Source organism: Amaranthus tricolor, chromosome 3 (assembly GCF_026212465.1).
Source record: "Amaranthus tricolor cultivar Red isolate AtriRed21 chromosome 3, ASM2621246v1, whole genome shotgun sequence".
NCBI lineage: Eukaryota > Viridiplantae > Streptophyta > Magnoliopsida > Caryophyllales > Amaranthaceae > Amaranthus > Amaranthus tricolor.
This window is the reverse complement of record NC_080049.1, coordinates 24,622,703-24,766,881: the sequence shown is the minus strand read 5'-3', so window position 1 is coordinate 24,766,881 and position 144,179 is coordinate 24,622,703. Positions and strand designations below refer to the sequence as shown.

General features: G+C 32.2%; 12 protein-coding genes and 1 long non-coding RNA gene across 17 annotated transcripts in view; 9 read left to right on the top strand and 4 right to left on the bottom strand.

Annotated features, from left to right (window-relative positions):
* The first annotated feature begins 16,353 nt into the window (after positions 1–16,353).
* LOC130808183 (alkane hydroxylase MAH1-like) lies at positions 16,354–18,122 on the top strand. Its single transcript, XM_057673652.1, has one exon. It carries the CDS (start codon positions 16,458–16,460, stop codon positions 18,015–18,017), a length of 1,560 nt encoding a protein of 519 aa, XP_057529635.1. The 5' UTR covers positions 16,354–16,457; the 3' UTR covers positions 18,018–18,122.
* Positions 18,123–27,482: 9,360 nt separating this feature from the next.
* Positions 27,483–31,376, top strand: LOC130809007 (uncharacterized). Of its 2 annotated transcripts, none has more exons than XM_057674605.1 (2): positions 27,483–28,479; positions 28,890–31,376. In XM_057674605.1, the coding sequence occupies exon 2, from the start codon at positions 29,651–29,653 to the stop codon at positions 30,683–30,685; it is 1,035 nt and encodes a 344-aa protein (XP_057530588.1). In that variant the 5' UTR covers positions 27,483–28,479; positions 28,890–29,650; the 3' UTR covers positions 30,686–31,376. The 2 variants fall into 2 exon arrangements, with proteins under 2 accessions (XP_057530588.1, XP_057530587.1); XM_057674604.1 differs by having other exon boundaries at positions 28,826–31,376.
* A 1,570-nt stretch (positions 31,377–32,946) lies between these two features.
* Positions 32,947–43,595, bottom strand: LOC130809260 (probable 20S rRNA accumulation protein 4). 3 transcript variants are annotated; one of them, XM_057674962.1, is made up of 10 exons: positions 43,451–43,554; positions 43,241–43,333; positions 41,266–41,364; positions 41,084–41,167; positions 40,934–41,019; positions 40,538–40,836; positions 38,299–38,539; positions 34,202–34,406; positions 33,106–33,217; positions 32,947–33,013 (listed from the first exon to the last, which is right to left on the bottom strand). In XM_057674962.1, exons 3-10 carry the CDS (start codon positions 41,356–41,358, stop codon positions 32,985–32,987), a joined length of 1,149 nt encoding a protein of 382 aa, XP_057530945.1. In that variant the 5' UTR covers positions 41,359–41,364; positions 43,241–43,333; positions 43,451–43,554; the 3' UTR covers positions 32,947–32,984. The 3 variants fall into 3 exon arrangements, with proteins under 3 accessions (XP_057530945.1, XP_057530946.1, XP_057530944.1); XM_057674963.1 differs by having other exon boundaries at positions 32,947–33,217; positions 43,451–43,595; XM_057674961.1 differs by lacking the exon at positions 43,241–43,333 and having other exon boundaries at positions 43,451–43,595.
* A 7,702-nt stretch (positions 43,596–51,297) lies between these two features.
* LOC130809262 (uncharacterized) lies at positions 51,298–55,022 on the top strand. Its single transcript, XM_057674964.1, has 3 exons — positions 51,298–51,580; positions 53,083–53,313; positions 54,637–55,022. The coding sequence occupies exons 1-3, from the start codon at positions 51,557–51,559 to the stop codon at positions 54,682–54,684; spliced, it is 303 nt and encodes a 100-aa protein (XP_057530947.1). The 5' UTR covers positions 51,298–51,556; the 3' UTR covers positions 54,685–55,022.
* Positions 55,023–59,960: 4,938 nt separating this feature from the next.
* Positions 59,961–62,817, bottom strand: LOC130808848 (mitochondrial import inner membrane translocase subunit PAM16 like 2-like). Its single transcript, XM_057674365.1, has 4 exons — positions 62,525–62,817; positions 62,313–62,400; positions 60,491–60,624; positions 59,961–60,407 (listed from the first exon to the last, which is right to left on the bottom strand). Exons 1-4 carry the CDS (start codon positions 62,525–62,527, stop codon positions 60,279–60,281), a joined length of 354 nt encoding a protein of 117 aa, XP_057530348.1. The 5' UTR covers positions 62,528–62,817; the 3' UTR covers positions 59,961–60,278.
* Positions 62,818–65,855: 3,038 nt separating this feature from the next.
* LOC130807933 (shikimate kinase, chloroplastic) lies at positions 65,856–74,599 on the top strand. Its single transcript, XM_057673339.1, has 10 exons — positions 65,856–66,387; positions 71,666–71,724; positions 71,897–71,951; positions 72,028–72,100; positions 72,591–72,678; positions 73,238–73,320; positions 73,430–73,559; positions 73,640–73,718; positions 73,936–74,000; positions 74,187–74,599. The coding sequence occupies exons 1-10, from the start codon at positions 66,177–66,179 to the stop codon at positions 74,235–74,237; spliced, it is 894 nt and encodes a 297-aa protein (XP_057529322.1). The 5' UTR covers positions 65,856–66,176; the 3' UTR covers positions 74,238–74,599.
* A 1,579-nt stretch (positions 74,600–76,178) lies between these two features.
* Positions 76,179–86,206, top strand: LOC130807907 (uncharacterized). Of its 2 annotated transcripts, none has more exons than XM_057673305.1 (15): positions 76,179–76,577; positions 76,681–76,762; positions 78,853–79,350; positions 79,871–80,039; positions 80,133–80,285; positions 80,470–80,567; positions 80,692–80,783; positions 81,882–81,952; positions 82,047–82,182; positions 83,947–84,006; positions 84,113–84,195; positions 84,355–84,431; positions 84,579–84,649; positions 85,450–85,507; positions 85,614–86,206. In XM_057673305.1, the coding sequence occupies exons 1-15, from the start codon at positions 76,351–76,353 to the stop codon at positions 85,728–85,730; spliced, it is 1,992 nt and encodes a 663-aa protein (XP_057529288.1). In that variant the 5' UTR covers positions 76,179–76,350; the 3' UTR covers positions 85,731–86,206. The 2 variants fall into 2 exon arrangements, with proteins under 2 accessions (XP_057529288.1, XP_057529289.1); XM_057673306.1 differs by having other exon boundaries at positions 76,418–76,555.
* A 2,438-nt stretch (positions 86,207–88,644) lies between these two features.
* LOC130807864 (uncharacterized) lies at positions 88,645–95,739 on the top strand. Its single transcript, XR_009040671.1, has 2 exons — positions 88,645–89,041; positions 94,376–95,739. It is a non-coding gene; the product is annotated as an uncharacterized LOC130807864 (long non-coding RNA).
* Positions 95,740–105,754: 10,015 nt separating this feature from the next.
* On the top strand, positions 105,755–115,673 carry LOC130808188 (protein FMP32, mitochondrial-like). The gene is made up of 7 exons (XM_057673658.1): positions 105,755–106,503; positions 106,602–106,733; positions 107,883–107,942; positions 113,518–113,594; positions 114,882–114,938; positions 115,029–115,095; positions 115,183–115,673. Exons 1-7 carry the CDS (start codon positions 106,264–106,266, stop codon positions 115,300–115,302), a joined length of 753 nt encoding a protein of 250 aa, XP_057529641.1. The 5' UTR covers positions 105,755–106,263; the 3' UTR covers positions 115,303–115,673.
* Positions 115,674–116,515: 842 nt separating this feature from the next.
* Positions 116,516–117,007, bottom strand: LOC130808478 (uncharacterized). The gene has a single exon (XM_057673950.1). The coding sequence runs from the start codon at positions 117,005–117,007 to the stop codon at positions 116,516–116,518; it is 492 nt and encodes a 163-aa protein (XP_057529933.1).
* Positions 117,008–123,626: 6,619 nt separating this feature from the next.
* LOC130808139 (cytochrome P450 84A1-like) lies at positions 123,627–129,836 on the bottom strand. The gene is made up of 2 exons (XM_057673598.1): positions 128,738–129,836; positions 123,627–124,737 (listed from the first exon to the last, which is right to left on the bottom strand). The coding sequence occupies exons 1-2, from the start codon at positions 129,683–129,685 to the stop codon at positions 124,114–124,116; spliced, it is 1,572 nt and encodes a 523-aa protein (XP_057529581.1). The 5' UTR covers positions 129,686–129,836; the 3' UTR covers positions 123,627–124,113.
* Positions 129,837–133,354: 3,518 nt separating this feature from the next.
* Positions 133,355–136,699, top strand: LOC130808140 (probable ubiquitin-conjugating enzyme E2 16). The gene is made up of 6 exons (XM_057673599.1): positions 133,355–133,563; positions 133,677–133,780; positions 134,072–134,174; positions 134,447–134,510; positions 135,717–135,805; positions 135,912–136,699. The coding sequence occupies exons 1-6, from the start codon at positions 133,534–133,536 to the stop codon at positions 136,005–136,007; spliced, it is 486 nt and encodes a 161-aa protein (XP_057529582.1). The 5' UTR covers positions 133,355–133,533; the 3' UTR covers positions 136,008–136,699.
* A 3,722-nt stretch (positions 136,700–140,421) lies between these two features.
* Positions 140,422–144,179, top strand: part of LOC130808711 (uncharacterized) — a 6,445-nt gene continuing 2,687 nt past the window's right edge. Inside the window, 2 exon segments of the mRNA XM_057674177.1 lie at positions 140,422–140,720; positions 141,597–141,738. Coding sequence (XP_057530160.1) covers positions 140,643–140,720; positions 141,597–141,738 — 220 coding nt within the window. The 5' untranslated portion in view covers positions 140,422–140,642.

Below are 144,179 nucleotides of genomic sequence, written 5' to 3'. Positions count from 1 at the left end.
TAGGCTTGGTGTGTGTAGTGGCTTGTCCAGTATCTCTTAATAGGCGGATTATATTTTTTGTTTTCTTAATGGTTTTTTTTTTATAGGGTTTTTTTATACCGAAGAGGTGTATTAGATGTCTCTTTAATATTTTTGGTCTCTTCTTCGGAACTTAGTTTTATTAATAAATTTTTCCAATTTCCAATAAAAAAAATGATTGATTTAATTACTAATTAAGCAAGGGTGAATATACTCACTTCTAATCCTGAAATAGTTTATGAAGAAACAAAGAAAAAACAACATTTGCAAATCTTTATTGAAAATCACAACTTAATGTTAATTTTCTTTTATTGAAATTAAGTTGTGATTTTCATAATAGCACTGGGTTGGACGAGTAGAAGAAGACCCAAAATTAGTAGTTAGTAGACTGCTATTCAAGAAAATGTGAAATTTTTAAGTTAAAAAATCAAAAAAATAAATCAAATAATCTAACTTTTAAACTTATTTTAAAAGTAGTGAAATTTTCAAACCTGAGGTTTGGGGCTGTTCGCAGTAAAGATTATACATTTGTTCGCAGTTACTAAATGCGAACAACTATTTGACATGTTTTGACCTGTTCGCAGTTAGTAACTGCGAACAGCTATTTGACCTGTTCGCAGATTGCAGTGCATGCTCCACTAAAACAGGTCAAAATAGCTGTTCGCAGTTATTAACTGCGACTTTTTTGATCTGTTCGCAGTTAGTAACTGCGAACAGTCCCAAACTTCAGATTAAAAATTTTATGCTTACTTTTGAAATAAGTTTAAATGTTAGATTATATAATTTATTTTTTTGATTTTTTAACTTAAAGATTTTAAATTTTCGCTATTCAAGTCATAATGGGCCCCAAATAATTACTTTCCTATCCCGCAATACACAATATATACCAATTTTCTTTCTTCTAATTTTTCCAAACCCTTAATTACCATCACCATATTTAACTATTCACACTCTTTCCTTTCCTTCTCACCTTTAAACTCTCCCTTAATCATATAACTGATAATTTGTTTCTTTCTCCTCCATTTAAATATCAATTTAAAAAATTTTCACCAGTGTGTTTCATTTTTAAAAAGACATTTTACTTATTATTTAAAGTTTTATACAAATTATTTGAGTTGAGAAAAAAGGTAAATAAAATCAGAATTTGAAAAGGATGTGTTGTGAATTTTAAATCCAATTTCAAACGTTTTTATTTTCATAGATAATTTGTTTAAATCATTATTGGCAACTGAAATAATTATTTATAATAGACCATAAGTTATTATGATGTTTTTCTTTAACTTTTCAGATTTTCTTTTTAAATTGGTTAATACTTGATTCATAAATTGAAATCTATAATATTTGAAATAATTATTTTGAATTAAAATAATTGCATAAGATATGCAATTGAGCTTTAAGGGCCCATTTTTTTATTTTTAATCGGTGCCCATTTTTTTATTTTTAATCAGGGCCCTTAAAATATGAAAAACGACCAATTGGTTAAGATTAATATAGAAAGAAAATTAGTTTATGTATGATCTTAAACGAAAAAGAAAAAGAGCAAAATTAGTAGAATAAATTACTATAATGAAAAGCAGTGGACATGTCTTATTTGCTTTTTGCACGTTTATTAATGCATTATTTAAATATTTAATAGCGATAATTATGTATAACTAAAAATTATAAAAACTAAATATTAAACAAATTATATAAGATCTCATTTGACTACGTTTTAATGTGTGGATTAAGAATAAAATACAAATTAAAAGTAATTAATAAATAATAACCCAAAAGCAAATGGGACATTTGAAAAAAAACAATAGATTTTTTTTTCTCTTTGTCTATAGAGATTCTCTAGCCAGTCTTATAAATTTTTTAAAAAACAAAACATTATTGATAATTATGTGAAATGCATTTCCTAAATTGCATGTAATAGCAAAAATTATACAATCAATTGGATTTGATACAAAATAGCCAAAACCCCTATATTAATTTTTCTTTTTATTAAGCAAGGTGGACTTATTAACTTAGATCGTGTTAATGCCTGTGCCCACAACATCACTAAGAAAGCTTCAAGGGATAAGAAAGAAGTGTAACTTTTACCCTTTTTAATTGAAATTGGAGAAAGAAACCATTTTTGCTAAATTAATTAAGATAATATGAGAATGAAAGCTGTTTTCTGTATTTCAAGAGGAGAGAAAACCATCTCTATAAATACAACTTAAAAAAAAGTTAGTTAAGTTTTAAAACATGTTGACAAAATAATTACATAACATAAACAACTCCTAAATATATTTGAACCACAATATCTGATAATATTCTGATAATTTGCTTTTTATTCACCATAAGTGTCTTATTTTCTTATTGGATCAAGTCAATTTAAATCTCTTATTATTATTTTGAATATGTTAACTTTACTAATGTAATTTTACTAAATTTAAAATTTTCACACCTTTACGCTTATTAACTCCACTTTACCCCATCAAATTTAAAATATACAACACTCTTTCTCCTTTTCATGTAGTCTCAATTTAGGAAATTTTATCAATTATTGAATATCTTGGTATGAAATTTTTGAAGTGGAACACGATGGTTGCCTAACAAGTGTTTGATAAAATGTCATCGTATTTTTAGATACCTCTTTAGATTGTAGAATTCATGACATTTGATGCAGTTATTGTATTTCTAAAGATTTTTTATCGTTGATGATGTTATTAAATGTCTTGTTTATTTCTTAATATGAACTGCGTACTATTGAACAGAGAATGAAAGTTGTAGTTGAAGAAGATCAAAATAGGATGGAGATAGTGAAAAATAGAATAACTAGCGTTCAACAATCAAAATAAGGTCAAAAAGGTGATATGACATAACTCATGGTCACCCTATGTGGAATAAAAAAGTTATCTACTGCTAAAAAAAGTCAAAAATTCAGATTAATTCACCAAACGGAATTTCTCTTAATGAAAATAATTATGAAATGTTTTACGTGCAACATGTTTTAAATGGGAATTAAAGATTAGAGATTAACTTTAACATGAAGTATACTTATTCCTTATACTTCTAAAAGTCTAGCAATGAAATTACTTTATTTATTTTCATAATATTAAAAAGACTTTTTATAAAAGAAAATATTTTAAACGTAAGCAACATAAAAATACTAAAATCAGATTATATAACCAAAGATCTAACATTGTAAAACAAGGAGAGTCTAACAGTAAAAAAAATTGTCTTTATGTATTACTGCATTGAGAGATAGGTATAAAATATAAATAAGAGTAGATTTATAGCATCAAAAATTGTTGTGAAATACAAAATATAAATAAATGCATTAATTGGTTTGAGAAATACAGCAACAGATAAACGTGTTGAGTTGCAGGTAGCATATATAGTGTTAAATTAAGCATGATTTATTGTAAATATCAGCATATTAACAGGGAAATACGAGGTGCATACATTTTATAAGTCATAAAGATATATACCATCCCAAAACTATATGGCAATGAGAAGAAAGACTCCAATAACTTATAAAATGTGCATACCATCTTTAATTTATCATAAATCTATCTCAACACGCAGTCATAGCAAGTTGTTGATCCAAGAACTGATTTTGCTTACAAAACCCACATATCGGCGATGGATCCGGAACATGCCTCCTCATTTATTTTAAATAAATGAATTTCTGACTCCATACATAATGATAACATTTTCCCTTTTACAATTTCTATTACATTTATACGCTCTTCGGAATCAGCGCTATTTACTGCATTCCTCAACTACCCATTGTGTACGTTAGTTATTACTTATTACTTATTAGGTGGACGGTTCTGCTCCTGTCGCTTACCTACGGTGAATTCTGAGAATTTTCGACATGTTCGATTATAAGAAATTTGAGGGTCGGGCCTTAATATGAAATTACGTAGTATATGTTAAGAGTTTAAAAATATAAAGTTTCTAGAGAAATATGATAATATTTAAAATTATATAGGACCTTTAAAGAATTTGTCATTTTTTACTCCTCAACTATCCATTGTGTTATTAGGTGGAAGGTTCTCCTTTGGTAGGTTACTAACGATAGGTTCCGAGCATGTTCAATATATTTGACTGTATAGGGCTTTGAAATATTCGAGGACTCAATATTAAATTACGTAGATATGTTAAGTGTTTTAAAATATAAAGTCGTTAGAAAAATATCAAAATTTTTAAAATTATACAGAAAACATTTAAAGAATTTGCCAATTTTTTGTTCCATCCTGCTTACGCATAAAAAAATTAGTTTTACATTTCTTAATCTATCAATAAGCTCGGGTACAAAAGTATGTAAATTTGACAATGGGGAAAAGAAAATGTTACAGACATTATTTGAAAAAACTCATTTCATTGTGAAAATATGTTCAAAAACCAAACTAAGCCCTCTTGAAGATATTTCTTCCTCTTGTCGCATTTAAAATAAAAGCATGAAATATCTAGTTTAGAGGATCTTTGATCACCCCAATAAGTGGCCTCAGGTCAACAAAACCACTATTATATTGCTTATTTATCACTGTAGGTTTTTAAAACTAGGAGTGAGTCCCTTTTTCATTATATACTTTCTTCGTTTCAAATTCACCTGCAATATTTATTTTTTTACGAAATTTAATACATTAATTTAATAAAAAATTAAAATTAATAATCTTTATATTAAGACGAATTAAATAAAATTTTACTTGACTATGTTTTAACTTATACTCCCTTCAATTCATTTGAGTTGTCCCATTTAGGTTTGACATACTATCCAATGTACTAATTTAATTCTAAATATCTCTAATTGTGCATAATTGAAAATTATAAAAATTTGATATTAATAAAATTTACATTAAGACGAATCAAACAAGATTCCACATGATTATATTTTAACGTCTAGATTAAGAATACAAATTAAGAGTAATCGATGAATATAGTCAAAAAACTAAATGAGAAAACTCAAATTAATCAGAGGAAGTATATTATAAACTAATCACATATTAAAAGTGATAAATAAATAATATAAAATCTCTAATATTACATTTAAATTGGAACGAATGTAGTACTAACTTAGGCATCAGAGGTGTAATTTCAAAGACCCTTCATGCTAGGTTTGTTTGTTGTGCAGATACCACACCGTTGACTGAGGAAAAAGTCAACTAATTTAAAACTAGAGGTCATGTTAATTTCCTATTGATAATTTGAAACATGATAGACTTGCAATATTGCATTGGTTATTATAAGGCAATTCCTGGACTTCTCTCATCTAATCTTCCATCCACCTCACTTGCCAGTTGCCACTATAAATATTATCATGTCGAGCAATTACACAAATGGGTTTTATACATAGTACACATTATTATACACATAATGATGAAGATAGGGAATACTTGCTATTTGTACATAGTACACATACATATAATAATGATTGAATGAACATAGACAACCATTTTTGTACCAACAGATCAATAATAAATTTTTTATTTAATATATATATATAGAGAGAGAGAAAGAGAGAGTGTGAGTGAGTGTGTGAAAGGTTGTCATAGAATGATCTTATGATATAAATAATAATAAAATCATATTAAGTTATCTCTATATAAGAATTTTAGATTGGCCGGTTTAGTGGTTGAGAGCTTTTTTCCTTTTATAATAGGACTTTGATTCTCGACATTTACGGAAAAGATTTGTTATTTCTTCCTTTGCTTGTCAAGACTCTTTAACATTACCACGAATAAAAAAACAAAGAGTTACAAAGAATTAGTCTTGTTAGAAATCGTCTCTCAGTGAGAGAGACGACTTCAAAAAAAAAAATATATGTTAATAATTTGTATTATTAAACTATTTAACCTATGTATAAGACGCATCTCACAAATGAGACCGTCTCATGCAAACATTTGCTTAAAACAAAATCAACTCTATATAATAGTTGGAATTGGAACATTAAAAAGCTAGCGTATGGAGAAAGAAAAGTGGGCTACTATTTCACGTTAGTTTTAAACTGATTGTCTTATATTGAAAATTGAAAATATAAGCAAAAAAGGCTCCAAAATATCAGTATGTAATATGATACTCCATCTACTTCACAATGCTTCCATTTTGGGTTTGGATCAACGCTTCTTCATTTAATCTAGAATATATATACATCAGAAAACAAGGGCGAATTTACTGATTTTACAGAGATTAATTAGATTATTATGAGGAATATTATCAGGATTTGGTCTTAATCTTAAGGTAAAGATGGCATAAATGAGTTATTATGGCCTTAGAATATGGGTAAGTGTTTGTGATAAACAAAAATCTAAATAATACCGTTTCATTTTTATTTTTCCACATATTCCTACTATTTGTATCATTTTTGATTGCACGCTTGTTATTGCACCAAAATTTTTTATAGGAGTATCTCAAATGGTACATAATAATGTTAACATTAAGAAAACTTACATTAATAAGTAAATTAAAATAATATTTTACTTAAATATTTTTTAATTAATAGTTTAGGGATGACAAGCGAGTAAAACTACGCCCTAGTTGTAGAGACTATGGATATGAATTTGATAGTCCAACCCGTCAAGGTTAGTGGATAAGTGGTGGGTATGAAGTCTTACTCACCAGTTCCCCTGCTTCACAGCCCCCACCCCATACCCACTTGATACCCCCTATATCCGCCAGTCTCATTTCTACAATGTATTTGAGTACTTTATATCAATTTTGCATATTTTTATTAAAAACTTGACAAAAAATAAGGATATTAATTTTATTATATCACATTGTATGGTTTAAATAGATTAAGATATACAATTAAATATATAAAAGATTGCATATATTACAGATTTTAAGTGAATGTAAGGCGGATACAAAGTGAGTATACCCGGTTCGCCATACTGGGTGCATGGGTGAGTATGAAAACTTTATCCGCCGATCGCTATAGATAATGGATAGATGGTAAATATGAAAAGTTTAGGATATAAAAAGTTTAGGACCACAACCTTCCACTCATTTTAATAAATAGATAGCAAATATAAAAAGTTTAAGACCACAACCTTCCACTCAATCTATCGCTCTTTATAGCTTAATATAAAACACAAAATAAAATTAATCAGTAAATAATGATGTCAAATTTCACAACAAGAATATGGTAGCAAGGAGACGTATTATTTAATGTTTGCCTGACGAACACTAGCTAGTGTTTTAAAAGTACAATAATAGAGACTCATCGATAGTCAAAAAAGTTTTTTTAAAAAGCTGTGACGAGACTAAAAAATGAATAATAGCATGGGATGAAATTGGCCAATTGGGACAAAATGTCAAACAAAAAGCTAATGAAAATGAAGAACTGATACATTAGATTAAATCCTGGTATTAACAAACTAAAAGATAAGAAAATTTTAGCCTTTTTCTTATTGTGAACCTATATTTTATCTATATACTCCCTCCTATTCTTTTTACTTGTCCTATTTTTTTATTGGGTAAGGTCACCTTACTTGTTCCATTTCCTTTTTTGTTACTGATTCTTTTACTTAAATACTTTTAGTTCACACACGTAATGACCAAAATACCCCCGCTTGCACTACTTACCAAAACTGATTATCTTCATAATCAGTCATTAACATCCCTAATGATTCCCTCCCTTTTAAAATCACTCCCCCCATCCTCATCCTGATTGAAACCCTAATGCTTTCTCTCTCTCTTCATCGTCTCTGTGTATCTTATCTTCATCTTCCTCCTTCATCTTCATTGTTACTGTGTGTCTCGATTCTCCTTCATCTTCCTCCTTCTTCACTTTGTGTGTCGATTTTCCTTCATCATCTCCCTTTCCATCTCTCTCTTCTCTCTTTTCTGGTGTTCGATTGAAACCTAATACGTTTGGGGTTTTTCAGATTCGAGTTTTTTTGTGTATGCTTCTGGGTTTTCGAATATGGAGTCACCAAGTTCTTGTCTTTTGTGGTTGTCTTCATCCCAAGACAGTAATCTAGTTGGTCCTCCTAATCCTTGGTTTGACTTCTACAATCGAGCTTCTCCATCTCCTAAGAGCTCTGTTGAAACAGATCCTAACTGGGGAAGAACTTTAACTTCTGAGGATAAAAAAATTTAGGGTTTGTTTAATTTACAACTAGATTTGCAAGATCTTTATATTAAGAACTTGTTCCCTTCCTCAGATGAAGAATCACTGGATGATGATGATTTGGTGTCTAATTTTGATGTTGGAGGACCATTCTCTCGTATGGATACATCTTTCCTTTTTGACTTATGATGATTTTGTGTATGTATTTTTTATGGAATGCATGTTTGTGTTGATGTTCTGATTTTTTGACCTATATGATTTTTTTTAGGGCAAACATTTGATTATGGCTACAAAAACCCTAAATCAACTTATTTTGCCACCAATCTAGGGTTTTCAGTTCATAAGCCACCAAACATCATGTTTAGAAGGCTATGTTCTTACCAGATTAAGGAGACAATTAATATGGTTTATGGTGTATCTGTGATGAGAACATTTTGTTCTCTGAGATGAATTTTTTCAATTTTGTTTTTGAAGCTATCAATAATCTGTTGAAGTTGTCATTTTCATTTAAATGTTTATGGTTAAACAACATGATGATTTTTTTTGCTACATCATGTTTACACCTAAACATTTACCTAACATAGTTCACCCAAAAGTGAGTATAAACATGTAATCCAAAAGTATACTTATATCTGTCATATATACATGATACTTGTGCATACTACTGGTGCTGGTTATTTTGATGTTGATGTGTATGCCACTGTTGCTGGTTCTGTTGTTGTTGGTGTTGATTCTGTTGTTGCTAGTGTTTCTGTTGGTGTTGTTGTTTCTGTTAGTGTTGGTATTTCTGTTGTTGCTGGTGTTTCTGTTGGTGCTGTTGTTTCTGTTGATGTTGATGTTTCTGTTGTTGCTGGTGTTATTGTTAACTATTGCTGATGAAAAAATTGTTCATCTTTCATTCCCAAGTAAAATAAGATGACCTCAAATGTACTTTGATCCACCTTTGTGTCCAAATAATGAAGTGCCTCGTAAATAATTTCCCTTCATACCCCCAAACAATGTGAAAGTCTCCCTTCCCTTGCAAGCTTTGTTTTGTTTAGGTGTCGAATGTGATAATCTATACCACCTAAGTTCTTAATAACCTCAACTTTACATGCTAGTAAAGTGATCCATACAAACTTCAATGCATTTGGTTGTAGACTTTCAAATGCAGTATTCACTGCCTAACCCAACTGTGCATAATTTGTATGCTGATTTTTTATGCTGCAATGCTTGTATAGACCTAAAAAATCCTAAGTCTAACACATTCATATCTGGTAAGTTAGGAGGTTGTTGCACTAAATGGAAACTAAATCCATCAAGTGTTGCTGCCTCTCTAAAAACTATGTCATCATCGAAAATATGTGGCTTAACATTGTCCTGTTGAATGTATATCGTTTTGCTTAAATGTGCTAGTCATTTACATCTAATTGAGGATAGTATCTTATGCACAATCATATCTCTCGTGTGATTTTTAGTGATTGATTGTATGGGTTTGGTCTCTAGCTCTCGTCTCTTCCTGTTTTTTGAACTTCTTTGTGCTGGCACTTCTTGTATAAAAGGAAATATGTCTATCTTTCCATCAAAAATCAGCTCACCTTCATTAGAAAAGATTGGTCTAGCAACAACACACATAAACATGATCTTAAGCAAATATCGTTTTGATTGGATTTCTCTATGTAGCTCTACCTCTCCAGGTGTGAGATAATATGTATGTTGTGTCCTAGTGAGGTAAAACAACTTTTCATTGATGTGCACTACATTTGACATGTCATTAAACTTGAAATTGCTGTTGTGTCCCTTGAACTTTGTGTCATCAAAGGGAATCTCAGTCCTTGATTTCTTCCCTATCCTCTTAATGTTGACATTGATTGGAAATTGATTCTGTTGCTGTTGGTGCTTTATCTGTTCCCATAATCTTGATATTGTCTTCCTACTCACATTGTACTTTTTCGACATGTCACCGATGACCCCGTGTGTTGGCTTCCCTTTACTAGTTGACTGACAATAAAAGTTCATGCATTATTTGCTTCCTACTATAATTATCTAGCTCTCTTGATTTTTCCATAGTTGTACTTGAATTTTGGTTGGTGGAAATTAATTAGTGATGATCTATTCTTTATTTAATGATCTCCTTATATAATTATTGTTTTGTTCCTTTCCTGGCTTTGGAATTTGGCGTCTCTGATTTTTACTTGTCTGTTTTGGTATTCTCTTATTGGCGCCATTTTGAAATTTTTGGGTTTTTGTTTGCTCTTGCTTCCTGTTTGGAATTGGCGCCTCTTCATTGCCTTATGATGTCACTGATCTGTTGTGTTCTTTATATCATTGGCTGATTCCAGTGTTTGATGGCTTTGTTTCAAAATCAAAATGTTCATTTTTTCCGTAGCTATTTAATCAATTTTGAACACTAAATGCACACCGTATTTGTTTTTATTTAAATATGAAGTAAATGAAAGATTTAATATTTGCATGCACATGTGGCAAGAGGGTTGTTCGTTTTCGGTTGCCGTTCAAAAAACGTTGAAGAAATCAAGGAAGAATTAAAGACTTAGTTTATTTTTTCAATTTATTATGTGTAATTTAGTTTATGTAATTTTTTGCAATTTAAGTTAAGTACTTTTATGCTTTGTTAATTTAAAAAACCCGAAAATGTATTATTGTCAATTAATTTTATTGGAAATGTGAAGCCCAATTTTCCATCCAAAATTCAATTCTATCTATTTTATTTAACAAAAAGAAGGGAATCATTAACAATTAATCCAATCACTTAAAATACCTCAACTACCACATTTTTGGTGAACCCCTTCCTACTCTTAATATCCGTGTCAACCAAAATGTCCCAAATAAAAAAAAATAGGAGGGAATATAATTTAACCGATTGATATTAAAATTATTGAAGTACGAAACAAGATTGAGTAATCTAACATTGCACCTTCAATTTTAGAATCCTAGTCGTATTAATTTTTAAACTAGCAGATCATCATCATCATTATATATTATATTTTTTCAAATGTTACTTTAATTTATAAAATAAACAATAAAATAAAGTTACAAGTTTGTAGAAGAAAAACAAATTAAATATGACAATCAAGAACTATGCTTATGTACACCACCGAGAACTCCAAGATACCAATCTTCAAACCCGAACAAAGAAACAAGAAGATTTTGTATTGAACTTGATATTAATTAATCCAGGCGAGATGCTCTTTCCTAAAGCTTTATTTTCTCCCTACTACTGTGCTTGGGAATAAACCGGAAATATGTTCTGAGATACAAAGAATTACACTAAATTTCTAGCACAACGAACTTAGAATGATGTAAGAAAAACTTAAATGGAAGACGATACGGAAAAATTACAATGGAGGATTGCAAGTTCTCTATGTAAGTGTTAGAGAGGAAAAAAAATTCAGAAATTGCATGTAGTGTCTAACCACACAAGCCTTCTATATCTATAGAATAGCTTACACCATTTCACGAAACAACATGTTACTCCATGAAACAAGAGATCGATTCACGAACCAATGTCGTCTATCAATCAATCCATCCCAATATATTAGGTTAATATAACCATATTAACTGTAGGTAGTTATATTATAACTAACAAAACCAAATAAAACGAGATTCGCAAAAACCAGCGCGAAAGTCGCGGGCCGCGACCTGAGCAATTTTCAAAACAGAAACTTTGTCTTGAAATCTCGCGATCCTCAAAAATACTTTTGCACAAAACAACAAATTTGCAATATTGGGATATTTAACTTAATTAATAAATTAATTAATTAATTTGACTTAATTACTTATTAATTTCCGAAACCTTTATACGCTTTAAATGACAACACTATAACCTGATGATAGATAGAAACTAACAAATATTATATAGAGTAGTTTATTAATAAATGATTTTTTGAGTAATTTAATATTTTTCTCAATTTATGCATATTGATTTCAAGTAGATTGTTTGAGCAATGATGTATGGAGGAATACAAGCTATATATGTTTGTTAATTTAAAATACTCGTCATTTCTAATTAAAAGTTATGGTTTTTCCCTAATTTTAGGCTAGAATTGTTAGTAAATTAATGCTTCATATCTGGGTGCTAGTTGGCAAAATGAGGGGAGGAATTCTATCTTATCGTTATTATAAATCCATATGACTTATGTTGGGTGTGGAAATGAGCAACATGACTTATTTTACTTTTAGTCAAAGGATTAATTTCAAATTTGTCAAACTTTTTTTATTTTTTATTTTATCCAACTAAATTTGCCGAATCATCACTCGTCACTTTTTTTTTTATTTTTCATCCACATATTTTGTTGTTTCTTATAAAATATCAATTTACCTACTATTCTTAATTTCTCCATCGAACAAATAAATGTTAAAATGGCAACGGCAAAAAGGTGACGGTCACCTGTTCATCCCCAATGGCGGCGGACAGGCGATGAAAAGGTCATCGCCAAATCCCGTAGCCAGCTCGTCGCCACTCTTTTACAACATCTCTTTTTAGAAAATAGTGTGGGACGACGACCATTTCCCGTAGCCAGCTCGTCACCCAAGTTGAACATTATTTTTGAAACGTTTTTTTTTTTGAGTAGGCTACGGCACAAGGTCGTAGCCAGCTCGTAGCCAGCTCGTAGCTCCTATTAAACATTTTTTTGAATTTTTTATAAGTGGGTGACAGCTCGTTACCGTAGCCAGGCCGCAACCACTCTCCACTTTATTTTTGGAATTTTATTGCTTTTTTTTAATAAAAATACTTACGTAAGTGTCTACAACTAATGATAATATACTTATATGATTAATGGTACACTAATACGTCTAACAATACAGTAATACGACTAATTATATACTAATACAATTAATAATGTACTAATACTACACTTGTACGAGTAATAATATACTAATACGATTAATATACTAATACAAGTAATAATATATTAATACTACACTGATATGACTACAAAACTAATAATGTACTAATAATACACTAATTTGATTAACAATACACTAATACGACTAATAATACACTAATACGATTAATAATAAATTAATATTACACTAATACGACTACAAAACTAATAATATGCTAGTAACACACTAATACGCTAATACGATTAATATACTAATAATACACTAATACACTAATACCATTAATAATATATTAGTTTTACTGTAATACAACTACACCACGAATAATATATTAGTAATATATTAATTCAACCAACAATACGCTAATACGATTAATAATATATTAATATTACACTGATACGACTACATAACTGATAATATATTAATGATACACTAATTCGACTAACAATACACTAATACGAGTATTTATACACTAATATGATTAATAATATATTGACACTACACTAGTACGACTACAAAACTAATAATATACTAATAATACACTTATTCGACTAACAATAAACTAATAATATACTAATAATACACTAATACGACTAATTATATACTAATTAAACTAATAATATATTAGTATTACTCTAATACGACTACACAACTAATAATATACTAATAATATACTAATTCGACTAACAATACACTAAAAAGTTAATAATATATTAATACTACACTAATACGACTACAAAACTAATACTAATATACTACGATTAATAATATATAAATATTACACTACGGGAGTGAGTAATATCAAATCAAATACGTTAACTAACGTAGTATATTTATCATTTTATGAGTAAAGATGAGTATTTTATATTGAATGAAATAATTTAAATTTTTAAGTAATAAAAAAATATGTAATTTAATTATTTTCTTATGACAAATTTTGAAAGGACTAAAGATTACTCTTATTTACCAATTAACAATTAATTAATTAATTAATTAAGTAAAAACAAGAAATAATTCATGATAAATTGTTGAAATGTAAATTAATAAAATTGAAGATTTTAATAAAATTACATTTAAAAATAATTAAAATAAGATAATTAAAATAAAATAAGAATTGTGTTCATAAGCGGTAGGTGCAGACCCAGTATAAAAACCAAAATCAGGTGCACCCGCTAAAAGTTGATGCTCACCAGCTGAAACTTTAGATCAACAATAAATTCCACTTTGAAACCTAATGTTTGAACTTTTTTACTAAAATGGGATACTAATTTCATATTTCTTAATTTGATATTGCTTCTCATACTAATTATATTCTAATATTCCATTTGCCAATACCTATGTACCTTTTTATTGTTCACATTTTCTATAACAGTTATTTCCAAAAAATATTTTCAAATCCATGCAAATATTTAATACTCCTTATTCACTATAATTTTCCTATTTGATTTTTGTATTTTGTCAATGCATATATATTCCATTGTAAATATCTCAAATTGTGTTTAATTAAAAATTACAAAATGTTAGTTTTTAATAAAATTTACATCAAAATGAAATTTAACCAGGTCTCAATTGACTATGTTTTAACTTATAGATTACGGATAAAATGCAACTTAAAAGTGATCAATAAATAATATCCAAAAATCAATAGGACAATAATAGTGAATAGAAGAACATGGATGTAAAAATCATCCAGATAGAGGAATAAAATTTTTATTGCTTTCTCTTGGTTTAATTATTTCTTTTGTATTAAATGTGAAGGACATGAATGTAAAAATCATCCAAAAGGGGGAATACAATTTTGATTTACAGTGTATGCTAAGGAAAAACAGATGATTTAGAAATTGAGCGTAAAACTTTGTTTAAAAATAATATTTGCTCTAATTGAGAAAAGATTTGATAATTATCAGATTAAACAGTAATAAAATTGAGTTGAATCATATATTAGATATGTTGCTGTCCTTTGCTATTAACTTTTTTTTAAAGTCATGGGTCATTTAGACCTTTAGAAGAAAAGATCAAGCAAAAATCGGATTTCTAAAGAATAAACACTTCTCAAGTTTGCTTTCTTTTGTAAAATATTCTATTTACCACTTCTCAAGTTTGCTTTCTACCATTTAAAGAGAAGAAGACCTAGTGTATATATCTCACCTACAAAATTTATTACCATCATATTCTAAAACAAGAGTGTAAACCCATTAAAATTAGGGTAAGTACACTTTTAGGTATGAACACTTTTGTGTAAGATAGGTCATCTAATTAATCTAATCACACCATTAGCCCATCACATCAATATAAACTAAACAAGTAAAATCATACATATCAATGAAATATACTAATAAAAAAAGATTTGAAACACGTGTCTCATTAACATTAAAATTTTTCCCGTCATTTTTCTATTTTTGACAAGGAAACTTTTGATATTTAACTTAATATTTAGAGAAACAATTAACTCATCAAAATATGTAGTATTTGTTGATTGACTATAACTATATGTGATGATCTATTAAAATACTATATTTCTTTATATGAACCAAAAAAATAAATATACATGTAAATCTTTAGTTTAACTTAGATAATAAATCATCATTTATAATGAATAAGCTAACTAATTTGTCTATTTTTTTCAACTAAATCCTCCCTCTTATTTATCATAGTTGAAGACTTTTTAGGTTTTATTTGTCTCAATTATCAATAATTATTATGAGTATATGTTTTAATATTATTGTATAGTAAATTATTTATTCACTTTGATAATGACAATATCATAACAAATATAAAAATTCAATAATTAATTTTATATCGTAAATAAATTAATCTCTACAAAATAATATCATTATTCATATCAATAAATATTTATAACATCCATGTTTTTCACGAAAATCTATCAAGTTATGTTATAATAAAAGTACTCCATATGAAATGATATTTTAAACATTCAATAATATTCATCCACCTAAAATAATTCTAGAATCTCTAATTAGTATCATACTTACACGTTCAAGTAAAAGTCACCTCTATCATAATCAAATTTTGTGTCAGTTGCAATGTATATTGTTTTTTAAGAGAAACCTAAATTCGTTCGAACAATCCTGTTTTTTAATTTTTACCCTTCGGCCTATTATCATCAACATACTCAATGTATCACGCACATAGGAACTATAATCAGGGTATGGGGAGAGAAAAAAAACGACAACTCATACCCATAAAAGAGAATACGGCCAAAAAACTCTAAACTCGAAAAAAATCTTCAAAATACAAGATTCCTACAATGAAAAAAAATAAAGTTAAACCCACAAATCCACGTCTTACAATACAAGCTTTACCTATGATATACCAAAAACAAGTCACCTTCATCATGTATTAATATATTATATTCATCCACTAGCTCCGTAAAATTATTATATAAAGTCTAGACTCTAGAATAAGCTCGCTAGGCCTCACACACTATAAATAGAGTATGTATCAAATTTACTCATCAACTATCTCCTGCCCATAATTCTATTTATAACAAAGCTATCATTTCTTTTTACAAAATAAAACATTTCAAATTATGATTTCTTTAATAATACAATATCCTGAAATCTTGATTGCTCTTTTTTGCTTCTTTTTTACATGTTTCTTAACAAGAAATGGTCTTCCAGGGAATTGGCCTATCCTTGGAATGTTACCAAGTCTTCTAATTCACGTCCATAGACTTCACCATCGTTGTGTTGATCTAATGAAACAATCAAATTGCACCTTTCTATTCAAAGGTCCATGGTTTGCTAACATGGATTACTTAATTACCGTTGATCCGGCTAATATTCAATATGTTATGAGCACGAACTTCACAAATTATCCTAAAGGCGAAGAATTTCTTAATATTTTTGAGTTTTTAGGAGATGGAATCTTTAATTCTGATGGAGATTTATGGAAGTTCCAAAGAAAAATTACGCAATCATTGATTAATCATCGAAAATTCTTTCGATTTTTAGTTAAGGTTACGTATGATAAGGTGCAAAAAGGGTTAGTACCTATACTTCAAGATGCATATAAAGATGGGCTTGTTATAGACTTGCAAGATGTTTTTCAAAGGCTTACCTTTGATACTACTTGCTTGTTGGTTAGTGGACATAACCCCGGTTGTTTGTCTCTTGATTTCCCGGATGTACCTTTTTCTAAGGCTCTTGATGATGCCGAGGAGGCCGTAGCATACCGACATGTCTTGCCGGAAAATTTTTGGGAGTTTCAAAAGTGGTTAGGTTTAGGACAAGCCGCGAAGCTAAGCCAAGCCTGGAAAGTCCTCGATCACTTCATTGATAAAATTATATCAAAGAAGCGGGATGAATTATCGTTGAATGTTGAAAAAGAAGAAGAAGAAGAAGGGATCGATCTCTTAACATCATTTCTAAACCAAAGTGTTGAGACAACTGCATTCAATACTAAAAACGGCAAGTTTTTAAGAGATACAATTTTAAATCTTATGTTAGCAGGACGAGATACAACCAGTTCAGCTCTTACTTGGTTCATTTGGCTAATAACACAAAATCCCCAAGTGGAAGAAAAGGTAAGAAATGAACTAAAACAAACATTAAACAAAAACAATAATAATAACAATAATAAATGGCATGTTTTCCAAATAGAAGAAATCAACAAGCTAACATATCTACATGCAACATTATGCGAGTGTCTAAGGTTATATCCACCAGTACCATTCCAACATAAATCTCCAATAAATTCGGACACATTACCAAGTGGGCATAACGTGACCCCAAAAAACAAAATAATATTTACGTTATATGCAATGGGAAGAATGAAAGGGATATGGGGTCAAGATTGCTTAGAGTTTAAACCCGAAAGATGGATTACGGAACAAGGAAAAATAAAATATGAGGCACCCTATAAATTTTTAAGTTTCAATGCGGGTCCCAGGAGTTGTCTAGGGAAGGATGTGGCGTTAACTCAACTGAAGATGGTTGGTGCAACATTGATACATAATTATAAGTTCAAAGTGGTTGATGGTGGAGAAAATGCAGAACCAGATTTATCAGTCATACTTCATATGAAGCATGGTTTAAAGGTTAATGTTATTAACAGATGGAGCAGTAATAATAATAATAATAGTACTTGATAGTTACTTGACATAATATATATATGGTTTTATGATGAATTTGTAGTACATAGCTAGATTTTTTTTTTTAATAAAAATTGTGTGGATTATGATGAAATATAATTATTTCTGTAATTTTATATTTTATTTAGTAAGTATTATACTTTTAGAATTTCTGTAAAATTATTTTTTATGTAAAGTATACCATGTAAAATTGTGCTGCTATCAGAACTTTTATCAAAATATTTACAGGGTTGTTTGGTATATAAGTAATATAAATTTTGAATAGCGAATTAGCTATTACTAAATCAAAATAAAAATACAAATTCTCGTGTGAGATGGTCTTATTATAAGAAACTATTTATATATGGGTTGAATATTTTAACTAATTTGCAGGGGCAGAGCAAAATTTAAGGCTCGATTTATTTTTTATAAACTGAAAAGAGAGATTTTTTAAAATGCAATATAAAAACGAACTCATTTAGAGACAAACTGTCGCCAAGTTTGGCGCCAGGATGGTCATCCTGTCTCCACCCTGTGCCCAAGTTTGGCGACTAAAGACACCTGTCTTCATGCTGTCGCCTTTTTATTTTTTATGAGAATTCAATTGTTTGAAAGAAGGGAACTTACGTTTAAAAATTATAGAGCATGAATATCCAGGTATGCCAATCAAAAGAGAGACTATGTTCAATGCCAATGGTATGGTCCAACACGTTCAGGATGTGGAGCTAGCACACGTGTTCATGAACGCTACCAAACAGTTGACGTCTACATTGGTTGCTATTGGGAAAAGTATGACCCATTTTTCTTCGCTAGTCAAGTTTCTCAAGTCTATTACATCTCATATCCTAGTTTGAGACATGACTTACGAGATTCGCGGACTGTCTACAAAGTCAGACAAAAAAAATGATAAGTTAGTATTGTGTTGGAAAATGACATTGAGGAGAGTATTGTGTTTCAAGATGAGGAACACAGTTCCATTTGTCCGTTGATGATGTCAACTTGACACCCGAGTCACTTTGTGATCCTTCAGGACAATTTATTGAGTGTTATAATGAGATAGAATTACCTCCAACAACTGACCAGTAAGAAAAACTTGTTAATATAGATCTTGTATTGTCAGGCAATGAGGAAACTGACGATATTGACTATTATAGAGATTCAGATGAAGAAAATTATGTTTGTAGTATCTTTTGTAAATTTATTATTTGAATTGAAATATTGTATTTACATTTGAATTTAATATAAGTACTAAATTAATTTCCACAATTCGTATTTTTTATTGAATAAACAAAAATATTATAAGTATTATAATATTTTATAACCAAATTTTTATTATAAAAAATAAAAATAGAAACCAGCAATTGAAAAACCCGAAAATTATAATTTTTTAAAACTAAGTAAGTTTTTCAAAATTTTGAAATACATGGCAAAAGAAGGTAAACAATTATCGCGACAAGATGGAGATAGGTTGGCGACAGGATGGAGATAGGATGTAGACAACTCATCTTGTCGCCCTTATGTCTCCATCAATATATGGCTATAAGACGGGTTGTCTCCATTCTGTCGCCATTATGTTGCCATGTACTTTTTAATGCCTCATTTTTTCCATTTCATCATTTTATCATTTTACATTTCACCACACAACTGACACTTACTTCTTCATCTTTTACCTTCAACCTTCACTGCACACCGGTGACTTCACTCCGACAAAAACTCATTTTCTTCAACCGGTATTATTTATCAATTTTAACAAATAAATTGTTGATTATGTTTAGTGATATTAATGTTTAATGAATGGGTGAAAATTAATAATGTAAAGATGTTTGTGGTTAAAAAGATTGCTTTGGAAATTAATAAAAGAAAGGAGAGAAAAAATGTACTTATTAATAAGGTTTGATCCTATCACCATGAATATGTTAAATAAAACTCCCTCCAATTACTCTATTTCATCAATATATTATTTTAATATGATTTTTTTATATGAGACGACCTTTTAGATTTGAGGGTCCTGTTCGATTGTGCACCCTGCACCCCTTGAAAATTACCCCTGCTAATACAATTATTAACGTATGCATTTTATTTTGATGTCATTTCATCAAAAAACGATTTTTCACAAGAGTAATCTAAATGAAAAATGTAATTTTGCTAGTCTTATATAATGACATTTGGCTTATTCGCCTAATTTTTCTTCAATTAATACCTACTTTTATCACACATCTCCCTAAAATCTAAAACTTCTCTTCTTAAACTAGCTTAATAGCATACAAAAGTATCAAACACTTTCAATTGGACATACTTGCTAATTAAAAAAGTCAACAGTCAACTTTTGCCAAAGTGCCCTATGTGGATTTTGCGAATTTTAATTATGTATTTTAGAGTTGCATAAGGTGACACTTCAAGACCCAATCATACTTCATGTAGTCTAATGTAAAAAAGTTTATACTCCCTCAATTCTTTTAAGTTATCCCATTTATTTTTTATTATTATTCATTAAATTCTTTTAATTTACATTTTTTAATCTATCAGTTAAAATATAATTAATTAAAGTCTTTTTTATGTGTCTCAATGTAAGAATTATTTATATCAACATTTTAAAAATTTTAATTAAACATAATTAAAGATATTAAAAGTTAAAATGTTATCTCGACATGTAAAAAAACAAATGAAACATGTGATACTCCAGATTTAGCTTTAAAAGGATTGATAAACTACTCATATCAACTCAATGCATCTTTTTTTTGGAGTCTATTTGTTAAGAACTCCACAGTCAAGCATGCTTAGTGGGGAGCAATCTTAGGATAGGTGACCTCTTGGAAAGTTTTTCTGGGTGCACACGAGTGAGTCCAAAATGCGCTAGAAAGATTTGTATTGGTTTGTGGGGTCAGTTTACAGTTCTCCGTAGGTAGACACCGGCGGTCCGAGAGGCTGGGGTGTTACAAAACAACTCAAATGATTGGAGGGAGTATTTATTTTGATACGGTTTAAATATTATTAATGAGGTATTTATTTTCAAGTTCTCGCTACATCAACTAACCAAGCAATTACGACCATATTAATTTTTATCTCAAAATCTCGATATCTTGATTAAATTAATAAGAACTCAACATAAGCTAGTCTTGAATTAATTTACCTTTAATCTCAAATTCTCGTTATATCAGTTAGATTTACTATTTAATTCAAGACTAGCTGACCTAATTTTAATTATTAGTTAATCCACAATTTATAAATACTTTATAGCATTTTAATCCATAATCGAATCAGTATATATCCATATACCTTAGAAGCTAATGTACTCATTAATCATGGGCAATAGAGATAAAAATTTCAAATAAAACGCTATATTATATATAATACAAGGAATGAAATAAATAGCAAATAATGATAATAATCAAATAATGATAAAAATTTCGATGAGCCAAAAGTAACGATTTGTGGCTTTCTTTTGACTCGCTTGTCTTCTCCAGTCCTTCAGCAGCGGCTCGTGGCTATTTGTAGGTGACTTGTCGCTTTACATCTTGACTCTTTCCTCGGCTTTGTAACATATAAAAGGGGTTTTAGGTCATTCTACAAACCTTCACCTCTTATAGCCTCATAGTCCTATTAAGTGCCAAAAATATCTCACCTCAAAATACTAAAAATCAGATAATTAGGTGAATTTACAGAAATACATCACCGAATTATTTATAGATTTTACATTCAGTATCCACTTAAAATTTTTATACTAATTATCTACCGTTTTCGTGTTTCGAGGTGTTCATTCAGATCTTCGAATTATATGTTTTGAGTCGATTTAAAATCGAATCTTGAGTTCATATTAGTTTTTACATTATTTTAAGTTCATTCTAAAGTCGAGTCAAGTCAAATTCGATTACAAAGTCGAATAATTATTAAATCATCGGGTTTATTTTAAATACCTCAATTATGTGATTATGAGAAAAGTCAAGTCAAACATACTTTAACATTGCATGCATTGGACATCATGTTTGACTTTCTTTCTGTAATTTTATACAGTAGATGTGATGATCAACATATTTAGTTTGCATGTTTGGCAGTTGGGTTATTGATGGTCCAACGACGATCACAATTAATAAATTGGTTTTGATTGACTAGCAGACATCTGTAATTTGAAAACAAGTTCAAGGTTACCATTTCTAGGTGTAGTTATGGGTTCCATTTTAGTTTTAGGTTACTCCTAATAGGTTAAAATTAAAATTAAAATATTTAATAATACGTTAAAATTTTTTTTTTCATTTCTTTTTAATCTACTTCTCCTTCTTATAATTAAAAAAGAAAAAAAAATTTATATTCTCATCAATTCATTCTTGTTCCAATTTCAACAACATGAATTTCAAAGAGTTGTATTCAGTGGCGGTACCTGATTTTTATTTCTATATGTTTGAATTTTAATAAATCAATTATTATAATAATCGTTTGAAAATTTAAAATCTTTGGAATTATAGACCAGACTAAGATTAGGAATAGGTAGACAAGATTTAATTTAGGGATCATATATGGAAAAGACGATATTTACTCTAACCGAGACAATATCGATTTTATAAGTTTTAAATTTAAAAATAACAAATTGGGGTCCAAAAGAATAATTACAATAATGAGAATAACTATCGAGCAATGAAAGATGAAATGTTTTGATTTTTTTTTGTTTGAATTGAAAGAGCCAGAGAGTTAAAAAGGTAAGAGCTAGACCTGTTTAAAAGTGATCCAACCCGAAAACCCGAATCGAATCGAAAGTAAACCGACCCGAAAATATGTTTCTTTTTTAGGTTTTTTCAAACCGACATTATCCGACCCGAAGTTACACCCGAATCGATTGACAACCAAAAATGGGAAAACTGAACCCGAGCTGTAACCGATTTTTGTAACCGACACATAACCGATAACCAAGATTACCCGAACGTAATAATGATCAACCCAAGTCATATTCGACTCGAAACCGAACTCAATCCAGCTAAAACCGACTCAACCAGAACGAAGTTTAGATCGAACTGCAATAAACCTGAACCAATTTTTAACATAGAAGTATGATCGACTCATATTCAATCATCTTATTAGTTATTCTAATAAAGTGATAAATATTTTAATAAAATAAATTTTATAAATACATGGTCTCATATATTTAGAGTTAATAATCAATGGTCAATGTTTATTTAACTACTTTTAATCGAATTAGATGAAAATTGATAGTATTTTACAATTTTAATTTCCGGTCAAACAAGTAAAAGTAACAATGTAATAATGATCACTAATTGATTTGCATTTTAACTATTTTGCTTTAAGTAAAGAGAACCTTATCATCAATAAAAAATGACTAATAACTTAATCTGATACTGACTCGATCGATAGTAATTAGTAATTCGTAATTCGTACCCGATCTGTACCCGATAAAACCGAACCAATTATTAACCGATGATAACTCGAGACCGATTGAAACTCGACACGAACTTCAATCGACACCAAACTGATGCTAACCCAATAGGTCGAATAACCGATCTTCAACCAAAACATGACTAACTGACTCGACCCGAGTGTGACCCGTCGTAACACGCATTCGAAATATAACCGATCCGAAATACAACCGAACCGAATGACACCCGTCCGAAACCAACCCGATCACCCGAATGAACATCTCTAGTAAGAGCGGAAAACAAAGCAGTTTTTTTAAATAGTTCTTACTTGACCTAATTAAAGTCATCTTAAGATGAGACGATTTCAATAAAGAATTTAAAGTAAAAATGTTTTGAAAAACTTGCAAATAATTTTATTAGATTTAATCTCCAATACACACTAGTTAAATACCAATGTAATGCACGAGTATTATAATTTGATTAATTAGTAAAAAAGATCATGTTATTCATCCATTGAATATTTTTCAGACAATTACTATATTTTATAATTCCTTACAAATACTAATGCAATTTATGCACTCCTCACTTATAACAATCATAAATATAATGACTCCTATATTGTATCAATCACTCCAATATTGTAAAATATTAATTAATAATACACAAATTACCGCGATACGTCCTCACTTGGGTCAACCTAAACTATTTTATAAAACACAAATTCTTGTGAGAGACGGTCTCTTTGAGAGACCATCTCTAATTTCGCCGGCCCATCATATATTTTTTAAAATATTGTAAGTATGCATTAAGAATGATGTAAGTTGACATTTAAGATATTGAAAGTAGGCATTAAGGATAAGGTAAGTAAGCATTAAGGATAATGTAAGTAGGCATTAAGAATACGGTAAATAGGCATTAATCTCTATTGGATTGAGCATGAGATATTTCTCTCAAAGAGACAATCTCTCAAGACATTAGGTGTTTAAAAAAATGCTTCATGTAATATTGTAGAAGTATTTAAACAAAGTAATTATTGCTAATAATAAAAGATGATTAAAAGAAAAAATGTCATTACTTACAATGTTATATAATGATGATGTTGAGAAACCTTCTAAATAATAACACTCATTATGTGGAATGTTAAGTAGGATAAATTTTAATGAGTAAGCCAGTTAAATTCCTCCATTTTGTCCAGACTTTTGAAAATGGGACATTTATAATTTTTGAAACATCTATTATATTGTATTTTATGATTTTAGTGCATTTTGAGATAAAAAATAGTCTGTAAATCATAACTCTAATTTAGAATTAATACTTCCAGCTATAAAGTCTGATCAATCCATTTTGAATGATTTGACTAATTAGTGTCAGGAAACAAAATGTATCAACTTTGGGGTTCAACAAAACTTATTTTTCAAATTGTTTTTCATATAGAAAAACAATTAAATAAAGCTATTTAATTGTGATTTGAAAGTTTCGAACCTCTTAATCTAGCCGAAGTAAAATAATTCTTCTACAAATATAAGTAAAATCTCAAAAAGATAATATTCTAACTAAAAGGAGAACTTAAAGTTAGAGGTGTTCTAAAATATCCGATCCGATTTTTAAAAACCGGATAATTTATTGAATTTTGAAAACCGGATAATTCGGACTGGATATCCGGTTTGTAAACTAGATACCAAATTTGGATCAGGGTATTTGCAAAATTGGATATCGAGATATCCAATTTTTTTTATTATTTATTTAATATATATATATATATATATATATATATATATATATATATATATATATATATATATATATATATATATATATATATATATATATATATATATATATATATATATTCTATAAAAAACTTTGTTTATATTGTTGAATATACTAATATTTACAATTTTCAGCTATTACTAAGTTGCGTACCTAATTTATTTTTAATTAAGTTAGACTTTTGATATCCAACCATAGTCACAAAATGATTTTTTTTCTAACTTAAAAAATAATTAAGTTTGAATAAAGAAAAAAACCGAAATTAGTTTAAATTTTTATATGTAAAAAATAGCAAAATATTTTTTACAAAGCCAGAAGAAAAAATAAAAATAAAATCGCGTATTCGATATCCGATTTAATACAGATCAAACCTGAATCATGATTTTCACTATTCGAAAAACTGGGTACCCGATTTTGAACATCCCTACTTGCAGTAACCTCTCAACCATTCAAAATAAACAATACCTCTAGTAAAGAAGGCAATAATTTCAAAAGTCAAACAATCATATATATGCTTCCTAACATTGCTCATTCATTTAAGTAGCACCCTAAAATTTATATGACCTCATGTTCTAAATCCAACGAAACCGGTCAAAAGAAAAAAAAACAAAAAAAAAGTAAGATTTACATATTGTATTTCATCAAAAACTACTCTAACATAACAATAAGAATAAAAACTATTTTGGAATTCTATTTTGCTAGGTAAGAGTTTCAATTCTAATTTAATTTTGGCTTATTTTAGCTTTGGATAGAATTAAGAGGTATGGAACTTCCGAACCACAATCAAATAGCTTTGTTTCCATATAAACAATAGTTTGGGAAATATATTTTGGTAAACCCCAAAGTGGATATTTTTTTTCTTTTCCGATACTAGTTAGGAAAATCATTCATTTATTTTTAAGCAATAAAAATTAGAATTTTAATTAGTAAAGACAGCAACATTTAAACAATGCACCCTAATTGATAGTAATTACTAGGGGTAATCAAAACCGGGTACCAGGTCGACCCAAATTCGGAAATCCGGGAACCCGCTTTTTCGGATCCTAAAATTGTGACCTGGTTCGACCCGGTTTTGTTTATTTCCTAAAACATGTGTTTTTTTTCCTTATTTCTTTTAACATTTTTTTTATATAAAATTCAAATACTAAATCTCTAGAAATATTTAACTTAATTAGTCATAAAATGCAACTCATGGGGTAAAGGATAGGGAGAGTTTAGAGTTTAGAAATTAAAATACAACCATCAACCATAAGTTAATTGAAATACAACAATAAAGTTACACATCAAACTAATAAAAAAGCTAAAATCAAGCGATTAAAATTTATAAGTTGAAACTTCAAGCTCCAATAATAATCTTTAACGATGTCAAGGGTTTCGTCGATTATGACCTCTGGATCCTCCAATTTTGACCTATTACTCCTCGAACCAGTAGTTGCACGACGTTGATTTTTCTGTTTTTTAGTTGGTGGTCTTGTATCTTCATCTTCATCGAACAAGCGATCAACACTCTCTTCAAATTGAGTTCCTTCATTGGGTTGTGAATTTCCATTATCATCAAAATAAGACCCCTTCTTCTACACAAAACATATATTGGTGGTCAAAAAATTTCGTATTTACTCAAATATATTTTAGCCTAAATTACGACATCTTTGTTTCAATTATTAGATATACTTAAAAAAATAAGTGAATTGATCAAAGAATTTTGTATTTACTCAAATAATAATAGGTCAAAATGGTACTACATGATTGATAAACTTAAAAAATCACCAAATGATTATTGATTGCCTAAGTAGTATGGTTCTACATAATTGATATTTGATAATACATTACATTTACTAATTAGGTACCTTAATTGGTACTACATTACATTAGAAGAATATACTACTAATCAATAGTCAATAGTCATTACCTGCTAATAATTGACGAACCCTAATTACCATATAAATTATCACAATTTCAGTAAAAATCCAAATAGTACTACATATCGAAGATAAATGGCAAAATAAAAATAAAAAAGAGCTACCAAAAATTCAGGTGGTGGTGAATAAGAATCCATATAAATCTTCAACTTAAAATTATAAAGATAGTGTGCAAATGAATTGCAAATCAAATATCAGAATTTAAATTCAAAATATTAAAGATAAAGTTAAAAACAACTTTTAAATAAAAAAAAGAACAAATATCTCTGACTTTCTTTTACTTATACTCACTGGATGAATTCTAGAGAATTTCTTTTACTAATTTTACATTATTTTACTTGTTTTTTGATTTTATGATTGGATTTCTAAATAAAGAACAAAACAAATATCTTGACTTTGAATTCTCAAACAGATATTGCTTAAATACTTGCATTCAGCATACCTACAGTCGACGGCTGGATGCCTGCCTGTCGACTGGTACGGGTCGAGTGTCCACTGAAACTGGTGACGATGGTGAAGGAGTGAAGATGGTGATGGTGAGTTGGTGACGGTGAAGAAGGCGAATAGAGGAAGAAGGTGAAGTGAGAGTCAGGAGTAGAGATGGCAATGGATAAAACGGATTTGGGTCCTATTTTTTGGATCCGTCGGATCCGGCTCTATGTAGATCTGGATCTGGGTCTCAACAAAATCTGTGCCCAGATCCGTGGATCCAAGAGATCCGTTTTTATTTTCAAAAATTCTATTACATGCAAGATCATGCTCAATATTGTATTGTGCCTGCCTGTGTATTTAATTAGAATGATATTGATGTAGTTATCATGTTCTGCGCAATCTTGTGGAATCTTAGTAAGTTTCATCATGGTATATTTGCTAGGATTTGAATCCTTTTCACCAGTATATCAAAATTTACTTATACTACTCTCCAATACCTTTTTTAAATTATTATTATTATTATTATAAATATCTTCATAATAATTGAAAACGCATTTGACAATGCTTTTGCCTACTTCCTGCAGGGGCGGATCTATAATGAGGTCAACGAATTCAGTTGACATCACTTAAATCAAAAATAAAATCAGTTAGCATAAAATAGCATATGTTAGATTAGTGGTTAGTACTCTCACCTTCCACAATATAGACCCAGATTCAAAACTTACTAATAACATTCATAAATATTTTTTTTCTGTTTTTATTACCCCCATTAGTTATCCCCAATTCCCAAACAAATTAAAAGCCCAATGTCCCATGTCGACACAATTACAGTCGAAGGCGCAAAGCAACTAAGCAAGACGCCAAGACCCAAACTGAAACGCCCAGACCCTCGGCTCTGTCATCTGGCCGGCACCGGCGACCGGCGTCCACCACAGCACCACTCCTGACTCCACCACTCCCACCGGCGTCCACCATTTATGATTTGTCTTGTTTAAGGTTATTTTTTTCTTTTTCTTTACAATTCCTTATCATTTAATCTTAATGTTGAAATTAATCAAATTAATTTGGAAATTAATCAAATTAATTTGAAGTAATTCATTTCTAATGTTGGAATGATAATGAAATTTTTCATATTAATTTTTATTTGCAATTACATAATTAGGGTTGTTAATTTTAGGATTTTTTTAAATTAGGTAAATTACTTAATTTGTTGGCATAAATTGGATTTGTGAATTTCAATTTGATGTTGAAATTAGAATTATCAATAGACAATAGTGATTAATAATATATATGGTAATGAATCATTACTAATGTAATGATTTATGGTTGTTATGTATTGTAGAGTTGCAAATGAATAGATATTTCAAAAGACTTGCTTCCGAATCACATTTTCTTTTTAATTCAAGGTCCAAAAATTCACTAAGTCCACTTGGAGAAACTCAACACACTCAACATCAAGCTTCTCAAGTTTCATTGAATCATAACCCTTCTACTCAAAGAAGTAGAGTTGATGTTAGCACTCTTCCTTCCGACCCTGCCGATAGGAACCCAATATCATATTATGATGTAAATGATCATGATGAGATAAGAAGAGCTTATATTCAAAGAGGTCCATTTCAACCTCACAAAAAAATCTTATCTGCAAACTTTAAAGTATGGATCTGCACGTCGATTTAAAGAAGAGTGGTATCTTTAAGTATTCTAATTGCTTAGAATATAGTATTAAAAATGATGCTTGTTATTGCTTGTTTTGTTATTTGTTTGCAAGCGAAAGTGAAACTTCAAATTTTCAAGGAGGAGAGGCATTCACTAGTGTTGGTTTTAGGACTTGGAATAATATTAAAAGATTTGATACACATATTGGTGGTGTAAATAGTACTCATAATAAATGTGTAAAATGATGTGAAGATCTTATGATGCAAAATCAATCCATACAAGCTGCCTTCATAAACAATCTGAGCAAGTTAAGATTGATTATAAGAATCGTTTGAATGCATCTATAGATATTGTTATATTACTTTTGATTTCTAGATTATCTCTTTGAGGTCATGATGAAAGTGAAACATCCTTAAAGAAAGGTAATTTTCTTACTTTCTTAGAGTGTTTTGCTAGAAAAAATAAAAGTGTTGGTAGTGTTGCTTTGAAAAATGCTCCCAGTAATAATCAAATGACTTCCCCTTCAATTCAAAAAGATATTATCAATGCTTGTTATAAAGAGACTATTAATGCCATTCTTGAGGAACTTGGAGATGATTATTTTGCTATTTTAGTAGATGAATCCCGTGATGTGTCTTGTAAGCAACAAATGGGTCTTGTTTTGAGGTATGTTGATAAAAGGGAATTTATCATGGAGAGGTTAGTTGGTCTTGCTCATGTTACTAGCACTACCGCTAAGTCACTCAAAGGAACAATTTATTCTATGCTTGATCAGTTATCTTTGAGTCCATCTCGTATAAGGGGGCAAGGTTACGATGGAGCAAGCAACATAAGAAGTCATGTACATGGGCTTAGGACATTAATTCAGGAGGATTGTTCATCGGCTCACTATGTACACTGTTTTGCTCACCAACTTCAGCTCACTCTTGTTAAGGTTGCACAAAAACATGTTGATGTTGAGCATCTTATTGATTTACTTCAGCTCACTTTAAACACTATTGGTTTTTCTTATAAACGTAGAGATGAGTTTCGACAAAAACAAGCCGAGATGGTTGAAAAAACATTACGTAAAGGTGAGCTTATAACTGGAAAGAGTTTAAATCAAGAAGTTGGTCTTCAAAGACCTGGGGATACTCGTTGGGGTACACATTATAAAACCTTTTGCAATTTCATTAGTATGTTTTCACCAATTGTTGACGTGCTTGATGCTCTTGTTCTTGCGGGAGATGATAATCTAGCCAAAACTCAAGCTATTTTAGATGGTATTCAAACTTTTGATTTTGCTATCACGATAAATTTGATGAAATTAGTGATGGGAATTACATATCCATTTAGTCTATCTTTGCAAAGAAGAGATCAAGATATTGTAAATGCTATAAGATTGCTTCATACTGCTAAGAGACAATTTCAGATAACTAGGGATGAAGGTTGGGATTCTTTGATGAATGATGTGACTTCTTTTTGTGTAAAACATGATATTAAATTCCTAACATGGATGAGCTTGCTCCTTTACGAACTCGAGGAAAATCAAAGAGAAGACGTTTAGATGTGACACTTGAGCACTATTATCGTGTTAATGTTTTCTACATGATTCTTGATATGCAAATGCAAGAACTTGATAGTCGTTTTCCTGAGAATAGTACAGTTACTTATTGGAATTGCTTGTTTGAATCCGACTAATTCATTTTCCAATTATAACAAAGAGAAGGTACTCAAAATGGCTAAACTTTAACCCGATGATTTTGATGATCTGGCCATTGACTGTCTTAGTTTTGAGTTAGATGCTTTTGTTGGTAATTTTGCAACTGATGAGAGATTTTCAAACTTGGCCACTATTGGTGAACTCTCTAAAACGTTGGTCCGTACCAATTTATATAAGTCGTGCCCAACTTTTTTTAAGCTTCTGAAGTTGGCGTTGATTTTGCCGGTATCCACTGCGACCGGTGAAAGAGTGTTCTCTGCAATGAAGTTTATCAAGTCCGACTTACGCAACAAAATTTGTGATGAGTTTTTGAGTGAAGCTATTGTAACTTATTTTGAGTGTGATTTGTTTCAAAGTTTGTCAAATGATGACATTATGCGTCACTTTCAAAATATGAAAACGCGACGTGGGCATTTGCCTTAATTTATTCAATGGTGATTGTAATTTTTTTTATTATTGACATCACTTCTTTTTTTTTTCTGGATCCGCCACTGGAAAGTTTTTGATATTCACAACCAAGCAACAATGCACAATATCTCCATTAAATTATAATTTTGAATTAAAATATATATATATATATATATATATATATATATATATATATATATATATATATATATATATATATATGTGTGTGTGTGTGTGTGTGTATGTTTATGTGTATATATATGCACACACACACACATATATATATATATATATCGTTATCGAAATTTGAAGCAAAATTTAATCAAATACGAAAAAATAAGCTTGGACCCGTTTTGGACCCAAATCCGATACTGGATCCATTGGATCTGGAAAATTAGACCCGCGAATTCGGATCTGGATTTGGACCTTCTTTGAAAAATAGATCTAGATCTGGGTCAACTTGGACCCGGTCCAGATCCGATCCATTGCCATCCCTAATCAGGCGGAAGAAGGTGATGGCTACGCCACTGAATGCTGATGGGAAGAGAGTGAAGAGTAAGGTTAGATAAGGATTTAAATACCTAGGGTTAGCTGGAAGCATTTTAAAATTTAAATAAAAACACAAAATCGGATACCAGGTATCCGGTTTTACAAAAATTGATATCCGGATCCGTCCTGAATACCCGATTTATGAACCGGGTACCCGGTCCGAAATACCCGTTTTTGACAAATCGGGTTAATTATTCGATTTTTTAAATCGAACACCGAATAATCTGTCGGGTTTTGCAAATCGAATTTTTTGAACACCCCTAATTACTATTGGTTTGAAAAGTAATTATTATTACTAGGACTGACACTTGATGTAATTAAGCACATTAAATTTAAATTTAGTTATATTGAATCACAGTAATAAAATTATACAACTACTTAACTTAATTTAGCTTTAGATTTATGCTAAAAAAAATATTTATTAAAAAATAATATACCATGTAATGATGTAATTCACCTATCATCTAATAACATTTCCCTCTTAGAATTTAATATTTGTTATTTTCTAACGTTTTTATTATATTGGATGTTATGATAATAATTAATTGATTTGCTAAAGATATAAAATGGACCAAAACAATAATATAAAAAATAAAAAATAATTTATAAATTTAAGATATCATCCACTTAATTCAAATAGTCCACACCATTGCTTAATCTTTGTGATATATATATTGTCACAATTTATTACAAAAAGAGGGAATTGATTTTTTGCGGGGAAATTGTTTTTTGTATAGATAACTTATGTTTCATTGAATGCGTGACTTTAATCATGGGCTATGGTTTTATAAATGCTGTGCAAGTATGGATATGTTGTGCATTTCATTGTGATGGAAAGTGATTGAATATGGGCAGTGGCACTAGCAGTGATGTTAATAGACGTGAGTGCATTTGTGGGTTGTGGCCAGTGCGACTAAAAATGATAGTAGGCAGGTGAGAGCTGTCAGATATATTTTCTCCTCTAAAGAGCATACAGGCAACAGGACTACAGGAGTAAGCCATAACTTGCGTTAATGTTCCTCCATAATGCAGATGGAAGCTACAATGGTGGGTATGGCATGGCTTGCCTAGGCTACTGCAGAAGACCTAAACAGCGCCACAGAAGACGAAAAGCAATTGGAACACAAGTAGATACTACTGACTACACATTAGAATATCTGAAACATATTATTAGTTACCTCTCTAGTCAGTTACAAGTATAGTTGATCAAAATATCTGAAACACCAGCAAAATCAGGCAATCAAATGCCGGAAAACTAGTAATATAATGGTTATTATCAAGATATTCTAAAAATCAAGAGAAATAACCTAATGGAGATGATTCGGTCAGAGGCTTCTCAAATTGAGCTACAACAGTCTCGTCTACAACTGTCCAACCATTCAAGTTGCACATTTTATCATCTGCCTTCTTAAAGCAGCTCTGCGTAAACAATAAATAAGAGGCTTAGAGAGACGAAGCAGTAACTCCATACATGGTTAGGAAAGTGTTACTGATACACTAACGATAACTGAGATCAAGCAGAAATAAGTTCCATTGGTCAGTGCATTCCCAAAACATTTATTTTTTATTGAGGAACTTGAACCAATAACTTACTTTGAACCCTTAATGTTCATATACTTATATTATAATAATGATAGATAGCAGCAAATAATAGTGCATATTGCAGAACGTAGGGGAAGCAGAATTGGTTCCTAAGTAATAAGCTCACAGATAGCAGCGAATAAGTGAGACATTATTAGCATGTGCATCATGTGCAATCAACATTCTCTTGTGGAATTTCACACATTCCACCCTAATCATCAAACTCAGAAAAGAGGAATGCAAATATGTGATCATATAAATATACAGATGGAACATCAAAATATATGATCAAGCCATGGCTTCAATGAGACCTTAATGGAGTGAATAAAACACAAGTTAATATCAAAACATTTAAAGGATTGTTAGTGAACCTGTTCCCACCCATCGATCAAGAAGGAAAAATGAAATTAAAAAGTGAATTATCCTCTGGATAATATTTGTTTTGGACGAGTGAAGTTGTTACATTTCAATCTATGCTCTCAAAAAAAACCTTGCGCACATGTTCTTAAACTTCATGCATCCAAAAGGTCCTATAATTAATTTTTTTTTTCTGGTGAATTTATGTAGCAACCCAAAAGGAAACTTCAGGTTAACAGCTCTCTAGTATATTATCTAAAAGCAAACATTACAATACATTACATTACCCCAATGCCATTAAGTGGATCCCACCTAGGGTGGATTTGGCGAGGTCAGATGTATGCAATCTTACCCTTGTTAGTAATAACACTAACAAAGTGGTTGTTTCTAATCAACCTTTGGTAGCAAACATAATGTGCAACTTCACATAAAAGCAAAGAAAAATTATGGCACACGCATTCTCACCTTTGAACATGTAAATACAATTAGTGTCATCCAATTCCAGTTCTCTAGCAAATCTCTTCCTCCACCTACAGCCCTTTCTTGTAAAAAATAAACTAATGGAGACATAAGCTGCATTTCAAAATGCCTTGGTTCACCACAGAGGCTGCATGGTCTCAGGTCACCCACATCTCCAGTAGCCAACAAAGGCTTCCCACCAAAGGAATACCTGGACAAAAGGGGATAGTTACATGAATATAAAGAAATATGGATAGGTAATCCACAATCAACAAAATATGCCCAATAGTTCTAATCATCAGGACTTCTCCAGCAAATTTGACAAACTACTCAATGGGTTATTCCAGAAAATTTTTGAGTAACTTACTTGAAATTTGGGCAAATGCTTACTTAAAGCACAAATCAATATTTGTGAATCCTTGCTTTTTTTTTTATTTTTACTATTCCTTTAACCCATTGTATGTGCCTTCACAATTTATAGAGACGGAAAAAGAATGCAAGGATTGACATGGCAATAATCAGAAAAAGCCTCCAGAAGTATGAACTCCAAACCAAAAACTACAAATATTATGTGATCAGCAACAAATCATTAAATGTCGCATCAACAGGCAGAAAAGGGCAAGCACAGTAAATATGTGAAATCACAAGTACACGACATATCTCTTCTAATACACAAATTTGATTAAACCTGCCAACAATATCTAACATGCCACAGGCTGAATTTGTTCAGAAGTAAGAACCTGTGCCACTTAGATACCACAAGCTTATGCTCCACACAGACATGGCACTTGGCACTTCAGGGCAAAAAAGCACATGGAAGTTAGAACTTTTAACTAGATAGCTGAATCTGAGATTTGGACATGACCCATCTGGCATAAGTATCCGAATCTCTTTCTATATTGTGTACTTGTGCACTAAGAAGTTACTGAACCACTCGAAGAGTTAAGGCTGGACACCTCGTTCAGTAATTACATAATCAATACAAGCAACCTTCCTTCTCTCAATTTTCTTCTTCCCTTCTCTTCTCTCTGCTGCTCTTCTTCTCATATACTGATCTTCTGCATAACAGTGATATCAGAGACGTTCGTTTCTGGTGTCGTAATGGCCCCCACTCAAGCCAATCGCCTGGATGCCTTGGAGGAGACAGTCCAGGAGCTTCGTGATTCGATTCCCTCCCTTCAACACTCTCTGGAGGAACGAACTCATGATATGGTGGCTCTTCATGAGGAATTGCTATGGAAAACAAAAGAAGATTCCACACGTAATCACGAGGATTTGCAATCTTCGCTCACCAAACTTGCTGATGATTTAAATCTCTCATGGCTTACAAAGCTAAAGAAACCCTTGTCGAGCCTTCTCCATCATTTCATTATCTAGACTGACCAGCAGAGTCTTCGGTTCATCACTGAGCAACATGAAGTTGGGACGGAATATCAGCGTTGGGTGAGCAAATTATTGGGATACGATTTTGAGATTAAATTTAAGCCAGGGGCTACTAACCAGGCAGCTGATGCTTTCTCTCGACATCCATCAATCTCCTCTCTCCTTCTATCCTCCATGATATCTACTACCGTCGATTGGGCTGACTTGCATACACAGGTTACTTCTGACCCTTTCTTGGCATCCATTATTACTAAGTGTTCGTCTGGTGAATCCCTACCTCCGGGGTATTCCTTCGAGCAGGGCCGTTTGTGGTACAAAGGTCGAGTGGTACTCCCTCAGAATTCTTCCTTCATTAACAAGCTGCTATATGGATATCATAATTCTGCTATTGGTGGGTAATAGGGAGTTCAAAACTTATTTACATTTGGCAGAGCAATGGTTTTAGGTGGGCATGCGCAAGCAAGTCGCTTAATATGTTCGGGGTTGCATAGTATGCCAACAACAAAAATTTTCTCATCAACAACCGGCCGGATTACTCCAACCTTTATCCTTACCCCTTCATGTTTGGGAGGACGTTTCAAGGGACTTTCTAGAAGCTCTACCTAAATCCGGTGGTTTCGATACCGTGTTAGTGGTCGTGGATCGATTAACCAAATACGCACACTTCGTGGGACTCAAGCATCCATTCTCAGCAGCTTCTGTGGCTGCCATTTTTTGTCGTGAAGTAGTTCGTCTCCACGGGTTCCCCAACCTTATCGTTTCAGACCGGGACAAAGTTTTTATGAGTCTTTTTTGGAACAAGCTATTCTGACTACAAGGTACCACCCTACTTCGGAGCACCGCGTATCAACCACAAACCAATGGGCAAACGGAGATAGACCTCTGCTGTTTTATCAACGGTCAACCCCATCATTGGTCTCGTTGGCTACATTGGGCGGAATATTGCTATAATACTTCCCCACATCTTTCCATTAAGATGACGCCTTTCCAAGCATTATACGGGCGCCCTCCTCCCTCTTTAGCTCGTTTTGGGAACAACATCACTCCGGTAGACTCTTGGAACAATTACTCCATGAACGAGATGCTATATTGGATAATTTGCAATTTCATATGCTGAAATTTCAACATCGAATGAAGCTGTCCGCTGATTCTAAACACCGCCATGAGCAATTTGAGGTTAGTGAGCTACTTTTGTTTGAAGCTCCAGCCCTACAGATAGCAATCCTTGGCCCGTCACCCATGTGATAAACTTGCAGCTCATTTTTTGGGCCTTATGAGGTCATTGCTCGCATTGGTCAGGTCGCCTACAAACTTGATTTACCTCCCGATTGCAAAACTCACCCGGTCTTTCACATCTCGCGGCTTAAACGTGCTCATGGTTCGGTCTTCCTCCCCACCTCCATTCCCACTCAGCTTAACTCTGCTTTGGAATTGGAATGTGAACCAGTTGCCTTATTGGGAATTCGTCACTATACACCACCTGACCTCTCTTGTGCCGAAGTGTTGATCCAATGGAATGGCCTACCCAGCTCTGATGCTACTTGGGAGCAGTTTCTGAACATCACTCTTCATTTTCCTCATTTTCACCTTGAGGACAAGGTGGCACTCCTTTGGGAGGGGGTTAATGTAATAGATTCAATACCATTGCCAAGCAACAAACTAGCTATACAATACACATACAGCAGAAAACACGGGAAATAAAAGGCGTAACCTGGAAGGTTCTACAAAGAATATTTTCGGTTATGCAAAATCAGTTTTACACGGGCCCAGCCATTAGTTTGTTACATTTCTGTTTTGGGGAAAGGGAAACACATATTCTAGTAGATTCTCTTGTATATAAATAGGGGAAGGGGTGGATGATCTCATTCATGCTTGTATTTTCTATATTGTGTACTTGTGCACTAAGGAGTTACTGAACCACTCGAAGAGTTTAGGCTGGATACCTCATTCAGTAATTACATAATCAATACAAGCAACCTTCCTTCTCTCAATTTTCTTCTTCCCTTCTCTTCTCTCTGCTGCTCTGCTTCTCATATACTGATCTTCTGCATAACACTATGTCACTTAGATACCACAAGCTTAACAGGTTTAGAAGTTAGAGCCTATGCAACTAACATATCACTAGCTTAGCTAGGTCTAGAACCTTTCTACACAAATCCTTGATTTTATCTCAAGTACCCATGTAAATGCTCAACAAAGACATGGCACTTGGCACTTCAGGGCAAAAAAGCACAGGGAACTTTTTATTAGATAGCTCAATCTGAGATTTGGATATAAGCCTTCTGGCATTAGTATCCGAATCCAAGTCACATGGTACTCCCTACCCCTATACCCCCCCCAGTGCACACCTTTTTCCTCATTAGAGATGAGTGGACTGTGGAGTAAATGGACAATAATTGTTTTAACTTCTGACCTGTAATAGCCTACAAAGTTTCATTAACTTTGTATTATTTATGCTCAACTAGGTATCTTTGAGCCAGAGAAAAAATGCTCTTGGTAACGAACAGGGAGCAGTTTTTGGAGTTATCTCAGCCTAGATTTCAGCTCTAATAACGGTTCAATATGGTTGCAATACTGCGATGCAGGTCATACGCGCACTATGCTGAGTGCTAAAATTGAAACATAGGCATCTAGAGTGCATGAAATAAGTAATGTGAATTTGAACATTAGTATTATCCAGATTAAACAAACTTATCAAAAGCTTTTTGTCAGTTAATTACCTAAAACATTGCTCTGGACATTTGTCCAGTCTTTTCTTGAACTTCAGGTAAGTCCTATCCGCATTCAAAGCTTTGTCATATTCATAACCTTCCTCTTCCCAAATTTCTTCCTCTATTGGACAATTATAATAATTATTAACTAGTGCATCCTTGTCTGAAAGTAAAGGATATGTTGAACAAACAGCTGACAATTCCTGGGAAGAACCATCCTCTTGGTTGTATAAATAAAAGCAAGGCAGCACTGCAATGAAAAATTGTGCAAGAATTCATCCTCAAGTAACAAAATGATAGGAAGCAAGGGTAGTAACAATTAGGAAACAAGCCTAATGACACAGAAAAGCAGATAGCTAATTAGAAATACACCCAAAATCTCATGCATATCACAAAGCCAGAGCAGGGCAAGGACAAATTTCATAAAAAAAAAATGTCTATTAACTTATCATGGATTAAACTTCACTCGAGCCATTATGCATGAAATCACCAACAATACAATAGCAGAACAGCAACAGCTCTTTATGCCAACTAACCCAACACACCTTCCTAAAAAGTTGTCATGAAGTTAGACTACACAAGCAAAACTCCCCTGTTCACCATAAGAATATCTGCATCTTAACGGAAAGCATAATGGCAGATTGGCAGAGCAGAATAGCCACCTTACTGCAATTGTTACACAAAAATATGCATCCAAAATTATTCTAGAATCAAATTACCGACTTTGGCACGTTCTATCAAGACTTTCATAAACACATTCCAGTTAAAAAACTTGTGGGGTTCTCTTGCAGCCAATTACATCACCTCTTCAATCACCAACACCACTACACAATTTCCAGACATAATATATTTTTGGAAAATATGTTGGTATCTAGATCTACGCACAAGAACCATGCGAAAGTGGTTTACTTCATAATGTATAATCCCTCTATAAATTATGCAACATTTTTCCGGTTATTTATTTCTTTAGTTAATGAGGATTCTTTAGTTATGGAAACATTGATCAAATAATGGAGGAGTTGCACGATTTAGGATGTGGAAGCACTTTGTTATATGTTCCATTGTGACTAACCAGAGCATACAAGGCTGACAAGGATCAACAGTTTGACAAGGTGCTTGATAGGAAGTGCTTAGGTTACGGTTTGGGTGTGTTTTTGGAAATGTGATGAGAAATCAAAGTGGGTTTGCGGGTGAAAGAAGAGACTGAAGTGACAAGAGTTGGAATGAATTGAAGTGTTATAGAATCCTTTTGGTAAGTCACGTCGCAAAAGAGTTCAAGTAGGTGTATGGGGTTGAGTGTAGGAAGATAGGATGGCAAGCGTTGATTCTTCTTGATAAGACACACCACAAGGAGAGTTAAAGGCCTCTAGGATCACAAGTGACACCACACACACTAAAAAAGAGACTTTCTTTATTTTGTGCTCTAATACAAGAAACTTAAAGAAAAGATTGATTCGTAAATATTCAACTAGTTGAATACATGCGTCCATCTACAAACTTATAAGTAAAGGAAAACAAGAAAAGGAAATACATATGAAAACTACCCTTAACTACATGTGGATATGGTTTGGTAAATTCCTAACATAGTTATAAAACTCCGTCATTCCACACGTCCAATGGATAGGGAAGTTGATGTAGCTTCTTCTTGTAACCACCTTTAAGAGGGAAAAGGAATTTTGAAAACAAAATAACTTCCATCATACTAAGTTGAGGCATGTTTCTCACATGGATGCATATGTAGTTTGTTGTAAGACTACATGCATGATTGTTCTAATCAAGCTTATAACATTGACATCATCGTAAACTTGTAAAGGCATAGGTGCTTCGCCATCACACTTTATAACTTGAAGTTAATTATAACAGCAAGGCGAAAAGCAAGCAAAAGAATCAAGAAAAGCCACATCTAAAATTCACACTCTAACAAGATCAACCAAACCAAGATAAGTTAAATGGGACATTTTCCCACCCACCAGCCATTACTTGACAAATGTAAAGCCACGATATCGCTACTCCAAGAATGAATGTTTGCAAATACGTACATTCTATAAGCTTTATCAATATGCCTCCATTTGATATGCAAGGAACAGTAAGACGATGAAAGTTGATTATAATGTAGATTCAGAATGTTAAAATCAACCTTATGATTTCTATTTTAAAAAAATTAAGGCAAATGTGAAGAACATAATATTTTGAGTCCATATATATTAAATCCAAATTAAAGTAAAGAGACAAGTAATAAAAACCTTACCAAGAGTAGTGGAATCAGCTTTCCTAGTTTTTGGGCTCGATGAAAGAGCCTTTGCATGACTCTGAGAATTATCCTTCGTGTCTGGTTTAATGGATTTAGAAGCATGGCTTGCAGCTTCAAAAAGGGCCCGGCCCAAATCCTCCATGTTTAGGTCATCATCATCATCATCTCCCACATCTTCTGATTCATCCAAAGACTTTATGTCAACCAAAGAAGATATATTTGAAGGAGCAGCTTCAATGCCAGCAATTTCTGATTCCCCACAATTACCAGGCTTCTGAACACGGATAGCACGCCAGCTATAAGGTTACCAAAGTGGAGATACCACTCATAAGGAAAGGATAACAGTGCATTGAATCTATTCCCATAAACATCAAGAAGCCAAGCAAAGAATACCTTTCGCAAGGTGGATTTGTGCAACCAAAAATGTAGATTACACGCTCTTCAATCATTATCCCTAAACCATGAATTGGTGCATATACCTATACAAAAAGTGTCATATTGAATGTCTGTACAAACAAAATAATACTACGTATAGGTCAATACCTGTGAAACAAGGCACAGTTTAGCTTTACATGAACAACATTCAAGGCCATCTGGTCCGAAAGATGACTCAGGAAAAGGCCAGTCCTACAGCATGCCACAGCCAGATTAGTTAATTAGTATATAAATTTAGATAATACAGGCCACGATGATCTTAAATATGGGTAGGAAGTAGAAACTCTTACAGGAAGACCTCCAATTTTAGTTGAATAGTGATCAGCAATCTCTAGATTATCTTCAGCCCATGATCCAGGTAATCCAAGAATAACCTCCTTCATAGCTTACTGGCGAATAAAGAGAAAAGACAAACAAATACTTCAACTTTGTGACATGTTATTCAACTCAAAACAAAAATCCAAAGCCTGAATCCCAAAAACTTGGGATCGGTCATATGAACCAACAAATGAGTACAATTGTCGTCACATATATATTCTTCTCCATTCATTTCATTTATGTACCATCCCAAACTCTAAATTAAGAATCTTCAACTTTTCAATGAACTTCTAATGAGCAGCAATCATTCTCACCCTCTTTTTAAATCTCTAAAGTTCCAACCTCCTATCTTTGGATGACCTTATGGCTTATTTTTCTCAATAACAATATTGAAGTTTGTGTCACTTATAAATTATAGCCGCAAAGTTTAATCTTTATGAGTTATAGTCACAATAATCCAAAAAGTGCAAACATTGTAACCATCTCACCGAATTCTGGTCACCTAAGGTCCGAATATCAAAATAATCTCCTACTCTTTTTTACCTTTTACTCAAAAAGAAAATCGCGGAAGTCGTCACGAGTGCGGTAACACGATGTTGTGGACGCAGAATTATAACTCATTTTGCGGACATCGTTATGTGAATTTTAACTTGAATATTTTCATTTTATCGTAGTAATTTAAGTTTTTTAGAATTTATTTTTAAATAAAGCTTACAATAAGTCTTTTGGAGCCTAATACACATTTTAGAAAAAGATAATAATGGATAACATGTTGGAATAACACTATATAATATAAGAGCTATTACTCCATGATTTTATATCACATGTTACGTAATGAAGCTTTTTGGTTTCATAAATTTTGATTCGTTATATGCATAAATGTAATCGTAATGGCCTAATTTTTACTCGATGCTTTTACTCACCTTAATTACCTTTGACTACCCTAACCTTTAACCCAACCCAATTAACTTCCTACAAGTTTCTTTCTCTCCCCTCTTCCAAACACCTTCAACAATTAATCTCCATTACAGCTACCATGAACACTACATTTCACAAACTGAATTTCTGATTTCTCGTCAATTTCTTCTCTTACATTCTCGTTGTACTAACCTCAGTTTTACCCTCATCAACAGTAACTCCCTTCTAATTTTTGTCTTTCCTGCCATCACAGCAGCCCACAGACTACAACTTTATGCTTTAAATCGAAACTACCCATTTCAAGAAACAGCATTTCAAAGCGCTTAACATTGCAAAGTCACCAGCAACTCATCCCAGATTCGAATATCAATTTACCAAAGAATTCCGTGGTCTGAAGCTGAAGTTATAAAGAAAAACAATCTGTTTGTAAGACGAAAATGGAATGGGTATTTATTTCAGGTGCAAGTGACAACCCATATTTTGGCTCTTTTCACAACATTTGCCTTCAGTTGGGGTGCATTTAGGATGGCTGAAGTTCCAAAAACAGATGATCGACAAATTAACCATGATGGTGAAATTGAGCATAGAGAAAATGTAAGAGGAGAAACCGATTAAAAAGGCCATAAATTAGTTCAATAGAGATACTTTTATCACCTTCAGGCTTCAAAGGAAGAATTTATTGATACTTTTCTTTCTAACTTCTTAGGACACTTAATCATTCAATTCAATGTAAATTGAAATGGCAGAAAATCGGTTATACTATTTTTGTCAAAAAAATTTGTGTTTCATATTCTAGGTTTTCATCATGATTTTACATGAGAAATTGTTGAACTTTGTTTCTCTTTTATAGGAGTGATTCCTTTTTCTTTGCAAATTATTGAGTAATTATGCAAGAGGTGCTACTAATAATCCATTTAATTTATTAGCTAATGCAATTACTGAGGGTTTTAGACAGTGTCAGTTCATTGTTGGTTGTCTGGTTCTTCCCTTTCCTTTCTAACTTGTAGAAGGAGTAGTGGTTGTAGTTACCTGAAACGCCAAATGTTGCACAGAACAGCGTTCCGCAACATTCGTAAACTTCTTACACTCAGAACCAGATCTCCGGCGGCAACGTTCCGATTGCTAAAATCAGAGTTTTTTCAGCCAATCCAAAGTGGTGATGAGAAGAAGAAAAGACGCAGTCTAAGGAACTAGAACCCTAACAAAAGAGCACAAGAGAGGACGATGAAGAAAACTTACCGTCGTCAATGGTGGTGTTGTGAACTTTAAAATTCCCTTGAGGTTTTTACAATTGCGCCGCTCCTTATTTTATTCTTACCTAATTCTTAAATAATTGCGACTACTACTACTTACAAAGTTACACAGACACTCCTATGTCCACTTGTTTATAGGAGTTCAATGATTCTCACGTGAGACGGCTTAATCCGGCGGAATGATCAAGCTAGATTCAATAAAAATATTTATTTTTTACAGTTTTGGTATATTAATTTAAGATTTAAAAGATTAACTTCTAGTTTTTAATATTAATTTTAAAGTTTTATTCATTCTAATTTAAAGTTAAATAAAAATTTAAAACATTCAAATTGGTATTTTAATTTTTTAAATTAATGAAAAAATAGTGATAATTGGATCCACTAATAAAACATGTCTCACAAATAAAATAATTTCACCCAATATTTTGTGATAGGGATTTGGACCGGAAAAAAAATTGGATTTGCCTTTAAAAATTACAAAGGGTGTGAACTTCCTTAATCATTGTTTGCCTACTACTCTACTTAATGAAACTTATGTGCGAAAGTGTTTTCTTTTCTAATGTTTAATTTCTTTTTAATAGGGAACGTATAACATTTTTTAGTTTTGCATTTCGTAATTTTTATTGATATATTACAAGTGTCTCTTCTAATATTAAAGTTGATATTAATGACCTAACAGATTTAGTTTTAATATTGGGTCACTTCATTTTAAATACTTGGACATCCCTCTTTCTTTTAAGAGGATCTCTATTGCTGATTGTAAGAAACTGGCTGATAAAATGATAAATAAAATCAAGGGTTAACAGACTAAACACTTGTCATATGCAGCTCGTCTCCAGATTATTAATTATGTTTTGATGGAAATTTCTGCGTATTGGTGTCAAATTTTAATTATTCCCAAGGGGGTAATTAGATGTGTCAACTCAATTTGTAGAGCCTTTTGGTGGTTTGGACTTGTGGATTCCAATAGACCAGGGTCAACTGAAAGGAGGCTTGCAAACCTAAAAAGGTTGAGGGTCTTGGCATTCGTGACTTGTTTATGTGGAATCATATCGTTGTAGAGAAAATCGCTTGGCAAATCTGTATGATGAAGGATTCATTGTGGGTGAGATGGATTCATGGGATCTATACAAAAAGGTGAAAATGGGAACTTTTCAACGCCCCCGTTACAGCTAGTTGGGCTTTGAAGAAAATTTGCTACATTAAGACCCACTGAAACAATAAGTCTTCTGCAGCTCTTACTCAGCTAAAAGGGTTTATCTTGAACATTTTGTTGACACTCTTGATTTTTTTATTGGCTAGCAAGCTAAAAACCAAAGATAAACTTCATATTTTGGGTGTGACTATCGATGACTCCAGCTCCCTTTGTTTTTTGACTGTCCTTTTAGCAAGCACTATTTAGAGGGTCTGCAAAGTTGGGTAGGGGTGAGATTCAAGCCACTAGAATCCATGGACTTCAGGAGGTACAAAATGAACAAGTCTTTGCAACACATCATGTGTGCCATTTATGCTTCTACTATCTACTGCATATGGAAGACAAGGTTGCATCCGCTGTCAATCTATTGAGTGTTAGATGAATGATGATGATTATTGTTTCATACAACTGATATTATGATCTTCCAATCAATTTCGACTGACGCTTTCTTAATAGTTTTTATCTCTTTAGCCATGCTTGTACATCTTTATATTTTTGATTTGGCGTTTCTTTTTCGCCTCTGGTCTCTTCTTACTCTTATGCAAATGAAGAGTGGGGTGTGGAACCCTTCATAGAAGGTGGGTTGCACTTCCATACCAATGCAATTAGGTAGGGTTGAGTTTCAAGTTTAGGTTGTATATTGGTTTTTTTGGTAAATGAAAAAAAAAATTATTTGCCAAAAAAATATTTATACAAAATTTAATTGCCCTTGAAGTTCTAATTCCTATTGTAACAGGAGCGGCAATCTCGATACATAATTAACATTTAATAATAATGTTTAATACAAAAATATTGCGGAAGTCTTAAACTACCGAACTATTAAAAACTTTAAACCATAAAAACTGAAACTGTTTAAAATAAAAGTAAAATATTACATCTGATAAGAAATATTGTTTGCTCAAAATGAAAAAAAAAAAAGATACATCAACATCAAGTCATCAATAAAGGTACAAGAAGCAGCTAAGTTCTCGATAAATAGTAATTGCTTCGACGTGGATCGGAACCTAAAACTAAATCCTGCAAAATGTTGTCATCCATGATATGGATGACAGCCGATTGAATCGGTCAGCGCTTAAAGCCGAACATAACTTCATGTCCAGCTTAAAATACGGAAAATTATATGTTACATTTACAAAATAATAATTTAAATACGAATTTATAATTAATTGACACCACTGTATACATTTACTATATTCTTTTTATATTCCATACTTTTAAGTCATTAAGATACCATTCTCAATCCTGACAGAAGTACGTTACATCCACTTCTACAATTCGGTAATCTTAACACTTAAGTAAGTTCATTTGGTAAATACTCATAACCGTACCATGCACCATAGCATCACCAATAATCAATTTTCACTGACAACAAGCACAACAATAGGACACACCTGATATATATAAGGGTCTGGTTAGGTGAGGGCCGTAATCCTAAACCTTAACTGTGGTGGGAGTCGTCATGTAACAACCCGACTTACCGTTGACTGAGTAAACAGGGTCATCACGGGTTTTGTTTCTCAAGAACTTGAATTATACTTCCAAAACATGAGCAAAAGAGTCACCAACTTCATAACATAACTAACTCAGCTAATTCTCAGACCAAACATCTAACTACACCACAAGGTAATCATAAAATACACTTTATGTCCAGTATAACCAACACAACCAAGTCTATTCATTTATTAAAACCTAATTCAAAACTGCAAATTCCTACGTGCTCAGCTCAATGTACATCCTTAGAACTTTAACCAACACCGCTAACCCATCAATTCCGACCGGTTCCGATCTGTAATCAAACTAAAAGTTGGAAACAGCAGAGGGTCAGATTAACCTGAACGAGAAGTAACAATCCAAAACAACAAAACACAGTAATTTCTAAACAAAGGTTTAAAAGCAACATTAGTTTCCTAGATCTATGTGTGCACAAGGAATCTAGTTGAGAGGAACATCCATAACTCTAAGGCTATGTCACTCTCGGGTGAGGCCAGTCAATATTTGAATGACAATTCACCTCAAAATAGGGAGTAAGGGAGATTTTCCCCTACTGCGTCAATAACCAGCTCGGGAGCCCGATTCATTGACCATATCAATATCAGCATAATCATTCATAACAAATTTGTCTCAACATTATAAAATTCACAGCTTTTATAAAACAATTTCCACAATTGTAGTCTGGCCAGACCCTTTAAGGGACTGCTATTACTCACCGTAAAAGATGCTTCAAGGAGTCGAAATCAGATCGCAGATATCAACTAGAAGGGTTCTTCGATGATGTCGCCTCCTAAAGCATAACAAATATAACATCACAACAAAGCATACGATACTACAAACTAGGTTCATATAACTCATTGCATCTTCTCCTATGACAGCATCTTAGTTCGAGCTTCTATTCTAATATTTCTAATTTTAAAGATTGCACAAGTTCTAACTCCAACCCCTAATATCATCAAAATATATAACCTTACTTTAGACTAGCTTATATTCTTGTAAAGATCATTCGTCCACAATTCTCTTTGCATTTCCAATTCAAGCACTTCTATGTTCATTTAAACTCAAAACCAAGAAACCAAACAAGATTAACAAACTATCCAGATAGAAGAACACAACTAATTTATCCATACAACTAATGATTTCCACACGAATCCTAGATACTCTCAAGAACATCCAATCATATAAAATCAAGGGTTACATCCAACACTTACAATTACCCAACTATTCGATAAATATCAACAACAAAGATTTTTCCACCATTAGTAATTTCACTAGAATCTCCTAATATTCCAGAACATCAAGTTTTCATAATCTTTCTACATCCAACATCCTATCGATATTCCAATTTTCGTATATTTCATACTAATTAATAATTCCAACAAATTGTTTCAACATTCAACAACCTACATTTTAGACATCCTAAAACCCAAATTACATATAATTTTTGAATTCTTCCCCAAAACTCCTCAATCACAATCTCTTATAATCACATATCAATCATCATTCATTTAATTGAAAGTAAGCACACACATATAATTATACTTAAGGTTTTCCATAAATTTCTCAATTAAGAACTCCTCTAATTAATTTATATAAATTACAAAATTCATCAATATTTAGGGCTTAATACATGGTAAAGGAATATGCAAGTGAAAGTATGCCAAGGAATATTTAGGGCTTAATATTTTCAATACAATCATTACTTCACACTTCTATTTAATTAAAATAATACCCACTATAACCATAGATTCTATCTTTCTATATGTGTGAAAAACCCAAAGTGGAAGAATTTAAAAGAACGGAGGGAGTAAAAATTTCTCAAAAATAACTTTTAAAATTGTATTTTAATATTATCACAATATAGTTTGTAATAATATAAAAAAGTAAATCAAACTCTTTTTTTTTAATGTGATAATGGTCGAATAGCCTATGTGTATTTTGGGGCCTTTTTCACTAAAAAAACAACTTCATTTAATTTATTATAGTAAATCCTAGATTTAAATAATTAACATAACCACTAAAAAAATAGAAACTTTACATTATAAACTATAATATAAAAATAAAGTATAATAACAATATTCTTAGTATAATATACTTAAAAAAAAAATTTTAAAAATTTCATAAAATAACTTACTATCTTATAAACTAGGTTGAAGGCTAATATAAACATATTAATAAAAATTCTAACATAAAAATTCTTTAATATAACAAGATTCCTAATGTAACATATAACTCATAAACATGCTAGCAGTAACACTAGTTTATAACATAAATCATACTTAATGTCACTAGAATATAATTTTGTTCACCCAACTTCCTAAACTTGTTCAAAGATTACTAAATTAACATACTAAAAATACTTTTAGCATAAACATACTTAATAAAATCTTAATTATAATTTCATCAAACTAACCTCTTACTTAAATGTACTCAACATATTTCATATTTTGCATATTATAAAGTAAATGTAAAGTAAAATTCCACATAAAGAGTAGTATAAGAAGTTATACCATATTAACACCAAGGATTAGTACTTAATTAGGAAAATATTAAGAAATAAGACATTTCAAGGTAGATAATAATGCTCCAAAGATAAATAATCAAAATGATGATGATCCTCTAAGCTCCCAAAATAAATAAATCCAAACTCCAAAAATAATGATACATTAAGTACCCAATGTAATAATTCAATAATGCTCCAAAATGATGATGATTTAAGCTACAAAAAGAACGTTTTAAGTTCCATCTTCTTGAAAATTTTCAATTAATAATAAAGTTATAAAATTAGTAAGATGTTAATGAAGTGAAGATATAAGATAGAATGGTAGAAAGATTTGATGATGGGGGTGCAAGTGATCTCATGGATAAGGGGGTATTTATAATGGGTTTAGGCAACTTTGTAGTTCATTAGATATTTAGATTGTATGAAAAATAGTGTTAGGAGTATAAAAGAAGGTTAACTTGTGTATATGATTTAGAGTGTGTAATTGAATATGTAACAGTTAGAGTGTGTAAGTAATTGTGTAAGAGTTTAGAGTGTAGAAGAAGATTAACTTGTGTAAGGAAATAGTGATAGCTTGTGTAAGTGATGAACATCATGGGTTAATGTAAAAAGGATTTTGGTTCATCAAATTTTTGTACTAATTCATACAAGTGAACATGTTTTAGAATAATGGGTAAGTTTGATTAAGGTTTGATTATGAAAATATGATAGGTTATTTAGAAAATTTTGGTTAAAACTATACTTAAAGTTAATAATAAAAATGGTTAATTTTTAGGCATAAAATAATTAAATCAAAGTTGTAAGGTTAAAAAGATAAGTAGTAAATTTAGTTTAAGGAAACGAAATTAAAAAATGACATTTTTACAAAACTGTAAATATAATATTCGTAGAATAAATAATAAAATAATATTTTGGTGCATATAAAGAAATTTAAGAAACTATATATATATATATATATATATATATATATATATATATATATATATATATATATATATATATATATATATATATATATATTAAGTTTAATATTTGGAAGAATTACAAAATCAGAAAAAGGTTTAGGAATTAAAAGTGATTTGAATTAGATAACCAAAGGATTAAGAATTCGAATTGAAAATTTGGAATAATTAATCAGAAGATTAAGATTAACAATTTTGAGCCTGTTACACCTAGAAAATGTAAAATGTTATATGTACTCTACTCCCTATGTTTTCATTTGTTCTTTTTATTCACTTTTATCGCGGTTTCCAATGCAAACTTAAAAACAAATTATTTTAATTATGAGTTTTTAAAAAGTCTATAAGGTTGATGTTTACTATATATTGAGACGAATCTATTAAGATCTCACATGAATATATTTTTTCATATAGATCAATAAGAACAAGATATGAAAACAGAGAGAATAATATATTAGCTCATCTTGTATGAGACCGTCTGAGACGACTTCCAAACAAAAAGTCTATAAGTTAAAAGTTTCTATTAATAAAAAATTAATTAACCCAAGTATGAGGTATGTCTCACCTTGAGTCCGTCTCATACAAGAATGAGTATATATATATATATATATATATATATATATATATATATATATATATATATATATATATATATATATATATATATATATATATATATATATATATATATATATATATATTTCATAATATTTTAATTCTTTACTCTATATACAATCGTTATCGGTCTAATACTTAAATATGAATTTCAAAAAGTATATGTATATGTAAACATGATTTATAAATAAATTTTTATTAGTAATCTAATTCATTTATTAGCATTATTGAGTACTCAATTGATTAATTTTGATAAAATTAAATACCTGGACTCCAATTTATCAAAGTCGAATATCTAATAAATTAACTTTTTAAGTTTTTTACTCAGAGGACACGGAAATAACACAACGCATACACTCAATGACTCAAAGATTAGACGCTTAAGTGGCATAGACTTAAGTGGTGGCCATGTAAATAAGACCAACGTAATGTGTGATTCGTGAATTGTGAAATTATATTACTCTATCCCTTTCTTAAAGTTATTTTCAACATTTGTATCATTTGTTTTTTTTCATTTAAATAATTATTTATTTTTATCATAAATTTTAACACAATTAATCATATTTATTATTTATTTTAATATTTTATTAATGCTTATGATATTCACATATTTTCAATTAACTTTATTTAATATTTTTATATTATTTATGATTCTATATGTTTCTCACTAATTTTATTTCAATATTTTTTAATAGTTGTGATCTTCAATTTTTAATACTTATGATCCTCGCTTTTTTCGTTAAATTTATTATTCAATAAAATAATACATTCAGCACCTAACATTTCATTTTTCTTAATTCCCATGAATATTCGTTGTAGGATCAACTTTAAGGAACAAATGGAATACTCCGTCCAAATCATTTTACGTTAGTTGTCATTTTAGTATGTCTTACTCATTTTGTATCATTTCTATTTTTATACAATTGTCCATTACTTTCTTTTAATCTCATTTATATATTTTAATTCTCCTTTAATTTCTTTTATACAATTTATTTTCTTACTCTATTAAAGACCAATATTCACTTTTATCTTAAGAATCAAAATTTTACTTCTTGCTTCTAGTTGGTCAGGACAGAGGGATTATATATTAATATCCCGTCCCCGGACTCCGTGTATAAAAGAGTAGTATTCACCAGACATTGTTTTCTTGTTCAATCTGTTCTACACCCGTGCCTCTCCATTTTGACCTTTCATATCTTCCTCCTTTTCTCCTCTCTTCCTTTTTAACTCTTTTAGAAAACATTCCTTTTCATCATTTTCTTCTTATACTTCAATCTTCATTTGCTTTTTGCTCATTATCCGCAATTATCAGTACTTACTCTGTCTGTAATGGAAGATCGCAAGGATAATGAGGTAATCTTTAACTCCTTTTTAATATAATTTTTCCTTTTTTATCTATATTTAGCTTGTCAAATTGTTGAATTTCAAGTTTTTTGTTGTTCTATTTACAATCCATTTGTGGAAATGGAATTACTAATCTAAGTTAATTGATTTACAGATTAAAAACAAGACAAGACGCGCAAATAGTGAAAACCTGAACGATTTTAGCTGTTTAGTATTCATGTGTTGTGTTTTCAACTTGTGCTGTTGTGCATCAATATCTGTTATACTTACATCTATTGTTTGAACAAATGATGAATCTGATTTTTCCATGATTTTTCATGCTGAGTTGGTTACAGTGAACTATCTAGGAAACTAATAAATTTGCTTAGCTGTGTTTTAGTGAGACTGTCCGAATAATTCGGTGTTTTACCAAAAAAATAATTAGGTATATTTGGTTGTTATTGTTGAGTTTGTATTGAAAAGTCCATACTGCTGATCTTGCTATTAGTTGTATCTGTTTACCTGTAATAATAATTGAAAATAAGAAAGACGCGTTCACAGAATCACAGTTTACGCTATTTTTTTTGTAAATAATCACTGGAATGAGTAGCATAATTATTTTATGAGGTGCTAGATTTTTTGTGGTTCTTATAACGTTATACAAATAATATATCCTTTCTTTAAACAAGGATAAAAGTTGGGTGTAGGCGTAGCTGACCCTCTGATCTTGCCTAGGTCAAATTTTGCTTATTGGAGAATGAATGTTGTATAGAAGTATGTATTTATGAATATTTTTTTCCTTCGTAATTGGTGGGTGAATTTGGTTTGATATTGTTGTATAGATAGAATGGGATGAAGCCATAAAACGGACAACTTGAAAACTTTGTCATAAATTATGCTTTGTGGATGTCTGGGTGTCTGAGATTTTAATATCTATAATACTACCCTTGTGTCACTATACGTCAAGGGTTATGTTTTAGTATTGTGAAGTCTTTTTGCCTTACTATTATGTAAAATTGTACACATCAAAGCAAGAAAATGATCAAAAGGCTCTAATGACCAACATTGGCTTGGATGTGTGAGGACATTCCAGCCATTTCCTTGTGCTTTGTGCATGTCACTTAACATTTAGGCATTAAAAATATTCTTTAATTACTATGGAAAGTGCCAAAGTGGTAACAAGTGAAATGGCATTGATAGTTGAGTCTTGTTACTTCTTTTCTTAGGAGTATTGTTTTGGCAAATGATAATGGCACTTTAGATTTTGATATTAGCGTCAAAAAGTCTTGGTAATGGAACTCTCAGAAGAAAATGTTGGTTTGAGTGCCAATATCAATTTTCTAAAGTTTTTACTACCATGGATACTTGTGTTCTGTTGGGACATGGTTTTTAAATTGCTCAAACTTCTTTTTATGCTTTTAAAGCTTCTCGAGGTTTTAAACATATAGGGTTCAAATTATTCTTGATACTAGTTCTTCATTGGAGGTATGCATAGTGTCTTAATCCTTACAAAGTTGTTTCCCTTGGGGCAGAAAAATGCATCATGGCTATCTGTTCCGCAGTTTGGAGACTGGGATCAGAAGGGAGCATTGCCGGATTACTCGCTTGATTTCTCAAAAATTAGAGAAATGAGGAAACAGAACAAAAGAGATCCATCAAGGGCTAGTCTAGGTAATGAAGAAGATTTCATCAATCCAACTGCTCCTGCTAACATCAAAACAGCCGAAGTTGAACCCCATTTCACTCAGAATCACACCCCAACTGTAAGATTTTGCTCTACTCGCTTTATTAGGTTGTTTATTGAGTCAGCTGTTCTTGTTTATATTATGTCCTAGAACAAAATATTGGGCATGTATGTTTCATTGTTTTTGGATTTTTTCGTTTGCACCAAATTTTCAATGTAGTGTCCAACTGATTTTTTGGTTTTTTTTTTTGACAATGGTTCCGCTCTCCTTTAATTTCATCCATAAACTTAATTTCTCTTCATCTTAACCACTCATTTTTATCATCTACTTATTTTTGTTTTGTTCTTCACCAACCCAAATTCCCTTTCCAGTAATTTTCACTTAAAAAGCAATGGATGCTAAATGAGAGGGACATAGGGAGTATTTGTTATTGTTTACACTTTACATGCTGTCCATTATCTCTAGTGTGGCCCTATTGCATGGTCATTGCCAGTTAAAAGGTCAATTCTATAATTAAAGAAACTAAGCCTGAAAACAACATTTATATGGTTGGATGTTTAACCCTACTGCCCACAACGTAAAAGTTTGTGGGACTTGGCCCATGAGTATGATACTTGGTGCAATAAAAAAAAGAACCTTTAGCAAAATCATTTGATGTAACGGTTCTCATTTTGCAATCTAAAGTGAGTCATGACATATATACTTGCATCTTTGACAATAATGCTTGAAGCTTCTTTGCTGTGTAAAATTCTCTTTGCTGATTACTGTGAATCGTAAAAGCTCTAATTTTTTTTGGATGATGCGTATATTATACACGGTGAATCGTTGGTTACTTGGTTTCGGGTATCTTCCAAAAATCAGTTACAGCTGATATGTGATGGTGAATTGTGCCTGTAAGGTTTTATGTTTAATTTAGTGGTGCCTAAATCTAACCATGCTTGGAGAAAGATTTTATTGAGAGCTAGTTATAAATTAATAAAGCCTGTGTCCTTGTCTGACTCAATGAACGTAGGATTGCACTATTTACATCATAAACATGTTACTTCATGTGTTTTATTTGGCTACTATCATTTCATATCATCTAATTAAAGTACAAATTGCTTTTATCAGGCAAGGTGAAGCCTTGAGATCATCAATCTAGCAATCTTATCCGTACTTTGAACCGTAATATAAAATTAACTCTGTTATCAGCGAAATACTACACGTACGCAACGTAACTGCTTTGTCATCATAAAAAAATGTTGAGTAAATGTTTATTTATGATTCATGTTTGGTATGGGCGGCGATGGTATCTGTCATTTACTTGATTAATTGATAAATAATGAATTGATGATGTATGACCATAAGAAATTTCCAAACCTAATGTTCTCATTTGTTGTGGCTGCTTTTCAATGACTACAGCCGAGAAAGAGCTTCCTCAGCTATTTCAACTGCTGTGTAAGAGCCTAAGTCTCACGAGACCAAAGTCGAGCTCTACAAGACTACTAGTCTACAACGACAATGTATTCTGTATGCACCAACATGTATCTAAATCTACTTACTATCCGGTCGCGCCCTGCTCTGATTTTCAAAAGGGCCTGATTTTGGTTGTAAGTAATATCAATTATGTACTTTGCTTTGGCCAATATTAATGTGTCTCTCAAGATCTCACATCAAGCAAGAAGTTAAATTTGCATTTTTATCCAAAATGTGTGACTTGACTCTTCTCATTTGTCTATACGTGTCTTGAATCTGTTTGATCGTCTTAATATAAGTTTTGTTAATATTAATGTTCTATAATTTAGTTATACATTGTTGGATAGATTGAATATTAAATTAATATATTGAATGTCAAATGAATTATTTATTCAGAAAAGGGTGTATTTTTTGTACATTTGATAAATAGAATTTGATTGTAGGAAATAAAATGTAGGTATTGAATATTGAGTACTACTCCCTCCGAACCAATTTAGTTGTCCCATTTGCTTGGGCATGATTATTAAGGATGGTGTGGGGTCCATTAAAAAAGTAAATATTGAAGAGTAGTTGGATAAGTAAAGTATAAGAGAATGGGACAACTAAAATAGAGTATTAAACAAATTATTAGTGGGGCCGAGCGGTAATGTGTACATCAATCACGGGTTGTCTTTAGCCATTTTAAGAACCTGATTATCTATCCTTGAACGTGTCGTCTAAAGTCTTGCATCAAAAATTCAAATGTAAATCTGAGAATAGTCCAAATGAATGAGAGGTTTGTAATCTCCCCTTCCACTTTAATGGCTGGTTCTCCTACCTTTTTCTAAAAAAAATACTTCTATGTCATATAAGCTGCATTTCAAGCTTAAATAACATTAGGAAGTCTTGCATAAAAATGTCAAACCATGAGATGATGTTATATAATCAGTTTATTAATTTCTTTTATTAATAATCATTTTAAATTATAATTGATCAGTTTAAAATTATAAGCTATTAATCTAATAGTACAAGTAATCATTTTAAGATTATAAATGAATAAATAATTATTTTTATATTATAAATTATCACTTTAAGATTGTAAGTGATCACTATAAAATTAAAAAATACTCATATTAAGATTAAAATAATCACTTTAAAACTATAAGATTTAATTTAAGGTTAAAATTAGTCACTTTCAAATTTTAAATAAACAATTTAAGTTTATTATTGATCAATTTTGAAACTGCAAGTGTATATTGAGTCAGCTCAATACAAATAATCTCATCATGCGACTATTTCATTTGAGAATTTGTAATCTTAAACACAAATTATTTATGAGACAATTTCATTGTGAAATGCATCTCATATTGCTAATAGTCCAATTAATACAAAATATAAGTATATATTAGCTACTTTAAGTTAAAGTCGTTTCATTGAAGACGATATATCATGAGAGTACTCCCATCTTACATAACTTGATACTATCTATGGATTGCATTGGCTCCAAAAGGGTTTATTTGGTGCATACAGGTTATTGTATATACAATAACCATTTTTGAAGAGCATATTCTGTACCTAGTCTATTATTATTATTATTATTATTATTATTATTATTATTATTATTATGAAGAGCCAAATTGACAACTGATCAAGATTCTTCCTTTAATATTCATCAGTGATTCATTATTACTGATATATTCCACTATTTCATCACTGCATCATTGGACTGCCAATATCTCACACTATTGGCAACCAATTATGGCTTTATTTGAGAATCAACGTTGACTAATTATGATATAACTTCGGATTCAATTCAATGATGATTTATTATCACAATTCATGGCGTTTAATTAGGACTATACAAGTGCAATTTGATACTAAAACCAGATCATACCATAAATTCCAATCCGGAATATATCAGGACGTTTGAATCGAATTGGACTGTAAAATAGTTTAGTCGGGTCTCATTTTTAAAATTTTTACAAAATTAATATTAATAAGAAAATAAAAGTGGGGAATTAGATAATATACAAAGAGATATTAGACAAATTAAGGTGTAAATGTTTATTGCATGAAATTGACAAAATTAATAAAAAAATAAAAGTGATGAATTGGTTCTCTTTAATCACCGTCTTTTGCCTGATTTTTCTCTTTATTACTCTTTCCTACAATTTCATTGTGTTGCTGAGAAGTTTGACTCCTTTATAATTCACAATGCTTGCGTATCGTCTTTATTTATATAAATTGGGATAAGTGTGTTACTCTTTCGTTCTTTTGGCATCCTATGTGTCCTTAGGATGACATTGAAAAAGGTTAGTCAACTATTGAATGCCTTCTAAATCTAGACACCTTCACACCTTGATAAGGATGTTATCAGACCGACTACCTTAGTTCTTTCCATATTTTTAGTGTTTTTCCTACCTCCTCCGTAGTTATCTCATTGCCTGAACCATATTCGCTTCAACTTTGAATGAGGGGAGTCTCACTTACCTCCTCTAGCCCCCCTAGTTTAATTTAGCAGTTGAGAGAAATCTTGACGCCACTTCAATTTGATGTCCCCCTCTCTTAGCAAAACTTGATTATCCTCATATTTGATGTACAAAATTGTTTCAATGTCTTATTGTCTCTTTTTTGACCTAATTTTTCAAACTTAAAATATACTTCTCTTCTTTTAAATCAAGCTTCTGATAAAAGTCTTCATATGCTCTCCTCTTACCTATGCTTCTTTCTTCGTAGCCCCTTGGCTTCCTCATTTATCTCTCTCCAATTCATGACATGAGCTCTTTATAATTTTTTATTCTTCGTCTTTTTTGCACCTCCTTATTTCATCACCATAACTCCTTATATACTTTTGTTTTTTCCGTTTACTCCCTTAGGATCTCTTTAACAACTTGTTGACTATTTTGACTTTACACCATAGTTTTCCCGCATTTAATTTTCATTATTGGATTGGCTCACATAACCCCTCGAACTGATCTTGAATGATAATATTGAGGTCACTTCACTTAAGCGCACCTCACGAAATCCTTGGCCTAATCACAAGAATTCGATGAAAAATAAATATGAAATATACAATTTCTATAATCTTGTTCTACAACTCACTGGTCTCTGGCTAGTGAAAACGATGCTATATTAGACTTCAAACAATATGTTTTAAATTCCAATATCACCAAGATTAAGAGTATGAGGTTTTGTGGTGAACAAATTACACTTTCAATGAAAACGATGTTTTTAAGAGAAAATAATGCAATAAAAATAACAAAAAGATTTAACGAGGTTCACCCAATTAAGGCAACGTCCTCCGGTGTAATATCTCACTTATATTATCATAAAGGAGTTTAAAGAACTATCAAATAGAAAATTACAATAGAGAAAAGATTAGACTTGTGTTTAGGCTTAGGGATTTTTGTAGATGTGTTTGATGAGCATATGAGACCTATTTATAGAGTTAATTACATTAATGAGTATGGCATACTTAATACAAGGGATTAACTCCATAATAAATAGCTCCAAAGAACACCAAGAGTTAAAAACCGAATCCAATGCTCAATCAAGGCAATGCTCATTACTTGGATGTCTCGTACAAGAATCTTCACCTAGTCTTCTCATTAACTATCGTTCACCATGCTCTATAACACCTAAGTTTAAGAGCCTTCTTCAATACCTCCATAACTAGGGCTGAACACGGTCCGGTCTGGTCCGGTTTGACAGAAAAATCAGACCAGACCAGAAATTCCAGTCTGGAAATTTTTCAGACCAGACCAGACCGGACCAGACCAGACCGTTCTAGAACGGTCTGGTCTGGTCTACAGTTTTTTTTTAAAATTTTTTTTTTATTTTTATTGAGTGAGATTCTTCATTCTTCGAATTTAAACAATTTAACATTCAACATATCAGAATTCCAATCAAACCCTAAAACTGATAAATTCCAATTAAATTCCAATCAAACAATTTAACATTACGAGATTCATTCAACATTCAACTGAAAATTAAGCAATCCATTCGTCCATAACCAATTTAAACAAAAGGTGAAGGAAGATTGGAGAATTTAAACAAAAACTGATAAATTTAAACATTCAAGTATACAACTGAAAGTTGAGATTCTTCATTTTTCGAATTTAAACAATTTAACATTCAACATATCAGAATTCCAATCAAACCCTAAAACTGATAAATTCCAATCAAACAATTTAACATTACGAGATTCATTCAACATTTAACTGAAAATTAAGCAATTACACATGTTTTTTTAAGAATGAAGATTCTACACTTACATTACGAGATTCTACACTTGATTCCGTGGTGACTACTGAGATTGGAGAATGAAGATTGGAGGAGGAGCGTCGAAGCCTCGAAGAAGCACAGAAGCACTGTCGACTGTCGATGGGTTGAAGGCTTGAAGCTCGAAGATTTGAAGCCTCGAAGGAGGGCCGGGGGCGAGGAATTAGAGAGGAGGCGAGGAAACAGAGAGAAGGCGAGGAAGAGAGGAGAATGTCACGACTCACGATTTTGGAAAAGGAGATGGAGGCAGCCAGCAGCAGGAGTTCACTCACGAGTAGTTGCCCACTTGCCCTAATCCCCTTAAATATGATTTTAATACGGTTTTCCGGTCCGGTTTGGTTTGAAAATTTTAAAACCGAGACCGGACCGTAAACCGTTTTAAAAAAAAACCGGACCAGATCATTTAGACCGTAGACCAGACCAAATATTTAAATTACGGTTTGGTTTACGGTTTAGACCAAATCATGTTCAGCCCTATCCATAACTTCTAGCATTGATCACTATCTTAAACACCACCATTAACACACAAATTAATCTGTCAACTTTACACATTAAGTGACTAACTTAAACACCCAAAAGATTCCACTTCTATGCACTCAAATTAATGCATAGTCTTGAATAGTGCACTCAAGTCACCAATAACTCTTACAGCTAGTTTTATGTTAAAATATATTTTCAAAAGAGCGATTTTCCAAGATGGATGTATAAGAAAAATTCATATGAATAATTATTGGAACTGATATATTAATTTATATAGTCGACTCTAATTTTTTGGGATTATGTCATTATTGCACATCTTTCCAGTTTCCTCCGGTCTGAAATTTGAAAATCAAACCACGAATTTTTGACCTTAAACTGAACCAAATAAGTAAATTGCAATTTAGTCTGATTTAATTTACCTTTTGAACCAAACTTTATGCAGTCTATCGTATAAAAGTACTCATTCATTCCACTAGTGTCTACTAGTAGTCCAAATTAGTTATTAGTAATAGATGATTGTGATCAATATATAATCTGAAGTAAGATTGTGTTTTTCATCATAATTTTTTATTACAAAAATCTGAAGGATTAAGAAGCAATGACTCAAGCAATCACTATGGTAGCTATCTCAAAGGGACAAAGTAGTAAAGATAGAGCAGTACGTTATTCTAACCTTCCATCCGCCCTCTACCAAAACTTTTATGCAACAAAGCAAGTCACAATACATCAAATCCCGGGACAACAGTGTACAAAAACTGTTAAAAGTTCGTATTCTAATCATCAAAGTACGTTATATACACATAAAAACAACGTTCATCACCATTACTATCCATGGAACAAATTTTCACTCACCCACTAGTGGGACCTTGACCTTTGTTTTGATATACTGCTTCGAGACACTCCTTTGCCCGATGAACCTTTGATTGCAGATAGAAACTCCCTTGCTTGCCGTTTCTCTCAAACAAAATATCATATTTCTGCACAAATCAATGCAAATCAAGAATTAAGAATTACAAACCGTAGGAAAAGGAAACCAAAAAATGAGGAGACTAGGGAAAACCTTTAAAATATCTTCCCATGCTGCAGTCTCGGGAACACCAAGAATCTGCCTTGCCTCTAGCTCTGTGATGGCTTTACTAGCTCTGCGTATCGTATTTTGCATTGCTTCTTGAGCAGCACCTGTTTTGGAGGCATCTGCAATACATACCACATTTTGAGAATTAGACCTGATTGAAGTGTACATTATACAGGTAAGCAAGACTCATCCTGTCTAATAAATAAATAAACCGAATGGAATGGAATGATAGAAAATAAATGGAGTGGAACAAAATGAGATTTGGCCAATGAATGGAATCCATCCCACTAATTTGACAAACTTGTTTTCGGTTCCTACTTTTGACCCAGTGACAACAACTCTCCTTTCAAGACATTCTCATTGTTCCCCTCGTTGTTCCCCTCCCAGTTCCCATCTCAATCATCCCCACTCTACCTTGTTCCGTTCAAATTGGGTATTATGGTTAAGGGAATAAACGTATTCACTAGTGCAATTGCCAAGCTAGCTAGAAAAGAACCAACCCTTTATTTCTATGACGGCTGCTAAGTCGTACTCCTAAGTTCTACCAAACATATGACCGACAAGACACAGTCATGGCCTTAAAGGTTACAGTATCCTCTAGTAATGGCTTTTAAACAAGGAAAGTGTGTATTCCTAAACTCAACGAGTGCAAAGATGAATCAAATAAATACCAATCAGTAATGACATTCTACAGTGTATTATGACCACCCACAAAGTTCAATTCTATTACCTGACAGAACTAAGATTGTGTAATCAGTTCAGAAAATCATTCCCAAGTTCAACTCATAGGTAAGGTTCAACAGGGGCCAATGAGCTAAAGATGATTCTAATGACGGTCAAGTTCACATATTAAATCTCTCAAAAGAAAAAAGAAAGCGTTAGCAATCCAGTGAGAGCTAGTATTGCTAGTACCTCTTATTCACCTTTTTCCACTATTCCAGGAGGACAAAACAATAATAGCATCATAGTGCAAAAACAAGGTCGCAAAGCATCGGCTGCATTGTGAAGATTTTTTGAAAAAACAAACCGATGTTTCCGTGTTTGGGTCGTATCAAAGGATATCTCATGCTTGTGGTTTGAATTGAAATGCGCAAGTTAAGATGGATACCCTAAATGAAAGAATTCAAAATGAAAACATAAGAACGGGTCTAAGAGTCGCAAATATTAAAGGCAAAATAAGAGAAAGCTAATTTACGTTAGTTTGGTCATACGAAAATAAGAATGAAAAATGTCCAAGTCGGGAAAGTGGAAGGTAGAAATGAGTTTAGAAGGTAAAGAGTAGGCCGTTGTAAGACAAACGTGACGAATGACATGAAGAATTGGAATTTACAAGTGCCTATGACAATACAAAAACAAACAGATTGAAGTTCCATTCTTTCCTCCCCCTCTTTCTTATCATTGAACAAATCAACAAACCATAAAGAATAACCATAAAGCTTGAATAAATTCCATCCCTTCAATTGCCACAACAGAAAATCATAATTACCATGGACTTAATGATTTTGTAGCAAGAAACATGACCATATCCTTAACAACAGTGAACCAACACAATTTACAAACCGCCAGTTTCGTCCCTGCAATACAGAACTTATATATCTTCATTACCTAATCCTCTTAACAGCTGCGACTAAATTGCGGCACAACTCAGTAATCATGCATTTAGTTTACACCCCATTGAAATAAAAGGTCTCCAATTAATTTAATCGCTAAACAATTAGGTTAAACAGATGGAATGAATAAATTTGAAAATTCAAATAATCAGAACAATTAAATTAATCGATAAAAAAAAAAGGTGTAAAGAACATACTGGCAAGAGCTTGACGATAAGCTTGAGCAAAAGCCCTAATTAACATCCCAGACCCCACCACTAAAAGTTGGGCAACTATTCTTGCAGCCTGCAAATCAATGAATCAAATCAAACATATCAGAAATCAGAAAATTTTTAAAAGCAGTAACAACAACATTATAAAACAGATTTCATCAATTTTGAGAAACAATAAAAGGGACAAAAAAACCAACCATTGGAAGCTTATAAATGAAACTCTAAAAAGATTTAAGCTAGTATGTGCTTCTCCCCCTCTTTAATGGCGAAAACGAAAGGAACGTTTTTTTGCTTTGAAAGATGGAAAAAACTCAGAAATTTGAGAAATGGCAGAGACGAAGAATGGAGCAATGGAAACTTCTCGATACTCTTCAAACAAATACAGAAATACTGCGTGAGGTTACTTTTTAGAGAAGAAAGGACGACAATAACCCAAAATGAGCTTTCACTTTTCCCAAATTTGGGTTACTCATTTTATGTTTACCCAATCTGGCTGGCCTTAAAGTCGGATTATATAGCCCATAGATATACACCAACATTAAAAACAACTTTTTATTTTGAAAAAAAAATGCTGACTTCTAAATTAATTAACAACCGGTCTTGTCAGAGATTATCTTATTGTGAGACTGTTTTAATATAAGATTAATAGGTTAATAGGTCTAATTATATACTTTTTTTTTATAATATGCTAATAGTAATTGATCAATTTAAAATCATAATTGATATATTTAATGTCAAAATTGATTTAATTTAAAATTATAACCGATCACTTAAGATTATAATTGATCCCTTTAACGTTGTAATGAACTCGTTTAAGATTATAAGTTATAATAATAATAATTGATCACTATACAGGTGATGAGTGATGACTTAGAATTTGGCATTATAAGCTTTAAATTAATCACTTTAAGATTGTAATTGATAATTTCAAATTTGTTCCTTATCAATTTAAAATTGCTCACTTTAATGTTGTAATTGAGCAATTTTTTTAGTTATTAGTAACATTACTCAATTAGTGACATCATTCAATTTATTTCTAGATCTTCCCCAGCCCACTCTTTTTTCAGGAAAAAAAAAATCAGAGAGATTGATGAGATTGATGAGAGCATAGGAAAGTAAAGTTGTCATTTTTATAACTTGAATGTCAGTGAAAAATGGAGATGAGGAGCCAAATGAGGGGACGAGAAAAATATGAATTAGAGTTTGAATTAGGTTGTAAATAATTTGAGAAAATAAAAGGTAATTTTAAATGATATTATAATAAAGTAATTTATATTAACTATAATACCTGCACTTTTTGATTTTATATAATAAACTATAAACTATAATAAATTGTTAAAATTCATAGCTATAATTTATAAATAAGTTAAACTTGTTTTTTATAATAAACTAGTATAAAACCCTTGCAATGCACAGATTTTTTAGTGTAAATATCTATGGAAAAATTAGATTTTCAAAATAACGGAAAAATATATATTAACCTCATAAGTTTAATTTTTTTATTTAAAATGTAATATATATAATTGAATGAATCCAAACTTAAGTACATCCTCTTCTTTTTAGGAAAAAGTGATAGTGTATGTTCGTTTACCTTATTAATAATCTCGTTTGTTGGTGCTATTGCCCCCTCTTTAATGTACGTACTATTTTTTTTATTTTTTCTACTATTAAAATAAAAATCAATAAATTAAAGGTACAGTTAAAACTGAATTACTCATGCAAAAGATTATTTTGTTAACATGATTACAATTGAAGTGTATAGAAATAGTGTTGAACTTAATTCAAAAGATTCTATGCAAATAATATTGTGATTTATTTTATTTAGTTGGAGTATATTATTAAATATATAAAACTGTAAATTTGTTTAGTGATTTGTTTCATCTAGGTAAATATAAATTTTCTTTAAATGCAATTTTGTCTCAGCCAATAAATAATTGTTACCCAATAAATATAAATTTCTCAAGTTCAAGATTATTTAGTATATCAATTAGAAAAACAATCTCTGTAAATTTGTCTTAGCCAATAAATAATTATTACCCAATAAATACAATTTTACCTCAACCAATAATTAGGAACAAATATGACAACTATCTATTAAAACTGAAAATTAATTATACTACAAAATTAAATTTTGTTTAAGATAATCAAAGCTTTTGTGTTTTGAAATGCTAATAATATTATTCTAAAAGACTTTATGCAAATTATATTGTAATTTATTTTATTTATAATTATTTTGAAGCTTCCATGCAAATTATTTTGTGATTTGTTATGTTATTTAGTATATTATAAAATGGTTTAAATTAATGCAAGTGCTTACCAATTATCAATTAATTTATGCAAATTTGTCTCATCTAGTAAATATTAATCAACAAAACAATCAAGGCAAATTTGTCTCAACCACTAAAAAAAAAAAATACAAATGACAATAAAATTTTAAAAGTGCAAGTTTTTTTATTGCAAAAATCATAGTTAAATATCCTTCAATCTGTGAGAAACTATATTAGATAATAAATTATGAAAGTGTAAAATCTCTACTAATAAATTCAGTCAATAAAAAAATTACATATAGCGACATTATGTTAAACTACCGTTTATTAATTTATATCAAAATTATTAGTGTGTATGATAATTAATGATATAAAAACAAAAGCATAATTAACTCAAACACATCCCAGTCGCCAGCCAGTACACTATCATCCGCTTATAATCGCAATGGAATTTTCAATTAATGTCTTCAACTTGTCTGCCCTGAAAATACTCCACACAAAACGTACTAACACATATACATTTGAAAAGTACCCCATATTCCATAAACAACAAGTCAACAACCCTACAGTCCCAATAAATTAGTATATTTATTTTTGAACCAATCAAAAAATTATGTATAGTGCATTAAAGTAGTAGGTAAAATTTTATTTAATATGACAAATTTATTGAGACAAATTAAAATGAAAAAAAGACAAATTCATTAGAATAGAGGAATATTAGTTCCCACAAAAATATCACACGAAATTTACACTTCTTTTCCTTTAAACTCGTTCTACTAATCTTTTACCATTTTTGTATTTCTTACCATTTTTTCGTCTTATTTACGTATTTTTTACACAAATTCTTGTATGAGAGATCACATGTCTCATTATTCTAATACTTGGTTAAATAGCCCAATAATAAAAACTTTTAACTTATGGGCCTTTTATTTTAAAGTCGTTTCATCATGTGACGGTCTCAAGACGAACTATTTTTTTTAAACTTTTCCATAAAATACATACATAGTTATATTATCCCATATTTATCTTGACTAGCTATTGTCCATTACTGCCTACCTACTGCCTCTATCATACTCATTTAGCAACTGTCATTTTGATCTGTTTTACTTATTTTACGTTTTTTATTGAACAATGATTCACTATTTAATTTAATTTTCATCCATGTATTTTAATGGGTTTTTAATCTCTTCTACACAATTTATTTTCTCTTTATTTATTACCAATTTTTTATTCCATTGTTCCAATTTCCAACATAAACCGACTAAACTATTTCATTATTCCAATTTCATCCCTCCACCAACTCCTTAATTTTTTTTGTTCTTGACTTTCTTCCGCACCAACCCTTCCATTGTCTCTTGTAAACTCTCAAATTTTTCTTCCCTTGCTATTATTTTGCTGAATTATTTTATAGCAAAGATAAAAATCACTGGGCGTACTTTGTTTACTTTATTGATTTTAATGCAGGGTAATTGTTGTTTAGAGGTGGGTAGTAATTGTTAAAAATTAAATTGTAATTGGGAATCTCGTTTTTTTGGATTGATAAACTAGAATTGGGGTTGTTGGAATTTGTAATACCTTAGCTATGGAGGCACAGATTCTTCAGAGCATTGGAACTTTTCAGTGGGTAGATTCAGAAAAATTGTTGAGGAAACCGAGTGGATTTATCCAGGTTTCTCAAAGAATTAAGGAAAATAATGGGGTTCGAATGTTCGTGACGGTTCAGTCAAATAGAAGAACTTCAACTCATCTTAAACCAATTTTGAAGGTCTCGAGTTCTTTGAATAATTCTGCAGGTGAATCTGTTTACTAACTGTTTGATGAAATTATCTGGATTTTATGGTTTATTAAGTTGAATTCATTCCATCTTTTAAGTTTTATGATTTGTATATGTTATTGGTGTTTTGTATATGTTATTGGTGTTTTGTTAAATCTGACAAATTTGTACTTAGATTCTTTTTCACAACACTTCGGTCTTTACGCTATTCACAGATTTTACATTGCCTTCTTTGGTGAATTATCGTTAAAACTTTATATATACTCAATTAAGTGAACTACAAATATTATTTTTGTCAATTCACATTTTACAAAAATAATACTCCCTCCTATTCACCTTAGGTGAGATAATATTTATTTATCACTCTTAAATTGCATTTTATTATTAATCTATAAGTTAAAACATAGTTATGTGGGATCTTATTTGATTCGTTTTGATGTAAAGATTATTAATATCAACTTTTTATAATTTTTAATTATACGTAACTCGATATATTAAGAGTTGAATAAGTGCATTGGATAAAGTAACGGGACACATAAGAAGTTAAGATGAATAGGAGGGAGTTTACGGTCTTTTTATTAGATTGTATATTAGATTGTATGATGTGATTCATGATTCAAGTAGATTTATTTACCTGGAGCAAAAGTTTCTTTGTCTCTTTATAGTCTTGCCGTAAACGATCACCAAAAGGCTGCAGTTCCTCGGAAACAAGTAGCTTATCGTACAAAGCAGCAATACCAGTATCTCTTTTAGCGAACACCATTTCAACTAATCAATTGTCACCCTAAGGAAGGGCCACTGCTTGTACATTTTCTCAAGCATGGACAGATTTTTGATGTCCTCTTGAATGGCGTGCTTGAATGCAGCTCCAAATCCAAGCTACACTGGGAGGTGAAGCCTTGTTTGAGTCCAAGCAAAAATCCACGGAATGGCACGAAGTGATTCAATGCCACCACTTGACTTTCTTTTTTAAGGACGACTTCCAATGTTCATACTGCCCAATGCTGTCTCTTGTGTGTCCTGTATTTAGAAAGTTGTGTTGAACATTATATATTCTAAGTAGTAAAAATTTGAAGGATGGAAAATATAAAAATAGGTAGAAATGGCATGGTTGAAAACTAACCAGGCGGAAATACTCTACAAAATGAGGTTCCTTGACTTGAAGACAATGGAGCGGTATTTCTCAGTGGCTATAACTGCCAACTCATCCGAAAGGGCTCGCCGTTCAGGTTTAGGGGAAATAGGAGGATGCATACCATGTTCAAGTGTGGCAGCAGTGAAACGCTGAAGAGTTCTAAAGCCCAAGTGCTCCTTCCCAAGGGATTGTTCGATAACTTCACCTCGCACTATAACACGAAGTGACTCGTGAATTGTGTCTGGTGACTCGTAAATTGTTCGATAACTTCGTGTTACAGTGCTAGGTGAAGTTATCGAACAATCATTTGGGGAGGAGCACTTGTGCTTTAGAACTCTTCAGCATTTCACTGCTGTCACACTTGAACAGTGTGCATCCTCCTATTTCCCCTAAACCTGAATGGCGTGCCCTTTCGGATGAGTTGGCAGTTATAGCCACTGAGAAATACCGCTCCATTGTCTTCAAGTCAAGGAACCTCCTATTGTAGAGTATTTCCGCCTGGTTAGTTTTCAACCATGCCATTTCTACCTATTTTTATATTATCCATCCTTTAAATTTTTTACACTTAGAATATTTCAACACCTTTCTAAATACAGGACACACAAGAGACAACATTGGGCAGTATGAACATTGGAAGTCGTCCTTCAAAAAGAAAGTCAAGTGGTGGCATTGAATCACTTCGTGCCATTTCGTGGATTTTTGCTTGGACTCAAACAAGGTTTCACCTCCCAGTGTAGCTTGGATTCGGATCTGCATTCAAGCACGCCATTAGAGGACATAAAAAATCTGTCCATGCTTGAGAAAATGTACAAGCAGTGGCCCTTCCTTAGGGTGACAATTGATTAGTTGAAATGGTGTTCGCTAAAAGAGATACTGGTATTGCTGCTTTGTACGATAAGCTACTTGTTTCCAAGGAACTGCAGCCTTTTGGTGATCGTTTACGGCAAGACTATAAAGAGACAAAGAAACTTCTGCTCCAGGTAAATAAATCTACTTGAATCATGAATCTTATCATACAATCTAATAAAAAGACTGTAAAATTCCACATCACATACTCATAGTGATTTGCCATATGAAAGAATTTTTAGCAAAGTTAACAATCGATTTTTAAAGATAATATACTATTGTTTTATGATGTGAATTATTTTCGTCAAATTTGACATGCATATTTTGAGATGTGCTGCAAGCCTGCAAGTATTTAAAAAACAGAGGAAGTAATGCTTTGGTGGCTAGTTAGAACGATTGATGTTTTATGATGGAACATTGTTTATCCTTGGTTCTATTAGGATTGCATTTGGAAGTAAAACCTTATGTTATTTCAGGATTAAGAGTGAGTAGTGAGCTAGAATCATAGGTTAGCTTACTAGTTAAGTGCTTTCCTTGTTAGCCTTGAGATTGGGGTTCAATTCTTATCACCTATCGAAATGATAAATTCCCTCCCCTTGGTCGCAAGGATTCTCTAGTCTACCTTATGTAGATGTTGTATATTTACAACAGTTAGGAGAATAATAAGCGCCAAATAAAAACTTGATTTTACAAATATGAATAAACTTATTATAATGACCAAAAATGATAATAATACTTATAAAATTGCAACTCATGACAACAATACTTAATCTTATGAAACTAATACTAATCCGAAGATAACTTAGACTCTTAAGTCTTTTGAAACTTAATACTAAACCAAGGCACATCTAGATACTTCCCTTACAGCGTTATTTTGCCCATAGTGGTGCTTGGGTTAAACATCGATAATACGCTATAGAGTCAATGGTTTGCATTACAATATAACACAATATATAGTAGCAATGTGAAGGAACGCGCTTGTTTTATGAGCAGTATTTTCAGAATTATAATAAATTGTCATAAACATGAATATATAAATATAAATTCTGAAAAATGTGTACAAAAGAGGTGCAGTGAAGTATCACATCCCTTCATTTACATCTCTTGAAGTAACACAATGAAATAATGCAATGAAGTATCACCTCCCTTCATTACATCTCATCAAAGCAACACATTAAAACAATGCAATATTTTGCATAACTATTCCTAACTTGAAATATTTGGCTTACAATACTCTAAATATCCAACAATAAATTAATAAAAGAGTGAGTAGTGATCTTAGAATCAAATTTGAGAACCCCAAGTTAGATAATCGAATGGGAATAAAATTTGTTTATTGAGTTTGAAGAAAGAACATGAATCATTTATTAGGAAAGTGTTTTGAAGAAAGAAATACAATCCACTAAAGATTTATGCATGTTCATCTGTGAAGGAACTTTCAGAGAACTGAGACTGCTTCGACTTTACAACTCTGCAAGGTTGATTGAATTTTGCTCTTTTTTTACAGTATTGAGCTTATAGAAGCCATTGTTAAATGATTTGAATCATTCTTGCAAGAATGACTATGCTTAGGATTGTCAGAAGTTGTAATATTTTAGAAATAGAAATTTGGATAGTTATGGATCATGAGCATACTAATTGAATGTACCCGAAATTTTGTGCTTGTTGAAAACTAGGATCTTTGACAATAGTAATTTAAGGTTTTCATGAATCTGAAATCATAATATAATAACTTCTTTAAATGTCAACAACTTTTATCAATGTATCTGAGATCCTTGCTTAGTTTTAGAAAGCACGCCTCGCTTTGCGCCTTGTGCACCTCGAGCTCAGGTGCGGCTCAAAAAGCCTCGGCTAGGCGAGGCAAGGCCCACTACAGGAGGCGTGTGCCTTGGTGCCTCAATGCGCTTCACGCCTTGTGCGCTTCCTTGTTGGATTGGGTAATAAACTTATGCTTGTTTGTTCGAAAAAGAAGTTAAACTCAAAACTCAATTTACTTGAATATGAAGTTTGAAAAACCGTTGCTTTAAGAAAAACAAAAAACACGCGAAGAAAATAACCTTAAGAATTCTTCGCTTTCTCATTATCATAGTTTTGTGCTAAAGTGGTGTTTCTGTTTACCGCAAGAATAATAAATGTTTTCAACCTTGTTGATACTAAAAAATGAATATCATGTTGTTTGAAGTATTATATATGTTTTAAAATTGATTTTTAAGCTTTTAGAGAAAAAATGTGCCTAGCATACAAAAAGCTCGTGCCTTCGCCCTGCATTTTGCGCCTAGGCTCTAAGGGTTTTTAGCGCCTCGGTGTGCTTTGCGCTTTTCAAAACTAAGGATCCCTGTGTTTGTATAGAAAAGCTAGAGGATTCATAGCTATTGTTAACATGCTTTGTTTTAGGGGTTCCTACAGTCGAATTTAGGTTTTCTTTTTTAAGATTTTTAAAGTCCATAAGTTGAAACTACATGCATTGAAGTCCGAATTTTCAAGCATTAGATAATAGGTTTGTGACTCCTAATAACCTTATTACAAGCTGACTTCTACGAACACGTATAGGACTATTGTCTACACTCTACTAGTGTTGGATGCGCGCAAATCACTAAATCTGGAAAAAGTATGACACATAGATTTGCTTTGGTAAGTGCACTGGATTCAACATCATAAAAGTATGAAAGGAAACAACTAGAAGATTAATTGTCTATATATTTATGTGCATTGGTTGCAGTAACTGATTTTTAAAAGGACAACAATGTAAGTTTCAGAGAAAAAAATCTTACATGCTATAATTGTTAGTTCTGTCATTTCATTATTTATTTGTACGTTGATTTTGATGGGCCATAGGTCAATAGTTCTTTGGTTTCAGATTATATAAAAGGTCTCATTAAATCATATTCAATTCTTATTCGTGTGAAGTTGTTGTCTTGCTGATGATGTTTTGTAGAAACAACTCTTTGTTATGATTAACAAGGGTAAAGTTGCGTACATCCGACCTCCAAACCTCACCTTGTTAGGAGCCACTTAATGACATTGGAGACATTGGACTAATAAAGTGTTGTGTCATTTATTTTTTATACTGGTTATGAAACTTTCTTTTCCTATTAATGAGGAAGGATCAAGAAGACTTTGTGGGAGAGGTTGAAAAAATTTCTCACAAAAAGTTAATTGCCAGTGGTATTGTAACTGCAGTGCTTACACATTAGTCATTTATTTTATTCCCGGATGATTATCTAATCATGAGTCATGGATTCATGTCTTCTCTTCTCTTTTCTTTTCCTTTTTTTTGTTTGGCTGTTATCTAACTTGAATTTGTGTTCCTATTAAGATTCCATGCTAGTATCTGGTGGCTGTCCTGCTTCTCTGGACGAGTCCTTGATTCTGAAGGTAAGTGTATTAGTTTTCTAATGATAAAATTACTCTGCTGCTAAGTTCTTTATCTTAGCATGGAAGTGTTTTGAACTTTCTGTAAATTCATAGTTTGAATAATTTGGTTCAGTTAACTGTTTCATCTTACACGATAAAATGTCATCTTAGTGAAATTTAATCATGATTGCAGCACAAAGCAGCTGAGATAGAGCAATATCTTAATGGACGTTGCATTTACCTTGTTGGTTAGTTCCTAACTGGCATCCATCTTAAACTTGTGCAATCATTTTCTCCGGAATAATTTATGAAATTTATTTGCAGGTATGATGGGCTCTGGGAAAACAACTGTTGGCAGGGTTTTGTCAGATGCACTTAATTATTCATTTTGTGATAGGTAACTTTTCAGTTAATGTATGGCCTTTAATATAATTTAGGGTAAATAGACAATAATAAACCAACATTTGCTTGATCCGTTGAAAATAAACCCACCTATTATTTATTTTTACATAAACCCATTAATTAGGTATATTTGCTAAATATAAACCCACCTATTGTTTTCAAAGCCTAAATAATAGTTGAGTTTATTTTCACCAATTATACCGAATATGTGAGTTTATTTAAAAATAAACAATAGTTGGGTTTATTTTCAGCGGATTGAGCAAATGTTGGTTTATTTTTAACAATTTCCCCCTATACTTTATTATAGCTGAAAGTTGATAGTAAAGGCTTCAGATTTGTTTCTCTTTGTTGTCATGAATTAGGAGCTAAGTTATATAGACTCAAATGAAACTTTAGTAGCATAATACAGTTTATTTAAAGAATTGGGATTTTTTTTTTTTGCTGTGATTTTATTGTTGTTTGCATTATGTTTCTCTATGTTTTAGTGACTTATTGGTGGAGCAGAATATGGGGGGAATGTCTGTTGCAGAAATTTTTAACCAATGTGGAGAAGGCTTATTTCGTGACAAAGAGGTGAGTTAAAGTTATCCACCACCCCACCCCCTTCGGGGATTGAGTAGAAGTTGTCATATCTTCTGTGCTCAATGCTTTCATACTCTTTTAGTACATTTTTTTCTTATGGTGATATGTTGAACTAGTCAATCTTGTAACCTTAATGTATCTGCACATGACACATGCAATAGAAATATATAGTTGGCCTATTAATCCAAAAATGAGATTCTAATCGTGTTTGCATGCCATAAAAGTTTTACTGGTTCTTTCTTAGGAAAAATGTTAAAAAGAGGAATATTTAGCTATATGTGGAGATTTAAATGTCATTTTCCCCGTGATATTCTTCTTTCCTCTACTGTCTTCCGGAGATGGTTATCCTATAATGTTTTGGGAATTTTTTTGGGCTTACATAAATTTTTCTAAGGAAGGAAAGGAGTGGTTCAGATTGATGCAAAGTCTCAAAAGTATGGTCTTGAAAATTCTAATGCAAGCTTCTCCTGAGTCACAAAAGTCACAAAATTCATTAAAAATTCTCAGTTGTTAGACTTAAAACCATTCTGATTTTACTTGTTTATTGCAGAGTGATGCATTAAAGGAGTTATCTATGAGGAATCGGTCGGTTATTTCCACGGGTGGAGGGGCCGTAATACGGCCCATAAATTGGTATATACCTTACATAATTGCATGTTGTGTAACTCTAATTGAAGGTATCTTTTCAATTCAATATGCTTGTTTTTGTTTAACTCTGAACTCTGTCGGTCTAATCAACCAGGAAACACATGCGAAAAGGTGTTAGTGTTTGGTTAGATGTACCGTTAGATTGCTTAGCACGGAGAATTTCTGCAGTCGGAACCAACAGTCGTCCTCTGTTGCATGGTGACTCTGGGAATGCTTACTCTAAGGTTTGCTGCATGCTCACTCTTGTTAATTCTACATCCAAATTAAGTAAAAAGCTTGTAAAGCTATCACTGTATCACTGCAGGCTTTGACACGCTTATCGACACTTTTAGAGAAGAGGGGCGAAGCATATGCGAATGCTAATGCTCGAGTTTCTTTGGAATGTATGACCTTAGTAAACCGTCTATCTTCTTTAGATTTTCTTACAAGTTTTCTCCGTTGATTATGTTGTACTCTAGATATCAATGCATTAAATCAGCTCCTTGTGTATGTCTTTCGTACTATATTAGCGAAAATATACACATTTGTATTTTAGTTTTCCCTCAGGGCCCCTAAAATGTCTGAAACGGCTAATTTTTTTATACCGGTTATTTTGTGCAGATATTGCAATGAAACTAGGGGATGTAAATGTAGATAATCTTACTCCAGGTGTAATTGCATTAGAGGTACGTTTTTATCTCGCCTCTTTTTTTATCATGGCCGAAAGTATATCAGAGGAAAAAAAAATAAAGGGCCTTCACATATTTGAAATCGGTCTGTTGATATATTATCTTGTTCCTGGTGGTGCTTAAATTCAAAGATATGGATAATTTTTTCACTTCATCAGTTCATCTGCTCACATAATTTTGCAGGCACTTGAACAAATCGAGAGTTTTCTTAAGGACGATGATTATGCTGTATAAAAAACCACTTCAATTATCCTGCTGTACATGTTATTTCTGCATTCTATATTCTGTTCATCGTGTTAAAGCAGGTGCACACACTTCATAAGCCAAAAGGAAACCATCCTAAAACCATATGGTAATGGGTGGAAGGGCTCTAATGACACACCATCTATAATCCATCGATGTGGGACAAACTGTTCCAACACCGTCAGTATAGCATCAATGTAATAGTATATGTTATTCAGTAGGATGACATACATATAGTTTTTGTGTTCATTTCCGAATACTTTGTTAGAGAAATAAGTTTGAAATTTTGATTTTTTTGGTTGATGTTATCGTACTCTCCCCTTGTGATGCCATAATTAATATTGGTTTGTTAATTATCAATCTTATTGGTAGCTAAATGTTGAATAAGAATGACCTTGTTTTTGATTTGGTCATTGAGGAAGAAAGAAAAGTGAGTTCTGTGCGTTTGGAAATGCTGCTGATGGAAGAGAATATTGATGCTGCTTCATCTTCTTTATACTTGTTACTTACCGTTGTCTTCATACGAAGCTTTCATGTTGGATATAGTGGTGGCCGCTGACCGTGTTACTTTAAAGTCCGGGTAGCAAGTCTCGAGCTAAAACGAGATATGGTGCCTTTTACAAACACGAGTCTTGACATGCTAATTGAAAATTTTGAAAATGTGATGCCCTTGCGTTGCGTATACCAACATGCGGGTTGTGTTGAGTAGAGTTGTGTTAGAGCCTAGCTGAGTGATCCCTATTACAAAATCATGCCTTATGACTCATGTCCCTTATTAAGCTTGCACACTTTAGGCTCATAAAATGCCTACTCCTCATAATTGGTCAAGTATATTTTTCACTTTAGAATTTAGAAACAATCATTAATTGATACGAAGAATATTAAAGAAAGACATACATAAATCATAAATGGCGCTTTGCAAAAAGATTTGTCTTAATTTTGACTTCTTGGTGATATGATTTAATTCTTCCTAAAATTAATCCCCTTAATAAAATTTTAATACTTATTACTTTTTTTTTTTTTTGAATAACACCTGAGGCAATTAAATAGTTGATAGTTGATAGTTGATATTAGTAAGAATAATAAGATTTATATCAACACATTTTAAATAATCCACCTAATTATATTTTATGTTGGGTATTATTAATAATCATTTGCATCACTTTATTTAATTGGTAAAGAGTCAAAATAATGCCTAAAAACTAACCTACACCCTTTGTTACTATGAACTTGCACTGTTGCACATTTCTCTCTGTAAATTTGTCATGCATATTTCTTTTTGGTAACACTTTAATTTTTTTAGTCGCATCTACAAATTTACTATTTTTTTTAATTTCATTCACTCATTTCTTTAAAGTTATATTTTTCCTAAATATTAATATTTTTAATGTGCAGAATAATAAATCATAAAAAATAAATATGCTGAAACTATAAATGGAAATGAATCAAATAATTAACCTTACTATGTTTTTAACAAATTGTAACTCGAGAATGCAAGATTGATAGATGTAAAAGGCTTATTATTCAAGTGTAGCTATTAATTAGAAACATAAGATACCATTACATTTTTTAAAAAGTGAAGCTATTTTATGGGAAGGGAATTTCAAATTAAGATTAGTTGAAAAAAATACTATAGCACTTGCAATTTGCTAGCTTTTTTTTTGGAAAAATTGCCGTGAATAATACAATATTTTGTTAATTTTCCTACAATAATACCAACTATTAATTAACCATGAATAATACATACCAACTTTAGTTTATTAACTAATTTACCATTTTTTGTCTTATAATTATTTATAGAAAATATCAAATTGATAGTATTCATAATTAATAAAAAATAATATTATTAAAGAAAAATAAACAAAATATTATATTATTTCTGATAATTGTTTTTGTTGAGGTTGGATTATCAATTTATCATAGCCAAATACGAACAGTCGAACATTGATTCCCTTCTCCCGTATATTTTCTATTTCAGACTTCGACCTTGAGTCTCTGACAATTCAGAATTGACCAAGCTAAAGAAATCTTCAAAATGTCGCCAAAATAATTCCCTTTTTCTCTAATTTGTTTTCATAGCTAAATCTTTGAAGAAGTTTCAACAATGGCGTCATCGTTATTATCACCGACACAGAGGTACGCTGCAGGAACATTATACGCAATAGCAGTTCACCAAGCCCAAATTCATCAGTCTATTCCTTTGGGATTACATTTCGACGAATATGATCATCAACGAATCAGTAATGGAAGCAATAGTAGCAATGATTCTGTTGCTGAAGATCCTCATCTTTGGGTTCATCCTAATTCTGGTCTTCTTCGTCCCATTTTCCAGTTAATTGCTCTTTTTTTTTTAAAAAAAAATCTCAGTTAATTATGATGTTGGGTTTATTAACAATTCAGATAAATTAAATAATTTTGTGTCTAAATGATGAAGGTTTTTGGAGATTGATTCAGTGGCGTGGTCTGGGATCGAAGAGACTGCCGGTGCTTCTGAAGCTAGTCATCATGTTGGACCGGTAACCCTGCCCCCCTTTCATTGGTATTTGTAATATATGATGTTGCAAAGAATCTCTTTAAGAAATCAACTAAACCAAAAGCATGAGCCGATGGTTGAGACCACCAGTAATTTTATATGCTCTATAAGAATTCCTATTGAAATATATGATTTTGAGAGGAATCAATGTTCCTCACTGATTTTTGATTCATCAAGACACATATGTAGTGAAACGCAAGTTAATTAAGAGCATATTTTGTTTTGCAAATTGGTAATAACACATTAATAGTTTAAACATGAGCAAATATGGGTTAATGATGGACATTTTTGCAAATTGGTAAGACAGTTGAATATTGAAAAAGTGAGGAAGTTTCGGCTAAGAACAAATATTGATTTACTAGTTTATCTCAAGTTTACCTTTTTACAAACTTGGTGTTTTCAGTGTTCATGTGATGTGTTGTCAATTTGCAAATCAATATAATGTTACTACCTTAATTTTTTCCAGAAGAAGCTACGGGTGGTATGTGTTTGGCTTTAGCGGTTTAGTTTTATATCTTGATACAATTTATATTTTGAGTTTTCCTTGATTGATTATAATTTGACACAGTTTCAGAGAAAGAATGAATTTATGCTTTATTATATTTTTATAACATGTAAGACAATATGAATCATCTTGTTTTCTGGATTATGATTTATGACTAAGGCTCAAATAATTCTAATGATGGTTTTGGAATTAGGTTACTAAGTGGGCATTAGGTTGACTTACATATGCCTAGGAACTTAAGATTCTATGAAGTGTGATCTTATATAGTTGTTTGGTTGACAAAAAGATAGGAAATAAAACTTTGCCATCATTTCAATCACCTACAAAATGTTGAAAGTATATTACATTAGTTTTTCTGTCGAGGACTAGATACAATTAAATAGCACCAAGTAGCCTTCCTTGCAATAAGGTCACTCCAATGACTTTATTTGCACAAGTAGCAAGGGTTAAGAGGGCCCAAAGATGTTTTTTGAAGACCTGTTCAACGCCCAAATCAGTGAGAGTATAAGTTGAGTACCTAGTAAGCCCAATCCCAAGTGCAACGTGACTTTTATCTTAGAGGAACTTCACTAGGGTTTGTTAATGGTGTGAGTTAATATTCTTGTCTCACAAGTGTAAATGAAGTAATTCAATGCCAAGATGATTGGAGGCAGTCAATTTTGTTTGTTCTCAATGAATGCAGCTCATATAGAAGTTAAGTTTAATAGTGAGTTTTGTAAGAATTTTGATACCTTGAAGTGGTGAATAGAAGGGTATTTATATCTCATCATTGACGAGGAGTCCAAAAGTCCTAACAACACTAAGGAATGTCCTATTTGACTTTGAAATGTTTCCGTTATCAATTCCGATGTGGTTTTTCTTAGATTTTTCATGTAGAGTCAGATACAACCTTGTACATGGTAGCTCCTTGTTGGCTGTGCAGAGGAACATTAAATGAAAAGAATAGCTTTTTCTCGTTTTGGAGAAACCTCTGCATATTCTCAGCAAAAGTATTATTTAGTCTCGTCATCAAGTTGGACGAGGTACTGTAGCAGTAATGTTCCTCTGCAACTGTCATTTAATTGTCTGTTCTTTGGGAGATTTGAAGGAGATCTTCCCAATTATCAACAGAGGATTTGGGTTCGGATCCAAGTATCCAGATCCAGACACATATAATTAGCATAGTCACCGATGAGAAAGCAAACACTTATGTGCTATGGAGGACAAAATATTGCAACAAAAAGAGAGCCTTGAGGTCAATCAAGCTAACGGTCTATGTGATGGAAATCAATGAGCATAATATAATATCAACCATGCATAATCCTCCAATGTTTATGGTTCGTCTTTCTATGATGATCAGTATTCAAATGACTATAACTTTAAAATTATTAGAATCAAGGGATTTCAGTAGTTAACGTAATTTAATATGAATAATCCTAATTGAAGATGAAAATGTACGGCCCAATCTTGATTTGAGACAATTTTAATTCTCATTCTGTTTGGCTGACCTGAATTGTTTAGTTTTGATTGCCAATAATGAATTATGACATTGTAACCTCATTTAATGTTGTTACCTTGTCCTGTGACAGTTTTTGAGATTGCTTTCAGAGGACGCCAACGAAAGTTCTTCTGAAATGAAGGATCAAGAGCTTGCTTTGGCAAAAGGTGTTGATTGTATGGAAGCTAGCATGGAGGCTTCTGCTAATGCTGAAACTAAAAGAGATAAACAGCGTGAGTATGTGCAGGAACGGCGTGAAAAGTATTCTGTACCTGAGATATCAGAGACACCATCAACCTCTGATGAGAAAGAAGTGGTCAAATGTATCCAGGAAAGAACTGTTGCAACTGTATCGGAACAAGATACCCAATCTGGATCTGAATATAAATTTAATGAAGAACCTCTCCAAGAGGAGAGAAAACTTAGCTATGAGAGAAAAATTACAGTGCTTTATGAGCTTCTTTCAGCAAGTCTTGCAGCCATGACGGAAACCAGTAAAAAGTCCAAGCAACGAATGGGCTATGATGCGCGGTATCGTGTTGCTTTAAGATTGTTAGCAACATGGCTTGATGTCAAGTGGGTGAAAGTGGTAGGGTTAGTTATTTGCGTTTGTTCTATGGCTTTCAGATGTATCAAATGCTTTCCGAGTGCTTTCTGATGTGCTTCTTTTAAGGATCAGTCTAACTTTTTGCCGACTTATTCACCTTTTGAATTTGTGATTTGCTCAAAATGGCCCAAAAATAGCCAAAAATCGATTATGATTCTTTTTTTTCTATTCGCCACATTAATTGGGATTCTCTTACTTGGTTTGAATGTGATTGCGATTTGCTTCATTAATATAGACATTTTGTTGGGTGGAATTTTTGACTATGTTTTATCTTTGAGTTTGATCAAAGTTTTTTTAAGTTCAGTAGTTTCTTTGTTTTTGTCATGATAATTTTGACTTCCTCGGCTACAGTTTTGTGCATATTTACATGTATGGGTGATTACGTTGTATTCGATGAGGTCTTGTTAAAGTTACACTTTCATATTTTAGAAGTTGATGGGATATCTTTTTTTTTTCAGCTTTATTCTAATAGTAACTTTTGTTGACCTATTTCTTTCTTTAGGAGGCAATGGAAACTATGATTGCATGCTCTGTTATGGCTTTAGTGAAGGAGGAAGAATCCAAAAAAGAAGAAACCGATACTGAGAAAAATTCTTGGTCCAAATGGAAGCGTGGAGGCATCATCGGAGCTGCTGCAGTAACAGGAGGAGCCTTGATGGCTATTACAGGAGGCATGCATTTTTATCAAAATATATATAACTGCAATAATTTACACAAAATCTTCAAATTCTGTTGAATGGAGTGTGTTTATTATATTTTGACAGGACTAGCTGCTCCTGCAATTGCTGCTGGATTTAGTGCTTTAGCCCCCACATTGGGCACTATTATCCCTGTGATTGGAGCAGGTGGTTTTGCAGCCGCAGCTAGTGTTGCCGGTTCTGTTGCTGGTTCTGTTGCCATTGCTGCCTCATTTGGAGGTGAACTTCTATTCACTTATTTGAGATATTTTCTCTTAAATGTTTCATGACTTTCTTTTCCTTGATTTTTGATGATATGTCAACATGATACTTGTCTTCATGCAATGCTGATGTTCTACTTCCTAAATTGTTACTAAATGTTTGTTTCCCGTACACTAATTGGTTAATGCTTTAATCCGTGCAGCTGCTGGAGCTGGCCTCACAGGTACCAAGATGGCACGTAGGACCGGAAATATCGATGAGTTTGAGTTCAAAGCTGTAGGAGAGAACCATGGACAAGGAGTGAGTATCTTAGTTTTGGCTATTGTTGGGTTTCTTCTAGTTGTACCCGTTTAGTTCAATTTCCTTTTCTTTGTACTTGTACTTCACTTGAATTTTCATAGCTGAATATAGCTTTTATTTTCAGCGACTAGCAGTTGGGATTTTGGTTTCAGGATTTGTCTTTGACGAGAAAGACTTTATAATGCCTTGGGAAGGACTAACTAATAACCTGGAGAGGTATTGTGCATCCGATGTCTGTGCCATGACAATATTTTTCAAGTCGTAATATAATTCTAAAAGTGTTTGTTTTGAAAAAGTAACATGCTTTTTCATGTTGAGAACAATTTTAACTACATCCTCTGTGTCTATATTATTGGCTATCAAATTCTAATCTATATCATTGGCTGCTGTGGCTTGCTGACAACAAATAATTTTGGCAAAAACATTGTGGATAAGTGACTTTGCTTATAATCTGTAGCTAAAAATTAAACTTGCTTCTTTGAAATAAATCTAGCCTGTCACAAAGCTCTTTCTTGTAGTAAATATAAGAACCATGGATGATTATTTCTACTTTATTTCCATGGGGCGTGTTCATTTGTACACCCTTTGTTTGTTTGTGCTATTAATATGCTCGTTGCCGCTCCGTCTTAATTTTTCATAAACATGTACTTGGCCTTCTGAAAAATGTTCTCAACTCAGATGTGCAATTGGGACAAGACAATAAATTCCTTTTGTGTTTATATTACCTGCACTTTACTTCATCATCTAATATGAGTTCCAAAGTTATCTATGAATTTCTGTTGTATTTTTATTACCTGCACTTTACTTCATCCATCTTATTTGAGTTCAAAATTCATATATTTTTTGTATCTCTATTACCTGCACTTTATTCTATCACCAGCCGTGGGGTAGGCTGGTTTTCCTTCTAACCTAATTCAACTCTTCAGATTATTTTCTATTGTACTGGTACTTTAACAGACTTTAAGTAGCCTTCTTTCTTTTGCTCCTTTTTTTGTCAACATCAAGGGGAAAACCGTTCATTTTTTTTTACATCCGTAATTAGGCAAAATCAGGGACAGATCCCCACCAACATTCGACATCAAAGGTCCAAATTGTAACTGTATCTGATTCCTTTCAGATTATTCTGAGACCATTTTGACCTTAAATCTGATAGCTGCTTTGCTACTCGTCAGTAGTTGCTGCCAACAACGTAGGCCTACTTGAGACTCTTTGCGAGTTATATGTACTCAACACAGGAAACCAATGTAAAACTCTTATAACTGTGCTTGGCCTTAATTTGATCAAAGTTTTCTCATTATGATACTGAACATCTAGGTATGTGCTGGTATGGGAGTCGAAGCATCTAATTGCTGTCAGTACTGCAATACAAGATTGGCTCAGTTCAAGTAATTTTCTATTGTAAATTTCAAAGGCATTGCTTATCGCGCTTGCAGTGATAGCTACTGACTATTTTTTCACATTAAATGCTCATTTTCTTAGGTATTGCTTTGACGTTGATGAAGCAAGGAGCTATGATGACAGTGCTTAGCACACTTATTACAGCTTTAGCTTGGCCAGCCACTTTGCTATATCTTACCGATCTAATAGACAGCAAGTGGACAATTGCAGTGGACAGGTATCTGTTAGAATAGTGCAATAATAATTAGATGGAAATTAAACTAGAAGGCTTAAGGTGTGTTACCAACCCTTTCTATAAGTTGTTTTTTTCCATCTCTCATAAATAGCACTCAGATTTATTAGTGAATCACCTCTATGATACAATAAGCTAAGTTGATAATGAGAGAGCAGAATGAGAAAGGAATGTCAAGAGAGAATTATCTGTTATAATTCCTTAATGAAAACACTTTAGTGGCAATTTTATCACCAAATAATTGTTACAATATTCTCTGGTTATTAGAAGAATAATATCCACACACTGATGTTGATTAAATCATCTAAACTGATTTTACTATATATAATAGAGAAGCAATTTATATGAATATTAAAATTATAGGGAAATTATCAATGGTACCCCTAAGTTTTTGCACTTTATCAATGGTACCCCTATGTTTTTTCGATTATCAATAGTACCCTCTTGTTATTGAGCGTTTTACAACCGTAACCTTTTCTAATTTTTTCCGTTCAAAACCGTTAACTTTTTTCTTTTTCTTTTATTGTTCAATTTAAAACATTAAAAAAATACAAGAAAAAGAAAAAAGTTAACGGTTTTCGACGATTTTGGACGGAAAAAATTAGAAAAGGTTACGGTTGTAAGATGCTCAATAACACGAGGGTACCATTGATAATCGAAAAAACCTAGAGGTACCATGTAAAGTGCAAAAACTTAGGGGTTCTATTGATAATTTCCCAAAATTATATTGAACTTTTTATAATTTTAACCATATCAAATAAAATAAATTGTATAGCCAAAGAGATGGTGAGCTATGTTTGGGCTAATGGGCTCCAACTCTTGCCTAATAAACTGCGAACTTCCTTAATTTATATAGAGCATGAGACAGCAAAATGGGAAAAGAATGTCAAAAAAAAAAAAAAAAAACCATTACAATTCCCTAATGGCTGCACTTTATGGTGATTAAATCACCAAAAATTTACAATATTCTCTAATTAAGTAGAATACTAGTTGATGATGGTTTAATCATCTAAACAAATGTTTCAATCTTAACAGTAACAAATAATTTGATTGAATATTAAAATTAACTTAATCTTATTAATATAACTTAATTATATCAAACTAAAATAAATTGCACAGAAAAAGAGATTGGAAACTACGCTTGGGCTCTTGCTCATGCCTAATTTAGCTACCAAAAATGTCACTATGGAAAATGTATTTGAAACATCTCTGTATTGGAAAGATGTATCTAGTGCCACTATGGAAAATATGAATTATGTGTAGAAGATGTAGCATTTTTCCTGCATCTTCAATACATTTCTCGTGGAAGGGCCTCTAATCCAATGACTATAGCAACTGCTTGTTATCTTCTGTACTTCCTTTGTTCTTTTTAAACTGCACTGTATCTCTTAAAACTGTGAGCTTTTTTGTAAGAAATGTTGCATTTAAAATTAAGTGGATCAGTCCAGAAATCCAGCTTAGTTTTACAACTTATCAAAGTATAATGAGTCTTGAATCTTGATTGCAGTTTTTCTTTTTAATATATGGGTTTTTTTCTGAATCTAATTTTCTTCTCCAGCTCTTTTGAAACAGTATTTAATTTTGTTTTAAGTATTTAGAATTGGTTTCTTTCTAATCTACTGATGAAGGATGACCTGCTGTCCTGCTCTCTTAATCATCGTTTAATTTAAGTGATCTAGCTCTGTTGTTGACTTTCTTTATCTATCTCTATATGCAAATGTCATAATTTTATATCCTTGTATGTTTCAGATCTGACAAAGCTGGAAAGCTGCTCGCTGAAGTTCTGTTGAAAGGATTACAAGGGAACAGGTATATCATATATTAAACCTTATGATAACTCAATCTTTGTTGATTGATACTTTTCGGCCAAGTTAATTTATGCGTGTTATGTATCTGTTTGCTAAATTTTCTTCAGGCCTGTCACACTTGTAGGTTACTCACTGGGAGCTAGGGTCATTTTTAGGTGCCTCCAGCATCTGTCTCAAACTGAACATAAAGGTGATTTCCCTGCTCTATTGATTCATCTTCTGAAAAGAAAAAGAAAAAACTGAAACAAAAACCAAAACTTTTCAGATCAAATAACTAAGACTTGAGCCAGTCTTGCTTGTTAACGAGTGCTTGTATATATATTCTGAATGGCCATTCACTTTTTAACAGCTAATCTTGTTGAAAGAGTTGTTATTCTCGGAGCGCCCATCCCCATCAAAGATGAGAACTGGGAAAATGTTCGAAAGGTAATTTTAAATTTATTATCCTTATTTATTTGCATTGCTTATCTGCAGTTCTAATGCATATATATAACAGGGCTTTTGAGTACAATCATGGTACTCTTTTACTTCTCGACCATGTTTCTTGAAATTTATTTTCATATTGTTATGTAGCTTGTTGCTGGAAGATTTATCAATGTTTATTCTCGCAATGACTGGATGCTGGGTGTCGCCTTTCGTGCAAGGTATGCATGCAATGGATCTCATTGAGGTTCCTTGCCACTACTAGCATAGTTCGTAATCTGAACTAAGTGACATGTATTTTCCCTTGCCAATTCATTTATATGAATTACAATCATATAGTTGTAGCCTTGAACTAAAAATTTCATAGTTGCAGACTGTGCACACTTACCAAAAAGCATAAGATTTACTAAGTGACATCTATTTTCACTTGCCAAATTTATAAGTGATCATGCTACTCTGTTGCAAATACACTCACACTTGCTTTCGTCAGACGTATTCAGCAACTGCTGTTAGCAATGGCTGATGCACACTGTTCTCATTCCGTTTCTATCTTTTAAATTTAGTTACCTTATTTTCGCTTTGATATTGGATGACATAATACATGGAAATCGCATTATTCCGTTTGTGCAATCTATTACGGCTCGTTTAGTTAGTGGTACTAAATGGTGGTAATGGGAATGAATTATAGTGTAAAATTTCATCAAAAGTTCCATGTCATTCCTATGATAATGAAACTTTCACCACAAAAAATTTTTTTGTTTACAAATTTCCATTACCACCTATTACCACCTCTCTCAATGGTAATGCATTGGAATGAATTTTGTGATTAAAATGAGATGATTGATGGTGCATAAGCATGACCATCAAGGTAGCAAGAGAATTTTCAACCAAAAATACACTAGTTTTCATTTCCATTACTTCCGTTTAATACCACCTACCAAATGGGCCGTTAAAGTTTCAGATTCAGTAATGAACACCATTGTTGATACTATGTTGAAGCTGTTAAACTTTCATGAAACAGCCTACTTTCCAAGGGGTTAGCAGGAATCCAAGCAGTGGACGTACCAGGCATTGAGAATGTAAGTTTTTTTTGCTCCTTCTCCCCCTGCTCCCTCCCAGCACCACAAAATTTAAAAGGAGTTTATGCTACCAGAGGTTTTGACATCAAAATTACTGGCTCCACAGGTAGATGCAACTGATATGATTGAAGGTCATTCATCCTACTTATGGATCACACAAGAGATTTTGGATCAACTCGAGTTGGACACCTATTTTCCAGTTTTCCGAACCCCTAAAAAGTAGAGCATAGCACAACTCGTTTTAATTATTTGATCCTCGTCGTAAAGTTCTGCTAAATGTCAGCACGACCAGGACTTAGTCAGCTGACCTTTTGTGGAAACACATTACTGTCTTTGGTGCTGAGAGTGAGTGTTTGTGGTGTACAGTCTCAGTCATAGATTATAGATTCATAGTTGTAACTAACGAAGTATGATGTCATTGTAATAAAGGATCCACCTCTAGTTTAAGAACACCGTGATCTCCCTACACCTGAAAACCCAAATAGAAGCCTCAAGCCTGTACTTAACACGAGATATCTTAGGTAACATGTCTCTTATGATTTCCATACAAATAGTCTGTTTAGGCCTGTCGAAAGAAAAGAGCTTGTACTTTGTATGCCACTTTGTATGCCATTAAACACTGTGATTGTAAAATGTATTTTTTCCATTAGACTGTAATTGAAGACTGACGAGTATAAATACCAAGCTTGTATTCGTGTAGATGGTGTGATCAGAAATCTTTGAGCCGATAAGTTGCACATACGCTATACTATTTTGTGAATTTGGTGTACAGCATTACTTTGTCAATAATCACGCCAATATATATACTTGTTTTTAGATTTTACAAATTAGAATAATTGAAAGGAAAACTTATTTTTGTTGGATTTAACTTTATGCCTCTAACATTTAAGAAGTTTACAAGTGATAGTACTCTTAATTTTGCCTAGGATCAATGATTAGAGAGCCTTATACTGAATGGGGAAAGTTTGAAAAACACTAAACCTAAACCCAGATTGTGAAATTATGCAAATCCATTATCAATAAAGCAACACAATAAAATCGTTGTTCATCCAATGCCGGCTATGTCAACACCTAGCCTAGATGTTTTATTGATGAAAATAGCTTGAAGATTTTAATGGCTTACAGTGGTAATTTAGTTTTGAAGAAGAGAGGTTTAGAGAGATGGAGATTGCTTAATCTTGTAGAGAGAGATTACGAATGTATTAACTACTCTAACTAATGTAATTTGTGATTATCTATAGCTTATAATCACAATTACAAGCGATAAAACGCTCCTTACAAGGAAAGTATAACAAGAAAAACAAACTCAATGTTGTTGATCAGTGGCCAAAGCCGAGTCGACTTTCCTGTGGCAATCAGGAAAAGCTGATTTCACTTTTTCTTTTGGAAAAGCCATCATGTAAAGTTTCTTTTAACCAAACTTCGTGGACACACTTTTGTTCCAATTAATTCCTACTAGTATATTAAAGTCATGTCACGAGCCTTGTAAACCCAAGACACTTAAACTCGAATAATCTTCACCTTAACTTGACTACAAAAGCCATAATTCACAAAATACCATACCATTGAACATATAACACCAAAATACAAAAATGTCATTAAGAGCTAGCATGATGTTCTAATCTCATGATCATCAAAATTGTGTACATCTTATACTTTTGATGGAAAACTCACATTCTCCTTCTTTATGAAAATCACATGCATCTCCTCTAGCCTCCACCTTTTACTCCAACACACTTGTGAATAACATACTACTGGGAGAAAGCCCAACTAAATTTACAAATAGACACTTGCCAGATAGTAAAGCTTTAGTCTAGACCTGATCAAACACCGAGGCGGCCCGGGTGAAAAAATAGCCCATTGATGCGGGCCGGGCCAGGCCGAAGTGTAGGCCTAAAAGTTCCTGTCAAACCCGTAATATGCGGGCCTATGTTATATATTATTTATACATAATTAAAAACACAAATTACAAATAAATGAAATTAACAAATACAATTTTTATGTATTATACATAATTTAAAACACAAATCACAAATAATTGAAATAAACAAATACAAATACAATTGTTACATATTATACATAATGTAAAACAAATTCAAAATGCAAATCATGAACAAGCTCCTTTTCGGGCAGGGCCGGCCCGGCCCGCAAGCCAAACGCCAATCTCAAACCCGTCCCAAAAAAATTCGGCCACTTATTTTCTGCCCAAACCCACCAATCGGGTCATATTTTGGTGCCCAAACCCTCACTTTTTCGGGCGAGGCCTCCCATGATCAGGTCTACTTTAGTCATTATATCCAAGGGGTTGTCTTCGATAGCAATCTTCACCAAATAATTGCCTTTTTGATTCAATCTCATCACAAACAACACTTAATATCAATGTGTTTGGCTTGCCTATGAAAAGTATTTTGTTCTATAGTCAAATGTATTGCACCATGACTATCGCAATGCGCACACACCAACCCGAAACTAGAAAACAACTCTCGTATGGAACCTTTTAATCTGTTTTCCTCCTTGAAGGACTGTAACACCCCGCAATATTATGACGTCATTCATGCATCTAAATAATTTAATAATGATTTTTAATATATTTATTTTGAAAATTTTGATTTAGTCACCGTCGATACATGTATATATATTTGTTTAAGCGGTAAATTATATTTGTTAAAATAAAATAATAAAATTATAAGTGCTTATGGTTTCTGAAAGCTGAGCCAATCGGAGACCTTTTATTTTTTTTGGGGTTAAATTTGTTGGGCTTTGTAAGTAAAGTACCCAATTGAAGTGAATAATTGAAATAGATAAGCTAATTTATAAAAAAAGTACGAAATAAGACGAAAATCAACTTATTTTCAAAAATAAGCGTCTAATTTCCAAACTTAAGGTTTGGTAATGTTCGCCGTTAGTAACTGTGAACAGGTGCTTAAATTTTTAAAAAGGCAAAGAAGTTGTTCGCAGTTACTAACTGCGAACAGGACTGTTGACTTTTTTGACCTACTAACTGTGAACAGAACCAAACCTCAGATTTAAACATTAGACGCTTATTTTTATAAATAAGTTGATTTTCGTCTTATTTCGTGCCTTTTTTTTTATATAAATTACCTTATCTATTATAATTTTTTTCCGATTGAAGTTGGGTTAGGGTTTTAAAAGTTGAAAGTACTCCTTCCTTGCTCACAACATAGTCGCATAACCCCACCTCCCTTTAGCCCTCACTATTACAAAACACAACCACACCACAAGCACTCATAGCCGCGCACCACACCACAGCCGAGCACCACACCCTCACTCACGCGACCAACCAGCAGCCACCATAGTCGTGCACCTCACCCATACGCGTGCGCCACCTCTGCCAAGGGAAGGACTAGGTTGTGCAGCCCTACACACAACACCACCACCACGTACAACCAACGACAGCAGTGTCGCGCGCCACCAGCAACAGAGGTGTGCATTCCCCTCTATGCGCGACCACCACCACAGAGCCGCCATTAGACCCACCACCTATTCACCCTCCTCTTTCTTACTCCATTTTTTGTGAGTTCTTCCCTTCCCATATAATTATAGTTTTTTTTATTGCAAAGTTTTTAGTAAATTAAGGAAATATTGTTAATTTGATTTATAATTATTGAATCTTGTTAAAATTGTTATCGGTAAAGGTTGAATCTGTTAAAATTACTCCATTGGATTTAGATTGTGTGTGTGTATGATGAAGATTTGATGATTTCTGGACTTTTGTTTTGAAAGATTCTCGTTCTTATTATTCATTCATTTCCTCTGATCATATTACATATATACATGAGCATCTATTTGATTATAGTAACTTACTTAAGAATAACCGCCTAATATTAACTGCTATGATAACGGCCTAATATTAACCGCTTATTATGATGTAACTGTATAATTGGTGAACTGCTTTCCAATACTCCCCTCAAGTTAGGTCGTGGGATCACCGATGCCTAACTTGCATAATGTGCTATTGAAGACCTGTGATGAAACTGCTTTTGTGAGAATATCGGCTAGTTGGTCTTTAGATCTAATAAAGGGAAGACGGATGACCTTGCTTTCTAGTTTCTCCTTGATAAAGTGTCTATCGATCTCTACATGTTTCGTTCGATCATGTTGTACTGGGTTTTCGGAGATGCTTATTGCTACTTTGTTATCACAATATAGAAGGCTTGCCTGTGTCCGGTGAAAACCTAGCTCTCCTAGGAGTTTTCTAATCCATAGAATCTCTGTAACTCCTTTTGCTATCCCTCTGAATTCTGCTTCGGCACTGGACAGAGCAACCACCTTCTGTTTCTTACTTTTCCAGGTGACTAGATTTCCCCCTACAAGAGTGAAGTATCCTGAAGTAGACTTTCTGTCGTCCCGATCACCAGCCCAATCTGCATCTGTGTAACCAATAAGATCAAGATTATCATTCAAGTAGAAAACTCCTTTATTACTGGTTCCCTTTAAGTATCTCAGGATCTTCAGAACCGCTGCCATATGTTCCACTTGAGGTTGATGCATGAACTTGCTTACAATCCCTACTGCATAGGCAATATCTGGTCTCGTGTGGGATAAGTAGATCAACTTTCCTACTATCCGTCTATAACGATCTTGATCTGCCGCTTCTGCCCCTTCAACAATTTGTAGGCCATGATTAGCTACCATAGGGGTATCTGCTAGCTTGCAGTCTAACATGCCTGTTTCTACTAAGAGATCTAAGATGTACTTTCTCTGATTGATGAATATCCCTTTCCTTGATCTTAGAACTTCTATTCCTAGAAAGTATTTCAGTTGTCCCAAATCCTTCATCTCAAACTCTTGGAATAATTTGCTCCTCAGACGATCAATTTCCTTAGAGTCGTTTTCGGTAATCACCATATCATCTACATAAATCACGAGGTATGTAATTTGTTTTCCTCTCCGCCTGAGAAATAGAGTATGGTCTGAGTTACTCTGTTTGTTGCCAAATCTTTTCATTGCTGTAGTGAATCTCCCAAACCACGCTCTAGGCGATTGTTTCTAGCCGTATAGTGCTCTTTTAAGTCGACACCCTTCTCCGTGGCTATACCCATCTGAATACCCGGGTGGTGGCTTCATGTATACCTCTTCTTCAATCACTCCATGTAAGAAAGCATTTTTTACATCAAATTGAAACAGAGGCCACTCTTTATTTGCTGCTACGGAGAAGAGGACTCGAATGGTGTCAATTTTAGCCACAGGTGAGAATGTTTCCGAGTAATCTACCCCGTAAGTTTGAGTGTACCCTTTAGCGACAAGTCTTGCTTTATACCGCTCAATGGTTCCATCAGCATGATACTTGACTGAGAAGACCCATTTACAGCCAACCGTTTTCTTATCACCTGGTAATCTGCACTTCTCCCACGTTCTGTTTTTCTGGAGAGCCATGATCTCTTCGTCCATAGCTTGCTTCCACTTTGATTCTTGGAGGGCTTCTTCAATGATTTTCGGAATAGTATTGGAATAAAGGGATGCGTTGAAGGCAATAGCTGTTTGTGATAGTTGTTCATCATCTTGTCTGCCAATAGGATATCGGGATCTCTGTGATTCATACTCAGGGTCATACCTCTTCGGGGGCATTCCTCTTGTACTTCGAGGTGGCAAATTGTATTTCCTGGGGACAACAACACTCCTTGGCACAATATAGTCAGTGGATATATCAAGGGAAGGAGCAGTAGGACTTGTTACCTCTCGTTCGGCCGGATGCTCAGGGACTGGAGTAGTAATCTGAGGAGATGATTCAGGACCAGTATCAGTGGCAATATCGGTGGTAGTGCCTACTTGCTCTTTGGGAGCTCGACTGTCAGCCAAGGGATGAGTCAACCAGCTGAGATCCTCTCTCATACTCTCCCCCTGAGATCGAGGTTGGTTGTAGTAGGGGGATTGTTCAAAGAAGTCACAATCCATGGTGGTATAAAGTTTGTGATGGATAGGATCATAACATCAATAGCCCTTTTGTGTAGTGCCATACCCAAGAACATACATTTGACTGCTCGTGATTCAAACTTTGTCCGAGCTCGGGATGGAAGATGGACATACACAACACACCCAAATATGCGAGGAGGAAGAGAGTGAGAAGAGGGAACAGGAGTAAACGTATTGAGCGTGGCAAGAGGGGTTTGGAATTGGAGGATTTTTGTGGGAAGGCGGTTAGTAAGATAGGTGGCAGTAGCAATGGCTTCAGGCGAAAAATGTACAGGTACATGAGTGTCAAACATGAGGGCCCGGGCTATCTCAAGAAGGGTACGGTTTTTTCGTTCAGCAACCCCATTTTGTTGTGGAGTGTAGGGGCAGGATGTTTGATGAATAAGTCCATGTTCAAGAAAAAACTGTTTCATTGCAACCAATATATATTCACCACCATTATCTGAACGAAGTATTTTAGGTTTTGCATGGAACTGAGTGAGAATCATGTTATAGAATTTTACAAAGACATCAAAAACCTCAGATTTGTGTTTCAAAAAGTAAACCCAGCACATTCGAGAATAATCATCAATAAATACCACAAAATATAAAAAACCATGAGAATCAGTATGTGGGGCGGGGCCCCATACATCAGAATGCACTACATCAAAGGGTGTGGGAGCACGAGTATTATTAGGAAAATAGGACTGTTTGTGACTCTTAGCTAAGATACACGTTTCACACTCTAGGGATGCAGTACAACTACTAAGTGAAGGAAAAAGTTGTTTTAGATAACCTAAGGATGGATGACCTAAACGGCGATGCCAAGTCCGCAATTGATGAGTAGGAGATCCATGAGTAAGCATTGCACTACTATTTTGAATCACCTCATCGACATAGTATAGTCCACCTCGTTCAGTACCACGTCCAATGATCGTCCCCGTCTGAGCATCCTGTACAATACAATTATCAGAGGTTAGCAGCACAGTACAGTTTAAGTCCTTGGTTAACTGACTGACCGACAATAATTTATGAGACAAACTGGGAATTAACAAGCAATTTTCAAGATGAATAGAGGAAGAGATATTGACGGCTCCAGCTTTGGCGACCGGTACACACGCCCCGTTAGCTGTCTGGATGTGGGTTCTGTTAGTAGGATTGGTGGATAAAAGATCACTGGGGTCAAATGTCATCGTATTGGTCGCCCCACAGTCAAATATCCATTGAGATTTAGTGTGATGACTAAGAAGGCTTTGCGGGCTAGAGGAGGAATTGGGCTTGGAGGGTGGTAATGGGCCGAAATATTGTGGATTAGGGTCCATCCCGTTCCCTTTCCCCTGTTTGACGGCTGAGGTGGGTTTTAGGGTTTTTTGAGTATAAAAAGGGGTTTTGTGAGGTGGGTTGGATTCCATCCCTTTCCCTTCTCCCTGTTTGACGGCTGGGGTGCCTCTCTAATACATCAGCCATTTGCAAGCTAAGAAACGGTAGATGATGAGTCTTTCCCGGATCTAAACCCTATAGCTCTGATACCATGAAGATTTGATGATTTCTAGACTTTTGTTTTGAAAGATTCTCGTTCTTATTATTCATTCATTTCCTCTGATCATATTACATATATACATGAGCATCTATTTGATTATAGTAACTTACTTAAGAATAACTGCCTAATATGATAACTGCCTAATATTAACTGCTATGATAACTGCCTAATATTAACTGCTATGATAACTGCCTAATATTAACTGCTTATTATGATGTAACTGTATAATTGGTGAACTGCTTTCCAATATATGAGATGTATGTTGGTGGTGTTAGTAGATTTGGACAACTTTATATGAGTTTGGTTGAGGTTATTGTGGTTGAAGTGGTGATAAAAGTAGTAGTTAGTAATGGTTTTGGTTGCTAGTAGTGGTTGATAATTGTCGTTATTATCCTTATTAATGGTGATTGATATTGATATTGTTTTAGCTAGTTTATCCTGATGGTTGATCAACTTTACGTCTTAAGAATGGTCAAATTGAGACATCGTTGTTGCTATCATTTGTGATTTTTGCTGTTAAACTTGTTGATTATGATTGTTAGTTGTAAGTTGTTTATTGTTAATAATAATAGTTAATCGTCATTGTTATTGATGTTAATGGTTGTGAAATAATTTACTTGCTAATTGATTATTATGCATTGATTCGTTTATGGGTAGTAGTTAAATGTGTAATTTTGAGCATTAGTTAGGGTTTGGATTGGGAATGAAGGTTTTGGTTGATTGTGCTATGGTGGTATGTTGTAGAAATATTGAAATGATTGACAACTCGTTATTTGAGGTGTTGTTATTATGGTAATGGTGATAAGCTTATGATTAATAATAGAATGGTTGATGATTATGCTAATGGTGATGGTTACTAAATTCTTACTAGCGAGTTTTGATTGTTGTTTATGGTTGTTGTGAATTGCAAGTATTCTTATTGAATTTGGATATTAAGTTATATTAGTATGGTTATGAGTACAGTGCTAACTTAGTGTTGTGAGCTGCCAAAGTTACTTGTAGTAATATTTTGATTGTTATTTCCTTTAATTATGGAGAGTGTGGATGATTTTTACACTTCAATAACTTTGGGATTTGTCATTTTCATTATAATTAGTGTTATATTAGCATTGTAATAACGTAGGCATAATTATTATCGCCTTAATAGAGTAAATCGTTTTAACTCGAATATAGTTGACTTTAAAGGAATGATCACATAGAACTTCTATTCCTTAATTGATGGAAAAGCCTATGTTATTGACTTAACGTTATGATTTTATGAGCAAGTATGAATTTAGTAGGGTTGAATGTGTCATGTGCGTGCTAAAGTAATTGGAAGCTTATGTTTAATGGGCAATAGTAGTTACTTCGGCTTTTAGTTGGTATGACAAAGTATATAAGGAGACTTATTAGTTTTTTACTCCTTACTTATATAGGTGCTCAATTCATAAGAGGAAGATAAAACCTCATTTTTGGGTGATTATTATGACTTTTGTCTTGCAGTAGCAGTTACAGGTACGTACACGCAGTAACTAACTTTTATATGCTTATGTTCTTAAGTATTATAAATATTTGCGACTTTATGCGTTGTGGTAGAACTATGAAGTACTAGAGTAAGCCTTATACATGAATACTATTGGTTGTGTTCATCTTGAACTTAGAATGATGTAGATGCATAGAACGAAGGTATTAGTAGAAGTTGAGAACATTTCCCTTATTGATAGAATTACATTACGTTTTCTTGGAGTCGGAATGATTCCTTTATAGATGAATTTCAGATTATATGCGAGTTACAGGTAGGTCTTGTAAACCCTATGGTTCTCATTCATAGCAAGAGATGGGTGAGTTACCGGTAGGTCTTGCAAACCCCATGGTTCTTATTGATAGCAAGAGTATGTGTGAGTTACCGGTGGGTCTTGCAAACCCCAAGGTCCTCATGGATAGAAAGTAATATTTGATTTACCGGTGGATCTTGGAAGCACCAAGGTTCTCATTGATAGAAAATTTATTCATTGATAGCAAGGTTATCCATTGATAGAAAATTATTCATTGATAGTAAGTTTATCCATTGATAGAAAATCATTCATTGATAGTAAGTTTATCCGTTGATAGAAAGTTTACACATTGGTAGAAGGTGTACTCATTGATAGAAAATTTATTCATTGATAAAATAGTTTATGCATGTGTTAGGTAGTCTGTTAATGCCCTTGGTTGAGTTGATACTACGCGTGTTTTATAAGAGTTTATGTTCTGAGAAGAGTGTGAAGACTTGTATTCTACCTAGGAACACAGGTTCGAGTTGGAAAGGAAGAAATAAGATTAAGAAGTATAAACGGACGATAAATGGTTACCAGTTGTGCTTTTAACTTACGAAGTCGTATTTATATTGTTGTATAACATAATGTTATCTAGTATGTATGCCTTATTATGATATGATGTGAGTTACTAACGTGTACATGTTTGATTTGTTTGAAAATGGCTCTTTCTATGATGGCCCTGTGATGATACGTTTGATATTTCCGTCTCACGTTGAGCAGCAGGGAGATTAAGATAGACTTAACAGGTATTGGAATTTTTTTTGCCTTACATTGGGGGATAGTGATGAGTGCAAAGCATAATTCGTGTTACGCTATTGATCTTTGATTTTTGTACATCTTATATGCCTTTTGTAAGCTTTGATTTGTATAGGTTGTGATATGAGGCCTGGTGTCCTCTGTATTATTCACAATTTCCGCTGCATAATTTATGGCTTTGTATGTTTTAAAATGTTTTATTTGTTTTAAAACTCAAGCGTCATTACTGGAATCACGATCCATGCTGGACATGATGTTGGAGTAGCCGGCGATGAATCATTCCGTCGCGATATAGTTTTGATGGGCCGTTAATACCTTTACATGATTATGTTTTATATATCATTTGTTTTTCTACAAAGGCGTCCAGTTGTCGGGTAGATGTTGCCGAAATTTCCACTTACGTTTTCAAAGCCACTAACAATTTCTAAAGTCACATATTTCAAATTTTGTTTATTATTATTTTATTTATTTTATTTTATTTAACACCTGAATTTTCTCCTGTCCCTTGCGGTTTAAGTTTCGTATAAAGGGTCGGAAATTCGCTGATGTTATAAGGACATAACTATAGCCATGAGATATGCCTCGATGGTAGACATCATTGTCACATGTTGTAAAGAAGACAACCAACTAATCATTGTACCACCAAAAGTGATCGAGGCTAACTTTCTACCATTAAAGTCACCTCTATATCTGAGCCACAATACCAAATGAGCCTATTTTTGTCTATTCCAAACTTGAGGCATACATTGGATATACCTTTCTCCATCATCATCATTGTGCATGAGTTCATGTGATTAATTTCCAACCAAATCGTCTAGCGGAAATGTTGTGAGATCTTGAGCATCCTCTATGACAGTGGCTTTGGGGACCCCATTTGTCACTGGGTAAACTTCGAACCTTTTCTTCATTCGTAAACTCCTATCCATAGAATTGAGATTGTTAATGATTTGTGTAAATCTTTTCAACATATCTTTGATACTCTAGTTTCATATTGCATTTGATAATTGTTGATGTTAGTATAATTGACTTGGCTTGTTGCTCCATAGGTTACCACGAGCTTATCTCATATCTCTTTTACACTTTTGTTAGATTTGATTCTATTGAATTCATTCGGGCTAAGATCACATTACAAGATGTTAATAGCACGATAATTTTTGGCAACAAGCTTTAAGTCAGTCTAAGGGAATCCATTTTTGACAATTTGACAAAACTCAATATTTTGGTCTATGATAAACTTTTGCATTATAGCACACCAATAAGCAAAGTTGTCAGAGGACGGTTGGGGTTTGTCCTTGACCGAAAACTCCATTGTTAGGATTCATGATGACACTGAAATTGTTAAAATCTTGTTTAACAATGAACAAAGATCTTATACCAATTGAAAGGATCGATATAAGAATTCTAAGAAACTATACTCTAGAAAAGGGGATGTGGTTTAGCAAAGTATAGTGGATTTTCGCAAATTATGCCTTAAGAGTCCTGACGAGGCATTTAAAACTTTTTCTGAATTGTTTTAAGTTTTTTTGCAAGTCTTTAAGAAAATAAGTAATGAACTGAGTTAATGCTGAAATAAAGACTGAAATTAATTGCGATAAAACAAAGTGTGTAATGAACCCAATCCTCAAAAGGATCTATATCTCCACATTCAAATTTCTCTCTAACATTTAATTTTACTCGCCCTTTTTATTATTCTTTGATTTTCTTGTAGGTTACATTTTAGCTAGAAGAATTTCCCAAATCCTCTATACTAAATACCTCAGTAGCACCTCTATCACTAATATTTACGTACTACTCAAGTAACTAAATAAAATAACTTAATTACTCAAACACGAATTAGACACACTAACACCTCTACAATACTCTTTTGAGTATAAACGAGACAATCTTTTTCACTAGATTCTCATGCTCAATACTTTATAAGGTCAGTGTTTGGGCTTACAATAAACCTTATAAAGATAAATGATAAGCATTCTCATAATCACTGATTTGATTTGATTTGATTTAGTTCAATTTGATTTTTGGTTTTTTACCAAACAACTCACATCCCTAACTGGAGGTGGCTGAGGAGCTTGGGTAAGGAAGGGGATGGTGGCCACAATGCGGTGAGAGGTCTAAGGAGTGGGAAAGGGTGGGAAGCAAATTTAAAAATATTTTTTTATATTTAATTTACTAATTTGTTGGGTTAGTTAATATTAATGAAAAGGAAAATTTATTGCATGAAAATAGGTTAAAGATGAAATTATTCTAGGTAACTTTTTCTTTTTTAATTTTATAGTTTGAATGTGTTTTTATATTGCTATACTTAATTTTATTTTTTTGAAACTATTTATAGTTTATTTATTTTATTTATTGATGTAGTTTCCTTGTGCCTAAATAATTATTCTTGCATCAAAATAGTAAATAATAATTTATGAAATAAAGAAAGTTACAAAAAATATTCAGAGACACTTGAATTGAAAATGTATTCAATTGAAGCCCAACCGACAACGCGATGGAAAACGTGAAATTCCAACTGTGTGGTACCAAATTAGACGACGCAATGTATTATTCGTTTTACAATTATTTAGCTTTATTTGATTTTAAAATAAAGACTAAAAAATGGATATAGCGAGTACATAAAAATGTTGAGGATAAATTTATTAAATGTCCTAAAATAATAAATGAAACAAATTGATCAGAATAGAGGAATATATCATCTTGCACGTTTTCCCTTTTCCTTTGGAAGCTTCGCCAGTCGGTAATAAAATGGCTACGAACGAATCCTAAACTACATTTAATAATGCTATAACCGCGGTCTTTTAAGTTTTTTTCCGTCAAAGTAAAGAATACTCCATCCTATTACTAGAGTGCAATATGCAACACAAAAAAAAAGTGTTTGGTTATTAGTTTTTTGGTTGGTTTTTGGCTTGTTAATTGATCAAACAACAAAAAGAAGTGTTTCGTAAATGGCTATTAAATCAGCTGAAAAGCTGGTTTTTAAGTCAAAATGAAAAAGCTGCTCCAATTAGCTTTTTTGGTTAGCTTTTGGCTTGTTGGTCTACTTTTTCTCTAATAAATAGCCAACAGTTACTACTTGATGTCGTACCCGGATTATCACAATATATTGTCAATGGCTTAGAAATTGAATCCACAATATTAAGCTCAGTAATGAAACTCTTTAACCACAACCCATGTGAGGTGGCCTCAAAACACGAAATGAACTCAGCCTCCATAGTAGAAGTAGCAACCAAGGTCTGTTTTGCACTTCTCCATGACACAGCTCCTCCAACTAGCTTAAAAATATATCCCAAAGTTGATTTTCTTGAATCAACACAACCGCATTGTAACACTCGAATTTCCTCCCGTCCTTTACGGTTTTAGTTTAGGGGTCGAAAATATTTCCGACCCCTAAACCAAAACCGTAAAGGACGGTAGGAAATTCGGGGGTGTTACACGCATAGTCTGAATCAGAGTAACTGGTCACCTTTAGATGATTGGATCGACTATATGTTAGCATGTAATTTTTTGTACCTTGAAGATAACGAAGAACTTTCTTTGCAGCCCTCCAGCGGTCCATACCCGAATTTAACCTGATATCTCCCAAGCATTCCTACTGCAAATGCAATGTCAGGTCTTGTACAAACCTGAGCATACATCAAGCTTCCAACAATAGAAGTATATGGAATGTTTTTCATTTGTTCCTGCTCTAAGTTGTTCTTCAGGCATTGATTTTAGCTGAATTTGTCACCCTTCACAATTGGAGCTACACTTGGTGAACAATCTTTCATCTGAAACCTTTCTAGAACTTTATTGATATAGGTTGCTTGAGATAAACCTAAAGTTCCTTGAAGTCTATCTCGATGAATCTTAATACCAATGACATAAGACGCATCACCCATGTCTTCCATATCAAAATTATTAGAAAGAAATTGTTTCACTTCATATAGCATTCCCTTATCATTAGTTGCGAGTAAAATATCATCCACATACAAAATTAAGAAACAAATTTTACTCCCACTAACCTTGCGGTATATGCATTCATCTTTGATGTTCTCAACAAAACCAAATGATAAGAAAAATCATGAAATTTTAAATACCATTGACGGGAGGCTTGTTTCAATCAATAAATGGACTTATTCAACTTACAAACCAAATACTCACCTTCACTAGAGGGAAATCCTTCAAGTTGTACCATAAAAACATTTTCCTCTAGGTCACCATTAAGAAATGCTGTTTTCACATCTATTTGTTGTAAATCAAGATCAAAATGGGCTACCAATGCTAACAAAATTTGTAAGGAATCTTTCTTAGAAACGAGACTGAATTTTTTGAGTAATCAATTCCTTCCTTTTGAGTGAAGCCTTTTGCAACTAACCTTGCTTTGTGTCTTTCAATATTACCAGAAGAATCTCTTTTGGTTTTAAAAACCCATTTACAACCAATAGGTTTTACACCTTTTGGTAATTCAATAAGATTCCAGACTTTATTGCTTTTCATTGAGTTCATTTCATCTTTCATAGCATTGTACCATAATTCTGACTCTTTAAAATCCATTGCTTGAGCAAAAGATTCAGGATCATTATTAACTCCTATCTCAGCTTCAATATAATTGTCAGATTCTTGTAAATATACTACATAATCACTAAAAATAGCCGACTTTCTTTCCCTTGTAGATCGTCTTAAGGCTCGATCAACATTCTTGTTATGACTATGTTGTTCAACTTGATGTTCAGAATCTTGTTCAGTTTCATGATCCATTTGATCTACATTAGTATTTTCAGCAATTTGTGGATTCTCATTAATTGGTTGTCTAACTCCCATTTGTACCTTAGGGATGCTTTGAATGACAACCACTGTATTTCTTAAGGTAGAAGGTTAATCCCTTATAGGAACGGTGTCCTGGATGTGATCCCTCCCACTAATCAAGTCATTTTCAAGAAACTTTGCATTTCTTGATTCCACAATCCTAGTATTAAGAGATGGACAATAGAACCGATATCCTTTAGACTTTTCAGCATATCCAATGAAATACCCACTAATAGTCCTTGGATCTAGTTTCTTTTCCCGTGGATTATAAATTCTCACCTCAGATGGGCATCCCCATACACGTATATGTTTTAAACTTGGTTTCCATCCTTTAAAAAGCTCAAAAGGTGTCTTTGACACAACTTTTGTTGGAACTCGGTTTAAAATATCCATTGATGTTTTGAGAGCTTCAATCCACAATGATTTAGGCGTCTTAGAGCTACTAAGCATGTTGCGGACCATATCCATTAAAGTTCGGTTTCTTCTTTCAGATACACCATTCTGGTCTGGAGAACCAGGCATAGTGTATTAGGCAACTATCCCATTTTCTTGAAGAAACTTTGCAAATAGACCTTGTGTCTGTCCATCTTCAGTATATCTACCATAGTACTCACCACCTCTATATGTCCTCACTATCTTAATTTGCTTACCGCATTGTTTCTTTACTTCAGCCTTAAAAACCTTAAAGGCCTCCAATGCATCACTTTTGTTATGAAGCATGTAGAGATACATATATCGTGAGTAGTCATCTATAAAGGTGATAACGTATTTCTGTTTATATGCATCCATGTCTGGACAACATATATCTGAATGTATGATTTCTAATATGGACGAACTCCTCTTAGCACCCTTTTTAGACTTGTTAGTCTGCTTACCCTTAATGTAGTCTATGCAAGTCTCAGAATCACTAAAGTCTAAAGTACTAAGTACTCCTTTTTTTACCAATCTCTTTATTCTCTCAATGGAGATATGACCTAATCTTCGGTGCCACAAAATAGAAGAGTCCTCTTTCATAACACATCGTTTTAAACCAGTTTGAACATGCATAACATTATTAGTAGTTTCATTTTGTAATCCAAGAGAATAAAGACCATCAATTAATTTTCCATTTCCAATAAGTTCAGAATTCAAAAACTAACCAAAACGAACAAGTCTTAAAACCGAGACTAAATTTCTTGAAAAACTAGGAATATATATATCTTTTTTAACTTCAAAATAAAACCACTATTTAATACTAAAGTGCATGTTCCAATAGCTTTGACAGGAAATTGCATCCTATTTCCAATATAGATGCTAAGCTCTGCTCCCACTGACTTCCTCAGGTTTGTTAATCCCTGTAAGGAATTACAAATATGGATTGTAGAACCAAATCAATCCACCATGTGTTACAATTAACATCAACCATATTAGATTCATAAGTAACAAGTGATATTCATTTTCCTTTCTTTACTAGCCATTTCTTGTACTTGTCATAATCCTTCTTCATGTGTCTCTTCCTTTTACAAAAGAAACGCGTGGATTCCTTTTTAATGTCACCCTTGGGCTGAAGCTTTTGTATTCCCTTAAATTTGGCATGAGTTGAATTCTTTTCTTGAGTAGTCCCATCTCCATAGTCAAGCACCCCTCCTCTTGCACACATATGGCCATTAGTTCATTACGTGTCCATTTATCCTTATGGTGTTATAAGAGATCTTAAAAGGGGCATAATCCTTATAGAGAGTGTTCAATATATAGTGCACAAGGAAAAATTCAGATATGTCAATCTCAAGGTTCTTTAATTGAGCTGCGATGTCCCTTATCTTATTGATGTGATCACGCACACCTCTCATACTAGTGAGCCTTGCTGATGAGAATTTCATAATTAGAGTGCTAGCAAGTGCCTTATCTGAAGTCTCAAACTGTTTATCTGTGGGTCATTATGAGAAGGCATAAAATATTTTATCCTTTATTTTGTGGGATATACAACCGTTCTAATTCGATTAAAGATGCTGTGGCCACTCCTCAATCAAATAATTTCTCTATAATATCCCATTAATACTTTATGATATAAACATAAAATAATTAGATATAAACAAAAAATTGTATATAGGCATAATCTTCAAAATGAAAATCATTTTAAAGAAGATTAATCTAACTGTAAGTTTACAATCATGATGTATTCGATATGATGATGACGGAACATGCAGATAAAACATAAAACAAACCCATGAAAGGATCTTATAGAAAATGATATTTACTGTAATATGAATTAGTCAACAATACAAAGTAGTAAGCATGCTCTTGATAATTAATTTGGCAATGATCAATTAACCACAAAAAAGCAGAGTAAACGTATGCTCTGATACCAAATGTAAGCATGAGTAACCAATATTCATTAAAGAATATAGCAACATAAAGATCGAATTACCTCCAGCTAGACCTGGGAAAATTTGATCCGACCCGAAAATGAACTCGGGACCCGACCCGACAAAACCCAAACCGACCGACCCGAAAGCGACTTAATCCGAAACATGACCAACCCGATAATTACCCGACCGAAAACCGACCCGTTTTGACAGATTTAATATCAATTTTTAGAGTAATTTCAATGTTAGAATTCATTTCAAATTAAATTTTTGTTTTCAAAGTATCTCAACATATTGAGTATATCACTTGAACCCTAAAACTCATCAATAGATCTCAAAAAACACGTATTTAACGTCTTTTTAGCCATTGTAATTATTTTTCTTTAAAAATAAGACGTTATAATCATCTTAATTGAATACATGTATCTTGTTAAATCAGTTAAATGAGTTTTTAATTCTTCTACATTTCAGTAAGCAAATCAATATAATTTATACGAACGTTTCGCACGTTTGAATGAGCTTTTCAAAAAACGAATGTCGCTACCCTAAATTATAAAATGCGTATCTTATAAGATGAAATAAGTACTTAGTTAGTTGTATATCTTTCCAACATGAAAATTGTGAAGATAATTTTAACGTCATTTTTATCTAATGTTACAATTACAATAAACAAAATAACTTTTATAAAGCGCGTATCTTACAAGTCTTTCAAAATAAGTATTAATTCCCCTATTTTTCTTGCACTTAAATGAACCTGACATACCAACTATTTTTTGAAAATCGTACATGTAATTTCTCTAATGATTTTTTTTAGACATTTTAATGATTTTTTTTTATGTTGAATTAGTCGATTGGATATTCTAATGTTTTATGGTAACCCGTTGGGTCAATCCGAACCTACCCGAAACCCAGAGTGATCCGACCTGAAACTGACCCGATCCGAAACCGACCCGACCCGAAAATAACCCGACCGAAATTGATCCGACCCAAAACCCAATCGACCGACCGTTTTCCCAGGTCTACCTCCAGCCATTGTTGTTGGTTGACCGAGAACGAAATGGGATTAACGAGAAGAAAGCTAAAGTCTTCCAATGCACTCCAACACCTCTCTATAGATGGGTTTTGTAAGGGCATTATTATTTGTCGCCACCCTTTTCATTTTATCGTCACCCCCCTCTTAATGAAATTACGAATTTGCCCCTGATTTTTAAAAATTTACAAATTTGCCATTGAGTTAATAAATTTTCATTTTCATTTTTTTTAAATTTTTTTTAATTATTTTTATTTATATTATTATTGTTATTATTATTATCATAGTTATTATTATTATTATTATTATTATTATTATTACGGTTATTAATAATAATAATAATAATAATAATAATACTAATAATAATAATAACATTAATAATAAAAATAATAATAATAATAAAAAAAAAAAAATATCAGTCGCACAAAACGTGCGACTGACAGTCGCATGTTTTGTGCGATTGATTTTTTTTTTTTTTATTATTATTAATTTTATAATAATTATTATTATTACGGTTATTATTATTAATTTTATTATTATTATTATTATTAATATTGTTGTTGTTATTATTACTTTTGTTTTAATTATTATTATTATAAATAATTTAAGAAAGAAAGCATAAAAATTGACAAACACAAAACACACAGAATTTACATGGTTCACCGACAATACAGAGGAGAGAAAAATTTTATTACTAGAAAAAACCCAAAATACAAATATTGGGTAGATTATAGAAAATAAGAGTTTATAAATTACTCCAATACGTAAAACCTAAGCCAAAACAGATTTTTTTGGGATGATGCAAAACTAATGCCCAAGACTCCTTTTATAAGGAGAAGAATAACAAGCCTTTGTTATTCTTCCGATGTGGGATAATGATAAACATTAATCTTCCAATGTGGGATAATGAAAAACATTAATCTTCCAATGTGGGATAATGACAAACTTCAATCTTCCAATGTAAGGTTATGTCTTGAATCCCACATTGGAAGATTGATGTTTGTCATTATCCCACATTGAAAGATTAATGTTTTTCATTATCCCACATTGGAAGATTAATGTTTATCATTATCCCACATCGGAAGAATAACAAAGACTTGTTATTCTTCTCCTTATAAAAGGAGTCTTGGGCATTAGTTTTGCATCATCCCAAAAAAATTTGTTTTGGCTAAGGTTTCTGCATTGGAGTAATTTATAAACTCCTAATTTCTATAATCTAGCCAATATTTGTATTTTGGGTTTCCTCTAATAATAAAATTTTATTCTTTCTTTCTTACATCAATTATAACAATAATAATTAAAACAAAAATAATAATTTAATAATAATAATAATAACAACCACAATATTAATAATAATAATAATAATAAAAAAAAAATTAAAAAAATACAAGTTGCACAAAATGTGTGACTGTTTTGTGTGATTGTCAATCGCACGTTTTGTGCGACTGGTATTTTTTTTTTAATTTTTTATTATTATTATTATTATTATTATTAATATTATTATTATTGTTAATAACCGTAATAATAATAACCGTTATAATAATAATATTAACCGTAATAATAATAATAATAATAATAATAATAATAATAATAATAATAATATAAATAAGAATAATTAAAAAAAATTTAAAAAAATGAAAATGAAAAGTTATTAACTCAATGGCAAATTTGTAAATTTTTAAAGATCAGGGGCAAATTCGTAATTCATTAGGAGGGGTGGCGATAAAATGAAAAGGGTGGCGACAAATAAGAATCGGGTTTTGTAAACCGATAAGTGTTTGTACTTGGGGACCTATGCTATTTTTCTGCTTCCTTATTTATAGAGTATAAGTGTATAACCATCATATACCCAATAACTAAACAAAGAAACTTGCTCCCTATTTTTACGGAACATAACTAACATGAAGTACTTAATCTAATTTTACTCTTGTCAATATCTCGGTGAGACAGACCTAAAATAAAAGTCTATATATGCTACTAATCTTATTAATTGGCCATTTTAACTTGTGTATAAGGTGCGTCTCATGTGAGACTCATTAAGAATTGGTATGAAATACTCCTTCCGTTGTGTTCTTTTCAAATAGAATTTACGAATTTTAGTGTCAAATTTTGATTATGATTTTCGATCTCTATGAAAAAACATATTTTTGTGGGTTTTTGATAGATTCGTCTCTATATATACTTTACAAAAAAATTTTAGAAATTTGTAACTAAAATTATTTGACTTTTAAATTTATATTGAGATATGCGAAAAAAATAAGAACAAATAAAAAGAGTTAATGTTTCCAATTGTAATCTTATACCCACCCAAGAGTCCAAGACCATACACCGGAAATACTATCCGAATTTGTATTAGAATCCATAATAGAAGAGTAACTACTAAAATAAAAAAACAAAAATTCAACTCAAATATCATATTCATTTTCACGATTTTCGACACGAATTCGACCATCATTCATCCCCCTAACTTCTTACGTGTTCACCCTCTCATCTTTTTCAGAGAGAAATCAAAGCTTTTAATCAGGGAGAGAAACTAGGGTTTTTGTTACTGGAAGTTTAATTTATTTTAATTTGATTGATTCAATTGAATAATGGCGGTTTCTACAATTTGTAGACGAGTTTGTCAAATCAGCACTAATTCATTTGTAAATTCCAGAAATTTTAAGGAATTATTTGCTCTAAACAATATTGATAAAACTAGAACTCGATTTTACTCGTCGTCGTTATCGCCTCATCCTCGTTACGGAAGTAGGTATATTGATGCTAAGTTTCTTTCTCAACTTGTGAGTTCTAATGGTAGACGGTTCTTTCTCGTCGATACTTTAGCGCTTGTAAGTATTGCTCTTATTATCATTTTTTATTGGTTTGATTAATTCAATGATTTAATTTGCTTTGATTTTGATTCTTAATTTTCTGCTTGTGTGATAAGGTAAGGAAATTAGAAGCTCAAGGTATTCCATCAAAGCAAGCTGAAGTTATTACCGCTGCAATTACGGAGGTTTTACACGACAGTCTGGAAAATGTGTCTCATTCTTTTATGTCTAAGGCTGAAATGCAGAAAGTATGTATTTCTTCCTGTATTTTCCCTGTACTTCAAATTGTTGAGTAAATTAATTTTTTGATATTGGTTGGTACTTTTTTGCTACTATTTGGTTTTGTCATGTGTATTTTTTGCTTATAAAATCAATTTTGAAATCAAATTTACATTTTTTTTTTACTTTTCGACTTTAAATAGGAAAAATTTTCATATGTATGTCTATATGTAAGTTTGGGAATGGTGTAGTATTGCATTTCATTTGTGGCTTTGTGCTTGCAACTGAAAGTTCTGGAATTTTAGATTCACTTTTAAATTGTGGCAAATCTGCAAGTAGGGGTATAATCTTGGTTTGAGCATTAATGAAAGATGGAATTATGAAAATCTAATCTGACATTAGGGAGAAAGTGGGATGGGTGAGGGAGGAGGAAGGAAGAGGAAATAATGTGATCATTCTTTCACACAACTGCTGTATTGCTGCTATCCTATCCTCCATTACCAACTCAATGACACAAGTCACAATCATCACTTTCTTTTCCTCATCTGAATTGTGACTTTAACTGTGATGTTTGGGCGAGAGAGAAACTTCATGGATTTAAAACTGTGGTAAACTTTACACATCTGCGAGGGTAATCTTTGGTTGGAGAATTAGAGGAAGATGGGTGCATGGAGATGGACACTGAACCGAAAGGTAGAGGAGAATAGAGTGACCTAGTGAGGGTAAGGTGGACAAGTGGAATGATAGGGATTGCAGATATACTGGTACAGGAGAATCAAAGAACAGAGAGATTCAAATTAGCTGAGCAAGTATAAAGTACGTGCTGTTGGATAGATCTTGCCTATTACCAGTTCATTGCCTCTGATAAGCATCCCATTGATGTTGGGCTGCGTGGGATAGGAATAGATATATGGTTCCTTAATCTTGTGATTTTGTTACTTAAGACTTTAGTTGCTCATTCCCAACACAGTTGACTGAGAATTCAGATGTTCATGTTGTTCGATTGCTATATATGTTACAATGGGTGCTCAAAAGAAAAGAACATGAAACCTTTAATGCTTTTTGTTACTCGCTCTTTGCAAACACTTTGCTGTGGAGTTTGTACTTAAAACCTCAAGAGTATATGGTGTTCAACTGTAGACTTTTGAAATCCTGACTCTAGCTTTTCTTTTCCGTAGTTTGAGATGACACAAGAAGCAAACTTGGCTAAGTTCAAATCTGAAGTACAAAGCTCACAGGTACGTGTTAGATTGCTATTATTTGGTGTATTTACTGTTGTTTTTATTGAACTACATTGTCTCAACTCTAAAGTTCTTCCATCATACATTATTTCTTGAATCAAATGATGTTGTAACTTAAAAGATATTTCTAAAGACATTGATATTTGTGTTCATAGCAAGTCTTTTAGTGAAGAAGTTGACTTGGTTATTGTTACTTGCGTTAAGGAATGAGTTTTGAAACATACTAGAGTAACTATAATAGTGACACTATACATACACTAGGATAATCTAATAAATGTAGGTGAAATAAAGATTGATAGAAATCACTTGTTGCTAGTAAGAATGATGGTATTTCTGGTAAAAAAAATGAAAACATGAAAATCTCCGTAGTTGTAGCTCTAGGGTGGACTAAATAGCTCTTTCTATATAGAGTTGGTTGATTTATGTTTATGATGCACAACAAAGGCTCTTGTGTTGTGGATTTGACACTAAGAAATTGTGTCTTGTGACAATTTGAAACTATTTTTTGACAGTCCAAGATATATATTTTTCACTATCAACCTTAATCTATTACAACACTGAATATCCCCTTATAATTTTTTTTTCGTAATTGAGAATCTTGACGACCTGATCACTGTAAGCGTGAGGTGAATCTTCTACAAGAAAATTAGATCTTGACACTTGAGTTGATTACTTGATTAGTAACAGTTCTTGGAAAGCACATATTACTTTGACAAGTAGGGTTTTGGTGATTGGTTTCGTTTCTCAATAAAAGACACTAAGATTTGAGCAACAGTTAAGTTGTTGACAAGCACGATACAACTTTGCGGAGTTTGCTTCATTACCTAATTTGCAAGTATTAAACATTTTGCAAAAACTTTTTACCATTTTCAACATTTGTATTGTTTTATTTTCCATTGCTTTGTAACCTCTGCCGTTTAATAGTACAATGAATTGTGTGATGTTTATGGTTATGGGGTATATATGTTATCTTGCTATATAATTAGGGATGAGACTAAAGGGTGGCAAAAGCTTTTGAGGCCTTGTTAAATGTTTCGGAAAAACTTAGGGCATAGACAAAATCCAAAAGATTGATTAATGTAATTTAAGAACAGAGGCAGTGCAAAGAACTAAATCATTTTCTGAAAAGTGAAGTTAATATTGGGATATTAAAGGATGTTAATTGGATCAAAACTACTTGCTATAGATTATTGAGGTCCCTATATTGGGCCAGTATGTGTTTGACCAATGGGCACATACCTTGTTGTGAACATCATATTTGGAACATTTTTCCCTAGAAAATCCTTAATTTACTTTTAACTGTATGGGTTAAGCATATCAGTACTGGTTATTGGCTTATTGCTTTATAAAGCAAGCATCTTTTAAAGACATGTTGAAATATACGACATTTTGAATCCACAAAGAATTGAGTTTCAATCAATTGGATGCTTAAATAGACTTGGGCACAAGTTAGGGGTGGCATGCCTGCGGTCTGAGCATGCCATGCTCAAGTCCTGGCATGACATGAACATGCTATTATGATGACTCAAAGTAACTGGCGTTGGTCATGATATAGACAATGCCATGCCATGGGTTTGATTTTGAGAAGCATGAATATGGCATGGTCTGACCAGTAGGCACGACACGACAGAGGCTAGGTACGAGTTGACACGGCAGAGTTCACAGTTGACACGACACAACCCATGCCCAGGTATAGGCTTGAATTTCTTTATAGGTGATGAGAGCCTAAGTACTCTTGGTTCCTTGTCTTTTGGCTCAATGAAATGTGACACTTTTTGATAAGACCTTTTTTGTGAGTATTTATCAAGAATTCATTATTTGCAATTTTCATGATGCAAGATCAAGTATTAGAAGTTGGAAAGTAACCATTTCTTGGTGTTTTTGAGAAACTCTTACAACTGGTTATCATTAGTGAAATCAATGTCCTTTCAACTCACAATAGACAATATACAAGATTGTACCAAAGTGCTACTAAAAATTTCTCATCAATGTTACCTAAACATATTATGTCGCTTGTTTATAAATTTGAAAGTTCATAAAAATGAAATTCTAACTTGTTCTCCTCTTATGCTTTCTTTTGCTTATTTATAATTTTTTCCCTGGGAAGCTACTCACAGCAAAATAACATATTATTATTGTTATGCCATTAAGTCTCTCATATATGCTCCCACTTAGGCCAGGTTTGGGAGTATTTTTTGTCCCGTTTGAAATATAATAAGCAAGAGAAAGATAAGTGATAGAAGTACAATTCCAAAGTAATGAAAAAGTATCAGAGGAAGATAAGAGTTGGATAGTCAAAAACATGTGACAAACTCTTCACCAATTATTACTAATTCACCACTAAAGAGCAACCCTACAAATAAGAGGGATCGTCATTTTTACTTGATTCTCTTTATTTCTTCTCTTTTTCTATCTTCGTTTCAGCCTTCCATTTTTACTTCTAATGTATTGTTCTTCTTCTCTCCTATTAAGTCAAATGCGATTATAGTGCCTAAGGAAGACAACCTTATCCGGGCACTCATGGCTGGCTTTGATATGGATCTTGTTTATGTGTCTTTGTGGCATTGAGACGAATATGGTGACCACATATGCTGTGTTTGGATAATATAGATATAGATCATCAATTATCTAGCTGAGTTTTTTCCTCAACTTCTGTGCTAAGTTAGCACTGACTCTGGGCATAGTTCTACATTTGCCTTACTCCTTTTTCTGAGTGGCGAGTACATACAAAATGTTGGAATTCGGGATACACTTGGGAACTTGGGAGTTTGCTTCTTTTTGTTCTAAATTTGTTGATGCATGTTATTAGTGTGGTTTGCTTAGCTTTCTATTCATGCAATAACAGATAGTTCCATACACGTTACCTCCCATCTGCTTCTTTTCTTTTAATTTGCTAGACCGAGGTTTGTGGGTTGTTTGTTAACATTCTTGTTAGTAAATTGTTTTAACTTTTTGACCGAAAGCAACTGTAATTAAAAGACTAATTTCTAGTGGTACAAAATGTCAAATCTACGATATTTTTTGGTCCTTATTTTATATTTTAGTTTGTTTTCTGTGTTAGAATTTCAGAGATTAGTCGAGCAATGTAGTTGAATTAATGAATAAGTTTGCTCGTGGTCAGACCGGAACCTGAAAATCGGAAACTTCCCACCAAATCCTGATTCAGAATCTTCGTTTCCAAAACTCTAGATTTAACGTTTCTGAAACTACACTTCCCAAATGTTTTTTTGTCAAGCCGAAAACCATATGAAATACCAAAGGCCTTTTCATATCTTTTTTTCCTTGTCTTTTGTTGTCAGTCATTTTCTTTTCTTACATGTTTTTGCTTATTTTATTAAATTGATTGTAACATAAATTATACCTACGTTTTCGAAACTCTAAAATTAGCGTTTCTCGTTTCTGTTTTCGTTTGTTGTATCGAATTGAATTTCCTTTCAAGTAGTATTGTACCTGACTATCAATTTTTCGGGGCTCAAGTGCAACTTTAGCTATGTCAAACTTGAACTGGAAAAAAAACATGACTAATGATTAATAAGTTGTGCCATATTTTTTCTTCTAGAAGGAACATTTCATAAAACCACCTTTTATAATCCCTTTTTATTTTTTTTTTACAAAAAAACACCGTATAAATTTTCTTCTTTCAAAAACTTCCTTGTAAATACAATTTCATTTTAAATAACCACCTTTTGATGGTATTTTTAATGTATGTGCTTTGACCATGGAATGAAAATGAGGCCATTCCATTAATAACGGATATTTAACAAGCAAGGGGGCCCAAGATTTAGAAGTTGAATAAGGCTAGAAATGGGAGGGGCGCCGTGAGAATCGGTAAGAAAGCCCATAACAATCAAGGCTAAAAGGCTTGTGAAAGAAAAACTGACAAGGGACCAAAGAGTGTTGGAAGTTGAAAACGCATCAATGCAATAACTTTAGGAGGGAAGAAAATCATTATTTTCTTAGTAATTTGTTTTCTTAAAAATATGCCTTTTTTTTTTCCTCTTTTGACTACATCAAAGTATTGTTTTCGAGGAAATTGTCTTTGAGTTGATATTTTAGATCATCATTGATGTTAATGACATGGTTGTTGATTTAAATTTATGATATTTTGTAATTATTCCCATAGTTTTATAAGATACTAAAACTTTTAGTCAACAAAATGAAGAAAATACAATTTAATGCGATATTTTTTCCATAGCTATAGTTTGGATTACCATATTCAACATTTTTATATAATAAACTTAGAAACTAAGCAACTATTTCCAAAACAAAAAAATGTCGCGTATGTAATAGGACGACGAAAATATTTAAGAGGACTCTTACTTACCATCTTGCCCAGGGTCCAAAAAGATCAAGGCTGACCTTAACAAGTGAAAGATGGATATTTTACAAGTTAACAATTGACATTGCGCAAAACGAGTCTAAATACCATGAGGTGCTGTGTTCCGACATCGCGACTGTTTCCGCTGCCACGACTACATCCGCAATTATTTCTATGGTCTTGGCTTTATGTGAAGCACGTGCAAATCTTATGACTCCATTTCCCTCATTTTTGGACCTTTTCTTCAGCTTCCTCTAACACTTTTACTTCATTGTATTTCTACAACAGAATCAAAAAGGCACATCTTCCTCTCTAGTTTTAGCACTACTCTATCTCATCCAACTCTGTAGGTTTAGAAGTGAACTCCACTTCAGTTTTGCAGTGCATTGTCAAGATCAACAGCTAATATGAAAGTAAAGATAAAGATGAGAAAACATAAAAACAGAGAACTTTCTAAAGATTACAGCAAAAGTACTTGAAAATTTGTTTGTCATTAGGCTATGAAGTCTTTGGATAGTAAAGTCCTTTGCCTAAATCAATTTGACTCACCTGTCATTTTTATTTTATAGGATAATTGAAAATTGTATGCGCATTGCAAACTTGCGATACTCTCATACTTGAAAATTCATGTTCAGTGCTACCTTATTTGTTGAAGTCCCTATGAATTGCTAATAAAAGGTAACTTGATATAAGCCATTTTGGGCATGTTTGGGTGAGTTGCGAAGTTCAAATAGTAAATTGGGCATTGGATTAGGTTACATTGTTCATTTTACTTGACTGAAACATGCTAATCATCGTTGAACATATGATATTTATTTGGGAAATTATTAATGATACCCTTGAGTTTTGACATTTTATTAATGGTACACCAAAGTTTTTTTATTATCAATTGTACCTGAGCTTCTTATAACCTTAACCTTTTTAAACTTTTTTCCATCCAAAATCGTTCAAAATCGTTAACTTTTTTTTTTCTTTTATTTTTGAATTTAAAACATTATAAAAAAAGTTAACGATTTTGGACGATTTTCGACAAAAAATGTTAAAAAAGATTACGATTGTAAGAGGCTCAATAATACGAGGGTTACCATTGATAATAAAAAAAGCTTAGGGGTACCATAGATAAAGTGCCAAAACTCAGGGATACCATTGATAATTTCCCTATTTATTTTTCTCTTGAGTATGTTTTTAAAATATCAGCATTGGTTCTGTTTTTTAGATTTCTGAAGTTCATTTGGTTCTACTGAATTTATACAGGAACATCATTTTTCCCTGTTGCAACGGGAGGCAGAGAAACTCCAGAGTGACATAGAGAAGATGCGCAGTGAATTGAGGTTAGTTCAATAAGAAATCTTGCCACAAGCTTACTTTCTTTGGTTGTTTTCTTAGTCATGTCTGAGTGTTGCGAAGTGCTTAAGACTTGAGCATACGGCAAGGTAGTAATTTGAGAGACTGTATATGAACTTGGTAGGAATTTAAAAGGATTTTGATGGGCTATTAGAATTAATTACTCGGAACAATTTCCTTGGCTACAATCATGAATTCATGATATAAAAATGTGGTGGTTCCGTTAAATAATGGCCACTTTGTAGCAGATTTTGAGCTTATGGTTCCATGAAACCCCGTTACGTCACTCATTATTTATAATCACAGTAACAATCATTATAAGCTGTTGTTTTTACATATTAGCGTTTATAATCTTATTTTGGGTATGCAATAGGCTCTAAAAGGTCTATAATAAGCTATAATTTAAATTTTTGCTTGAGAAAACTTGAATTACTATAATAAACATGATATTCATTTCAGATTGCAAATGTATGCATAACAATTCATAACACTGGGAGGTACCATTTACACGACATTGCGATTGTTAACACAGTCACGACTTCTGTGATTTTTTTCATTGGCTATTGTTGCATGGTCTCTAAAAGGGGGAAGTTTGGAGTTTGATTTAGAGAGAGACACCTATATATGAACGAAGGCTGGGGATTTTAATCAAAAACTAACATTCATCTGCTCAAAAAACGGTGCATTTTCCGGTGGAGAACTGCAGACTTGAATTATGAGATTTACTAAATAACTTTATGTCTTTCTGGATTTATTGAGCCTAACACTTTGTTTAGGAGGGAAAAGAAGGGGGAGGAAGAGAAATAACATATTTTTCCGAATTTTACCACATTTTTAGAGATTTGGTTACAAACAAAATTAAGGTACTTAATCGCTGTAAATCCCTTTTTTCCATATCCCTCCCCTACAAAATTTGAATTCAAATAAAGGAAATTATATCCCTCCAAAATCCCTCCCCTTTCTTTTCGTCCAATTCCTTCAATCAAAACAAACATATGCTTTTCGTATTTGCTTCTTGATTTTCTGCAAAACTGACATCCATGTAATTGTAGATATCTTTGATACGTATATTTTTATTTTGCATGATTTTCTCGTATTGAATGAACAGAACATTTTCTTTCAGAGACATCACAAATAAAAAAGTGGTTTTGTTGGTTCTTTTGATTGCTGCACTGTATTGTGGTGGATGAGACGTGTACTTGGGTTTCCGTTTCGTTGTTTCATTTTCCGTTCTAATTGTTTCCATGACCAAATTGGACTTCAATGTACTGCAGGTATGAAATTGACAAAGTTACTGCTGGACAGCGATTGGATTTAAATCTTGAAAAAGGGTAATAATAATATTGACCTTGCGTCCAGGTATTTTCAAATTTGGAACCATTTTCTAATTTATCTCTATTATTGGTGCCATAAAAATGCAGGAGGATACGGGATGAGTTGGCAAATCAAACCGCTGAAACTAATAACCTCACTAACAAACTTGATAGGGTAAGTTTATATTTGAAGAGTTCGGTAGTAACTCTTGAATGGTGGTTCTGATATATTTCCTAATGTTTCAATGGGTTCATATGCCAGGAAATTCACACATTAAGGGCACAATTGGAGGCCGCAAAATACGATGTCATCAAGTACTGTATAGGTACCCTGGTTTCAATCTCGGCTGTTGGTCTTGCAGTGTTGCGTGTATTGTTATGAGGATTGCTGCCTGTCGTTGTTTTCAGAATCATATCATTTCTCTGAACAAGGTCATTGTTTAGCATTCTTGCTACATACAAGAACACTGTAAAGAAATTATAAAAATGTCATGCAACATACACACAATAGCCCAACAACAGCAGACTTGGTTGACTGGTGCTGAAAAAGTGGGAGAAAAAAGTGGTGTAGAACTGATGGTAGCCCAATTATTTAGTTGTAATTTGCAACAATTGTATACTGATGATAATGATGTTATTTATCGATCTCTTTACGTTGTAAGGTGTACGTAGCTGGTTAGTTAATCGGTGTGGTGACAGATCATTCTTTGGCATAAATGCTGCATTTTGAATAATGTAATGTTGAATTAGTTATGCGTTTTCAGCGTAGGGCCATTATACTTCCTCTTTTTCTTTGTTTTTGTGGGTTGATGAAAAGTGTAATGTTTAAATATGGACGGTGTTTATTACGTTGGAATGTAATTGGTCAACTTGTTCACATTTTCGTTTGCATTTTTGCCACTCTTGCTTTCTTTTTTAATGCCAAAAGACGAACACTCGTTTATGATTGTTGGAGTAATTTTGAAAGTCAAATCTTATTTCAGTTGAATATTATTTTCTTTGAGTCCGATTTTCGTCTAATTTCTCATTTTCTTAACCTATTTTTTTAATTATAAAGCCAAATATCATCATTATTATACCCAGCGTATTTTACCCATACAAAACTATGAGCAGGTCTGGGGAGGGAAGGAAGGTGACAACTCATACCCATAAAAAAGAGCGCAGCCAAAGAGTCCCTCAACTCTAGAAAGATCATGAATAGTTCCTGCAACGAAAAAATTGAGTAGGACTAACGCTAATTCCACAAGTTTCTAACATATCACACAAATGTGACCCTTAAACATAAAATAAAAAAATAAAATAAAATAAAATAAAAATAAAAACAAAATAAAAAGAACCTGAGAACAAGAGCTCCAACAGGTACGCGAAAGGAGATCATTAATCTAAAACATGAATAAGGCGCCTCCAACTACCCTCATCCCTAGTTAGGTCTTCGGGGAGGTGTAACTCATGCAAGTCAGTTTTTATTTGATCCTCCCAAGTCCATAGTTCTCTTTGGTCTTCCTCGGCTTCTCTTACCCTCTACTATGATGCTTTCTATCCTCCTCACAAGGGCATCAAAGATTTTTCTCTGCACATGTTTAAACCATCTCAATCTATTTTCGTGCATCTTTGCAGAAATAGGAGCATCCCCCTAGGTTATCTCTAAAATCCTGATTCCTAATCCGATCCATCAATGTGTAACCGCACATCCACCTCAGCATACACATTTCTGTTACTTCTATCTTATGTTCAAAAGTCTTCTTTACGGGCCAACATTCAGCCCAATACAACAAAGCAGATCTGATTGCCACTCGGTAAAATTTACCTTTTAACCTACTTGAAAACTTCCTATCACATAGAACCTTGGTGGCTGCTCTCCACTTGATCCAACCTGCTTGTATTCGATGGATAACATCCCCGTTAATCTCTCCATTACTTTGAATAACCGATCTTAAATACCTGTACTTGGTCGTACTTGTTACAACTTCTTCACCAATGGACACCTCTGGCTCCCCAATCGGCAATGTCCCACTAAAGTCGCGTCGCAAATGTTCAGTTTTCGTACGACTTATGCGCAACCCTTTACTTTTTAGAATTCCCTCCATGGGTTGGCCTAATTTTTATTTTCTTTATTAAGACCATCTTATCCTGAGACGACTTAATATGAACTGACTTAATTTTTTATTTTCTTAAAAGTTAACGAAAAAACTATTATTATTATTATTATTATTATTATTATTATTATTATTATTATTATTATTATTGTTATTATAATAATTATTATTTATTTTATTAATAATATAAATGGTGACGATTTGGCTACGACATGGCAACCGCGACAAAGATGACAATAGTCTAGCTATGATCACTATTATTTGATATATAATTACCTTTAAAAAAACTAATTTTAATATTTTTCAACTGATTTTAGTCGAATATAATAATTAATATTAATTTTGACAACTAACAAATAGTATTTATTAACAAATGTAATTTTATTAAGCATAACCATAAATGATAATTAAATAAAATATAGATTACCAAAACTAAGCTACACTTTATAGGGTTAGGTGAGTGTGAAATTAATTAGGAGAAACAATGAAACAACCGTAGACTAGAGATCGAAAAGTACATCAATTTAGGTTGGTGAACTTGTTTTGGTTTGAAAATTGAAAGCTTAAAGTAAAGAGTTATTGTCATGGAATGAAACAATTAAGTCTTAATTACATAACCATCTTGGAGCACCAAACTTTATTCTTTCCATCTCTACCTAAATGATTCTCAAATAGATCTTTTCTAATCAATTTTGTATTGGTGCATGAAAAAGATGCCTACATATACTAATACAAGCCAATTTCACCCTCACAATTTATCCATTACTCCTATTATTTACTTCTTTCTTCACTTTATAAGTTTATACTTTACTCGTTTTAATTTGTTTGTTATACTTTGACAAAGAGTAATACAAAGATTGAAATACATGATAGATTACATAGTATATTTAATTTATCTGGCTAAATTTTAAATTTTTTATATTTTAGAGAAATAACATAATAACAACTTCGATTAATAAGATATCTATCTAGTAAACAAGAGGTTTAGAAATCAACTCTCAATAACAACTTCGATCAATATTGAAAAATAGAAAAAACCTAGGCAAAGATAATTCTCATTTTTCACTTAAAAAAAACCTTCTTTTCTAATTTTTTCAAAACTTTGAACAATGCTTGTTATATTCTTTCACCGTTCTTGGTATTTACTTTGTTTTCTAAAGAATGAACTTCAGTTTTCTTTTTAGTCTATTCTAGTGAATATTTGAATTTTTATTTTTGGCTACTATTTATGCTCTTTCTTTAGTTTTTATTAGAAATTTAACTTATATTTTCATCCTATTCGGTTATTTTTTTTCACTTTCTCATAAAAATATATTTTATCACTTTATTTACGTTTCATATTTTTTACCTCATTTGTATTTGTGGCTATTTCTTTGGGATATAAGGAGTAATGGTACATTTAACTATTTAAGAATACATAACTATTTCCATCATCATTAATTTTATTTATTATTTTTGCATCATATAAAGGACGGACGCAAAGGACTATTTGAACTTAAGACCTTACCTAGAGAAAGTGTTCTTACTATAACTGAAATAAGATATGATACTTTTCATCTTTATCTAATCAAAGGGTTTTATATTAAAATATTCTTATTTAAATGTGTGGTTCATCGGTACATGACTATTATACTTCTAAGGAGCCATTTTATATGGATATTAGGGCGCGGTTTAGAAAGTGGTTTATAGAAAATCCCGTACAATGCATGGAGTTTAGTATATAGATATATAAATAAATTTTTCAATGAATAATGAAAAAAAAACTCTTTTGTTTAAGAAAAGTACTACATATTTTTTGAAACAATTAATTTCTTAAAGATTCTTATTTTAGTATAAGAATTAATGCAATGAAATCTTTTCATACTTATCTTATTAAGTTTTAAACTTATTTATAAAAATAAATTTCCGCGCAATCGTTTATAGTCTTACTAAAAATACTTAGTTAATTTAACTTTAAATTTATTTAGGATAAAATAAATTTCTATAAAATTATTAGTAGTCTTATTAAATTGTAAAATTTTTTTTTTTAATAAATAACTTTTCAGTCACTATTATTCAAGCCAAAATAAAGAAACTAATTTGATTAGCTTTTTCATTAATGTTTTGATAGGTACTTTTTTTTTTCTAATAAATAGCTAACATCTATTATTAGTTTTACCAAATATTTTTCTAAAAGCCAATAAAAACTAAAAACATATACCTTACAACTTAAGTTGGTCAACAAGTAAACCAAAATAATTACAATGAACGTCCTTTTTTAAATATTTTCAATTGTGATACTAAAGTAATTTTGAAGGATAAATTTTCAATGGTAGTTTTTGGAGAAATGGCACCAAAAGATACTATATATATTATGTGACTGAAGTATAGGAGTGTTTAGTACTTTAGTTCATAGTTTTTTACCTGCTTTTTATTGGATTTTGGCTTTTGGTTTGTTAATTGGTCAAATAGTAAAAAAAAGTGTTTGGTAAATAGTTTTTAAGTCAGCTAAAAAGCTAGCTTTTAAGCTTTTAAGCTAAAATAAAAAAGCTACTCCAGTTAACATTTTTAGTTGACTTTTGGCTTATTGGCTCACTTTAATAACAGTCAACACCTAAATTTGTCAAACATCCATAAACATCTGGCCTTTACAACTAGCTTAAAAGCCAACAAAACAACCAATCTTTTTAGCTAGTCAAATAAGCCAATTAAAAAGCCAACGACCAATAACCATCAACCATGTGCCAAAAACTCCATAACAATAAATGTAAATAATCCCGTATTCAATGGGTGGGCTGCCATCTGAGAAATGAGGAATATCGACATCGATCTGGTGAGCAAGTTTGATATTAGTCTATTTCCATATTATACTACGAAATGTGGACATTCAACCAACCTCTCAACTCGCTTACCCCATAATTATATTATATTTAGCTCACTGATTTGTGATATTGGCTAGCTCTTCATAACCGATAAGATTATCATTATCATCGTATCATTGTATTCCGTCTATAGAAAATTATGATAAAAATTGAAAAGGAAAGAAAGCGGAAACTCACATTCATAAACAAAAATGTGGTTAAAAAGTCATCTGACTCAATATTAATCCTCAGAATGTTAGGTTCCTGCAACGAGAAGGAGTGAAACTGAATATACCAGCTTACATCTTACTATACAGACTTAACCCTTAATCATAAAATTAGAAATAAATACAATACATATAAATAAAATAAAAATAAAAATAAATAAAAAAAGCGAGTAAAGAAATGAAATGAAATATAACAAAACCGATAAAATTAATATAACATAATTCACTAGTTAATTTTAAACTTTAAATTTATTTTAAATTGCTGAAAAAAGCACAATTAATTAAATTTTACTTATTTTATTAATTTATAATTTACGAGGAGATTAATATTCATGTGACAAAATAAAGTTATTCTGTTAAACTTTTTGGGGTTCAGGAAAAAAATAATACTTTTTATGTTTGTTTGTCGTTAGTAGTCGATGAATAAGATAAAAAAATAGTATTTGATTTTGTCATTTTTAAGAATGAATTGCTTGTCTCTAATTTTCTTATAGAAGTAGTATGATAGGCCTAATCGCCCTCCACTGAGCAATAGACTTATAGACAAAATAATTTGTCATTTTCTTGGTATGAAAATACTTCCATGTATTTTGATTCTGCTATATATATATATATATATATATACCATTTTTATCCATTTTATGTGGTTTATTAATTATATTATATTTCTTTTATTCTTTTAATTAGTCTTATTTGATTTTTTTATTAAATTTTAAGTGAGTCAAATGAAACCACTTAGAAAGAACAGAAAAAGAATAATAAATAAATTATTATCATTAGATTTATCGTAATAAGGATGAGTAAGGATATTAAAGTCAAAAATACATACTATAAATAGAAATGAGAGTATAAAACTAATAGAGTGACTTAATCCAATTTGAAACTAGGACTAATAGAGAGAATATGAGGAAGTATTATTTCTTTTGTGACTTCATCTAAAATATATTTCTAAAACTTATATAATTTATTTCTCTCTTATACTAAAACCTGTAATTATTTCATGAATAAATAGCATGACTCCTCTCCAAACCTAATTTTTTTCTCTAATATTGTCTTTAACCACAATAACACATGTTTCTTTATCTCGATATTATTACTTTATAAAACTTTTATGTGAAAATATGAAAAATGAGTTGAACAAAGAGGTTGTAGAGGATCAATAACACAAGGCACGTACAATTAAAATTTTGGTGTTGTTTCATTATTGTGATTTAAATTAAAATCTATACTTAATAATGCTGACCGTGTATTAATACCATAATACTGACGATTTGTCAAATAAGTGTTGAACATACTCATTTTATTTTTCAAACTAATAAATTACCTTTGACAAATTATTACCCAAATGATTGAAAATGCTAGAAAATAACAATACTAAAGTATACACCATAAGGATGAGATTGTCAATGTGAAATAAATAAGGATGATTATCCATATAAGTCTATTTCATGTTTAAGGGTCACGCCTAGGTGATATGATACAAACCTGCGAAGTCAGCTTCAGCCTCACTCAGTCCTAGCCGTTGCAAAAACTGCTCTTATTCTTTCTCGAGTCGAGAGACTCTTTGGTCGCGCTCTCCTTTATGTGTATGAGTTGCCACCTTTCTTGCCTCCCCAGACCCTCACCATAGTTTTCTATGGGCGGGATTAGGGATGGCAACGGGTCGGATCTGGACCGGGTCCAGGTGGACCCGGATTCAGATCCGTTTTCAGGAATAGGATCCAGATCCGGACCCAGATCCGCGGGTCCAGTTTTGCAAGACCCAGATCCGGATCCGCGGATACATCCAGTACCGGATCCGGGTCCAAAACGGGTCTGACTTGTTTTTGCTTTTTTTTTTTTTATTTTTGTGTTGAGATTGCAATAAAGCGATATTTATAGACTAATGTTAATAATATATATAATTTCACAATCAATCTCCCAAAAAACATTATACAACTTAAAATTTTAATCTCAATTGTGATTCATAGAATATAGTTTTTAATATTGATTAATTTTTTAAATAATCTAACTATTAAATCAACCTTATTCTCATAATAATGGGAAATATTTTTTTACATGATGCATGCAAGAAAATCAAATCAAATAATCTACATCATCCATCCATACATATATCCAATTTAGAATCAAAAAACACATAAGTAGGAGTATATTTAACAAATTAAATAAATCACTTAAAATACTTGTAATCTAATTATTAGATCAGGCAAATCTAATTTCAATGGAAGTTGATAATCTTCACTTACAACCCTTAAATTCTCATCTTCATGATTAACTGAAGGGACACAGTAATTCATCTTCATGACTACTGGGAGGCAGTGAGGGAGGGGACTAGGGGATTTAAATTTTAATATATATTTAAAAAAATAAAAAATAAAAATAAAACGGGTCCTCCAGATCCGCGGGTCCGATTCTGGGTATTTTTCTCAGATCCGGATCCGGACCCGTGAAATTTAAGCGGATCCAACGGGTCCAATTTTTTAGGACACAGATCCGTAAAAACAGATACGGATCCACGGATCCGGGTCGGGTCCAATACCATTGCCATCCCTAGGCGGAATACACTGAGTATGATGATAATGATCCATATAAACTCTATACTATCTCAACTTTAATATAGAAATATTATTTTTAAATTCTAACTTTTAAAAATAATTTAAAAGAAAAGTATATATATAAACTAATAAAATAATACTATGTTTTTGTATTTACCTCTTATATATGTCATCAATAGGTTAGGTGTTGTAAAAAAAAATTATTTAAAATAATCTAACCTTTTTCATGATTTTCCTACAATAATTCCCTTTATTGATTAACCATGAATAATCTCAACTTTAGGGGTATTTGTCTAAGTAAACTTAAGTAACCTATTGACCTGTTATAGTAGGTAATTAATCAAAAAATTAAATTGAAAGTTTCAGTAAAATTGAATGATAAAAAAAATACGAAATTTTTTTAACAATTTTTAATATTTTTTCTCGACATTTTATATTAATTTAAATTTTTCCTAAAAAAATAAAACTTGTTATATTAGTTCAACGGGCTACCTAAGTTTAATCTAGACAAATACCTTCTAAAGTTGTGATTATTCATAGTTAATCAATTGGTGGAATTATTATAGAAAAATCATGAAAATAATGGATTATTCTAAGTAATTTTTCCTAAAAACACCCCAAAAGATGAGATTTAATTAAAACGTAAAGTTGAGTTTTCTATAATTGAAGTAACTAAGGTTGTAATTTTTAAAATCAATTTTTTCTTGTTAGCGCTTATTTGTGAATTTCTACTCATCTTTCCAAGTACTAATCAACCGAGCTTGTGTTGGAATTTGCAGGTAGCTTCTCTTACGTGATCTTAATGCTACTCGTACTTTGAGGTTTATTTGATTGCACACATTTCTCCTCCTCTTTTCACAGTGGGGTATGGGTATGATTTGTCCGCTACCTTCCCTTTGAACTCTAATTTTATGTGCCCAAGTGCTGTTGAGTGTTGCGAATTATCATAAAAGAAAAGTTTCCAAACACCATAAATATTATTATATCCGATTTTCCGATCAACTTGATTGTTGCAAATCAAATCTTCCAAAATTTTTGGAATTAGGTGTATGAACAAGTAATCTATAATCATACGTACAATAGAACTACACATATTATCTTGTACGTAATTTTTAAAGACTTATTCATAATTATTATATGTAATACATTTGTGCACTTCTATTCCATGCAATAAGTCGTAACAACCATGTATTTGAAGTTTTTGTAACTCGTACAAATTTTAAGCTTTAATATGGTTTCACTCACTAATAATAGCCTATACAATCACATCTCAGTTGAATGAAATCAATCAAGATACAACGTTAATTTTTGTATACTCACAATATAAAAGCAAACCAATTTATTTCGTGCACCGTTGTGGGCAAAAAAACGCTTTCATGAACCGCATAAAAAAAATATTACATATTAATATTGCACGTAATTGTCGGGTTACCCATGTCTAGATTCAATCATCTAATTTGTACCAGACATATCCATTAAGTAAGTGGGCATAATAGACGGGGACTCGGCACGGCAAATAGTCGAGTCGCCTTAGGTGCAGTCAGCCCAAAAATATCATCTGTACTAATTTCTTTAGGCTTCAACCCATCTGGTAGGTCCCACGTGAAGCAATGGAGCAAGTTAGCAACACACATCTCAAGCGCATATAACCCAAGTACCATACCCGGGCAAGATCTCCTACCCGACCCGAATGGTATGAACTCGAAATTTGAACCCTTAAAATCGGGTACACCCTCTTTAAGGAATCTAGAGGGTTTGAATGTATCCGCATCTTCCCATGAGTTTGGGTCTCGACCTATGGCCCATGCATTGATCATAACTCGAGATTGTTTGGGGATGAAGTAGTCTCCTATGACTGAATCTTCGGCTGTTTCGTGGAGTAAAAGCGGAATTGGTGGGTGCATGCGTAGGGTCTCTTTCATGCAACACCGAAAGAATGGGAGTTTATCAAGATCCGATTCTTCGACCTGTCTATTTAGGCCAACGACTTCGGCTAGTTCTTGTTGGACCCGTTTAATGTCATCAGGGCTTCGCATTAATTCTGTCATTGCCCATTCTATTGCAGATGCTACTGTCTCAGTTCCACCAAACATCACATCCTAAACATGCCAAAATTAGATTCATTACGGCCACTAAATAAAGTCAAGTCAAATCCATTAATAATTCACTAATTCTTAAATGAGACGGTATCACGATGATACTATTTTTATTGGGCATACCCAATATATATTTTTTATCTTAAAATGATCACTTACAACGTTAAAATGATCATTTATAATTTTAATATATTTACTTTTTATAGTCTTAGAGTGATTACTTATAACCTTAAAACGATTACTTATGATCTTAAAGTAATCACTTAAAAAAATATGTTATTATATGAATCCGTCTCATGGTGAGACGATATCATACAAGATGAGTTGTTAATAATTTTGATAATTATAACTAACTATCGGTTCCGTGCTCTTTCAACTATACTCCATTTTCTTTCTTTTTGTTTTTTTCGTAAGAATAAGTACACTCATAAGTTTTGGTAACATAATCCAATTAAACATCTACTTTTACACTTAAATTATTTATTATATTTTCTGAATTTGGCCTCTTTAGATAAATAATTCTCACCATGGGACGGTCTCATATTATAAGATTTGCTTAAGATAAAATATACTTGATTCAAAATTTTTGATGTGTCTCAATTCTTATTTTTATATTATTAAATCTGAATATATGTGATGACATGAAAACAAAAAATTTAACAAAAAATTTAACAACTAATAAAAATAAGTTATAGTATTAAATTAATAACTAAAAAAAGCAACCTGTATAATCTATGACTACTGATGCAAATTGTGGTTGGTTAGTCAAAAGTTTTGATGTATAGTTGATTTTTTTCCGGTAAATGATAAAGCTATATTTGACAAAAATAAAGCAAGCTATATAATTTATGACAACTTCTCAATTGATATAGCAAGCTATAGCTTTTGTATATTATACTATGATAAAATTTTATTTTTTGCATAACTTTTATAATTGAAATTAAATGGAAAACTAGACGTAATTGTAAGTAATATACTAATATTAAATGTTAACCATATCCTAAAGTACAACTAATAAAACCATGTTTTGATTTGTAAAAGTAGGTTAGTTAATTTGTGGAAATTAATTAATGTAGTGTTTGGAAACAAGTATTTTATTTTAAATTATGGATTTTAATTATGAAATTATAAATGAAGGATTTGAGAATGACAAGGTTTGGATAGTGATTCTCAAATTCTTAACTTTAACTACTTTAAAAATCATGGTAGAATTTGATACAAATTCAAATTTGAAAATTTTTGATTGCCAAATAATAAATTTAAGTCAATTCCAAATTTTCAAATAAAATTATTATTCCTAAACCTGACATATGAGTTTTTCATAAAAGTCCTAGAGTGCATAGATAAGATTGTATATATAACTATATAAGTATATGAATTGTTGACAATAACATCAAAGGTGAGGAGTCGCCCACGAATCTCAATTCTCAACACTACCCATTACCCGACACTAATTAATGAATGCGAGAAAATACTTGGATATAAAATGTTAAGAGTTGCACAAATTTTGTTTCACTCTACAATACCATCTAGCTGGGTGTCAACAATCGTGATCGATAAATTCAATTGGTCGGGTGGATAACTAGACGTAAATATGAAATTTTAACTCGTTGTAGATAATGTGTATGAAAATATTAAACTTAGTATGCGTATGGGAGAGTATTCGCACCCGCTCACCTATTTTATCATCCCTAACATTATCTACTCGTAACGTTGATAAAATACTTATTCATGTGTCACAAATTAAATCGGTCCCCAAATCTTAAGAAGATCACCTTAGACTTTTTCATATCCAAGCTATTACTTCAAATTTAAGACATCTCTACTCTTGTTATTTGTAATTGTCACCATTTGAAAGTGAGAACAAAAGAAATCAACTTCCCACCTATAAAATTACTCCATATTTAAAGTAATTGAAGGGAAAATGATCCCTTCCAAAAAAGTAGGTACAAATAAAAATTTTTCCAATTAAAAATATGTTACCTTGATACTGTTATAGTAACAATATTGCATTCGTTTAATAATATTCTTGTTTGTAAAAGCAAAACAACATGACTAAAATTAATCTATCAAAATTAGTTAAACTTCACGTACAAATGTATGAAATATCTTAATTTATTAGTTTTAACTTTTATAAATGAACTGATTTTTATTATACTTGAATATATATTTATGATATACAGAGAATATATTTATATTTTTAAGAATGAATATCTTACTTAATATTAATTAACGGAAATAAATTTGTTCTAATTTGTTGAATATCTCTTTTTACCCATAAAATATTGCGCGGAGACAAATAAACATGATCACAACTTAGACTTTTGTAATTGACATTAACAGTTATATATATATATATATATATATATATATATATATATATATATATATATATATATATATATATATATATATATATATATATATATATATATATATATATATATATATATATATATATATATATATATATATATATAATTGAATCTTAGATATTTCACTTATTTTTTGAAGCTTACAACAATTATAATGAATTATTATATACCTAGCTTATACCATTTATTTATTTGTAGTATACTATAAGTTTTATTGTTTATTTGTTGAAAAAACTCCCTTTTAAATTTATACAAATACGAAAACATTAATGATTTTTTAAATAAATACTAGATGAAAGGTTTTAAAACAATCTCAACTCCCCTTAAACATCAAAAGGGTGTCAGGGAACAAACTCCACTAAAAGTTAAAACTAATGTTTAATACCACATGATATGTTATATATTCTAATAAATGTAGTATATTGTAAAAAAAATATTTTAAAAGTATTTTAAACCAAAAATATAAAAATAGTTTTCAATTCAAAAACTTTACATATATGATGAAAATAAAAGTATTAACTTAATTTAGCAAACAAAAAATGAATTTCTTTTGTCTATTATAGAAAATAATTAATTATTAATTAGGTGAACAATAAAATCGTTTGAATATTATCTAAACGAAGATCTAAAGGCCATCCAAAAGCTGTAAAATTATGGTTGTAAATTCTTATTTGGCGGTGTGATCGACTAATTTGACCAAAAAGATGGACTAAATTATCTAATTGGATATGAAGTGTTACTTTCTTTCACAACTAAAAGTATTCAACAACAACTACATTAAACAAACCAAATCAAATTTATACCTTTTATCTTGATTAAAGAACTGACTAGAGGTCGTTATTTTGGCCTTTTCACACTAATGCTTTTAAAAATTTGGCTTAAGTTTCAAATCAACTTTTTTTTCTTTAGTTAATTTGAGGTTTAGTAGAATTGCTACAAGTAATGAAGCAGAGAGTAAATTTATCTTTATAAAAAAGAAAAATATATACTAGTAATACTTATAATTGATTACAACATTTTCTCTATGTTTTTTTTTAAAAAATATTTTTTAAAAAAATTATCATGAGGCCATGCTATGAACGGACAAAAATATATAAAATAAAAATAATCCCTATATATTCTTGTAACCTATAAGTATTATTGCTTAATTAATTTATCTAGAATCTCTAGAACCATACATCTCATTTTGTATGAAACTATTTTACTATAAGACGAACCCAAAAAACGATCTATTGACAAAAGAAAATTTATAAATTAAAGTGATCAGCCAGTTTTCTGATAAACTTCTCTCAAACTCGACCAGTTTATTAATATTCATTAATTTCTTTAAAGGTCGAACCAATCAGAGATGGTCTCTCACAAGAATTTTTTAAAATGATGTATGTTCATCAATTTCCTATAACAGTTTTAAAATATTTTTTGTTCTTTGATTCATATCGTATTTTTTAAAATAATTTATATATGTTTTTTAAACAATTATAACTTGAGCCAACCTAATATATATGCATGCCATCTCACCGTACCGTATGACAATCTTAACAAAAAATTAGTGAAAAATCTATATAATTTAATTAAGATATTATCATAAAAAAAAACTATTTATAGAACAGCACTTAAATGTTAATTACCATGATAATAGCTTTGATGTTATCCCTGGTGAGTTTGATAGCATTTTGTAAATCTTCAGACTCATTAACCTTAGCTTCATCACTGTAAAAGTTTAACAAATCATCCACCATATCATCTTCACCATTATCTTGTTTTTTTACATGTCCATTAATACCCTTCTTTTTACTAATATGATCATCAATTATCCTATCAATGAACCTATCCAATGCCCTTCGGGCCTTTGCCAGCCTACTATTCAGCCCGTTTGGGTCAATCCAAGTAAGATGAGGTATAAAATCAGCAATATTGAATGCCCCAAAAAGTTTGGAGAACTCTTGTAATATGGCAATGAACTCGTCTTGCCCTTCGGACGAGTTCGACCCGAAGGCGGCCCGGTATATAACGTTCTTAGTAAGATTAAAAACGTGTTCACCTAAGTTAACAGATGACCCGGCCCGATTAGCTAAAGTAAGGATAATGTAATCTACCTCGTCACGGACCGACTGCCATGACTCGGCCCGTTTACGGCTAAACAAACGCATAACACAAAGCTTACGCATTTGACGCCAAAACGGGCCGTAGTGTGCGAAAGCCATGTCAGCGCGATTATAAGTAAGGTAGCTGATAGCAATGGTGGCGGGCCGGTTCGAGAAGATGTTATCTTGGACTTGAAGGACTTGACGGGCCCACTCCGGGCTGGATACTACAATTGTGTGAACAAAACCCATCTTGAGGTGAAAAAGCCCACCGTAACGTTGGGCTAGTTTGGCTAGCCCACGGTGGGTAAGTTGGTCCATCATCATCAGGTTGCCAATTATGGGTAGACCCTTTGGACCCGGTGGGTATGGTTTTCTCCTAAGCCTTTTGATGAGGCTTATTAAGAATAGAGATGTTATGAACAACGTAAAAATGATGACTATCGGCTCATTTTGAACCGATTTTGACATAGAAAGTAGCTGCTTTTGCATGTTTTTTAAATTGAAGATATAGTCTCTGTTTATTTGATGTATGTTGTGTGTTTTTGCAACTTGAAAATGTTGCTAAGGAAGAAGAGGGGATAGTAGTGGGGTTAAATACTAGTTTTTCGCTTGTAATAGTGCGTGGATTGGTAAAAGCGAGTACAATTGTTGGATATATGATATCAAGTACAATTGGAGATTTAAGTTGGAGAATTAACTGAATGGTTAAGACGAAGAGAGATAATAAATTTGTGAATGAAATTAAAAGATAGAGAGGAAACAGTGTCACGTGATTTGCTAATTTTTGAGCGAATTGCAAATTCAAAAAACAAATTAACTAGCGAATTACACAATGAGACCATTATTAAAAAATAAATGGGTGCAAAATGAGTGAGACAAACGAATATAAAAAATGGTACAAATTGAGAGAGACAGAAAAAGTATAATATATTTTAATGAGTTAAAAGATACTTCCTTTTTAAATTTTTTTACTTTGAGTTATTGATAGGCCTGTCTAAACGATCCAACAGTTTGCAAGTTAGATTATTTTAATTCGGTCGCATTGTCTATGGTCGTGTCTTATAGGATTTGGCTTTGGTTCGGGTCCATCGAATTGATCAATAACTTTTAGAAATATATTATCCTCTATTTCTTTTTAATAAATTCATTTCTCTCAAAAAGCTCTTAGGAAAGAAAAGAGTATATTTCATGATTAATAGTTTTTTAAAGAAAAATATACATAATAAATTTTTGTATTTAAAGAGATAATTTGTTATAAAAAAGGATCTATGTACCTATTTTAAGGCTATAAGCCTATAATAAAGAAATGTTGACTCAAAATATAAACATTGATTAGAAATAGTCGGTTCCAACTAATAATGATGACATAGAACTGAAAATTATGACTTGTAATTGAAAACAGGTCTAAACAGTCAAATATCCATTTTAGTCGAATTTACCCAATTTTTTTCTGATATTTTTGTGTCATGACATTTCCAAATTATGCTTCAAAACTTTGAAATATAGCTTACTAATTCTGGTGGAATTTCAGGTCAATTTTAGAATTGGATCAAACTTTATAGGTTTAGTTATTGGTGAAGAAATTTAGAATGTAAAGTAGTTTTGCTTCAATTATAGGTCCACATCAAGGATTTGAATGCCGGGTTTATATTGGCATGAGAATGGAGTTGGTAGGACATGATCTGAAAAAATAATCTGATCTGATGTAAGGATTAAATGTTACACTCAAAATTTGATTGTTCGAATCTGTGTCGAATTTGAGTAGATTGAAAATTTGATTTCATTCGACTCGACTATAACGATGACACAAGAAATATATATATATACATATATATATATATATATACATATATATATATATATACATATATATATATATATATATATATCAACGCACCCTCTATAAGGATGACACTTAAAATTTTTAAATTAAATTGTATGATAGAAAAAAGATATCCATCAATTGCAAAATAGTTGAAATGATTATGGGTGTGTATGATCTAGCAGATGATTATTGAGAGTCACTACAAATAAGTATTAAAATAGTGATGGAAAAAAAAGAGAGGGAAAGGGTTGGTCGCCAGTGATGACGGCAAAGCGAGGGCCAGATTAGTCGTCAGGTGGAAAAGTAGGTTGGCGACGGGGTCATTGGTCGCCATTTAGTCGCCAGCGACAGTATTTTTTTTATTTTTTTTATTTTGGTGACGAGCACCATAATCGCCATGTCGTCGCTAATTTTTTTGGTTTTTTATTTTAATGTTTTTTAACAGTAGGCGACGGATAGGTTGGAAGCCCTTTGGTCGCCAATACTAGTACTTTTTTTGTTTTTTATTTTAATCTGTGGCGACGGGTTATTTAAATCACCGTCTCGTCGCCATTGTTTTTCCGTATTTTTAGAATTTGAATTTGAAAAATGGCGATGGGTTTGTAATCGCCGTGTTATCGCCATATTTTGTATAAATAAGACGCAAAATTGTTGTGCATTGTATATTTCGAAAACTAAAGAATTATGAGAGGTTAGTGATTTACTTATTCTATTATGTAGCTTGTTTTTTATGTTTACATAAGTTGTTTTATTTATTTTTATTATTTATATTTAATTTTTATTGTCATTAATTTGATTTAATTTTATTATTTAATGAGTACATATTTTGTTTCCTTTGTTATTTACATGAGTTTTTTATATTTTTTATTATTTTATATTTTATTCTTATTGTCATTAATTTGCTTTAATACTTGTTATTAGAATAATTATATTATTATCATATATTGTTATTTTCATGAAATGTTATATATATTTTTATTGTCATTAACTTATTTTACTTGCAAAATTCTTGTACAAGTATATCTCAAAATCATCAAAAACAACCTAGTTACTCCAAAGGATCAAAATATTACAAACTTGAGTAAATGGACTAGAAATAATCTTAAACCGCCACTAAACTTCATCAAAGGAGCATAAAAGTAAACGCAACAAGTGCAAATAATTACACTTATCAACGGAGAAAAAGCATCAAAGGAGAAAAACAACTCAATTACTCATACTGTCAACTTTTATGTTGCTACAAGACTAGATGATACTAGTAGAAATAGCCTCATTTTGTAGTTCAGTTGGTTGGTGTGGTTTTGTTTGACTATCTATTTTAGTTGGTTTGGTTGTTTTTTTGGTTTTCTTGTTTATTGCTGCTTTCCTTGTGTGTTTTAAAGAAGTGTTCCTTTTATAGTCTAAGTTGTGAAAGAGTTTTTAGAGTTAATATATTTCTTTTAATTGAAAAAAAAATATGTTATGAAGAGTAGTTACTTACAATGGAGTAATAAAGAAAAATTAGTTCACAATCATTAAAAAAAAAAGTTAAAATAAACCCTAAAAATACCCAATAGTAGCGTTTTAAGAAGGGGGAACGAAATGGGCTTGATCAAAGTTTGAAACTTTGAATAGATAAGTAATTGAAATGAGAAATAACCTAAATAGTTGAAATGTTGAAGTTTGAATTTTTGGATGAAGTATGATGCTAACTTGAAATGAAAAATTGAAAACTTGAAAGTGCCAACAATGGCAATTTGAAGAAGAAAGAAAAACCGAAAATGGTGAGACAAAAGCTACTCTCTTTGTTTCTTAATGAAGTTTTCACGAAGAATATTCACAGGATTTAAGAAAAATAGATACTTTTAGATAATGCACATATTATTTTATTGAGTAATATAATAAATTTGATGGAGTAAAAATGAGTATGATAAACAATATAAAAATATGAAAAGAAAGTTAGTGGAAAAAATATGAAGACCATAACTAATAAAAAATTATTTATATAAAGTTATTGGAAAACATGTGCGACTATAAGGAACATAAAAAGGTTAAAATAAAGTTGGTGAAAAATACGTGAGACAATAGCATTATTAAAATATTAAAATGAGGATAAATAAGACTATTTTTATACTAAATTTGTGAGAAAAAATAGTAGGATTCTTTGTGCGAACAACAAATAGAACACTTTAAAATGACAAATATGAACTTTTTAGGAGTCGGAAAAAAAAGTCAAACTAATGTAACAAAGGTAATTAAAAAATGCAAATAAAGTTATTTAAAAAAATGATACCATGTTCTTAATTAGACAACTTGTCGAACACTTAACAGGAGACAAAGCTTAATTGAAAATAGGGAAAAATAAAAACATTCCTATTAAGTTTATTCCATTATTCCCCCGATTATCTAATTTTTCTGACTTTCTTTTCTTTCGTCGTCCCTCCATTTACTCTTCGCCATTCTTTCGTCCTATTTCTTTCGCCATCTATCGATCAATACCTCAAAGCTCGAAGCGAAGAAAACTGCAAGAAACATGACTACTTCTTCTACGAACTCTCGCAAGGTTCTTTCCTTCTCTTTATGATTAAATTTCAGAGTTTTTTATCGGAAAATTTTATAGTTTATCATTGCTATTTTTCGCAATTTAAATGTAATTTTGTTGGATGTTTATGAAAGACACTAAGCAAAATCGCAAGCAGTAGACTCCAAAAGGAACTCGCTGACTGGCAGCTTAATCCTCTTGCTGGTTTCAAGCACATAGTCACTGATAACCTCCAAAGGTATTTTCTTCTTTACTTTTGTTCAATTTTAATCTAAAATTTTATAGGGTTGTGATTAATCATCAAAATTGCGGGTTTTAAATTCTCAATTACATGTTGTCTGTAATTTCAAAATTCCATTTCTGTTTTGTGAGTATTTTCAATTGTATAATTTTTTGGGTAATTTTCAATTTTCAATTTGCTTTTTGTGGGTATATTCAAATTTTAATTTTATGTTGTGGGTATTTTCAATTTTGTGCTATGGATATTCTTACTTTTAACCCCTAATTTGGTTGGACTGTGAAATAAAAGGTGGATAATTGATGTGAATGGAGCACCAGGAACTCTGTATTCAAATGATTCATACCAACTTCAAGTTGATTTTCCTGTAAATTATCCCATGGAAGCACCTCAGGTTTATTTCTCTTTTTACACAAATTTTATATCTCAATTTTATATCTTTCTCGAGTTGGGGACTCCTTTGGCCGTGCTCTCCTCTATGGGAATGAGTTGCCGCCGTCCTTCCCTCCCTGGACCCTGGCCTTAGCTTTCTAAGAGCGGGATATACTGGGTAGGATGATGATGATGATGAAAGATAAGAAAGATGATCATAGATTTTTAATGAGCATTTGAAATTTTATGGTGGATGTGAATTTGAAACTGAGTGGGGGTTTTTATTTCGGACAGGTGATATTTTTACCTCCGGCTCCAATTCATCCTCATATATATAGTAATGGGCATATATGCTTAGGTAATTTTTCTTTTTGTGATTAGTTTGTTTGTTTTTTGGTATGACAAATGAAAGTGTGATGAAAACGGATGCCATAAAGAGAGGTAAGGCCGCAAGGGAAATGTTAAGTGTTATTATTATTAATGGTTTGGTATAACGAGATGTAAGGGATGAGAAGAAAGAGAGGGAGAGGAAAGAAAGGGAATTCGTTTCTAATGAGAAATGAGCGGTAATAATTTATGGGTATCCATTACCTTTATGAGAGGAATTGAGTTAACACAATCTCATAGTCAAACTAAGTAATGGAATGAGTTGCGTGAATCTCTTGAACCTAAAAAGTTGATATCAAACACCTCCTTAGTGTATATGTTATTTACTTTCTTAGCTCTCCTTCCCATGTTGCTCTATATAGGAATTGAGTGTTCTAATCGGAAAGGATCAAAGGATTAGCCTTGTTGATGTTACTATGTTGGCTGTCTTTAAAATATTCCTCTTGTTGCTTGCTGTCAAATGATTAGGTGATTCCACGCAATGGGACTACTGGTTTCCACTAGGGGCGTTCAATGGACCGGATAAGGGCCAGGCCAAACTTAAGTAAATATGGGCTGGGTAGAATAAAGGCTCAAAATGGGGGCCCGCCAATTGAACACCCCTAGTCTGAACATGTTATGCTCGGTTTCTCTGTAACACTGAATTTAATGCAATGCATTGACTAATAACCCTCCTAATTTACTCACAAGCTTTTTTACTTCCACCACATATGACTTCATTATCTTGTTACGAATTATTTCGTTTTATATGCTACTTGTAGGTCATTTTACCAACAACTATGACATAATAATTTCAGTAGGCATGATTTGGTACTATGATTCTATGTTTAATGTGTGTACTTGCTTGTTCTATGTACTGACTTGGAATGCCTACTGTGGCATTTTACTTACCTGGTGATTGATTCGGCAATTAGGCACTTTTGCTAGTGATTCTCATGGACTTATTGGAAGGGTGGATCTAATTGTATCATCTAATTTCTGTTACTCTGTGAAAACAGCTTCTATTATGTCAACAGTATTAATGTTTGTGATCTGATTATTAGCTGTAAGTCTAATACTCTAGTTTTTCATATTGAAAAACATTTATTCAGCTATCCATTGTTCTACATTTTGTGAGTCATAGCAGTAAACTTGTTCATTCCCAGTTCAACAATAATTATGGTGGTTATTGTTGCAGATATTCTGTATGACTCATGGTCCCCTGCTATGACGGTGAGTTCTATCTGCATCAGCATCCTCTCGATGCTATCAAGCTCTTCAGTGAGGGTATGTCTTTACCTATTAGTGCAATAACTTTTAAAGGGTACGTCTTAGTCATTGAGTAATCATTTGAATGGATTGTAAGCTACTAACATTATATTTGACATTACAGGAAAGGCCTAAAGATAATGATCATTATGTGATGAACTGCAGAAACGGAAGATCTCCGAAGGAAACCAGGTGGTGGTTCCATGATGATAAAGCATAAAGTTTGAAACATATCTGTCATACTTATTCATGACATCAGATTAGTATTCTAACCCTTGAAGATTTAATGAAAGATTAAAGCCCAAAAGAAAAATGAAAGATAGCTTTCTTGACAACTAAATTTATCATTGTCCTTGTGTGTCATAGTAATTTGGGAAGTCTTTTTTTTGTATTGGAGAGAACCTTATGCTACTTCATAATGTGATGATGAATGGAGGTGGGTGAATGGGTGGTTTGAGGATGCTGAGTACTTGAATTTAAACTTATTTGAATAAACATCCCCGTCCCTTCAAAATTAAAAGAGAATGTCTAGCTCGTCTGCTCACTCAAGAGTGCTATGTGTTAATTCTCGTCCTCTCACTCGAGAGTCGGTCTTGATGAAAATTTTCCGACAAGTTTACTCCATACTCAATGAGCGAATATTAATTATTAAGGTGTATGTTTCCTCATCGAACCAGAAGATGTGATCGATTTTTTGATGAGCGATTATGTGTTTTTGAAGGGATGCCCTCCTCATAGTAATACTTGAGGGAGACGTTGGAAGATAAGCTACCCTTCTTCGTATAGAGTATACATGTTTAGACCGTATTAATAAGTCGGTCTTATTTTTGGCATCTGATTACATTCTAAAAAAAATCACTATTTTATGGACTATTTTCTTTGTTTGAATAACAAATTCACAAATTTTCGTGAGAGAGTCTTTTTGAGAGACCAACTCTAATTGGGCCGGCCCATTATATATTTTTTAAAATATTGCAAGTAAGCATTAAGAATGATATAAATAGACATTTACGATATTGAAAGTAGGCATTAAGAATACGGTAAGTAAGCTTTAAGAATAATGTTAGTTGGCATTAATTTTTAATGGGCTGAGTTTGAAATAAGTCTCTAAGAGAGACGGTCTCTCAAAAGACTAGTTGAAATTCACAAATTTAGGGGGAAGGAATTTGAAGGAAGAACTTTGAGAAAGGATTGAGTTTCTCAATTTTGCTAATGAATGACTAAATTTCTCTATAAGTCGAAAGATTTGAAAGAAAAATGAGGGTATTCTTATATTTCTTTCCTTATAACAAACAAGTTCTATTCATTCCCTTTTGCTTTCCTTCTTTTCTTTTCCGCCTAAAAATTCTTATCCAAGCATAATGTAAAACGTTGAACAAGTTTGGCCTTTTATTATCAGCAGTTTTCTTTAGTAATTAGGAAGCAAGAGAACCGAACATTTAAACAGTATTGTTGAACGTGTAAAGGTCATCTCATAAGACGTTTCATGAGTTTTGGTTGGCCGTAAGAACCACGCAATAGGCAACACCATTACTGGCTGCTAGTGTTGGAACTTTATGTTTTGGTTTTGAGCATCATGCATGTTGTTACGACATCTGTGTTTGGAATATTTTCATTTGTTAATTTATAATCCTAATACCCCATAAGTTGGAGCATGAAGATCACAATGCCCAACTTACGAAGAAGAAATTAGAACTGAATATAGCTTAGCGCCTTGGTGAAAAGATTTGTTAGTTGTGTACTAGTAAGAACATGAGGACTTAAAAGACCTTGAATGGCTTCTTGAATAAAATGACAATCAACTTCAATATGCTAATGACGAACCGAAGACCGACTTGAACTAGGGGATGGAGAAGAAGGAGGAGGACCAACTTTCCATATAGTGTTGGTGACATAACCCCGTAGCTTTGTGGACGGATGTCGAATACATTTGCCTTTTTCTTTATCGTCAGAATCTAGAACAATAGGAGTGGCCACAACCTCATCCTTCAAAACAAGATCAAAAGAACTAGTAGTTTCCAAATTATGCGTGGGCACAATAGGTAAATCTTGCGCTGCCCAATATTAAACTCATCGAAATCTCATCCCTTTTGTTGAGCCCCGTCTCCCTAGACATTTCAATCACATTTGGCCCGACTTGAGGAGCAACAACCCCTTCACTAGCCGTTGAACTAGTAAATGTAGATGACTCAATGTTTGGTGACCCAATGAATACATCATGAGAAGAATCAATAATGTCATGATAAGAAAGGTCTACAATGTTTGGGGCAACGATATTTACAAGGGAAGTGGAAGGATGAGGAAATTGGATTCATGTATATAAAAATGGACATCTCTAGAAACAAATTAATCCCTAGTCTCAAGATCATATAATTTTCAATCCTTTTTATCTTAAGGGTAAGGGTAATCAACAAAAATACATTTTCGACTCCTATTAAAAATTTTGCCCCATTTTGAATGATGATCGTGATCATAACATAAGCACCCGAAAACCCGCAAGTTAGCAAAGCAAGGAAAATTGCCAAATAAAATTTCATATGGAGTTTTAAAATCTAGCACAAAGGACGGAGTTCTACAAATAACGTAACTAGTAGCCAAAACACATCCACTAAAAAATGTAAAGGTAAATTAGCTTGAAATCGCAACGCATGAGCAACATTCAATTTATGATGGTGTTTGCGCTCAAACCTCCCATTTTATTGTGGTGTAATAAAATGCCATTGTGTGAAAACAACTCGTCTATACCATTGAACTCCATACCATTATCACTATGCACCACTCTAAATTTGACATCAAATTGCCTCTCAACCATAGAAAAGGATCACTTAAACATTGTAGTAACTTTTGTCTTGTCAAAAAGAAGATAAATCCAAATAGTTTTGATACCGTGTTAAACTGGACTTATTATGAATGCAGCATATTTTCGGGAAAATACGAGGTGCACGCATTTCTTAAGCCAAGGAGATATCATTCCAAAATAGTATGTCAATGAGAAAAAAGGATCCAATAACTTATAAAGTGTTCATACCATCTTTAATTTGTTGATGTGGGATAAACCATCCTAGCACCACCTCACATGCGAACCTTCGTCAAGTTTGTATGTAGGAGCGATCAATTAGGATAGGAGCACCATTCTTTTCGGACTTACCATTTTAATTTTTGATCGAACCATCAGCTCTAATACCATGTTAGAATAATATTGTTCCTTTACTTTTCTTATTTGTGATTGAGTATATATACAAGTACATCAAATTAGGAAGATGGGCTAAACTATACATAGACCCAATAAAATATACTAAGCACAATATAATCCTAATACCATCTACGTAAGTAATAAGTATTGTGCTTGTGACTATAGCTCATGTATTCATATACTAAGAGCTTGTTTGGTTTGGTTAATACTAATTAGCATAGAAGTTTAAATTTTCTAAAATGTATTGTGTTTAGTTATCAACAAGTAAGATAGTAATATTCATATCAGCAAAATAGGAAATTTAAATTTCACAATTTGTCGGAATTTAATTTTCATGGTACTCTTTTAGTAACTACAAATTTCTATTTCAACTACAATTTTTAAGGTGCTATCAAACACAATTCTCAAAGGTAATCTACTGAACATGTTACAAGTCACAAAATCCTTTAAAAGCAAATCAATTTAAAAGGTGACAATTATTTAAAATAATACTTTACGTATGATTTTTGAATTAAAATTCTCAAATGAGACGATCTAATGGTGACTTCATTTCGATTGGACTGACTCAATGTACATTTATAATCTCAAAATAATCACTCATAATCTGAAATTGATCATTTACAATTATAAAATATTCACTTAATAATCTTCAAAAGGAGTTATAAAATGATTACTTAACATCTTAAAGTGATCACTTACAATATTAAAGTTATCAATCAGAAAAACGAGTTGATTAAATAGACCCACCTCAACACATCTCATGGTGATCATTTATTGATTTTTAAAAGCTAAGGGCTTGTTCATTTATTGAATTCGATGACTGACCCAAAAAATGACATTTTAAACGATTAGAATAACCTTTGACTTTCACAGGATTCGTTGACTGTAAAACCAATTTTCCAATTACCATACCCTTTTTACTCAATAAAACCAACCCAATTTAATTTTGGCGCAACTTCCTTAAAACTTACCAGCCAAAATAATTTTAGAATTTCACAATTACGCTTCCCTAAATTGTCAACGTCATTTTTCACTTAGTCACTTAATTTTTTTTCCTTCATTGATGTGCATTGAAGGTATTTTTCTACTCCTTTCCCTCTTAATTTTCGCAAATAACGCTTTTTTCAATGGATTTAGGTTTTATTTTAGGGTTTCTTGATTCTATTCTTATTTAGGGGATGTGTACTGTACAAATCTTTGTTACGCCCTTTGCATTTGAAATAGTTAGGGTTTAGGCATTATTTCAAAGCTTGATTATTTTCCATTTTCATGTACTCAAATGTCTACTTTTAATAATTGCGTGAAGTTTAGGATTTTTCATGGTGGTATGTTTGTAAAACAAGATAACCTAGTTACTTACTGTAATGGGTTTTTACGTATTGCTATTGAAATTACTGTTGTTAATTTTTGTGTAGCTTACTTATAAAGATGTTAGAATTCAGGTTTGACTTTAATACTAATTTTTAATTTAGCAACATAATACGTAGCGTAAATTGTGGAATGCAAGATTAATTACTAAATTAATGCATTTAAAGGGTAGAATTAAAAAAAAAAACAAAAAAATTGGTGTCTAACACATAGACGGGCAGGCATTGGACACCTCCCTAAACAGGCATAACAATTCCAAAATTCAAAGTGAGCATAAAGCACAAAAATAAAAAAATGGAAGGAGAAATCCAGCACAAGTTAGTGAAAACAAACGGTATAAAGATACACATAGCAGAGCAAGAAGGTAAAGGAGTATTAGAATATTAGAATATCTTAGAATAATATCTCTTTGATTCGATAGTTGTTCGTCCTCCTTTACGCGCAACCGTTAGCGGTTTAGGCGTGCACACATCTTGTGAAGGACGACTCGCAACAGATTTTTCCTGAATTTCCTGTTCAATTTTCACATCAGGGGCAGCTTCTTTCACAGTACTTTTGTCTCTGCAAGTTTTATCACATGATGCTACTTCATTACTTCGCTCATCAATAGATTCCTCATTAGCGGTTTTCGCGTTGATCAAATTCGGGTTAACCCATGAAGAACTTGAAGAGCCAATCGATTGTCGGAGATGGAAGTACCAAGATTATTAAGAGAAGTGACAGTACTTTCAAGTTCATTGCAATAAGACCTTACATCGGAAAAAGTGGATAGAGAAATGTCATTAAATTGAGATTCAAGATGAAGGATTCGAGATGTCTTATTATTCTGAAAATTGTTCTCAAGACGAGTCCAAGCATCAAAAGCACAATCATCGGGACGAACTAAGCATATTGAGATCGACATTCACTTTGTTTGTGAAAAAGTCAAAACGCGGTGATGTTCGGGTACTTCATGTTCCATCTCGTTATCAGATTGCTGACATTTTCACCAAAGGCCTTCCTCAAGTATTATTTGATGATTTTCGTTCCAGTCTCAGCGTCTCTAAACCTCTCGATTCGACTGCGGGGGTGTATTAGAATATTATAATATCTTAAAATAATATCTCTTTGATTTCTTGCATTATTTTGTATATCTTTGTGATTATGTAAAATATTAGGAGAATATTTAGTTTCCTAAAGTATAATAGCAATCTTGTATAGATTGACATCAATATCAATGAGAAAGGCAACCCGAGTCATTCTTACAAGGAGGACCCCTTGTACTTTTTGTTGCTTGGATTCCCTGAAATTTGGTACTCATGGCGCCACCAAATCCCCTTTGTAACTAGCCATGGTTATCATGTCGTAGCCCCTGATTTGCGAGGTTATGGTGATTCAGATGCACCATTGAGTCCCTCGTCTTAGAGCATCAGCAATGGGAGAGCTCCCCGTATACCTCCATAAAATTAATGATAACTTTTCTACAATGGTCAGCTTCTCATTTATCTTCCCAAACACTATTTCACATGGCCCACTTTTACTTTCTCACTCCTATTTATATATCATTATTTATTTTTTATTTAAAGATGAACTTAAAATATTTTAATTAAAGATCAATTACACGTAATTAAAAATAAAAAATTTATGATTAATTAATTTTAATTAATGATTAACTAAATTAATAAATAAATAATTTAATTTCGTTAATGAATGACAAATTTTTTTTAAATTACTATTTTCATTATTAATTAACTTCGTTAGTTAACAATCAAGTTTTTATCAAAATTTTTAAAGTATTCATTTCCTGAAATATTAATTGAAAAACGTAAATTTGAACAACTAATTAAACTCGTACATTGAATGAAAAATAATACACATAATTAAACTGAACAACTAATTAAACTCGTACATTTGCACTACACATAATTTTTTTCAAGCATCATCATACCATCCTTGACAATGTTCCCATATATGCTCTACCAAGTCTCTTCGCAATGCATTATGAACTTGTCTATCCCAAACTTGTTCTCTTCTATGCATATATTGCTCCAACGTCAAATTATTATATCTGCCCGCTTGAACTTGGTAAGTTGTATTGCGTGGTTGGGAAGATGGTTCAGCAACATATTGAATATTATCTTGTTCGAATTCATTTGTGTCCTTATAATTTCTGTATGTATCACATTCATCTTCAACAATCATATTGTGAAGAATGATACATGCCAACATTATTTCCCATATTAAATCCTAATCCCAAATAATAGATGGTCTTTGTGTGATTGCAAATCGTGCTTGTAAAACTCCAAATGCACGTTCAACATCTTTCCTTACTGACTCTTGGCGTCTTGTAAACAACACATCTTTTTAGTTTAGTGGGAGTCGAATTGCAGGGATAAAAGCAGCCCATTTTGGATATATACCATCTGTGAGGCAGTAACCCTTATTGTATGTGTTCCCATTTACATTATAAGTTACCTCAGTAGCTTTACCTTGATAAATATCATCAAAAACAAGAGACTTTCTCAAGACAGTTATATCATTGCAAGTCCCAGGCGTTCCAAAAAAAGCATGCCAAATCCACAAGTCACCAGAGGTCACAGCTTCTAAGATGATTGTTGCATGTTTATTTCTTCCTTGATACAACCCTTTCCAACCTCTAGGGCAATTCTTCCATTTTCAGTGCATGCAATCTATATTGCCTAACATGCCTGAAAATCCCCTTCGTTGACCGTCATGAAGTAGTCGTTGCAAATCAGTGACATTTGGCCTTCTCAAGTACACTTTTGTGTAGGCTTGTCTAATTGCTTGGACAAAATGGAGAAGACAACTTCTTGCAGTGCTTTCCCCAATCTTTATGTACTCATTAACTGCATCAGCACATGTTCGATATGCGAGAATCCTCAATGCGGCAGTGCATTTTTGTACAGGAGACGCGGTTAGTTCCCCAAGCGCATTTGGTCGTTGTTGAAAGTATGGATCTGTAGTTGTAACACCTTCAACGATTCGAAGAAACAAAGATCGACTCATATAGAATCTACGTCAGAACATAGATTATGAATACAGTGGACGCTCAACAAAGTAGTCGTTCATAAGCCTTTCCTCGGCATCCCCACATTTACGATTTATGAACTTCCTCTTCTTTTTTTGAGCAAGTTTCCCACCGGACGTTGATTCAATATGCTTTTGGATAGTGAATTGGATTATAAAATCTTCTTGTTCCTCAATACTCTGATTCATAAGTATTATATTAAGTAACGCATTATTAAAACAATCATCATCACCAGAGGAACTAGAAGAACTTGAAGAATTGTTATTGAGATTCATTTTGGTTTTTGATTGAATGTACATTATATGTTATTGAGATTCATTTTAGAGATGTCTTTTGAGAAGATTTCAATGTGTATAAGATAAGATTACAATTTGCTAATTCAGAAGATAAGATTGTGTTGCAGAGATAAGATTGTGTTGTAGAGATAAGATTCATTGCAAAAGATACGATTGGGTTGCAGAGATAAAATTTCAGTATGTAGAAAACAAGAGTTCAATATGCCAAATCATAAGAAAAGGTTGCAATAAATAACATATTACAAACTAAAACACAAAGTACTGAAATTAAAGAAAACATATTACAAATAAACGATTACTAAAAAAAACAAATTAAAAACGCTTAGGTACAAACTCCTCCCTAAGCTCCTCTAGATATGCGATTTCCTCGTTAGTAAGAGTGATATTTTTCATCTCTTTTTTCGTAAGTAACTTCCACGTTTGAAACCTTAACTTTTGCTCATGTTGTGTCTTTTGAAACTGCATAGCGTTGTTTAATTTCTCATGAACCAAGTCTCTTCCACTATC

Excerpts from the sequence above, each read along its gene's own strand:
- LOC130808188 (XM_057673658.1), top strand. The coding sequence starts at position 106,264 with ATGGCGGTTTCTACAATTTGTAGACGAGTTTGTCAAATCAGCACTAAT. Across the intron at positions 107,943-113,517 it reads CTGAAGTACAAAGCTCACAG|GAACATCATTTTTCCCTGTT; the intron begins GTACGTGTTAGA and ends GAATTTATACAG. Across the intron at positions 114,939-115,028 it reads GATTTAAATCTTGAAAAAGG|GAGGATACGGGATGAGTTGG; the intron begins GTAATAATAATA and ends ATAAAAATGCAG.
- LOC130808139 (XM_057673598.1), bottom strand. The coding sequence starts at position 129,685 with ATGCAAAAGCAGCTACTTTCTATGTCAAAATCGGTTCAAAATGAGCCG. Across the intron at positions 124,738-128,737 it reads ACATCAAAGCTATTATCATG|GATGTGATGTTTGGTGGAAC; the intron begins GTAATTAACATT and ends TGGCATGTTTAG.
- LOC130808848 (XM_057674365.1), bottom strand. Across the intron at positions 60,625-62,312 it reads TTATCGTCAAGCTCTTGCCA|ATGCCTCCAAAACAGGTGCT; the intron begins GTATGTTCTTTA and ends TATGTATTGCAG. Across the intron at positions 60,408-60,490 it reads CATGGGAAGATATTTTAAAG|AAATATGATATTTTGTTTGA; the intron begins GTTTTCCCTAGT and ends TGATTTGTGCAG.
- LOC130807933 (XM_057673339.1), top strand. The coding sequence starts at position 66,177 with ATGGAGGCACAGATTCTTCAGAGCATTGGAACTTTTCAGTGGGTAGAT. Across the intron at positions 71,725-71,896 it reads ACGAGTCCTTGATTCTGAAG|CACAAAGCAGCTGAGATAGA; the intron begins GTAAGTGTATTA and ends TCATGATTGCAG. Across the intron at positions 72,679-73,237 it reads GCTTATTTCGTGACAAAGAG|AGTGATGCATTAAAGGAGTT; the intron begins GTGAGTTAAAGT and ends TGTTTATTGCAG.
- LOC130808183 (XM_057673652.1), top strand. The coding sequence starts at position 16,458 with ATGATTTCTTTAATAATACAATATCCTGAAATCTTGATTGCTCTTTTT.
- LOC130809262 (XM_057674964.1), top strand. The coding sequence starts at position 51,557 with ATGGAAGATCGCAAGGATAATGAG. Across the intron at positions 51,581-53,082 it reads AAGATCGCAAGGATAATGAG|AAAAATGCATCATGGCTATC; the intron begins GTAATCTTTAAC and ends CCCTTGGGGCAG. Across the intron at positions 53,314-54,636 it reads CTCAGAATCACACCCCAACT|CCGAGAAAGAGCTTCCTCAG; the intron begins GTAAGATTTTGC and ends CAATGACTACAG.
- LOC130809260 (XM_057674961.1), bottom strand. The coding sequence starts at position 41,358 with ATGAAGGAGGTTATTCTTGGATTACCTGGATCATGGGCTGAAGATAAT. Across the intron at positions 41,020-41,083 it reads AACTGTGCCTTGTTTCACAG|GTATATGCACCAATTCATGG; the intron begins GTATTGACCTAT and ends CTTTTTGTATAG. Across the intron at positions 33,218-34,201 it reads TTGTATTTACATGTTCAAAG|AGCTGCTTTAAGAAGGCAGA; the intron begins GTGAGAATGCGT and ends TTGTTTACGCAG.
- LOC130808478 (XM_057673950.1), bottom strand. The coding sequence starts at position 117,007 with ATGGAGGGAATTCTAAAAAGTAAAGGGTTGCGCATAAGTCGTACGAAA.
- LOC130807907 (XM_057673305.1), top strand. The coding sequence starts at position 76,351 with ATGGCGTCATCGTTATTATCACCGACACAGAGGTACGCTGCAGGAACA. Across the intron at positions 84,007-84,112 it reads AAAGGATTACAAGGGAACAG|GCCTGTCACACTTGTAGGTT; the intron begins GTATATCATATA and ends AATTTTCTTCAG. Across the intron at positions 85,508-85,613 it reads ACGTACCAGGCATTGAGAAT|GTAGATGCAACTGATATGAT; the intron begins GTAAGTTTTTTT and ends CTGGCTCCACAG.
- LOC130809007 (XM_057674605.1), top strand. The coding sequence starts at position 29,651 with ATGACTTCCCCTTCAATTCAAAAAGATATTATCAATGCTTGTTATAAA.
- LOC130808140 (XM_057673599.1), top strand. The coding sequence starts at position 133,534 with ATGACTACTTCTTCTACGAACTCTCGCAAG. Across the intron at positions 133,564-133,676 it reads CTTCTACGAACTCTCGCAAG|ACACTAAGCAAAATCGCAAG; the intron begins GTTCTTTCCTTC and ends TGTTTATGAAAG. Across the intron at positions 134,511-135,716 it reads TAATGGGCATATATGCTTAG|ATATTCTGTATGACTCATGG; the intron begins GTAATTTTTCTT and ends TTATTGTTGCAG.